Genomic DNA, 144,179 nt, shown 5'->3' with positions numbered 1-144,179 from the left:
TCGGGTTTGATCTTTGTGAGGTTCTTTTATAAATAAAGTTCATATTGCAATAAAGCACTGCAGCCTAAAGTGAAGTATTATTAACACTCAATAGCCAATGTTGTAATCAGCAGTGGCGTTTCTGCATTAAGGACCAGTGGGTCTCAGTCTCACCAGATGCTTGTGCTAAATTAGCAATAAGCACCCCTCAGGAATTTAACTTACTAGCTGAAATACCCGACGTTGCCCGGGAGGAAATTTTTTTTTTGTTTGTTTGTTTGAGAAAAATAGAATTAAAAAAAAAATGAAGACTTACTAATGTGCTTGTCTTGCAGTATTGTATGTATTTTGTCATCCAGCTGACGCTCAGAACGACCAACTTTATTTAGTTTCAAAAGCAACAGGGACAAAGAATGCTGGCAGTCACCTCCAGTTCGCCCTCTGGTGGTCGTTCCGAGTGTCAACAGCATGATAACATGCATACAAGTGGGTTAGGGTTGATTGTACCCAACAGTACTTTTAGTTGACCAATGAGGGACATGTGTACCAAATTTCATGAAAATCTTGCTCCAGTCATTCGGAAGTGATGTTGGAACACACACACACTGACTTTTATATACAGTGGTGTGAAAAACTATTTGCCCCCTTCCTGATTTCTTATTCTTTTGCATGTTTGTCACACAAAATGTTTCTGATCATCAAACACATTTAACCATTAGTCAAATATAACACAAGTAAACACAAAATGCAGTTTTTAAATGATGGTTTTTATTATTTAGGGAGAAAAAAAAATCCAAACCTACATGGCCCTGCGTGAAAAAGTAATTGCCCCCTTGTTCAAAAATCACCTAACTGTGGTGTATCACACCTGAGTTCAATTTCCGTAGCCACCCCCAGGCCTGATTACTGCCACACCTGTTTCAATCAAGAAATCACTTCAATAGGAGCTGCCTGACACAGAGAAGTAAACCAAAAGCACCTCAAAAGCTAGACATCATGCCAAGATCCAAAGAAATTCAGGAACAAATGAGAACAGAAGTAATTGAGATCTATCAGTCTGGTAAAGGTTATAAAGCCATTTCTAAAGCTTTGGGACTCCAGCGAACCACAGTGAGAGCCATTATCCACAAATGGCAAAAACATGGAACAGTGGTGAACCTTCCCAGGAGTGACCGCCAACCAAAATTACCCCAAAGCGCAGAGACGACTCATCCGAGAGGTCACAAAAGACCCCAGGACAACGTCTAAAGAACTGCAGGCCTCACTTGCCTCAATTAAGGTCAGTGTTCACGACTCCACCATAAGAAAGAGACTGGGCAAAAACGGCCTGCATGGCAGATTTCCAAGACGCAAACCACTGTTAAGCAAAAAGAACATCAGGGCTCGTCTCAATTTTGCTAAGAAACATCTCAATGATTGCCAAGACTTTTGGGAAAATACCTTGTGGACTGATGAGACAAAAGTTGAACTTTTGGAAGGCAAATGTCCCGTTACATCTGGCGTAAAAGGAACACAGCATTTCAGAAAAAGAACATCATACCAACAGTAAAATATGGTGGTGGTAGTGTGATGGTCTGGGGTTGTTTTGCTGCTTCAGGACCTGGAAGGCTTGCTGTGATAGATGGAACCATGAATTCTACTGTCTACCAAAAAATCCTGAAGGAGAATGTCCGGCCATCTGTTCGTCAACTCACACTGAAGCGATCTTGGGTGCTGCAACAGGACAATGACCCAAAACACACCAGCAAATCCACCGCTGAATGGCTGAAGAAAAACAAAATGAAGACTTTGGAGTGGCCTAGTCAAAGTCCTGACCTGAATCCAATTGAGATGCTATGGCATGACCTTAAAAAGGCGGTTCATGCTAGAAAACCCTCAAATAAAGCTGAATTACAACAATTCTGCAAAGATGAGTGGGCCAAAATTCTTCCAGAGTGCTGTAAAAGACTCATTGCAAGTTATCACAAACGCTTGATTGCAGTTATTGCTGCTAAAGGTGGCCCAACCAGTTATTAGGTTTAGGGGGCAATTACTTTTTCACACAGGGCCATGTAGGTTTGGATTTTTTTTTCTCCCTAAATAATAAAAACCATCATTTAAAAACTGCATTTTGTGTTTACTTGTGTTATATTTGACTAATGGTTAAATGTGTTTGATGATCAGAAACATTTTGTGTGACAAACATGCAAAAGAATAAGAAATCAGGAAGGGGGCAAATAGTTTTTCACACCACTGTATATGATATTCTAATATTTATGTGAAACCTCCGCCTTGTCCTCTTTAACTATTTTTTACAATTCCGTCATATGCTCAATGTAATTACTTACCTGGAAGAATACGTTTTTATGGTGTGTGCAGTGGTCCTCTTGCCAGGTGCTGCAAGTCTGTGCTCCTTCACCTCCACGAGAAGGATGCCAGTAGGATGATGCTCAGATTGAAATCTGCTGCAAAAAGAACAAATATCTACGTGTAGAAAATCTTTTTCAATGGTTTGCCAGCCTCCCACTCTACTGGTCAGCAACAGATGCCGGTGTTCAAGCCATGCAGGGTGTGTTCTGCTTGTCCTTTTTTTAATTTTTAACATCAAAGCCATTCATTTCTAAACACATAAAAATAAAAACTGCCGTCTTTCTTAGCACAGCTTAGGTCAGATCCTTGGTCTTCATCCTTCTGCTGGTAATGTTATACTTGTCACTCTAATCCGTCCGTCGTGAGGCACAGCAATCACCAGGCAGTGAGCAGCCCATCACAGTGCGTGCACACACAGGCTAATTTAGGATTAATGAACACTTTTGATTATTATTTTACAAATCAGTTCCTTTATTGTGCCCGATTGCAGCTTAGCAGATTGTTTTTCCATTTCTCACACTTTCTGTGGGGCGGTGGGGAGTCAAAGTCTGTTACAGCAGAAGTGGACGCAAGGCCAGAATCAACTGTGGATGAGGCACCAGTTCAATTTAGGACACAACCTTTCACAACTTGAGTAGCCAGTCAACTTTACATGCATGTTATTTAATTAAATACCAAAAGTACTTTGGTAAAACATGGAGAAATGGCACAAACGCCACACAGTCAGGCACCGCTTGGAATTTGAACCGTCTCCCGTAGGTGCAGCACTGACCAAGCTGATCCACTTCAAATACACTTGTACAAATGTAATCAGAATGCAAGTTTAATATGGCACTGTGCTCTGTGCAAATATTTTACATCGACTTTTCTTTCTACACGTACAGCTAACACAAAGCCATATTCAGCACACAGGGGTTCACCATATAAGAACTGCTAGACAAGCTTTTTAAGACAAGACAAGTTAAGGACAACTGCGAAATGGGCAACGTGCACTATTTGTGTGTGTCACACTCGGCATGAAACTGTATCCTCTCTTTGCCTTGTTTGGAATTGTATTATTCACCTAAGCAGGGGCCTGCAAATGGAGAAAGAGTATAAAGCCTTGGAACATTGCCTGGCGCACCTTTGAAACCGACGGACGGATGGAAGAGAACGTCACCTGATCCTGAAAATCCTCCCAACGCAGTGACGAAAATGACAAGACTCTATACATCAGGCTCCCATTACCCGAAGGTCTTGTCATGGCTTCCTCACCTGTTATGCTGCATAAACCATCATTAAAGAAAGCCAAGTTTTTTCTCCTATGTGATTTCTTACCGCCGTATCACTGAGGGAGGGGTATCCATCGCCTTTTTATATCATATCTATATAGATTCGGGTTATGTAACATGCCACAATTACAAAAGAACTCACTCCAACAAGGGAGCTAGCACCCCCTGCAGGATACAACAAATATAAGCAAGCAGTCATTATTTATTGTTCCTCATCAATTTCTACTGGCTCCAATGTAGTCTCCAGAGTTCTATTGAAGGCTGCACATGTAATATTAATTGACATATTGGCACAAGACATTGTGGACTTGCTTGAAAAACTATCAATAACCAACTTATTTTATAATAAGTAGAATTGTTCAGCGTACATAAATATGCTGTGGTCATTTTCAAAGCCACCAAGACCTGGGGGACGATCCACAAAGCAAACACGCCTTGCTTAATTTGATAAGCTGAGCTGACTACAGACATGTTGAGATTCGCCCATTAGGTGTACACGATACTGATGCCAAAACAATTAAGGCTGCAAAAAGTGTACAAAATAATGGTCATAAAATTAAAACATTCGACTGCTTAAAAAACAAAAAAGCAAGAAAAGAAAGCCAGTTCTAAAAATTCTGTTCAATTCAAGTCTAGCAGACAACAAAACAGGACTACTTTAAATACACACATAGATGTAATCATTTAAATGTCACAAATTCTTTTATTTTCATTACGTATCACCACACATTTTTTTTTTTTTAAAACAAACCTGTAGCCTCAATATCTGGGGGAACATGTTTGGGACTCGGCAAGTGCTGCTCACATAACCGGTTGTACTGTGAGACTCTGCTCTGAGGTAGTAAAACACAGCGACATTCTGAATGAAATATTCAGTCACACTTCAGCAACACAACATGGAACAGTTTGCTTACTAAAACATGCGCATCTCCTTCCATATTCTTTATCATACATTCAGTTCACGTGACAGTTATGATACGTACTGTAACGGCCTTCACATCTGAAATAAAAGAATTCTGCATTGAAAAAATAATCAATTCTAAACCTCAATTATATACCATTTCAAATATTTCCAACAGATTAAGAAGTTATATTCCCCCAATTTTGACCAACCTGTTCATATACGTCAGTATGTGACTTCAATATCTAAATACATTTACAGATGTTTGCTTATATGATACTATATACGATTTAGTTCAAATTCTACTTTATATTATTTTGTAAAAAAAAAAAAAAAAAGTTCAAAAAATAGAAGAGTACAGATATAAAACATATACGTATTCATTTTAAGTTTATTTAAGACAACATGGCAAATAATTAAAATGACATTTGGGGGGAAAAAATTGCTTAGGCAAATCTTCAGACAGCAGGTTTAGAGTGGCGCATGACAGCGTGACACTTGTGGTGTATTGGAGCCTGAGGGTGTGACGCGGGGCTACTTTCCCATTTGGGTATTTCAGATTTAAAATACTAAACAGAAGTTGTACCTTAGTTAAACTGCTGAACTAAGTGCTTTCAAGCAGAATGGTAGAGTAAAAAGTAAAAAATGAACACAAGGAAACGTATTAAAATACTTCATTTAAGTTTGTCTTGCACCACTTGACCCCTTTGTATTTACTGTAAGATAAACCCTCTCCCCACAGGGGGGCAAAGCCTCAGCCAGCAGCATTGCATTCCTGGATGAGGTGCCAGTCCACGCGGGGCACTCACTTATTCACCCCCTGGGTCAATTTAGAACAGTTAGTCAAGTTGACGCGCAGGTCTTTGTATCCATTAACTGCTTTACAACCCAAACTTGTGTGTGTGTCAGGCATCATAATGTTTATCTAGCAGGCCAACAACATTTGGAAAAGGGTAACACATGTGAATCTTTCATATAAAGGCTCAGATATGCCCATATTTTTATGATCAAAGAACAACTTAAATAAATCAAGGGAAATCATTTTATATATTATATAACCGCTACTAGTACTTGTCAATTCAGATGGAGAGGGGGTCTGAAGTTCAAAAGGCTACTTTGGTCATGTAACTGGTTGCAAATCCTACTTCATGTTACACTCAGATTAACTTGACACATGCATTTCCTGGTCATTAGAGATGAATAAAATATATTAGTAATGTAATCCGCATACGCAAATCAGAAAAACAGGAATGCATCTTACTAAATGACAAACTGACCTAATGTCGAATCAGGCCAAACAAATAGGCTCACCAGTGTCCACCCTGAGCTAGTTAGTAGTCTTAATTAAAACGCAAAGGCAGTTACTTTCAAGTCTAACATATGAACACTCAAATAGCAACGTGTGGGTACCAGCTTTAGATCAGTGGGCCACAGTTCCTTCATCAGGTCGTGTTAGGTGAAATAATTTGAGCCCTTCTCATAATTTAATGCAGAAGACAAAACGGACACGTGTGAAAAGAGGTCAAGGCGAGTTGACAAAGACTTGAGGAGTGGAATTTATATTTAGCCAAATCCCAAAGGATGCACCACATTTACATCAATATTTGTTTTCACACTTGGCTTTTTTTTGGCCTTTAAAGAATATTTACTAGAGAAATTTGCTTCAAGTTTGTGTTTTGGTCTAAAGAAACAAAATTATTTACAATAAACAGAAACAAGTAGCTTTTAACATAGAAGCTAAATTTTCTACAATGCTTTTATACCTCAAGCTTCCTTTCATTTTCTCTAAATAATTCCGTATGTTAAAGTGCAATTAAAATGGTCATATAGTTTTAAATGTTTGGTAGTTTAAATAATTTGAAATAACATAAGCATGGCAAAAAAAAAAAATAAAACAGACAGACAAAGAGGCCGAGTTGAAAGGCAAATTTTAAGACGGGTACAATTTAAGGCTTTCCAGAGCACACCCAGCACCATATTGTGCTACACCCCTAAGCATTCAAGGGCTGCATCTTCTGTTTTAAATAAGCAGCCAATGTCTACACTTCCTGGAACTAAAGTGTGAACACAACAGTCTTTGGTTTATTTTAAGGAAAGTCAAGATTGATTAAATGCTGCCAAAACAGCCCAGATCATTTCTGTACCCACATTCTTGTTGCCCTCTTCATCAGGATTGCTATCCAACAGTTCCCGCGAGCGGGTTACTGCTACTTCATATTTGTCATCAGCAAGATTTGAAAAGATGTTTTCCAGCACATCAGAAGCATTAGCCAAGACAATAAGAGCCAGCAAACGTCTGTCCATGCGATGAGGGTCATTCACCCAGCGCTCCAGCAGGCTGTCTTGTAACCTTTTCACAAGACGTTGCTTTTCGGTTGTATTGGTGACTGGGTGAGTAGTCATGTCAAACAGAAGGAAGTTCTGCTTCTCTGTGGTCAGAATGCCTTTCTCCACTAAATTCTTTGCTAGCCTTTCTCGAACATTACGCAACTGATAATGTAACTTCAGAGGGTTCCACGTTTCACCTGTAGAGAGAATGGGGGGAAACAAACTTTAAATCATTGGTTTTTAACAAGATTTTCACAAATAAATTCATATTCTGGATTGTAAAATTTACTTTTATCACTGCATACTTTTCACAGTGAATGTTTTCAGAGTCTGTTATGGGTTCTGTTCGCAGAGAAAATTCAGTTTGGCATGCCCTAAAATTAAACAAGTAATCAAATGTTCAACAGTAAACAAATACCAAAAAAAATAATAAAATAAAATTGTCCCTACTCCCATAACACCAAAACAACTGAGCAGCAGTAGTCCACATTTCAGCTGAACTGGTGGAGCCACCATTAATCCAGGATGCAGATAACACAAGACTGCAAAAGTTACAAATAAACAGTACCAGCATTATCCAAGGAGCCAATAGCTGAAAGCCAGTAACTTGCTAGTAGGGATGCTCCGATTGGGTGGCCGCTTATGTAAATTGGCCGATTTTTACTAAAAAACACTTTATCTATGATCGATAAATTGGCTAATTATACATTTTTTTTTGCAGCAAACTTGCTGCATTGGAGACTTTCTCCCAAACTAGATGCAAGGGATGCTCCGGTATCCGAGAAGTCTGACAAACGGCAAGAAAAACTACTTTTGTCGTTTAAATTAAAATAGACACCGTTTCAGTTTGGACAGCAAGATTGTTTTAAGTGCAGCAAGCTTACATTTTTAACTAGAAAAAGATAAAGAAGGATAATAAATAATAATAAAATTTGCAAAAACCTCAAGTAAACGTTTTTCACGTTGTCATTATGGGGTGTTGTGTGTAGAATTCTGAGGAAAAAAAATGAATTTAATCCATTTCTTAATATGGCTGTAACACAACAAAATGTGGAAAAAGTGATGTGCTGTGAATACTTTTTGGATGCACTGTACATATTTTTGTACATATTTTATTAGTTAAAGAATGAATGTTAAGGAAATTTTATTTATTTTAGTATTGTTACAGTCACTGAACAATAAGCCTACTAAAATTCATTTTGTAAATAAAAAATAAACAGTTAATACCTATGGTCTATAGTATAATTATAAAAATACAAAAGGCAACACTTTAAGAACATAAGGCTTCTATGTATGTGAATACACAGGAGCTTAGTATAAAACATTTTTAAAAGGATTAAGAAATACAGTGTAGTAAATTAAATATTAGAGAAGTAGCAGAAACCTGCCCCATCATGCAGTGTTGTGTCTGTTGTTGGTATGGGCTTTAAATACTCTGAACCCTAAAAAAGGTGAGCAGTTGTAATTCATCCAAAACCTAATCAGCTCTTAAGATTAACAATTGCAAGCTGTCTACAAAATTTCATAAGAGTCAGTCAATTTAACCTAAATTTAATGTCCACAAAATATTTTACAGTAGACACAAGTCTTTCCAAATTATTAAAAACATGTTCTCAGGGTTTCAAAACTTAGTTTTTTTAATGAAAACAATTATGATTGATATTATAGAGAAATTACAAAGCTCATCTGGAAAAAATCAATTTTTACTTACATATTAAGACACATATTTCAGGGAAATTTAAATTATTGCGTAACTGTGTAAGCAACTTAGGCTAATGATTACCAAGAATGAAACGTTCAAAACTACAGGCACATTGCATGTCTTTTCCAGTGATTTTCATTCACAGACTTCATTTACGTAATCTTAGCAAAGTGGAGGCAGTCACAGGGCATTCATGTGGCACGACATATCTAGCGACTCGGTTCAGTTAGGTGTGATTTTGTCTCAATTCATTGGGGTGGGCTTATGTGTGTGTAGGACAATACATATAATGCAGCTATAAGGAATAAGCAATGTGGACGTTTTTTGAACTCACAAACTGAACACAGGCACATCTGTCTGATGTCTTCAGCCTTGGATACTGAAACAATGTCTAAAAACAGCAGCAAAGATTGTAGCTGAATTGATTGTATCTGTAAAGCATTTGTGCATCACCAGCTCTGTCAGACAGCACATTACTGGCTTTGACAAACGGGTGAGCTTATTATGCTTTGGAAAAGTGAAATGGTGCTGCAAAGTTATCATGCTGTTATCTAATATCCTGCAATAGATCGTTGTGTAATCTGACATCCTCGGGCAATGAGATCAGCATTAACAGTTATCAAGTTTGACATCCTCCCCATCTAGAAGTCGTGTAATGTGCCACCGGTTTAATAGTTAAGCCTGCAGATGTCTATTAAAATAAATCTTATTAATAAGATTAATTTTAGTTGGAATGAAATAATATTTCACCTGGGTATATTTTATTTTGGCAAATTAAACCTATGACATGATGCCAGCTGCTAGAATTCTGAACATACCGGGCAAGTCCTATCATTAAGAATCCACTGGCTTTCTTTCTGCTTGTTTGTTAACAGTATTGAAAGATTTGGCTGAGTGGTCCTTAATGCACAAGAGGAGAACCAATAATAAAAAGTCTTCCTCTTTAGCTCTAGCTAATTGTTACATCAAATAGAGATCATCTTCTTGAATGGTGGTGATGATATTTGGTGCTAAGAGACACTGAAGCATTTTGAAAGAGACTTCTACTTGAGTTTGAATTAAGACAGCTAATAATGACTGCACTATATGGCCTATCAGACAGATAATGTAAAGCTAACAGACATGTTTATTTTTCTGAATTTCGGTTTGTAAAATTTTGAAACCATGCTTACATCCATCTTTTTACACTGAAATGGCAAAAATCTTGTATCTAAAAACATGACCCGTGAAAATGAATGATGCATCCATTACTTTTGTAGTTCCTATTTAATGGCCGAGTATGGACTTTTTGGTCCATCATCTTACCTGTGAGAAACTCAATCCAACTTTGCACATTCTCAGGAGGATTGGTAGCTTTGATGTGCTTGAGAGCTTCATCCAGAAGAACATCTCCTGTTGGGGCATCTGACTTTAATAAAACCTGAAGAAATAAAGAATTAAGAGAGTATTAAAAAAAAAAAAAAAGAGCAATCTTTTTGTCAAGCTAAGCTGAAAAGCAAATCTCACACATGAACAACTGACTATTTCTTTCAGTCAGCAGAGCCCATCTTCAGAGTTAGAATTGGTGAGGATTCAAATTCGCCCCTATGGAAGTAAAGGTGTGGGTATGTCCATGATTGGATGCCACAAGGACTAATATCCTGCTCGGGAATGTCTTTGCATAAAAAAATTGTGCTGCTGGGATACGTTTCAGCCCTCACAACCCTAAACTGGACTAACCAGTTTGAGAATGTTAAAGCACTGTGTAAATACTCTATTAAACCTATACAGCAAGTGGATGGGAATGTCAACACGTAGAAAATCTTCTACATGCAAAAAAAAAATAAATAAATAAATATAAATAATCACACAGCCCTGTTCTCCTTTTTGTGCAAACTTACAGATATGCAAGTATGTCCTCAATTCAAAAAAAAAAAAATACACAGTAGTAGCAAAATAGGATACAGGTCATCAAGACTAATTGTTACATTGGTTGCAAGGTTTCAACAAGAAACCTTAGAGAAAGTGGAGAAACACAAATAGATGTGTATGTGTAGGTGTATAATGGACCAACTCCAACAAATCAAAGGGATACGAGGACAATGTTCTTGCAACTGGTAAAAGAAACAAAAAGAAAAACTTTTTTTTTCTAAAAGGAATAGAAGATTATGGGAGAAGACTGAATGCTTTTGAAACCTGCAAGTTCATAAATATTTTAGTTCAGTGTGATAAAGGGTATTTCTGATTCAATGGGAGAAAGAATACATTTGGATAATACATAAAGACTGGATAAAATATTTAATAGTTTTCTAGGAGTTCCCTCAGTGCAACAGAAAAATCTGGAAGGTTCTCTTAGGCAACAGCTTTTTGTAAAATAAAGGATTTTCTAAAACTTGTTAAAAGAGCCTAGGTTTTAGGAGTTGTACAGTATAATAGAAAATTTCAGCAAATTATATTATGAAAATTTATTTTAAAAAAACAACAGAAATTCAATAATTTTAAAACAAAAACTTTCCAAGTTTCAAGAAAGTGGCAGAAAAGCTGGAAAGTTCCATTATACAAGAAGAGCTTCTCAAAGAACCATCTTTACCCGGAAAGTATCATTTTTGCACTCCTGCTTTCTAGTAACTTCTAAATAGTCTGTAAAAATTATTATAGATTGACCAGGACAGAATTTGGACCAGGGTATGTTTGTGGTAAAGAAAATTGAATATACGTAAATGTAAAAGTATCATACAGTTGTGGCCAAACTTATTAGGCCCCCTTATGAAATTAGGCAACACTCCAGATTCCAATATGAAAATGACCATTAACAACAAATGTTTGTTTTTTTAAAGCGTAACTGTGTCCAAAATAACAAGGTCCACTAATTGTAGTTTGGATATTTTATTGACACACTGAGTGGAAACAAGAAAGGGCAAAAATGAGACATCCAAAATTATTAGCCCCATGCCCATTAATAGTCAATACTGTACCCTTTTTGAGCCACAACTGACAACAATCTATTAGAGTAGGTCTTTACTAGATTAGCACAGGTCTCCTGAGGGATTTTGGTCCATTCCTCCATTGCAAATTGTTCTAGCTGGTCCAAATTGCATGGTTTCCGAGCATGGACATTCACTTTGAGCATTCGCCACAGATTCTCAATGGGATTGAGAATTGGGCTCTGTGCGGGCCACTCCAAGATCTTGGTTTTGGTATCCTTGAAAAACTGTTGAACTAATTTTGATATATGCTTTGGGTCATTGTCTTGTTGGAAGACCCAGCAACGACCTAAGCCTAGACTACAAGCAGATTTCTGCATATTCTCCCTCAGAATGTCAACATAATTTTCTTTTTTCATGATGCCATGCACCCGAACAACGCTGCCTGTGCATGAGGCTGCAAAACAGCCCCACAGCATGATGCTCCCACTACCATGTTTAACTGTGGCAACTGTGCTCCTAGGGTTGAAGACCTGTCCCTTTCTTCGCCAAACATAAGCAACATCCATGTGCCCAAACAGTTCCAGTTTAGTCTCATCAGACCAAAGCACAGACTTCCAAAAATCATCTTTACATTTCAAATGTTCACGGGCAAACCTCAGTCGGGCTGTGATGTGCCACTCGTTGAGTAAAGGGGTTCTTCTGGGACGATGGCCGTGAAGCCCACCACGGTGAAGAGCCCTCACAACTGTGTTCCTTGAAACATCAACTCCAGAAGAGGCCAGGTCAGCAACAATCATCTTGGCAGAAGTCCGGGGTTTCTTGCTGACATCTCTGACAATTTTTCTCTCCAGAGTTCTTGAAATTTTGCGCTTACGGCCACAGCCAGGTTTGTTTCTAACAGAATTTGTCTCCTTGTACTTGGCAATGATGCAACGTACAGCCGTTCTAGACACTGTGAATCGCTTGGAAATGGCAGTGTAGCCTTGCCCCTTATCATGAGCCTCTACTATCTTCTTTCTGAGCTCCAGACTGATTTCCTTTGTCTTTGGCATGGTCAGTAACAGTAGTCCCTCTCATGTGTTCATGAGCCCTGTTCCTTGGGAGTCTTTTTATGCTGACTGAGTGTTGTTAGGAAGCCAATTGATTGCACAGGTGTTGGTTTCAAAGCTGATTGGTTAATTAGTGTAGGTGTGCTTTGAAAGCAAACATTAACATGGGGCTAATATTTTTGACCACCCCATTTTTTACTATATTTGATATAAAGCAAGACTAAAAATATATTTTATATTACAAAATGTATCAAAAGCTAGTAAATAGCACTGGTGGATGTTTGATTATATCAAGTTTCATCAATGTTGCAAACTTTGGGAAGAAGTTTAGGAAAATGTTTCATGATTCCAGGGGGACTAATAATTTTGGCCTCAACTGTATATAGGAAATAAAATGGGAAATTTAAACACACAGAGGGTCTGAAACTTGTAGGTATTACTTATGAGAAGGGCCTAGGAGTCATAATGGACTCATCACTGTGGACATTTAGATGGGTACAGAAGCCATTAAGGTGCCAAACATGTACGGTTAGTTAGCACAATGTGTCCAATACAAGTGAAGGGAGGTTATGCTTAAGCTTTATAATGGACCCCTCACTGAAGTACTTTGTCATTTTTACAACTTCAAGAACAAATCTGCACAGAGTAGCAAATAAAAAGCTAGAGAAAGTCCTGAAAAACTTAATCTGACTCCAGCCCTTAAAACTATGAACTATAAAGAGAGATTGAAGGAGTTGAACCTTTTAGTTTAAACAGATATGTTTTAAAGTGAGTTCAACAAAAACATGGAAACCTTGTAGGGTAAACATTTGAAAGTTTTTCTTCACAAAGAGCTATAGATGAATGGACCCAAAATTTTTGATATAAGCTTTCTCCTAATATACATTATTTAGTCATCATCCCAATATCTTTGATTCAGTCTGTTTTTGAAATTGTTTATGCAGGGCCATCTCAAGGGATGGGCAGGATCCAGGGTGATGGGGTTGTTGCAGCTGGGAGTAGCGATGAGGTGATGAAATGGCTACCTATAGCCGATGTCATATTACAATACTTCTAGGGTACGTTAAATCTGCAGACTGCGGTCACTGATCTCTTTCACTGGATCATGTCAATTTACATGCCTGAAAACCACAGGCCATGTCAAATTTCGTGACTGCGTACCCATTTTTCAGCACAGTCATGCTGGCTCCTTTTTCTAATGGTCAATAGCATGCTGCCTGATGGAGCTGGTGCTGTACGAAAGGTCAACAGTTACAGTATGTTCAGCCACAAACTCATTTCTTTTTTCTTTAAATCCATTTTGTCACGGTATTGTAAAATGAAAGACTTCACAAAAAGAAGAGAAGCACACCTATCTGATGGCTATCAACACCTGTGCACCTTATTCCTTGTCACTGCTTTATTTGAATTATACTTCTGGATGAGCATTCATTGGTTATCAGCTCTCATGCACACAACTAAAGGTTTGACTTTTGTCGGAGTGAGTCACAGACTAGTTGGACTGAGTCATTGGGGAGGACACCAAGGCAACTGGAAATTACAGGAGTGTGCTGCCAATTTCCTCAGAAATCCAAAAATTATGTAAATACAGGTGACAACTGAAAATCGCGAACTGGCTTGCAGTTTCTGGTAATTCAACAGTACATTACACTAACATATTCGTCATAAAGACTGCCAACCACTTCCTTTTCTAGTTTTTACAACAAACTCTTTTAAAAGAACTTCATGTGACACATTTGCAGACTCCCTCTTCTATTTCTTTTCTCCCAACTGCTGTAGTAATCTGTCTGTATCTTTGCTTACGTTTGCCCCTTTCCCACCAGCTTTAAAGACCCCTAGCCCTAAGCAAGATTAGTTATGCTGTATTCCACAGTAACTTTAAGCGTATAAATGTTGACACAATATAATCAGTAAGGGGTGAACATGCTTCCAGTTTTGATTAATGCAGGTCTCCTCCCACTAGTTTTAGATGTCACGGTAATTAAAATTAAGAGTTGTGTGTGTTGCTTTATTAAAAACTTTTAAATATGGAGGGGTTTACATATTTTTACAAGTGTGTGTGAAGAGAGAGTGTACATTGTTATTTTGGGGGATGGTGGGGGTTTTGACCAGCTCAGCCACCCCCTTTAATCCCCATATTCAGACTGCCCTACATGTTATCATTTATGATCACTGAACATACAGAAGTTTTCAATCTAGAAAACATGACAGGGACTTCAGACAATGCACAGGCGAGGTCCAGTGGAAAAACAGTTACAGTAATTTGTTTCCCATGAGAAATCACTAGAGCACAAGTGTCTGAAAAAGTATGTAAACAGTTTTTTTTTCCTCCCATTTATACCGCAACTTTTTAGACATGAAGGTAGCTCCCAGTCCTTAAAACAATAATGGCTCAACAGATAAAGTAAAAACTACGAACAGCTCACTTGTGATATTAAGATACCTATTTGCATTATAGTTTTGAACATGTGTTTTACAATAATATACATGGGAACAAGATGTGCAAGTACCGTGTGTATATAATTTGTAATGCAGCAAAATCTCAAAACTTTTCAACAACCTGAATGCTTTAGCAAGACTAAATAAATTTTTCTACAAAAAAAAAAAAAAAAAAAAAGTTTGAAATACATAATAAAAATATTGTCCAGGATGGAAATTTTGAAAAGCTACATTTAAAACTCCTTCCATTTGTTGCATCCCAATTTTGATCTTACAGAACAGGATTTTCATTTTAGTTCTGACTACCAAGTCCAATATAGTCACTTAAGTTCTGGCAACACTGCCAGAAAGCACCTGGGTCTACAGTAAGATTGTCTGCTAAAGCAAGGCGAAGGAATGTTTCTTCTATGAAGTACAAAGACTTTGTATCTCATAATGTACAAGAGATATTTCCTGCAAAAAAATAAAACGAAAATTATAAAATGAAAATGCAATCTCTTTTTCGCAATTTCATTTTCAAAGTCGGAGCGTAAGAATGCTGCAAAAATTTAAAACAAAAAGACATAATCCCATTTGCAATTTCACTTTCAGCCTGAACAGCAATGTAGCTGCAAAAATGAAAAGTAAAATGATTTTCCACTTATTTTCATTTTCAAGTTTGCAACATGCAGATAGTGCAAGATCAATGGATGGGGCTTTGTACCTCAATTTCCCACAGTCCTTTGTGTTTCGCAGCTGTAGATCCAATTCAATCGATACGACTATTTCTCATTTCGATTGTGTTCAATTCATGTGAATTAGATTTTTTCACCCCCATACTACAAGAACTCTGCACAGTTGCACAGGCCTTATCAAATAGTGCAGCAAAAGGCAAGCAGTCCTTTTAAACAGACAGCGAGGCCACCCAAAGAACCATGTTATGAGCAGGAAATCCAGCCATTGTGACTCTATAATACTACAAAAATACAAAGTGTCCTATTTCCACTTCAGTGTAAATAAATGTAAGTGGTAGTAAAGGCTAATTTCAGTCCTGTTAAATTTTGTAATTAAATAGCACACTAATTACTTTAGAACTACAATTATATGAGGTCTTTGGATTTTGTGAGACGGTGTTGCTGTGATGATGAAAATCACTTGAATTTAAACTCAGTCGAAGTGAGAAGTATTTTATCAATCAAAGTGGCTGCACAACTACAAAGGACAAAGAATTGAGTTAAATTGAGTTGCAAAGCCCTGTCCATTGGCCCACGTGCCATCTGCATGTTGAGAACTTGAAAATAAAGATGCAAAGTGAAAATGCATTTTACTTTTTTTTTTAAGCTTCATTGCTGTTCAGGCTGAAAATGAAATGGCAAATGTGGTTATTTCATTTTATTTAAAATTTTTGCAGCATTCTAGCATGAAGACTTTGAAAATGAAATCACAAATGGGCTTATTTCATTTTAACTTTAATTTGTGCAGTGTTCTTGCGTGCAGACTTTTAAAATGAAATTACAAAAGAGAGATTGCATTTTCATTTCATAACTTTCATTTTCATTTTCTTTTTTGCAGAAAATACCTCCCATAATAGTGCTCTTAATAAGCTTATTCTGGATTGGTACAAAGAATCTAAAATTGGAGATTCTGACCTGTACATTCTCACCTATTTTTTTCGAAGTGCCCATATCAAATTTATGAAGTTTTCCTCATAAGCATCCTCAATAGGATAACTTGCTTAAATACAACCCACATTTCATAAATTAAACTTTGAAACTGACAAGAGATACCAAGCAATGTGGAAAATGATCTCTAATAAACTCAAAGCAAAGTTTTATTTTATAAATACATTCAAAAGTGAGGTAGAAAAGAAACCTACATACATAAATTTATTTGACTTGAGTTAATCACTTCTGGCAGCACTGAGAATTGGCATTTGCTCACCTTGCGATCCAACATTTTTTTCTTTCTTAACGTGGCTGCCTCAAGGTGGATCCTTCCCCTGAAGGCGAGCTCAATAAGAATACAGCCTCGGAGCCCTGACGAGATGCAGTCGTTCCAGAAAGAAGTGTATCCCTGAAAGCACCAAGAGAAATGAGCAATAAAAAAACACCCACACATCTGGTATAAAATACAATTGAAGGTTGTTCTTGCTCTCCCATAGTTCAAAACATAATAAAAGCAAGAAACAAAAAGTAAATGAGAACAGTATAATGTTAAAAGATATTTCACAATAGGCAGGAGGACACAAGCTGCACAGTTTCAGGTCACTGGTAAGATAGTTTACATTTTTAGTCAAGAAACATTAAAATGCATACTGAATAATCTGGACTACCACTCTAATTTTAATACTAAACACAATTAGAAAGAAATTAAGCAGGATCTGCCAATTACTGTATCACTTTACTGTCTTTGTTCTGTGAACTAATCTTCCCTACAGATACTGTAAACACACAGCACTGCAAAATGAAGAATTGAAAATTAAGCAGAGCTGACATGCAACACAAATTAAATTATGGCAAAAGTCAAGAAACCTTCACAATTACAAAGTGTCTACAGTCCCTATAAACTATGCACAAATTCTGCTATAAAACTAGGTTTAAATTAGAATACTGTATGCTGCTTTATGCAAGTGGAGACCGTCAGAATTACAGACATGTGACTTGGCCCCAGGCTCACATTTGGGCTTATAATATTACAAATATCAGCATAGAAAGAGCTTTTTGTTGCAGTGATATAAATGGAATTAATTTACTTTCTCAACAGAGAATAAGGATGCTTCTTGAAATCAACCAATAGGTCAAGCCATTGCTTTCTATTTTACTAACAAAAAATTAGACCAGTTTTAACTGGCAAACACACTCCAAAACAATTGAAATTTTAAATGTTTGTTTATAATAACTTATTAAATAACATCATTCTATGCAAAAAATTCCTGGTAGTGTTAACAGTAACAGAATACTTTACTTGCTTTAAAGTATGAGGGGCCAGGCCTAAGCATTAAATGCACAAATTCAAAACCAGTTCTTGTTAGCATGAGACAGAAGTGTATGTTGGGCCTCCGGTAAAACATTACAGAAGTATGATACTGGGTACGGTTTAAGCCTATTTTAGTGGATATGTCAAATTCTGTTTTAAGTTGCAATGTTATTAGGACCAAGAATTACTTCATAATAACCATATCAAAAATACATTTAGTAGGCATATAAAATGTTAAATATTGAAAATGTACTTTTTGGAAGACAAAAAGGAAAAAACACATGCCTTATAAAACAAGGAGATATTCTAAGTTAGTCTTCTGTAAAGAATTTATGTGCATGTGCTTCTGCAGACACGTGTTAGAGCAATACTAGCAGTACACAAGCAGCGTGTTCACTGACAGCTGTGCCTCTATGCCTGTGCTCACCTCTGCCCTGGCGGAGTTAGTGGGTAACTATGCATTCATATAAAATAATTTAACCCCTGCATCATTTTAACTTCGACATGTTTCCTGTAGTTTCCAATGGATAACTAGCATTACCAACAGACACAATCGATTCCAGAACTATTCACCACAAGGCAGGGTGCAGACCTAGACAAAAGGCCAGTCCAAAGCAGGGTGCACTGGCTCACATTCTTTTACACTCTCTCATGTTGATTCAATTCAGAGGCACCAATTAGTCCTTTTTTTTCTAGGGGGAGTTAATGGTCAAAATCTCTTCCATTTAACATAAACAATGGCAGAATCGTGACTGAAGAACGTTTGTTTTATTCTTCTATGTTCAAATTTTAAAACATAAACATCAGTTTTCCCACTGATGAAAAATAGTAAAGATAAGAGCTCTAAACAGTCAAAAGAAATAAAAGGCCAGATGTACAGTATGTAATGTAACTGCAATGTCATTAAATTCATTTTTCCTGACTAACAAAATGAACCATAAGCTTAAATGCTGTATGTCTGTGTGTTTAATTTCAGGAACTTAACTCACATACATCAGACATGAAAAAAACCTCTTAAAAGAATGTGACAATAAAAACCTAGATCAAATAACAGTCATTTTATAACACTACAACTAAGTGGCCTTGTTTAGTCTATATTACAATATACTGATATCTGTCGAAGTATATGAGTGAACTTTACATATTTAAAAAAAAAACCACACACACACACAGGTTACCTGAAAAGGTTAGCATACTGGCAATAAGAAAGGTACCAGCATTACCTCAGTAATTATAAAAGAATTCCTCCACTGCAACATTACCACTTTGTGATGTAGTGCTTTTCACTGATAACTTCTACAGAAACAGAATACACACCATCCCAAAAGGAAGTAGATTACTCCGTCGGTGTGTCATTTTCAGTTCTGTGAAATGAGCTTATTAACTTGCCTCTAAATCTTTGGGATGTGTGAGGAAACCAACAACACATGAACCTCACACAGACAATGCTTGGGCCAGAATTCAAACCCGAGTCTCCAAAGCTGTGAGACACACTAGGGCTTAACCACTATGCCTCTCTATTACTAAGGTAATATTTATATCCATTCTAATGAGTGGATTTAGTACTTTGCAGCAATCAAATGTCTTAAATCTTGAGGGGAAATAATATCTTTATCAAAACAAAAAGTTTGAAATTTAACACATTTTAAAAAATATTTTTCCAAATACTCATCTTAAAGGTGGGAGCTTGTTAAAAATGTACCTGGGTAATGTGAAGGGATAATTTGCATTATAAATGACAACTATGTTGTTTGTTGATATTTTAAAGGCTCCTGGTTATTTAAGTGTTTTGCTGTTTTCATGTAGTAAACTCTGTGGGGGGCTGGCGCCCTGCCCAGGGTTTGTTTCCCTGTGTTGCACCCTGTGTTGACTGGGATTGGCTCCAGAAGGCCCCCTAGACCCTGTAGTTAGGATATATTGGATTGGATAATAGATGGATGGATGGATGTAGTAAACTGCGGTTTTTGCTGACATTATGTAAAAACCAAGATCTAGGGTAAGCTAGCTTTTACAGGTATTACTGGAACCTTCTGCCACACCATTCACAACTTTGTGCATCATGACAGCACAAAATTCTGTTCTATTTCACAATTAGCAAGTGCATAATATATCAACAAAAGGTTGCCTTCACATCTGTTCTTGTATATGATCTGTTAGCTAATATATTGAACCATAAACCAAAAGTCTTCTACTTCAAACGATGCCTCCAACCCATTATTTTAGCCAGATTAAGTGGTTTAACATGTCAGTAGTCTACTATAACAATTTTAAAAATAACACTGGGCAAGTAAACAATACAACAAAACTGTAAGTCAAAGTATGGGCAACACTGGTGAAAGGTCATGCAAATAAAAAGTTAAAACAACTTTAGCAGGGTGCAAGCTTAAAACAAGACACATTTCTGCACAGTGGGAATCCTTTCTGGATTCCTAGAGTTGCATCACAAAATGTAAACATTATAAACTATAAAAAAAATAGAATGTGTAGATAAGCCAGAAAAAAAAAAAAAAGAGGATACAGATAAACCAGTAACATTCTGTAACAAATGAAGAGACAGAACTGTCAGATATGATATATTAAACTAAAAGGAACAATATAATGGTTGGACTCTATCTCTTTAAAAATTAATACCTCTTTGTCTTTAAGTCCCAAAAGTAGTACTTCTTCCATAAGTGTGAGACGAAGGTCCTTGGAATCTTCTTTATCCTCTTCAACCTGACCGTCAAGATTCCCAGATTGTTCTTGATTTTCCTTCTCTGTACGTCTGTCATTTCCGCCCACTGCCTCACTTCGCCTGTTTCGGTAGGTCAAAGTGGTCATGCTGCTTCACAGACCCCACTAACCTTTATCAAATGAAAATACCACAAAAAGTGAACCTCTGGTGTAAAATTCAAAACATACAGTAAATTGAACACAAGGGATGCAACAAGGAATACCATATATTTACATATGCCCTTCCATTGCCTATGCCATTCTAAACACCGAGCAATAGATAAAACACAGATTATAAACAAAACTAAAATACAAAAATTAAAATCAGACAAAGCAATTTAATGGTAAGACGGACAAAGGGGACAGTCAAGTGGATGGAGGAAAGAGGATCTAAGGGTGCGGGAGGGAATGGCAACATGGACGATGTCAGACAGATATGGAGGGGCAAGGTTGTGGATACCCTTAAATGTTAGTAGGAGAATTTTGAATTGAATGTGTAAACCGAAGCTGCTGCAAAACAGGAGTGATATGGTGAATAGAGGGGGTTCTAGTAATGATGTGGGCAGCTGAATTCTGGACCAGTTGAGTTGAAGCTTATAAAGAGATTTGCGAGAAAGACCAAAGAGAAGGGAATTACATTAATCCAGACGAGAAGTGTCCAGGCTATGAGCAAAGAAAGCAGTGGTGTGGGGAGTGAGGGAGGGGCAAACACGATTAATGTTATGCAAGTGGAAATATGCACACCGGGAGATGTTACTGATGTGGGGCTGAAAGGATAAAGTGCTGTCAAGGATGACACTCAGACTCTTAACCTGTGGGGAAGGGAAGACAGAGCAATTATCAATAACAAATGAAAAATGATCAGTTTTGGATAATGTTGATTTTGTACCAATATGGATAACCTCAGTTTTGTCACTATTTAATTTCAGAAAAATTGAACAAAACCAGGATTTGATTTCTGCTATGCAATCAATATATCAATCAATAATAACCTAGATGTGGCACGAGAATCCAAAAGCTGATTTTTTGAGGCAGTACATACCTAGTTTTCGCACATGTCTTTCAGATAATGAGCTCAAATTTTGTTGCTAAAAAATGTTTTAATTTGACACCGGTTCAGTAGATTGTTGCTAATAAAGGGTGTTTTCTCACAAGTAGCTCACATTTACTTCACAATGACAGATGTGATTTCACCTAATAGTCACTCAACATATTCTAGACAAAACATGTTTTTAGATGCCTAATTTCTTTTAATCACTTTTTCCTTTTGTGTTTATTTTGAATGTCAGTTTAGTACAGTATGTCTTTTGATATAAGTGACTCTTCACACCAGAGGTGCCAGACTTTTGTACCTGTTGTACATTAGAACTTTTAAGCAGCAGTTCCAACAAACAGATGGCAGCCAGAGGCTTTCCTTATAGACAGCAATGGAAAAATCACTACTTTATGTCCAGCTTTCCTTTTAGTTATTTCAATGCCTTAAAAATGGGGCATAACCACATTTCTAACTGCAAGGCTTTTTTCTTTTTTTTTTTAACATTTGCAGTTCTAATTTTGCCTGTCTAAGACAACACACAATTTCATGTTATTCTAAGTTACTATGTGATACGGATGTCACCTACAATATGCATCCTTATTAGAGGTTCTAACTAAGTGTGCCTGTCCCTGTGACAGGGACAAAGAGAAAAGCCAAGAGGAAGTGGCAAGAAACAATACCTCCAGTCTGACAGAGGACAGTATTTGGTTCCAGGTTGATAGAAATATATTTTAGATATAGCCCATCACCTATTCACAAACACGGCTGTCCTTACACATGTGGTCAATTGCACCAATTAGTTTAGGACATATATCTTTGCCAACCCTTCACTTTTGTGTGCTGTATACAATAAATCAGTAGTACTGTAGTTTAGAAAAGTAATCTCATACCAGATAGTGTGGACAGATGGACTGTTGATTCTTAGCCATGAAGATCAATCTATCAAATAGTGTTTTTTATACTGTATCTATCCACCAAGATTACTTTTACTGACCTTTATTTTAGCAAGACTTTTTAAACAAGTAATTTTCAATCCGAGATGCTGTACATGACTAAGTGATTATTTTAAGATTAAAATCATTGTAAACACTGAGTAAAAAATTATTATAATTTCCTACCTTACATACAGCTACTCTATTTGCTTTTTCGGTAGGCTTTACTTAATGGTGCTTTCCTGAATTTCCAGTTTGATTGTACCTGTCTGGTAGCTAGCAAGTTGTAAAAAGGCAAAATAAAGAACATTGCACATATATTACACATTGATAATGTGTAATGTGACAATATCTGTAAATATTATTTTTTGTCAAATTCCCATGTTCTACCTAAAATGACTCCAAACAATAATACGAAGTTGTTTTTTTTTTTTTCAGTATCTTACTTGCTGATATCAGAACCTAATACAATTGGCAAAAAAGAATGAGAAAGCATCAAATTATTTTAATCTTCTCAGTGTAATACTTGTACACCATTTTAAAAAAAAGAGACGAAACTGACGCTTGTTTTTAGATAAAACAGAAAAGGGTTCACGTGTCTATTTTAACAGGATAGAAACCAGGCTCTCTATGGAAAATGTTTCAGTTTCAGTGCTAAAGGCAGTATCTAATAACAAGACATATACATGGAATAGTACTATTCCATTTCAGAATATACATTTACATTATAATAGAAGAATGCATGCCTGCCTTGTCATTTTAGAAAGTTTCTGATCAAAATTTTAAATCCACACCAAGGAAACTTGTATGCCGTGCCTGTGTATTCTTATCATCTCTTTTTTCTAGTTTGAACCCTAACAATACAAAACTATTGTTGTCAGTCTGGTAAAACTAACTTGCCCCAGTTTTGATGCAAGTATGAAGGTGTGCTTTAGGTGTGTTGAGCTGTAATTTAACAAGGTTTTTCAGAAAACCATACTGGAATGCATTATTGTGCTTGGAGTGTGCTGCAGGGCAAAGCACTGTCATATAATTAAAAAAAATCTTTATCTTGTGAAACTTCAGTATAGTAGGGTTGTCAGACTTTGACAGACATGACATTTGTTGAGTAAATAAATAGGTTAATTATATTTGGCTACCTGTACTTATTTAGTCAGCCATTGTTCTCTTACAGTGTATTCACATGCTTCACACTGGGAAATGGACTTCTGTCCAAGTGGTACACAGGTAACTTGGTCACTCTATTTCACAAAGTCTGTGCCATTAGTCTGGGAGATGCAATGCCCATTTAGCAAGATTAAGGTTTTATTTTCCAAGGAAAAAAAGATTGAATATTCATTACTGCTTTTGGTGCAAATCAAGCAGCCAAACACCACCAACACAACATTTCTCATAGGACACCAACGTACAATGCTCCCAAACATAGCAAATTATGAAGATATGATCTTACAAATGTTAACTTCAAAAATTATTGGCACATTTCTGGGGCCTCATGTATAACGCCGTGCGTAGAACTCGCACTATAACATGGCGTAAGCACAAAAGCCGAAATGTGCTTACGCACAGAAAAATCCAGATGCAGGAATCTGTGCGCATCTAACTTCCACGCTCTTCCGCTACATAAATCCCGATCAGCGTGAAAACTAACGCTCGTGCACGCGCATTTTGTAACACCCCAAATCCTCCCAGAATTACGCCTATTTGAATATGCAAATCAATATAAATCGCCCTTAAGCGCAGCCTTCTGTGAAAAGACAATGGGAAAAGCACGGGGGGAAACATAAGAATTTCAGCGAATACCAAGTGGAGGCAAAGGAAAAACATACTATTTGTTCAAATAAACCGTGGTATAATCAACAAAATGAAGTTGATCGAGTGACATAGCGTGTTGGAGAAACTTGAAAGCTCACATTCACAAAATCGCACAGTGCCGGAAATAAAAAAGAAGTCACGTATCAAAGTCGCTGTGAAAAGAAGAGTTGTAAGCCCACTGTCTGAGTGTCATATGAAAGCTTATTAGGGTACAGAGAAAAAAGGCACACAGTGAGGAAAAAGCACGAAATGTCAACTTTAATCTCGAATTTTCCACTTTAATCACGTAGTTTATTTTGTCATTTAGTAGAACATTATAAACTTCATCTTAAAATCGTTTAATTAACCAGTTTCTCAAAATTACATCGTAATTAAAGTAGCACGTTAAATGCTTTGTTTTGTATTTGATCTTATACTGTATGTGATCTATGTGTGTGAATCACTACTTGCTTCTTAAACTGGCTCTCTTCCTCCAACTGGACACAGAATCCATTACATTTGTGATATTACAGCTCTCTGAATAACTAAAATACTGAGATGTATATGTGATGTCATTTTCATGATGATAGGAGTTAAAGCACATTATTAAACATGTGTTTCATGAGCCTCGTGCTCATGACAAGCATTTATCTTTTGTCGAAATTTGTCGCTGCATTTTTAGTTGTGTTGTTATTTTCTCTTTCTGTTTTATATTCAATAAATATTGGCGTGGCCGCCCCAAGAGTCCTTGCTTTTCTTTCCCCAAGTAACCGATCGCCATACAATCAGCTCTGTAATAGACATTAAGCCATCTGTAAGCTTAGCCGATTCTTCAAAAGCATTGAAATATCTTCGTAGTACATGTTTAATTATTCTATCCTTCACGACACTCCCAGTGAAGAATATAGATTTATTAAATGAAGTTAAAGTTTTATGTGTATAATTTAACAAACATATTTTGCTGCATTTCACCTTAAAAATGATATCGTCATCATATGTAAATACGCTTTATAAAGTGGCAGGTTGTGAGATATTATAACTGTAGTGCAAGTTTACAGTGGGGTGATTGTACTTATAAGTACAGACAGTTCTACAAGGAGCAATTGATTGAGTGCATTTAAAGTTCTTGGGATTAAACTGTTTCTGAACCGCGAGGTCCGTACAGGAAAGGCTTTAAAACGTTTTGCAGTGGCTGAGACAGCGTGTCCTTAAAGCTGTATAGCGATAATTCTCTTCCGATCAGCTGCTGCTGTGATTCACACTCAGATACAGTGATATAAATACTCCGAATCGTGCAGTGAGAGTAATATGGAAAAAGATGATCCGCTGTGGCAACTCCTAACGGGAGGAGCTGAAAGAAGAAGAAGAAGAAGAAGAAGTGAGAGTTACAACGCTAAAGCAGTTATGGTATTTGGAATACTATGGCTATTCCCTGGACCATTATATTGTTACGAGTTAATTACAATCAGATGCATTACACTAATAAACAATATGCGGTTAGTTTTGGTGTATTTATAAAGCCGCGTCATGAAAATAATGAGTAATCACACAGGAACAGTAGCACTGCGTTGACGCTGGGTGCCGCCAGTTTGCAAAACCGAGCGGAGAACTTGCGTACGACAAGGCATGAGGTACGGTGGAAAAGTGCGTGGCTTTACGCCAAGTGTAGGTTTTATACATTGCGATTTGAACGTGGAAAAGTTCTTACGCAACATTTCTGTGCGTACGCACCGTTTATACATGAGGCCCCTGGTCATGCCATAGTTCAATTAACATCTTTGTACTCCAGTAGTTATCTAAATGAATATGAATACAAAAGGATTAAAAACTCTAAATGGGTATAAAATGGGTATAATTTGACAATTTAAGTTCCTTGTTACTATTACTGAACAAACATTCAGCTTAATAAAGTACATGTTCTATTTCATAGGTACATTAATTCTCTAGCAGCGTTTTTCAAATGTACCATGTTCCTCTAACTTAAACACAAATGATCATCTTCATTGCTTATCCAACTGAAGGAGTTACAGGTAATCCAGGCACCCAACACACATGGGGTTAACAGTCCATGAAATTGCTTTTCATACCTTTGCTGTATTGCTTTGTCCATATAAAATCTAAATATTTTGTTTAATGTTCTGCCATTACACTCCCAATAAAAAGAATGACAAATCACATTAAACATATTGATATATAGTTTTCGTAATAGTTTAAGCAGAATAAAATATGGCAATACCTGTGCTTGCTTAAGTGATCAAATACAATTACGAAACCTTATGCAACATTATATGTTAAATATAACTTGCATCTGCCATCTGTTTTTTACACTATCATCTTTGATTGATGGCAGTAAACCAAGACCTCTTTAAGATCCCGTATCTACCCAGCTGCTGTTTCTTATAATGCATCACAAACATTTTTAGTAATAAAATACATTGCATCAATATATGGTGTATCACAACCATTACGATAACTTTTACAATCCTATGCCAAATGGCACATAACAAAGACATATACGGCATGATGTTCTGCAAAAATTAAAGCAGAGATCTAGGTTTATTACTTAGATGGGTAGCACATTCAGTACAGTAAAAAAAAAAAAAAAAAAAATGTACTGCTGGTTTCACTATTTGAAAGAAAAAAAAAAAACTACAGTAAACAAACAGATCCCTCTGTTTGTCAGTATGCTCTCCATCTAATTTTGCAGATCTGATGCATGAATCTACTGCAGTGTTACATGACCTCCATGTATTTTATTAGATTGCACTGCATTGCATTTCCAACACTCCTAAATGATGAGAAACTGTACTTTTGATTCATAACAAAATACTGTATTTACATTTCACCGAAGCAGACAAGTTTATATTCGGCCCAGAAATGTTTGTGACCTAGAATACTCTCATCTGAGCTGATTCGTGCCTTGAGTTTGATATTGCTGGAATAAGCTTCTCCACTTTATATCCCTAAATTGAAATAAGTGTGATATGGGGGAAAAAAAGGAAAGGATGGATTTACAGTGTCTTTAAAAGTAGTTTCCCCTTCCGGATTTCATCTAATTATTGGTTGTGTGTAAAGCTTTCAAGCAATCAAAAGTGTTTTCATCACTTTTCCTTCTTGCACAAAATTTTCTCAGCCCATTTCTCAATAAAAAAAAAAATTGTTTCAATAGGAATAATAAAATCAGCCTTGAAGGCCTCTTATTACAATACAATACAGTTTATTTTTGTATAGCCCAAAAATCACATAGGAAGTGCCGCAATGGGCTTTAAAATGCCCTGCCTCTTGACAGCCCCCCAGCCTTGACTCTCTAATAAGACAAGGAAAAACTCCCCCAAACAAAAAAACACCTTGTAGGGAAAAATGGAAAAAACCTTGGGAAAGGCAGTTCAAAGAGAGACCCCTTTCCAGGTAGGTTGGGCATGCAGTGGGTGTCAAAAGAAGGGGGTCAATACAATACAATACAATACACAGAACAGAACAAATCCTCAATACAGCATAAAAATAAAAATTTTAGAAGTACAGAGCAAAATTTAACAGTAGATGATATCACATAATAAGATTTGGATATTTTGAGAGTCCTGGAGACCTCATCCATCAAGCTGCCACCCCCATTTGGCCATTCCATGGCTAAAACAGTGCTGGGCCAGCCAATCCGATGAAAGGACCCCTCTTTCCCATGTAGATGTTATTAGTAGAAGTTCACTTCATTAGCAATGCCAATAGAAACTTTTCCACCAAAAACAGAAATAGGTAATATACAGTAATATCTGGAAAAGAACTGCAAGTACCAGATGGTGATCTGAAAAAAGCCCACAATACTTCATAGCAGCACCTGATACAATGCTGACTGGATACATTCAACATTTTCATTTCCAATTTGAATATTCACGCTAGATAAGACATTTGAATATTTTTAAAAATCTGATGCAGATATGACAGTCCTACATGCCTGCAACAAACTCTTAATACAAATTGCCATGCAAAAGCAATAAAACCAGTAATATGCAAAACAAGAATTATCAGAAAAATTAACAGTAATGATTAAAGTTAAAAACCTGTGTAAACTGTCAACAAGGGCATATTGTTTAATGTCTTAATGACTTTCCAGGACTAACATCATCGACTGATTTAAACCCTTTGACAGCTCCGGAACCATAAGTAATTTAGAACGTATTGCTATTTGCTTGGTACGTCGAAATCTATCTTTGGGCAGTTCGGTTTTGGCATCCGTCCTTCTGACATGTATTGGCAAACTGAGTAATGATGGCTGGGTATTAACAACGGTCATTGTTTAAATTTTAGCCGATCTCTGATCTAAAATGATCACGCCAACATAATTATTACTCCGACTCTGATTAGAGTTGTAAAATATGGTTCGTTTTAAAAATCTGTTTGCCAGAAAAAAATCAAATGAGGTGCGCCAAAGTGCTGAGTTCATGACTCACAGCCCCATTTAAACAGGAAGCTCTTCATTACATCAGCCGAAAAGGTCTATTTTAAGCACAAATCAATGCCATGATAGCAAAATCATTTCAAGGACTTAAAAAAACAATTCTTTGCAGAGAAAGTATGGATTTCACAAACGTAGAATTTGTAGCTCGATTTGATCGGGCTCCCAGTCGCTAGTAATTAAAATAAAGACATGATAATACAGACATGAGAAGTTTCCATAGCATTTGTAGCATTTCAAAATTACTCCAAGGCTCTATGTATTTAGTATTTTTGGGTCCATGTACAGTATAGGGTTGCTAATTTGAAATATTTCTTAAGAGAAAACACAATCAACTCAAATGACAACAACACATTAAATCAATTTATTAGTGTCATATTGTTCTTATACCTAGTTATAACAAACTGCTCCCAAATCTGGAAATAGTCCATCATGGGAAACAAAATGGGAGGATACTGAATTACAGTCACATACCACTAAGTATTCCAAATAAAGCACTCTTTGAAAATGGAACTTCAAATTTTATTTTCGTACTGTTTCCTGCTTCAAACTCACAGATGCTGCTATATACTGTAAATTCTTTTCTCATTTACTATTCTCACCATAATCTTTGCCAAGGCTGCTGCACTACTAAACAGCAGAAAAAGAGGACAATGAAAATGTAGAAACGTAAGGCATTTTATTGCACAACAGGTAGTTCAGGAGATCATTTTCAGCTGGGTGTGGGGGGGACAAAAGGCGAAATTTGCCAATAAATGTTCCTTTCTTCCTTTCATAAATCTCCATTTTAAATTATCTCTTTCTCTTTATCATGTAACTAGCAAAATACCTGCGCTTCGCAGTGGCGAAGTACTGCCTTAAAATTTTTATTAAGAAGAAAATTAAACTTTTTTAAACTGAGGGAAAATATACCAATAATTATTTGTTAAGGATCTCTTTGTATACCACATTGTCAGTTCAGCCCTCCGGTTGTAATATGACCAAGCTGTGCGCTGAGCTTACTCTTGAGCATGCAACGTACAGTTGGCCATGTGAAAAGTAATCTTGTCTGAAATCTCACAGGTTGGATTGCTGCTGTCATAATCGGTTTGAGTTTCATGGTTTGTTTCAATTACGACAGTATTTGCAGGAATTGTGTTGAAATGACATTCGGCATCTGTCAAGCGTTATAAGCATACAACTGGTTTCATCGATAACTTCACATCCAGCTTTTGAGAGTTTAAACATTCATAAACATCAAAGTGTCCACTACTGAAATCGTCACCTGTGAACCTAAGATGTTTAAGAGGCATTGGTGGTTGTCCAAAGGTGTAAAATATTTGGCCATTTCGGTACACTTGAAAGCGACAACCGAACAATTCAGTGGCAGCCATCAACTCACATGCAGATCCATAGGTGAAGGGCTTAAGCATTTCACTCTTCTAGTGTTCCAGTGTAGTATAATTATCTCCTGTATCGTCATCAGTCCACACCTTGAACCTGTCCCAGTCATTCAATACATAAGACACAATGTTCCTCCGGATATCAAGAGTGAGCCTGATATGGCCGTGCAATATGTAACAAAGAGAATGGAAAAAGTAGGTGCCATCTCCGGGCATGGAAACCACTCGGTAAGTGACAGTTCTTTGATCGATGGTGATCACCTCGATAGACATGTTAATGGGGGTACGGTTGGAATGATAAAGTAAATGGGTACCTGAACAATGTAAAGTAAGTCTAAAATACCTACACAATAACTATAATCGTAATAAATGAAAAATAAAACAGTGGAGAAGCCGTGGATTAAATATAAAGGCTGTAGTTATCAGCAGGGAGACGTGAATCCCGTGGCGAAGCAAGGAAGGGAATGTAGAAACCAGAGCAATGGACAGCCTTATATATGCAGGCAGACAACAACGTGGGAGGCATTGGGATGGGGGACCCAATGCCGCCTCACACGGTGACCGAGCTGCAGGCTATGGACGTATATATGTACTTAAGTAGGATTCAGTTAGCGTTGGGAACCCGCAAACTAAATTTCTAGAAGATGGGGCCATAAATAAGAAAGTTCAACATGGCGGATGTTGTCGACCGTTATGTGTGGAATTTCGAAATGAAACCTGCTTAACTTTTGTAAGTAAGCGGTAAGGAATGAGCCTGCCAAATATCATTCTTCTACCTACATACGAAGTTGGAGAATTAGTGATGAGTGAGTGAGTGAGTCAGTGAGGGCTTTGCCTTTTATTAGTATAGATTCATGAGGAGTACAGGTCTCTGCAGAGCACAGCTGGAAGCTCCCCACTACACAAGGTCTGTGTATAGCTTTACGCTAAAACAGAGCTTCAAGAAAGACAGCTACAGCCACAAGGCCGGGGGTGGAGGGGGGTTATTTGGTTGGGAATCTCACTCAACGCTTAAACTTGGCAATTCTTATGACTCCCCCAGTTTATAACATGAACTAAGTCTGAAAACACTGAAAGTTCAGCCATCCAACCACTCTTTAATTTAGAAAGAAAAGGAGCAAGCAGGCAGAGTTTTGTGTGTTTGATGTTGCATACTCTAGTTCTCACTGCAGGCTGAAATGTAAAACCAGACACTGAAACTGCATTACGATGAGACAAGAAGAAAAAGCCAGCAACTGTCACTGGTGAAATGACAAACATTGATCCTACTCCGATTAATTTATTTTGGTTTAAATATAAACAAACATGCCCTATAATGGACTGCCACCCTATCCAGGGATTCGTCCTGCCTTGCGATCTATGCTAGCTGGAACAGACTCCAGCCAACCCCCATAATGCCCCCATTACCCTGGTCTGGATTAGGTTAAACAGTTATACACAAAACAAACACTGACAGTAAACTGTGTCCACAATTCAGCTTCAGTTCATGCATAGCACCTTCAAGACAACTATTATGCTCTTCAAAATAGATTTGACTTTAGAAATATTATAGAATAGATATGCTGAAAAACATGACCTTTAGAGTGTACCCATGCATTTTAGTTTAGCTTATTCAAGTCACTGCTAGGTTGAAGGCTAGTCAAAGTGGAAGACAGATGCAGGGGTCATGGCTATCACTTAACTTTTGCTTCCAGTCTCTAAAAAGCCATGTCACATTACACCACTTTCCAAGGATTTTTAATCATAGATTTTATTTACATGATCTTAGTGAGTCGGGGAAGTCAGAAAAAACTTCAATGACACTCAGTAGTGTAATCTGACCTACCAAATCCAATTAGACTATGACCCGCTCCAAGTTTGATTCTCTCTTCAGTCCTTGAGTCGCATGAGATTAACAAACCAATGAATACCCACCTGGATGCAAAATGCATATAAAGCAGCAATGAAGAATAAGGACTGCAGGTGTTTTGGACTTCACAAACACAAAAGATGCTCACCTTTTGGATGTCTTGTGTTTTACATACCACAAAAGAATGAAAAGAAAAAAAAAAAAAACCAAATGATACAATTAAAAAAAAAAAAAAATAAATAAAAAAAAAGGAAGGAAGGAAGGAAAGAGACTGCAATTGAACTTCCTGTGCCTGCTGATCCATTGCATGAGCACCAGTAAGTTTTTAGCTGTGAGAAATTGGGGCAAGGCTGCATGTCTTTGAAAGTGCGAAACTGTGCTGGAAAGTTGTTGTGCAGTCTCATAATTTGACATACCAAGCAATCTCTAGTCACATAAAATTACTTTGCCTGGCAGCTAATCAGCAACTGTAGGTCATTAAGCCGGACATCCCATAAACTACAAGTCGAGTAATGTGAAATCGGCTTAAGTAAAGTGAACATGTGAAGAGCAAAGTACACTAAAAAGGCAACAAATTTATAGACACAAAAAGTGTTTAACTGATTTAAATATAGTGGACATCATTGCTTTGCACTCATTAACTTTGCCTGCAGTTTTTACAGAGAGAACTATGCAATAAAAGTTATGAAAAATATAATGCTAAAGAAAATAATTAACCTGTCAATTCATTTTCTGAACCCATTTTCTCCACTGCAGACACAGCCAAACTGTACGATTAGGTAATTATTTTAGTAAGAAAAAAATGTTAATTTGATACATCATCAATGACCAGGGGAGAGTGAATGTGTGTGACTTATGAAGAACTAGCACTCTGATTTTGGGTCTCCGCGAATCTAAATTCAGTTAAGAAACTTTGAGAAAGTAGTAATGTATTATATGCACTTGATATGAACACCAGACCCTCTCTTTTATTTACTAAAGTAATTAAAATAGTGCTGTGGATGCACGGTTTAAAATGGAAATTACGTGTATACAATTCAAACTGGTCATCTTAATTACACTGTATATGGGAAACTCTATTAAAATGTCACATGACTCTAACATGTATTTTAATTTTTAGCTAGAACTCGAACTGCATACACTCAGTATTAAGTAGCAAAACCAGTCCTGAACACCTTAAATTCCTTTGGACTGTAAAGGTACTAACAGCTCTGTGTCACTGTGTTAGATACTGCGTTATAATGTTTTCAGAAAATTTTGAACATTGTTTAAAATGGCATTGATTTAAAATAGAACTTGCTGGGGACAGACCAGATATTCAAAGGGCAACAGCTACTGCAAACATACATGTATTATCCTACTAATCTCATTCACCAGTAAAAACATGAAGGAAACTGGAGTCCACATCAGCCAAATCAGACTCAAGACAGAAACCGATCGCGGATAAAGCACTCAGTCAAAAAGTACTGTTTTAAATTTAGTAATGAAAATAACTATATGCATCTCAACACTAGAATGAAACCTAAGTGAAAACAGGGAAAATATGCAAAATCAATATATAAAGATAGAAACTGAATTAATGTTTGAGTGTTTTATGGCAGCAACACTGTACCACCATGGCACTTCAGGAAACCGTGAAATTGCCACAATCATAATTAATTTCATGCAAGAACATAATAAAACACTTCAAATAAAGTGAACAATGAACAGTGGAATTAGGAAACATTTAAAAATAAAGGCAGCGTCCTTGATGTTGTACTACTGTAAATTGCAATTCACCTGAATAGAAGCATAGTGTAAACCCGCATAAATCTCAATATAATAGGGTTATGGCTTTCCCCTCAAACAATTCACAGTAATTTTGACAAGCAAAGCTATCACTAATCTATATATGAAACTCTCATTATTTTCTGCCTTGGAATAGGAGGCTAATACAAACTTGTGCAAGTAAAGGAATTACAGAAGAGACTTGGCAAAGGTGCTGGATTAATTAAGAATATGGTCACTAATAATAAAAGCTTTTAAATAAATACAGTCAACCTAACATTTGGGATTTTAAGTGTAACATCAACTATACACTGTAAATACAATTACTAAATGTATTCAAAAACACTGGGGAGATAAACAATACAGAAATGGCAGCAATAGCTAAACACCAATGCATTAGCACAATATAACAAGGTTGGACTACTGATTTCTGGTTTGGAAATAAATAATTTTGAATTCAGCCAAAACAGGGGCATATTATTGAGTCTAAACTAAATGAACTTATAAAAAACCCAAACCGCCTCATTTTCCTACAGAAGGAGAGGGACTCTGATTTGCATTTTCAAATGTGAAGTAATAAAAATGAATCACAAAAACGAAAAGTAATGGATATAAGAATGCAGTTCTCTTTATACTTAATCATTAAAGATGTATTAAAAAAATGCACATTTTTTACAAAGTCATAAAAAGTCACTAGAGTACTCATACTAATCAATCTTTTCATAACTTACGAATATCCTGTATGTTTGTTGTTGGTTTTTTTTTAATACTCGTAATAATGTTAATTCCTTTTACAGCCATCACTTTATCACTTTATTTTCCAATCAAAAGAGTACAAAGTATGTAACATGCTATAGTTTATTTTAGACATAATTAATAACCTCTGTCCTCTCAGATTTGCTATTGTCCAACTCAAATGACGGTCAGAGGAAAATTAATGTGTACATTATAAATATGAGGTGTCACAGTTCTGCTGCCTCGCACAATCAACATCCTGGGTTCTAATCACAACCCCACCAGCCATCTATGTAAACTCTGCCCAATTTCCTGGTGTCTGTGTGAAGTTTTCTTCAGACACTCTGGTTTTCCTCAAACATCTCTGAATACCATCTTGTTAACTTAATTGTGGACTGCTTGAACCCAGGCAAATGTAAGTATGCATGCTAGTAGGTCTTGCAATGAGTTGGCAGGGTTTGTTCCTGGAGTGCCACAATAGGGGCTGACCCACTTCAGTGACCCAGAGTTGGGTTAAGTTTACATGGAATTCTAAATCTAAACTGACCCTATGCGAGTCTGGCATGGAATGGACTGTCACCCCATTTGGGGCCATTTCCTGCCTTGCACCCAGGATAAACTATTGCCGACTGTGACCCTGAACTGAACTAAATGGGTTTGAGAAAATTATATTAGAATGGTGGATTTTTCCAGACATGATCCTAGGGAGCCATCTTTGGCAACACTTTTTCATTCAAACCAATTCTATGTTTTAATTAGGCATCTAGAGTTCATTATGTATCATATTATTTACTAATTTTCATTTGTACTGTGTCAGCCTACTAAAAGCCAACAGAATGTTCCACTTTTAAAAGAAGTTTACAAAGTATTATGAACTTATTAGCTTACCCTGACTAAATGTGACTATCAAATACACAATCAAACAGGATTTACGTGCTTTACTTACTGGGATCTTTTTTCTTCAATTTTTATATTACCACTTGTACTCTTATTAATCTCAGCACTCCTTACTTACTTTTAGCCACTGCTTTTTAAACAACACAATGATATTGAGATGTGTGGTCTATTTAGAGTGCCTTGTTATTTACAAAGCAGGGTGTTCTATCTTAAATATCACCACACTGCTATCCTTAAGAGAACGTTTTTAGACGAGAAAAAAATACTGAAATCATGTAGGGATTAAAAGATTAATACAAACTTCCACTTTTCAAAAAAAAAAAAAAAAATTAAAGGTGAATCCCACGGATTTCCTTATGATTTCATAAGAACAGTAAACGTCTGCTATTTAAACAAGGAAGCAGGAAACGGACTAAAAACATATGTGGGTTTTGGTGGGGCTAAAAGAGCAGATTTCAATTTCAGACAAAGCATTTAGACATAACATAATCGCCAAAATGGTAACCACTTTATACACATGATGAAAGAGTGGCAAGAATCTCAATATTGTTTTCAAGTATCACCTTTACTGGGCCCCCCTTCAAGGAGCAATTAAACAAAAGGTGGACTCTAAAACCATTCACATAAATATGAAAACGCAAAGTCAACAGAAGGATGGTTTCTTGACACTGTTGCAGCTCTCCTTTCCAAAATGAGAAAGGAAAGCGTGGGAGGGGGTGTCAGTTCCCGGACTGGACATTCCAGTTACTCCACTCCCCCTTTTCCACAGCGCATACCCTCAAACCGGTACAACCGCTTCTCGTTTAAACAAATTTACACAAAGAGTCTTGGATGCTCTGCAGGTGACCAAGAGAATGTCGTACTGCTTGCTTGTGTGGATTAGTAGACTTCGACAAAACGTTCAAATGCACAGGCACTTTAACTTTTGGAATAGTAACACAAAATTCCCAACAGCAGATATGTGGCGCAGTCTAAAGATGAGGCAAAAACGTCTAAACTTGGTTCAAATATGGTAATGCGAATTTCCCCTTGGGATTAATAAAGTGTCTATCTAATTTATGCAACACACGGCCGACGACAACGTAACATAAATCCAGAAAAATTTTAGAGAACGTCCAATCTCTTCGAAATGTATTGTACGGACTTCATCATATCATAGAATGTAAACAGGTGGCGATTCAGGGCGCCAGCGAGCAAAATCAAGGTACACTTAAGCAGAGATGTCCGACCTGTTGCGAGAAGTTCTCGTCTTTGCAACATGTGGCGTCCTCCGGCTTTTTGAAACATGTCATGCAGTTATTATATAAAGCACATTTCTTCACAAAGCACAAACAATAAAAACAACACACACGTTACTTTGTACTTACCCGCTATTCCCTGATCTGTATGTGGTTTTTTTTTGTTCGTTCTTTTAAGCTTGCTCAAATATCAACATTTAAATTAAGAAGTAAAGTAAAAAACTGACACATACACGGCAATTTTACCTATACTTACTTCCTGGAGTTTTAAAGTAAACAGAAAAAAAATCTTCCTGTAAAATGCTCCGCCTAACATGATGCTCAAGGAGTAGCCAATCAGAAAGAGAACCTAAACGTAATCCTCCAATTATTACAAAGTACACGCCCATCCGTAGATCCGGGAGGTGAAAAAAAGAACAGGCGTATTTGATTTGGGCGGGGCCATCTGCTAGAGTAGCGTTTGGTGAAGTTAATAAAGTAGACATTTTATAAGAACAACTTGAAGGTTAAATATACTATGTTGGTTTGGCCAGAGGATATGCATTTGTAATCAAACAGATCTCTGAGAAGTGAAATGAATGCAGTTTTGACCTTTTTTTATTTAATCTACTTATATAATGTCAAAATTTCAGGATATTTCCGTACAGGAGAAATTCGTGTTACGTGTTTCACGATTACGGTGTCACACATTTTTCAGTTGTTTGCATGGCGCCAACAACAGCAGATAAACTTGGATATTTTAGCAAATCTAGAGGCTTCCATCCTGGACACCTTTAACGCTGAATCTAACAATCTCAGTCCTTATACTATCAAGACGACGTGGTTGCATTTTTTAACTAAGGATATACTGTTGAGCGATGACAATGAGATAAATAATATCTGCCTCGGGAGAAATCATGATAATTTTGTTTCTCAAGTCCAGAGCCACTGTTCTTAAGATCACCACGACCGCTGCTATTAGGCGTGACTTCAGGAGTCTCGCGTGGATACATGACACGTTGATTATGCAATACGAATAGCGTGAGATTTTTTATTCTTCCAGGAACGTTTTTCATATCATATGCCGTTGTACAAAACGGGTCAAAAATCGGCACGTACTGTATCCAGGACTACAGTTCCAGTAAAAAAATGTTAAACGCAGTTAATCGAGCGATTACATTTTTCATCGAAATTAGCTGTGTATTACCTGAATTTGTACGTATTTGCTTCAGCCATATTAATACTTTTTATAAAGCAGAAATAATTAGGTGATTACTTTCTGATACTTAAGTTTTAATAAACAATTGTCTATGCATATTAAATTATTCCAGCTAATTCATTTAACAGCTTTTTGTTACGGGTTTCTGTCAGGTACAGCAACCCCTAGGTCAGGGGTGGCGAACTCCAGGCCTCGAGTACCGCAGTGGCTGCAGGTTTTCATTCTTACCATCTTTTTAATTAGTTATCCCTAGGCTGCCCGGACTCTGAAATCAGTACTGCACCCCTCAACCAACCCCTCCACCCCAAAAACCCAGCCCTCAGATCTGCCCGAGTAGCGAATATATTTGCGCTACAATTTTTTCACTGTTTTTTATGATCAGTTTTACTGTTTTATATTATGTTATGTATTACTATATATTTCAAATTCTTACTTTTTATTCACGTACATATTGTTTATTTTTAATTATTTATATTGTATTTTATAGCTCTTTACCTGTCTTGTACTTGCCCTGTGTTCATGTTTACTTTGTACTACATTCCTGGAAAACGTTATTCCGTGTCACCGTATGCTGCAATGCTGTGTATTGGTGGTATGACACTAAAACCACATGACTTAATTGGACTTGAGTAGAAGCAATTGAATAAAAAATGCAGCTCGAATCAATTAACAGCTCAGTTTTTTTTTCAGAGCCACATCACAATGCACATTAATCTGGCACATCGATTGGTTCTATCAATAATTCTATCCTTAAAATGATATGAAGATAAAAAATAAGACATAATTGCTTTATTAAAACCACTGGTTGAGTATACTGGTCGTTCAAGGGATGCACTTTTTATTAACAACATACTCAGATACATAAAACTATGTAGGAATATTTCGGACATAAATAAACAGATAAATAAATGTGCAAATAAATAAAGGTACCGTGATATGTGAGCATAAATAAATAAATGCGTCTGGAAATCTAAGCATTAATAAATAAATGTGTCCAGAAATGTGAGCATAAAAAATGAATGCGTCACACAATGATTTTTGTTGCTTATTTATTGATTTCATTTTGTTCGTAATATTTCTCCAAACACATCCGTGAAATACAACTTAAAACTGTCACTTTCACCCGTCAGAGTTGAGAGGGTGTGCTTTTAGCACATACGGTGTTTTGATTGGTGAGTCCTCTTCCGTTGATTGCTCATGTCTAATTCAATATGTCTTTGCGGGACATAGAGGTTAAACAGGTAAATAATTAATTAGAAAAATGCTTACTAGTGCTGATTAAATGGATTCTGCCAAAGTTTCTGCGCCTTCCAGGATGAATCTTGAAGACTTATCAGAAGAAATGACAATATTTCTGGCCATTTTCGGCAATTTTTGAAAATATCGAAGAACTAGTGAAATGGACGAGGCTATACGCCAGTTCAGGAAACGAAGCTACCTGCGCTGGACATCCACCCTTTTGACATTGTAGCTGAATCAACAGACCACTTTATGTATGCGGTTTACAACAGATTGCAGATCTATATGGTGTATCAGAGAAGACGCTCACAAGGAGAATGAGCCAGGGTGAAATACTGAGCTGCTCCGGCTGTATCAGTTTAGACACTTTTACATGGAAAACCGATCTACAAAAGACGATTCACCAATCAAAATAACTGAACAGATTACAATATGCAAGCTTTCGAGGCAGCTTAAATTTCATAACATTAATTTTTGCTCAAATTTTATAGAACTTTTGTTTTCGAAATATTCCTCACTTGAAAACGTTACGTTTAAATTAACTATAAAGTAAATATGTTATATACTTAATTATTATAAAATGTAATACATTACAAATAATGTGTTACTTCTGGGTTACTTTTTCTTATAGTAGAGATAAGAAACCCATACCAGTAATCAAAATAAATGTATTTCCTTTAATAAAGAGAAAGAAGAATATTGCCACATTGATTATTACTCCATTCAAGATCTAAACAATAATATAAAGCAGGATTCAATGCTATTCATTTGATAGCTTTTGGTACTCTTTGTTTTAAACGTTTGTTATTTTTTAGGATGTCTGTTCTGGCATTAGGTACAATAGAACATAAACTCCAATAAAGCTTATTTCATATTTAAATATAGCAGTCAATTACTCCCCAATTAGGAAAATCTATTTAGTCCTTCATGTGCTGTGAAGTAAATAACATCCATCCCCTTTTTCCATCCTCAGCGCAAGTATTTGAAGATTCAAGTACTGAATACTAGCTGCTGCCAACAACAACACTTATTTATATTGCACATTTTCATGCAAGATTAGACAATAATATTAAAGAAAAATTAACAATAAAACAAGAGAAGGTCAGATGACCGGGAAGTTGAAAAAAAAAAAACTACTCCAGTTAGGTGAGAAAAAAAAAAAAGAAACTGGAGGGGTTTCAAGACAATGGGCATTCTACCTAAAATAAGTGTTCCTAAATCAATCCTCTTTGTTTTCATGCCTCACATAATGGGATTCTGATGATGTTGGTCTTGTGTACAGATGAGACATCCACCTTCATTCCATCATCTCAGGGGGCTGCATGGCACCTTGATCAGGTGCTGGTGGTGCAGATCACCACCACAGTAGAACCAGAAAAGGCAGCAGAGAATAGTGGGGATTATTAAAGATTTCGGATCCCACAGCATATTAGGAATACAGCTGAAATGTACTGTAGATACAAAAAAGTAATATTAAAATAATGGGGTTTTAAAAGTTTTTTTAAAGGCTCCACAATATTAGCCTGGGGAATTTCCATCGATAAAGTATTCCAGATTTTAGGTGCATGACAGCAAAAGGCCATCTCACCAATTCTTCTGGCTCTTGGAATTATAAGGAGACAACCCTTAGAAGATCTAAGGATATGAAGACAGGGATTCCAAAATAGGTGACGGAACAAGATCATTTAAGGCTTTATACACCATTAGTACTTTTTTAAGGTCAATTCTGAACAACACAGGTAACCAATGTAATGATGCTAAAACTGGAGAGATGTGCTCAAATTTTATTTTTCTAGTTAAGATTCTGGGTGCTGCATTCTGCAGTAACTGCAACCGATTGATGTCTTTCTTATGTAGTCCTGTAGGAGTGTATTACAGTAATCTAGTCGACTAAAAACAAAAGCGTGAACTAATTTTTTAGGGTATTGGAATGTGTGGTGTTGAGGTGTCACCTGATGCATGGCTGCACTTGAGTCCTAATTTGGGATTCTAAGGTGGTTAGTCAGGTGGTGGGTGCAGCAAGGCACTGTATCAGTGCATCCTTCACCTCGCAAAGTTAGAAGCAGTCTAACTTTTGCTATATTCCTTGAATGAAAAAAATGGATTCCTCATAATCTGGTTAATACATGATTTAAAGTTTAGGTCAGAATTGATGGTTACCCCTAAATTCTTTACCTCCGACCTTGATTTTTAAGCCTAAGTGATCACGTGTATTTTCAATGCCTTCACTATATCCAAGTTTGCCAATCACTAAGATTTCTGCTTCCTCCTTATTTAGTTTAAGAAAGTTTCTACTCATCCAATCAGAAATACTACCAAGAAACTGGATCAGACAGAAAGAGTATCAGGGTCACCAGGCGCTATTGATAAGTAAAGCTGTGTGCCAACTGCATAGCTGTAGTACCTCATCTTGTGTTTTGAGATAATCTGACCTAATGGAAGCCTGTAGATTGGAAAGAGCAGTGGACCCAGAATAGATCCTTTGGGCAGTGTTTCCCAACCTGTCTGGGGGGCTCACTGTGGCTGCAGGTTTTTGTTCCAACCAGATTCCTAATCAGTGACAAAACCTGATAGCACTGATCTGTTTTAATTAGCTGGACACCTGATAGCACTGATCTCATTTCATTAGCTGGTATTATTCTTTTATTCTACATTCATAAAAACACAGCAGCATGAGTTTTACATTTATAAGGCATTTAGAAATATTTCTGCTTTTGCTATAGATTTAAATGCTTAACTGTCTTTTGTTGATTTCATTATATCTTGCCCTTTCCCTGTGCAGTTTTTCCCCTTCATTATATCTTATTAATGACAATTAAAAATGAGCAGAACAGACAGGCTGGCAAACAACACTGAATAATCAAAGGCTGCAACTACTTTAGCATCAGATCAGACCAACTAATTAGTAAATAATGGATTAACTAAACAATTAGAACTCCTAGAAAAGTAGAATGTAAATATTGTTAAAAAGAAAAAAATATTATCTCATATCTTTCCCACAGAAATAAATTAGAAACCAAGAAAGTAGCAGAGATAAAAAGCGAAATTACTAGAATAGATGAAGAACATGCCAGACTACCAAGCGAGGCTCTACATAGGAAAAGGCAGGCTCTGCATTCAGAACTAAACCTCTTGACAACTAAAGAAACTGAACAACTAATTTATAAATCCAGACATTATTACTATGAACATGGAGAGAAAGCTAATAAACTTTTAGCTCAGCAAATTCACAAGCAAGAAGTGCGCAACGCAATCTCAGTAATCACCAACACAAACGGAGATAAAATCATCGACCACAAAAATATAATGCACACTTTTAGAGACTACTATAAATCCCTATATACTACTGAGTTTAAAGAAGACAATACACAATCTAATGCATTTCTGGATACATTACAGATACCACAAATATACACTTTTAGTGTGGAGGAACTCGATAAACCTCTGGCGTTATCAGAATTACTAGATGCTATAAAGTCACTTCTAGGCGGGAAAGCAGCAGGCCCTGATGGCTACCCTGCAGAATTTTATAAGAAATTCTCTGCTCAGCTAGCTGTCCTCCTGTTAGCAACATTTATAGAAGCCAGAGACAACCAAACTCTTCCTCAAACTTTTCGCCAAGAACTAATCCCGTTTTTCCAAAACAAAATACGACTTATTACAATGTGCATCATACAGACCAATTTCACTTCTGAATAATGACGTTAAAATACTCTCTAAAATCATAGTGTGGTGGATTGCCGGCATGTTACTCCGGCCCTCACCCCCAGGCCGCCAGGAGGAGCCCTCCCGACAGCATGATCATGCCCCGAGTTCCAGCAGGGCATCATGGACTTTGTAGTGTTTTTACACAGCCCTGCTGGATACCTTGGGGGCCACCAGGCGTCGCTGTAGGGGGGCTCATAGGCTCGCATGTGCCCTATAACCCGGGAGTACGTCATAGTCATGTGACGGGAAGAAACAACGTGCTCCCGGGGTGAAGAAAAGGACTGTTTGCCCTGACCCGGAAGGAGTAAGGAATTGTGGACTGATTGGACAGGAACACCTCCGGGTCAAGGTGTATAAAAGGATTGTGGGAAGGCCCAGACAGTGAGCTGAGCTGGTAGGTAGGAGGGCGAAGTGTCTGGGCGAGGAGGAGAGAAAATTGTAGTATTGTTGTTTGTGGTTTATGAGTAGCGTAGAGTGCTTGGTGCACATTGTGATTATAATAAAGAATAGTTTATTATACTCTCACCTGGTGTTCAGAGTGGTACCTGAGGGTGTTGGAGGTGGACCACGCCTCTATCTGCTACAATAGCTAGAAGGATGGAGAAAGTGCTCTTCTCGGTAATATCACAAGATCAAACTGGATTTATCAGGGGCCGACACTTACTGTAGCTTCAAATCTTCGACGTCTGTTTAATGTAATATTCTCACCAACTAAATCAAACACCCCAGAAATATTATTATCATTGGATGCAGAAAAACCATTTGACATGATTGAATGGAAATACCTTTTTACTACATTGGAGAAATTTGGGTTTGGCCTGAACATTTGTGCATGGATCAAATTACTGTATACCAATCCAGAAGCTTCAGTTTGTATCAACAACTTTTGTTCAGACTACTTTAAAGTAGAGCGTGGTACTAGACAAGCATGCCCCTTGTCACCGATACTGTTTGCAATCGCCATTGAACCACTGGCGGTTCACTGTCGAAATATTGATCAGATAAAGGGGATTATCAGAGAAGGACTGGAACAGAACATTTCACTATATGAAGATGATATGGTACTGTATATATCAGACCCACAAAATTCTGTGCCTGCAGTCTTAAAAGCACTCACAGAATTTCAAAAGATCTCTGGTCTCAGAATTAATTTGAATAATCGTGTACTCTTTCCAGTGAATTCTCAAGCATATAATATTAGATTAGACACCCTACCTTTTATCATTGCAGAACAGTTTAAATACCTAGGGGTAAACATCACAAGTAAACATAAAGCTCTTTATCAACAAAATTTCGCCGTCTGCATGGAAAAAATTAAGCAAGACTTGCATAGATGGTCAACCCTTCATCTCATTCTAGCTGGAAGAATTAACAGTGTTAAGATGAATATTCTTCCTAAGCTTTTTTATTTCAAAACATTCCAATATACATCAATAAATAATTTTTTAAGCAATTAGATTCAACAATAACCTCATTTATTTGGAACTCAAAACATCCACACATCCAAGGAGCGACCCCACAAAGACAAAAGACAAAAGGCAAAAGGCGGCATGGCTCTACCTAACTTCCAGTTTTATTACTGGGCAGCAAATATACAAGCGATAAAAACCTGGACACAAATAGATGAACATACACAGGATTGGTCTGCAATAGAAGTAAAATCCTGCAGTACCTCTTTATATTCCCTGCTCTGTGCCCTAATAAACGCAAGTTATCGGCAATATACTAATAACCCAATTGTGCTTCACTCACTTAGAATATGTAACCAATGTAAAAAGCATTTTAAGACTGAGAAACTTTTATCTGTGGCACCTCTGCAAGAGAACCACCTCTTTCGACCCTCGCAAACATATGCAGTTTTTAATATTTGGAAAAAATTTGGTATTAACTTGCTTAGAGATCTTTATACAGACAATGTCTTTGCATCCTAAGAACATTTACATTCCAAATTTAACATTCCAGCTACACATTTCTTTCACTATCTTCAAATTAGGAACTTTGTTAAACAGAACCTTCCCGATTTTCCTCATCTTGCACCCTCATCCATGCTGGAAAAAATATTGCTCAATCTCAGACTCAGACGCCATCTCTGCGATATATAAAATAATTTTACAGTCCCTCTCTTTCAAAGATCCAAGAGGACACTGGGAAAAAGAAGTGGAAAGTAGCAATGCAAAGAATTCACTCAAGCTCCATATGCACAAAGCATACAATTATACAACTCAAAATTATATATCAAGCACATCTGTCTCGTCTAAAACTCTCCAAAATGTTTCCATGGCATGATCCAACCTGCAAAAGCTGCAATCAAGTCCCAGCCTCATTGGGTCACATGTTCTGGACCTGCACCAAATTAACATTTTTCTGGACCAAAATTTTTAATTACCTTTCAGACAGCCTTGCTCTCACAATCCCTCCTAACCCATTAACATCTGTGTTTGGGGTTCTTCCAGATGGGTTTAAAGTGGAGAAAGACAAACAAATTGTGATTGCATTCACTACACTTGGGAAAACCGATGTGTTATACTATTTGAAATTGGAAAAAATCAAATAATCAGTTAGAGAATGAGTACTGACTTCTTTCAAAACATGGCAGGATCTAATCAGTAATATTTTAAAATAAGCTCTTAAAGCACAGAGGAAGCAAATATTTCTGTAATACTTTGTCTTCTGCATTCATCTCTATTGGCTTATCAAACTTATTAATTTAGGTATGTTTACAAGCCTTACATTTTACGCCTTTTGCCTTGCTCTCTCTCTCAGGGGTGGGGGTTGACTTGATCTTAACTCAATTTTACTTTTTGTAAAAACTGATTGATTTGTATGGAATGATTGCAATAAAATTAATAAAACTTCAAAAACAAAACAAAAAAACATTATTCCCACATAACTACTTGATACATTTATATATATATATATATATATATATATATATATATATATATATATATATATATATATATATATATATATATATATATATATATATATATTATTAAAAGAAATCCTGGAATGCAAAAGCAAGGCTACGATATGTGATCTTCTCTCGGAAGACATTTAAAAGACCCGCGAGACAAAAGACACTTACCACGGAGCGTCTCACGGGGACCATAAACACGAGGCTTGGTGCCGACAGATTGTCCCAGGGCCATCTCGCGGGGATGTGGAACATGAGATTCTTGTAAGACATGCCCTACTTACAACAGATATCATACAAGAGCACATGCATCAAAAACAGTCAGTCGTGTAAAAGCACATAGTGCACACACATCCTGTGCTCTCAACACATATAAAGCGTATAAGGATTATACGGAGAACAGACACCCAAAGGCTTTGGAGAGAAAAAAGGCAGATAGATTATGAAATCAGTAAAATTTTAAAGTATTGTAGCGTCCCAGCTAGGTTGAGGCCTTTTTGGTTTTAAGTGACTGTTCGGTCTGATTGAGGGAGGGCGGAGTACAGCACGGAAGACTGATAGCGGGGTATTGATTGATTCAGACGCAGGGGATGAGGGCTTGGAGAGGGTGCTAGAAAGTTGTGTTTGGGGTTATGAAGTCAGCGATTGTTCAAGTAAAACTTTTGTGACACTTTATCATGTCAGTCGCTACAGTATCAAAAAAAAAAAGATAGAAAAGATTACGCAAAACAAAAGGTGATTAACCTTCAGAACCAGGTATAATTGAAAAAAGAACAGGACAAATTGAGGTCAGAAATAAAAGGCAAAGAGTAGTGTCTTTTCACATTCACATCATTCTTATGCACAAAACGTGGATTTACACAATAATAGACCATATACGCTATGAGAACCTGTGGTCCCGCAACAGTTAAAGCAATGACAAGTTGAATTTCAAAGAATACGCAATTCGGTCAGGTGTATATGGATGATCATGAAGAAGCAATGCAAATTTTAACAGGCAAAAAAAAAAGGCAATGTATATATTCCGTGAATAACATTACACACCAAAGGAGATCATGATATGCCATTCGTATTAAAATGTTTACAGTTTACTGTGACAATAGCTATTGCTATGAAAATCAATAAACCACAGGGACAAACATTAGAAAAAGTCGGATTATTTATTAGAGAAACAAACAATATTCACTCACGGGCAGTTAACGTTGCATTGTCACAATGTGTCTCCAAAAAATATTGTTTTTAATGAAGCTTTAAAGTAAAAGTGCAAATAATGAAATTGAAACAATTCCAAAGAAAAAAATAATTAAAATTGTATATCCGATTAACCAAACACGAGCAAAGCTCCCCAGTATATAAACATGAACAAAGCCCCTAATATATATATATATATATATATATATATATATATATATATATATATATATATATATATATATATATATACATACACACACATATATCTATACTAATAAAAGGCAAAGCCCTCACTGACTGACTCACTCACTGACTCATCACTAATTCTCCAACTTCCCGTGTAGGTAGAAGGCTGAAATTTGGTACTTATTTCGGTGGTATGATGCCACTGTCGGCCGGCATATTGAACTTTTCAACGATCTTTGTTACTTATGGACCCATCTTCAAGAAATTTGGTACGCAGGTTCCCAACGCTAACTGAATCCTACTTACGTACATATATACATCCATAGCCTGCAGCTCGGTCACCGTGCGAGGTAGCGTTGGGTCCCCCATCCCATGTTGTTGGCTGCCTGCCTATATATAAGGCCATCCGTCGCTCCAGTCTCTACATTCCCTTCCTTGCTTCGCCACGGGATTCACGTCTCCCTGCTGATAACTACAGCCTTCTTATTTAATCCATGGCTTCTACCACTGTTTTATTGTTTGTTTACTATGATTATAGTTATTGTGTAGGCATTTTAGACTTACTTTACATTGTTCAGGTACCCATTTCCTTTATCATTCCAACAGTACCACCATTAACATGTCTATCGAGGTGATCACCATCAATCAAAGAACTGTAACTTACCAAGTGGTTTCCATGCCTGGAGATGGCATCTGCCTTTTCCATTCTCTTTGTTAAATATTGCAGGCTCACTCTTGATATCCGGAGGAACATTGTGTCTTATGTATTGAATGACTGGGACAGGTTCAAGGTGTGGACTGATGACAGTACAGGAGATAATTATACTACATAGGAGCACTATAAGAGTGAAATGCTTAAGCTCTTCACCTATGCATCTGCATGTGAGTTGATGGCTGCCGCTTAATTGTTCGGTTGTCGCTTTCAAGTGTACCGAAATGGCCAAATATTTTACACCTTTGGACAACCGCCAATGCCTCTTAAACATCTTAGATTCACAGGTGACGATTTCAGTAGTGGAGACATTGATGTTTATGAATGTTTAAACTCTCAAAAGCTGGATGTGAAGTTATCGATGAAACCAGTTGTATGCTTACAACGCTGAATGTCACTTCAATACAAATCCTGCAAATACTGTCGTAATTGAAACAAACCATGAAACTCAAACCGATTATGACAGCAGCAATCCAACCTGTGAGATTTCAGACAAGATTACTTTTCACATGGCCAACTGTACGTTGCATGCTCAAGAGTATGCTCAGCGCACATCTTGGTCATATTACAACCAGAGGGCCGAACTAACAATGTGGCATATATACAAAGAGATCCTTAACAAATAATTATTGGTATATTTTCCCTCAGTGTAAAAAGGTTTAATTTTCTTAATAAAAATTTTAAGGCAGTGCTTCACTGCTGCGAAGCGTGGGGATTTTGCTAGTATATATATATATATATATATATATATATATATATATATATATATATATATATATATATATATATACATACACATATATATATATACATATACACATATATACACATATACATATATATATACACATATACACATATATATATATATACTAGCAGAATACCAGCCGCGAGCGGAGAAGTAGTGTGTTAAAGAAGTTATGAAAAAGAAAAGGAAAAATTTTAAAAATAACGTAACTTGATTGTTAATGTAATTGTTTTGTCATTGATATGAGTGTTGTTGTCATATCTATCTATATATACTGTATATCTCTCTCTCTATATATATATGTATATATATATATATATATCTATATAGCAAAATACCCGCGCTTCGCAGCGGAGAAGTAGTGTGTTAAAGAAGGAAAGAGAAAGAAAAGGAAACATTTTGAAAATAACGTAACATGATTGTCAATGTAATTGTTTTGTGTATTTGGTGGCAGCGTCACAAAGTTATTTTCGTCTAGCTGCATCAGAAAATGTACCACGACGTCTGACATGCCTCCTTTTACTGTTTTATCACAGCTTGGATTGTTGCTGTCATATATATATATATATATATATATATATATATATATATATATATATATATATATATATATATATATATACACACACACACATACACATACATACACACATACATACATACACACATATATATATACACACACATACATACATACACACACACAAATTATATATATGTGTGTATATATATATATATATATATATATATATATATATAATCTAGATAGGTGTGTGTGTGTGTATATATATATAAATACACATACATACATATATATACACATATATATACTTGTGTGTATGTTTGTATGTGTCTATATGTGTGTGTATAGCTTTGGTCACTGATTGCAAGGGAAAAATAATAAAATGTAGTCTATAAATTATTAAACAGTAAAACATTAACGTTTTAAGAAGTACAGGTACATTGAGCACTACTGGAGTGGTTGCGGGTAAACTACATTTTAAAGACTGTGTAACACAACAGGTAAGTAACTAACAGCAGCTAAAATGTATATGGATCATCTCTCGGTAGTAGATCCCTTTTGAAAGGCGCTACACGACGGCTGTGGTATAGAAATTACATTTTCTATGTGAACTTTCAAATTTGTGCCTCTGGTAATGTGCCTTACCGGCAATTAAAGAAAATTATTTTTGTGTCCTTTGCAATGTTAAGAGAGAAAGGCTTTGGTTTGGGATAAAAGGAAAAAAGGTGTAAAGAAAGGAAAGTTGCCTTTCCTTTTATATAGTATAGAGAGATGTGTTCGCTGACGATATGAGCATCTTCTGGGGACAGTCGCGGTGTGTCTTGTGTAGACTGGTGAGACGTCCCCGCCATTAATCGGCTGTGATGGCACTGTCAGTCTTCCACTCCTGTGCGTATCTTCATAATCCGAGCTGAGGACCTCATAATCGTATACGTGCAAAAGAAAGTGTGAATCGCCTTAATATTATTTTGCCGTGGTGTAGAAAAGGGGTCCCGTGTTTGCACTTGTCTGGGCTATAGCGCAGGGGAGGAAGAAAAATTAAAAGTGCTCACTTTGACTTAAGGCAGAAGCGCAGTCAGCGTCTCAAAGGCCGGCACAGCTATGCACGAGCGCTGGCTGCTCGACTTTGCTGGGCAGGAGACCCCTTTGTACACACGTTCATGATATCAAAAGTCTCAGCGTTCTTTGGAGGTAATTCATATATTATATATATAGCAAAATACCCGCGCCTCGCAGCGGAGAAGTAGTGTGTTAAAGAAGTAATGAAAAAGAAAAGGAAACCTTTTAATAATAACGTAACATGATTGACATTGTCATGAGTGTTGCTGTCATATAAATGCCTGCCTAAATAAGTCACCCTCGCTTTGCTCTTACTTTTTTACCGTTCATTTAATCATGGCTAGTGGCGGAAAACTTATAAAATGGAAGGAGGATGGCTTTACCAAAACAAATATTGATGGCGAATCGATTATTCATAAAGCTTGAATTGGTGATCTGTTTTTCTGTGTTAACCTCATATTTTTCATACTTCTTCTCAAACTAAGGTGGTGCGAGGGTAAAATGAATCGGGATACGGTGATCAATGTAATCGGTGTACCAGGAAATCATGCATTGACAAAAGCTCCCCTTTGCTTGTAATGCAAAGTGTGATTAAATGCATTATTTTTTAACGCGTTAAGGAGCACATGCATCGAAGCTTCTCAGCTGTGCTTGTGCTAAGAACGAAATGAGATGAATGGGAGGGTGATGATGACGTGACTCCCCCGCCCGCCTTAACTGTCATTCCCCCACAAACACAGTCTCTCGGAATTTGCATAAGCACACCCCTTCACCTACAATTTTAACTTAGTTACAAAGTGATCAAAACTCTCGTTTATATCCTGCGTCCTCTCATTAAACTTGTATCCCGCATTCCCGTGGGCATGTGAAACGCCAGCGGTAGCCTGTCTATGAACTTAATTTAAAGTTTAGGTTTGCACCTTGCTTTCTTTCCGAGGTAGCAGGACTCATGAATATGGTAGTATATGTCACTCGCTCGCTTCTTATTGTTTTTCGCTGCCTTCTCAATTATATAATGCAAGTTTTCTTAAGCGCTTTTTGGAGGTCTTCCTGATTTTCTACGCACTGCGTTGACAGTCAGTTCACGTGATTACGTGGGAGGCGTGATGATGTCACACGAAACTCCGCCCCCCACGTCTTTCCAGCTAAACTCTATTACAGTTAATGGAGAAAAATACCTTCCAGTTATGACCATTAGGCGTAGAATTTCGAAATGAAACCTGCCCAACTTTTGTAAGTAAGCTGTATATATATGCAATGAAATAGCTGTGTGTGTATATATGTAGATATATATATGTATGTATATATGTGTGTGTTTATATTTATGTGTATATGTATAGATATGTATATATATATATTTACACACACACACACATAAACATATATATATACATATCTATACATATACACATAAATATAAACACACACATATATACATACATATATATATATCTACATATATACACACAAATACATATATATATATACATACACACACACATATATAAACATATATATACATATACATACATATCTACATATATACACACACAGCTATTTCGTATCAGTGCAATACGCTGCTTGTTAAAACGGATAACTCCCGCTCTTACGTGCAAGTCTGCGTGGATATTATGAACTATCGTATTTGTTTAAGTTCTATTTAAATTTTAAATAGAAGGAATTTTTATTTAGTCGACAGAAATATCTTTGGTAGGAATGGTAAAAACAGACAGGAATATTATTCATGAATAAATCAACTCAAACCTTAAACAACTTATAATATTTTGCTCTCCATAAAAATATATCCTGTCTAAATTATACAAGTTAGAAATAAAGTAAACGTTAAAAGAACAAACATTCAAATTTCTTTACTCTTATGTAATTTTATATAAAAATAAACTTAGATTTTAAATATCCCAAAAGATTTTGCTCTCCATAAAAATATATCCTGTCAAAATTATACAAATTCAAATATGAACATGCTGCATAACAAAACCTAGAAATATAAATAAAATGTGTTCATTTCAGCAATAACAAATCAAATCATTCAGTTGTCTTTGCTCATATGTCATTTTAGAGCTGGACGCCTGGCATCTTTTTTTGGCAACAAGTTCGTTTATGTTTGGTGTGAGGTTCTCTGTTTTGGAGATTCTCAGGATGGATTGCAGGTGCTCATCAGTGAGGCGACTCCTGTGTGCTGTTTTGTTAGTCTTTATCACTGAGAAGAGCTTCTCACACAGATATGTGGTACCAAACATGCACAAGGTTCGAGCCGCATGTAGACGGACTTTTTTTGTTCTTCAAAGTCACCAAAGCGCCGTGCAAACTCAGTGCGCTCAGTTTATCAGCAAAGTGCGATTTGGGAACACCGTAGTGACGACTTGGTTTAACATTACTTGGCAACAGGGAAAGTGGGGCAAATTGCACTGGTGCATTTGTGTCTCCCATAAAAGCAGCTTCACTTGAAATCACTTTATGATTGTGCACGGGTAAAAACGTCCGCTGAAGTGTCAGATTCTTATTTAATTCTTCTGCTTTCTGTATCTTCTGCATTGCATTCAGGTTACCCTGATGTTTTGTCTCATAGTGCCGCCTTAGATTAAATTCTGTAATTACAGCCACATTAGCTCCACAAATGAGACACACGAGTTCAGTAAACATATACTCAGCCTCCCATCGGTTTTTAAAGGCTCTATTTTCAGAATCAACTTTTCTCTTCAGCATCGTGTGAGCTAGCTTCGCAATAACTTGCAGCATCATAAGCTACACTTGATTAACGCGGTAAGTGTTCGGCAAGGCAGCTGAAGCGCTGCATTATGGGATCTGTAGTTTATTGTGTTACCAGCGCTTCATATACCCGCGCCATTAATAACAATAATACAGTATATAAAATGATCTCGCGGGCGGATATAATTACACACGGGCGGATGTGGCCCCATGCCCTTGAGTTTGACACATATGGACTAAATAGAACTTGAAAAGATATATTTTTCAAATGTGATCGCGCAATTCAGATAGAGTTGACGCAAGACTACAGCCTGCATGCCTCAATAAGTCATCCTCCCCTCGCTCTTACTTTTTTACCATTCATCTAATGAATACACTGAGTATGGCTTTACCAAAACAATCATTGATGGCGAATAAAGTATCCATTATTCGAGTATGTAGATCGGGATATATATATATATACAAATATATACCCGCGTATCGCAGCGGAGAAGTAGTGTGTTAAAAAAGCTAGAAAAGAAAAGGGAACATTTTAAAAATAACGTAACATGACTGTCAATATACAGTATTTGTTTTGTGAGTGTTACTGAGTGTTGCTGTCATCAAGGATTTGATTATCATTATTTCTTTCAATCAGGTTCGTATTTGTAGGATGTGTTGTGTTCAAGTTACATTCCGTGTTTGTCAATCGTTGTAAAGATGACAGGTTTCATTCATCGATTTGTTTCTTACTGCATCAATAAACAGCTCGTCTTCTTCTTTATCTGAGACCTGACACACTGCATGCACGGGTTTTTTACACTGTCTTCCTTTAGCGGGACATTGACTTTTTCCAAAGTGTGCTTTGTTTCCGCAGTAGTTGGATTTATGAATATGCTTGTATGTATCAGACGCTTCATATTTTTTGCTGCCTTTTCAATTGTGTAATTCGGTTTTTGTTCAGTGCTCTTTGGAACTGTTGCTTTTTATCTGTTCACTGCGTCAGTTCATGTGAGCCACTCGGTGTACATGCATCGAAGGTTCCCAGCTGTGCTGGTGCCATCTCGTGCTATGTCCATGGCTGTATTTAATGTTACCTTAGTCCTGGCACTTAAAACTTTCTCTCGCAGTTTCGCTGAGTTTGTGTCAAACACCACCCTGACCATCTCATCTTCCTCTCCATAAGCACAGTCCTTCACCCGTGAATATTTACCCGTGGCAGTTTGCTATTGGATTGCCGCTGACGGACGGCCTTATATGGGCAGGCACTAAATTACAAATGCCAGCGGCAGCCTGTCTATGAACTTAATTTAAAGTGTAGGTTTACATTGTGCTTTGTTTCCGAAGTAGCAGAACTCATGAATATGGTTGTATATGTCACTCGCTCGCTTCTTATTGTTTCGCTGCCTTCTCAATTATATAATGCATGTTTTCTTCAGCGCTTTTTTGAGGTCTTCCTGGTTTTCTATGTACTGCGTGATTACGTGGGAGGCGTGATGATGTCACACGAAACCGCCCCCACGGCGTTGAAGCTCATCTCCATTACAGTAAATGGAGAAAAACTGCTTCCAGTTATGACCATTAAGCGTAGAATTTCGATATAAAACCTGCCCAACTTTTGTAAGGAAGCTGTAAAGAATGAACCTGCCAAATTTCAGCCTTCCACCCACACGGGAAGTTTGAGAATTAGTGATGAGTCAGTGAGTGAGTGAGTGAGTGAGTGAGTGAGTGAGTGAGGGCTTTGCCTTTTATTAGTATATATATATATATATATATATATATATATATATATATATATATACACACACATATACATGCCCTCCTACCACCCAGCTCAGCTCAATGCTCTGGTGTTTTGTAGTCCTTTTTATAGTCCTTGACCCGGAAGTGTTTAACCATCTCTGTCCATGTGACCTGGAACACTTCCGGGTCAGATAAAAAATCCTTCTTTTCTTCACCCACGAAGCGCATCGTTCCCTTTGTCCATGTGACTCTGATGTACTTCCTGGGCGTAAGGCAAATAACCATTGTTCCTCCCTGCAGCGTCTCCTAGTGGCTCCCATGGCATCCAGCAGGGCTGTGTATAAAAACTGCAATGTCCATGACGCCCTGCTGGTCTCCAGGGAACCTCCATACTGCAGGGAGGGCTCCACCTGGCGGCTTGGGGGTATTGGCCGGGATAAACGGCCGGCCATACACCACAGTATTCTCCTCCCAGCGACGAATTATAATTCGGAGTGGTCTGCCCCGAGAGTGAAGTCTTTCTCCAAGAGGACGTTCCGGTCGAGCCTTGACTGATCCGTATATCTTGTTCCTTGAAGAATCTAGGGGGAATATAAGTCCAACTCGACAGCTTGTCCCCTTCTCTCCAAGGACAGTTTCGCCAAATGTGGCCCAACCTTCAGCACCCATAGCACTGCCTCCGTCTTCCTGTTATTCTCCCCCTGTAGGACTGAAAACAATTGGGAAACGTTAGTTTCGCCCCTTTTCTCGCTGGGAAAGAAACCCCCGCCACCTCTAATGGTTCACTCTCTCTTTTTTCTTTCTTGTCAGGAGACCCTTGTTTTATTTTCGGGATCTCCTGTTTGCTTTGGGGTTTTCCCACAGTCTGAGCCTCTTTATTTAATAAAAAGAGACCCTTTCCTGTCTGCACCCCTTTAGATTTATTAATAACACTGGTCAGGGTCTTTAGGACCGAATTGCTCCCAGAGACAGCACCATCCAGCTGCTCCGGCTCGATCAGCCCTTCCCCCGGCCACTCTGTACACGTTGGAGCCTCTCTTGTAAGGCACGCATCCACCTGGCACCCGCTATGAATTAAACGCGAGCCCTTGTCACTCTGTGTCCCTATTTCATTATATATGGTATGGGTTTGACTCACCTGTACCGCCACCTCATGTATTACGGGAGGCTCCCGTCCGAGTGTCTGTAAATACGTCATTACCTTTCGGATGGGTGTCTCCGCCGTTTCTCCCAGATCCTCGACGATCTTCTTGATGGTCGCCAGCATCTGGAAAATACCTCGCACGGGCTCGATTAATTCTTTGAGTTCCCGCACGTCAACAGATTTAATTAATTCGGCCAGAGGTATACTCACTTCCTCGTTCGTCATACCTACCGGCAGGGAGCCAATGCGCCCGTCCGCTGAAGGCACGTGCTCTGACGGGTCTCGCGAAGGCTTCTGGGAATTGGAGTTCTTTTGACTTGAGGACCGGGTTGCCTTCTTTGGCAGACTGCGGTCTGTTTTTATTAATTTTTTAACAGCCCGATCAGCCATTTCCCAGCCCTCGTTACCTTATTGCGGGGTGATCAGTGCTTCGCTCGCCTCCCCCTTCCCCTTCGGAATGTCCAAGTCCGTTTCTTCGGCTAAGAAGGCGTAAACAGTGGGACGCGGACCTCCTCCTTCCTAGAAAGCACCGGGGTTGATGCTGTGTCCCTCGCCGGCCGCCGACATGCGGAAGTCTTCTTCCATGCGCTCTGGCTCGAACAGGAGCATGCCATCGTCTTCGGAACAGTCTTCTTTTTCCCGCGGAGCCTCCAGGTGATCATCTCCACGGTACATGCACGGGACAAGTGAGTTATTTTAAATGGATTGTCAGTAATGTTCCCGGCGCATACCTTAGAGCGATCGTTGATTCCTGGATGCTTCTCCAGACTTGTAAGGCTGCTCCGTGACTCCTCCCGAGCGTCGGCCATTGCGAGCATGGCTCTTCCGCTGGCGATGCTGTTCTGCTTGCCCTTCTTCCTCTCCATTCCAGACTTGGTGAAGGAAGGTTCTGGCGTTGTTGCAACGTGTCCGAACAACATTTTCTCAGGGTTCTCTGTCCACAGAAATTTTTTAAACAGGTCCTCTGCCAAAAGGACGGCCAGAGAATTCTGACGACTACGCCTCTGTGACAGATAGGGGGCGCTATCGCTCCCTTGAACCCCTGTCCACGAATCCAGACACCAGGTAAAAGTCCAAATGATGACTTTATTAACTTGCCACAGTGCACAAAGCACCCTTTCCTCCACAATATTCATAAACAATCACAAATCAATAACAATAATACTCTCCACCACTCCCAGACGCGTTGCCCTCCTACCACCCAGCTTAGCTCAACGCTCTGGTGTTTTGTAGTCCTTTTTATAGTCCTTGACCCGAAAGTGTTTAACCATCTCTGTCCATGTGACCTGGAACACTTCCGGGTCAGATAAAAATCCTTCTTTTCTTCACCCAGGAAGCACATCGTTCCGTTTGTCCACGTGACTCTGACGTACTTCCTGGGTGTAAGGCAAATAACCATTGTTCCTCCCTGCAGCGTCTTCTAGTGGCCCCCATGGCATCCAGCAGGGCTTTGTATAAAAACTGCAATGTCCATGATGCCCTGCTGGTCTTCGGGGAACCTCCATACTGCAGGGAGGGATCCACTTGACGGCTTGGGGGTATTGGCTGGGATAAACGGCCGGCCGTACACCACAATATATATATAAAATATATATATATAAAACAGAAGCTGGTTGGAACAAAAACCTGCAGCCACAGTGCCCCCAGGACCGAGGCTGGGAAACACTAACTTTGGGTACACCATATAAAATATAATGGATCTCCAAAATACAATCACCACAACTAACAAAGAATTTTCTACCTGTAAAACAAGGCTGAAATCAATTTAAGATGCTGCCAGAGAGGCCCACCCACTGTCTAAGGTGATTCAGAAGAATATGCTGCACTCAAGACTAAGAGAACAAGAACAGATATCTTACCTCTGTCTGCATTAGCAAATAAATCATTTACTACTTCAAAAGACCAGCAGTTTCTGATTTGTCCTAAAACCTGACCGATTTAGCTTCTTAATGACCACATTTTCTAGAATTTTACTTAAGAAAGCCAGGTTAGTAATTGGTCTACATTGACAAGACAGAAGAGTCAAGATTATTTTTCTTGAGCAGGGGTTTAACAACTGCAATCTTTAGACAGTCAGGGAAGACCCCAGTATCTAATGATGACTTCACTATGTCAAGTACATTATCAGTTAGGACAGAGACTTCTTTCAAAAAGCATGTTGGTACCTGGACAAGGACACAATTGGAGGGTTTCAGTTGAGAAATTATTCTATGTAGTTCAGGTTGATCTATTCCAGTATGTTCTCTTTAAATCAGACAGTCTTTGGGTTTTCCAAGTTATAATAGTGCTGGAATGCCCACCAAATTACATTTTTAAACACATGTATAGCAAATAACAGTAATAAAACTAAACTGACAGTTTATTAATAGGGTTCTGTTGCTGGTTTGCATGCAACATACTTTCTGATTGGCTGTGTGATCGAGCTCGTAAAAGAGTGGCATACTTCATGCTTTCCAAATCATTTGCTTCTTGCCTTACACTCAGTGCTGCTGTGATGAAAAAACGCAATATGTCTGCAAAACAGCACAGAAGTAACACTTTTTTTTTCTTTACCAGAGGAATATATTTTTGTAGTATAGTTTTTTAAGTAATGCTGTTATTTTTCCTTCAATAAAACAAGTTGCATTAAGTTACTCAATACTGTAAAAATTAATTTGACTACATAATGCACGTAACTATAAACAAGTTACCCCCAACACTGTAAGGGAAAGTAGTGGCAAGAAATTCTAAATATTTTCTAGCTTAGGACTGGGTATTTACCCTCCTGTAGCTTCCACTACTGCAATGGGAACAAGTCAGCGTCAATTTGTTGCTCAAGTCTGTATTTCTCAACAACTGATGTCTTCGATGAGCAACAACATCAGTGGCTCATCTTCAGTCTAATGACATTTCGAGCTCAAGCTTTTGCATTTCATTTCAGGGTGTTTTTTCTGGTGTACATCAACCATTACCAAGAAACAACATAAGAAATGATTGAGCAAAGCTGACCCCAGTGACCCGCTCTTACTATTAACAGACTTAGATACATTTGGTGCTGCTTCATTGACAATGTGTGAAGTGTGGTCAAATTAACTGGATTAACACATTTAGGTGCTGCGTAAAAAATTTCATTGTAGAAAATTTTAACATGTTAATCTCAAGTGTTAATGGCGATTAATCAACAGCCATAAGTATATACATATATATATATATATATATATATATATATATATATATATATATATATACATATACAGTATATGTATATTGTGGACTATGGCCGGCCAATACCCCCAAGCCGCCAGGTGGAGTCCTCCCTGCAACATGGAGATGCCCCGGGTTCCAGCAGAGCATCATGGACCTTGGAGTTTCCCTTCACAGCCCTGCTGGATACCATAGGGACCGCCAGGGAACACTGCAGGGAGGAATAGAGACTTCTATTTGCCTTATAACCTGGAAGTACTTCCCAGTCGAGGGGACAAAAGCAACGTTGTACTCTTCCGGGTTGAAGAAAAGGAGTTTGCACCTGACCCGGAAGTGTTAACAGTCACATGGACTGAGGGACAGAAACACTTCCGGGTCGAGAAGTATAAAGGGACTATGGGTATCCCCAGCAGCCCAAGCCAGAGTTGGGAGGAAGTGCGACAGAACTGCTGGGAGGAGTGGAGGATTGATTGTTTATTGTATTGTAGTGTTTATTGGAGTAGTGTGGAATAGTGGTGCTTGTGCATAGTATTATAGTAAGTTAAAATATTGGATTATACCAGGTGTCTGATGTGTCATCAGAGGGTTCGAAAGGCGCCCATATAACGCCTTTATTACAATATACCTATATGTATATATATATATATATATTTTAAACATCCTTCCATCTTTCTAACCTGCTCATAAACACATGGACAGGGCACCAGCCCATTACAGGCTATAAACACACACAATCACTAGAGCCAAATCAGCAATAGCAGTTCACCTAACCTGCATGCCTTTGGACTGTGGAAGGAAAGCAGAGCACCTAGAGGAAACTCAGGTAGATACAGGGAGAACATGAAAATTCAATGAAGGGAGCACCGGAGTTGCAAAATTCTAGTCTGCCCACTGTGAGTCAGAACACTGCAACTGTAGCCTTTCACATATGTATGGCAATACTGCAATAACAGTATAGAATTGTAGCACTCTGTGGTGCTTACCAGCTCTGAAGCAATGGACGTTTGCTCATTTTATTGCTCTTTTAGGTAGCTAAAAAACTGTATAAGGGCTGCTCAGTTTTGCCATACCTGAATTGTGATTTTGTTACTGTGGCTGACTCATACTTATTATAGGTTTTCTTGTGGGTGCACTGAAGCTGCTCATTTGAATAATGGAAGTCCAGCACAGTGCTGACATCACCACCTGCTAATGCAAGAGCCAGTGCCATTAATAGCACCCCCATTTCGCCAAATCTCTCTCACTCTCTCCCCCTTCAAATGGACAGCTGTCCTAGTGATGATGTCTGAGACCTTGCAAAATGGTGGCAAGGTCCTCTGTTCTGCTGCAATTGTGCAGCTAGTGATAATGGTACAGCAACAGGGGTATGTAACTACTATGTTTATACTGTAGGTGCTATGGCAGGGGTATTGACACTACATTTCTGAGCAGTGTTCTCACCATTATACAAACCTCCTTGTGTCAAGCTGCAGAGGCTGTCTCAGTTCCTGAACTACAACCATTCTCTTTTGAATTGGTGCTCCTAAATATTGCCCTTCAGGGGCATTATGTCTAGCATGTACCTGCCTTTCAATATTGTCAGAGTTGTTCTTCTCACATACTGCATAGTTGGACTGTAAAATATACCAATTTATGAATATCATAATTAAAGCACTTTCAGCATCATGTATTCAATGTGTACACAACCTGAAAGTAAGTGAAAACTGAAAGAAAGAACATAACTTGCAATGACTTTACATATATTTATATGCAAACAAGCTATACATTGCATTTTTAGAAACCCCCCAAAAATTGCTGCTTCTGCCACTGGTGGTTGACTCCAGCTTCAGACTTCATTCAGACTGGAGAGTTTACCCTGAATTAGAATGACTGATGGGGCAATACAACTGGATATACACATCAATGGTATTTCAAAAAATCTCAACTTGTACATTTGTCTCGTCTAAAACTCTCGAAAATGTTTCCAGGGCATGATCCAACCTGCGAACGCTGCAATCAAGTCCCAGCCTCACTGGGTCACATGTTCTGGGCCTGCACCAAATTAACATCATTCTGGACCAAGATTTTTAATTACCTTTCAGACAGCCTTGGTCTCACAATCCCGGGCAGCTGTGTTTGCGGTTCTCCCAGATGGGTTTAAAGTGGAGAAAGACAAACAAATTGTGATTGCGTTCACTACACTTTTGGCACACAGACTTACCCTGATAAACTGGAAGAACCCAAACTCTCCTCTTTTAAGTCAGTGGGAAACCGATGTGTTATACTATTTGAAATTGGAAAAAATCAAATACACTACTCAGTTAGAGGATTTGTACAGAGTTTTTTCAAAATATGGCAGGATCTAATCAGTAATATTTTAAAATAAGCTCTTAAAGCACAGAGGAAGCAACTATTTCCATATTTCTTTGTCTTCTGCATTCATCTTTATTGACTTATCAAACTTATAATTTTAGGTATGTTTACAAGCCTAAAATTTTACGCCGTTTGCCTTGCTCTCTCTCTCAGGGGTGGGGGTCGATTTTTTCTTAACTCAATTGTACTTTTTGTAAAAATTGATTGATTTGTATGGAATGATTGCAAAAAAATTAATAAAAAAAAATATCAACTTGTACACTAACGCTAAGGGATGGTTTGTAGTATACATAGTCAGCTACTTAATAGTCTCACAATGCTATTATTCACATATGATTTCCTAGGACAAACCACTACACTAAGCTTCATCTTTAACTTTGTTTGGTGAAGGATAACATGTCATGCTTACCTGTCTCAATTACTGTAAGCAACTTGTCCTAACTCTTGTTTGGTGGAACCAAAAATGCCTTGAATAGCCCAAGCTTGCACACTTAGCTCACTTTGTGAAATATCCTGTAAGAGGTGCCTGAAACAATACTCATTTTAAACTGCATAACTGCAAGCTGAAACCTTACCTACTCTTGTAATGTTTGAATAGTTTTGTGCATCCTAGTACACACGTTTTGATTATGACTGGCAGAGAAAAAAAAGTGTTTCTTTCAGGGCAAAGCAAAAGGACTGTTGTTGGTATTAGCAAGAGTCAAATTACTTAAATATTTGACCATTCACTAAAATTGTAATGACAAGCCAAGTCAAAGTTGTAACAAAATGAAAGTCAGTTATTTGATTGCTTACTCAAGAGGTAGTCTTTCACTAGTTCTTTCCTTTAACTGCTGTCACAGATGACCAGGGGCCCTGTCTGGCTGGGATGCCAGCTGGATGGAAGGGCCAGAGAAGAGAGCGTGTTCAGGGCATTATCTCCCATGAAACGCTAGAGGGCAGCCCCCCTGGGTTTCTGGGGCACCACAGATTCCCACAGGGCATGCTGGGAGTTGGAATTCACTGCAGCCCTGTTGGGTTCCGTGGGTGCTGCCACAGGGAGTCGCAGGGGCTGCACAGCCCTATTATGTCGGGCATCTGCCATATCTGGGAGTACTTCCAGATCATGCTAATGGGCACCTGGAGTGCTCTCAGGTTCAGCATAAGTATCCGGCTGCCACTACTCTTGGACAGTCAGAGTTGGGAGGGAGAGAGATGAAGCTTCCCAGAGGAGGAGTGGAGGTAAACGAGAGACAGAGAAATGAAGAAGAAGACAAGGCAAAGAAAGTACTGTGTACTGTACTTATTGGTGCTGTACTTTGTACTGTGTTGCCATGGGGAGTGAAAGAAAAGTGCTTTCCCACTGAATTAAATGTGTGTTGTGCCTGTTTTCTGTCTGTGTCAGGTTTCAGCGCCTGGTGTGCCCCCTGCAGACCACACTGCTTAAACTTTGAGCACTGTTGACACTGCTAAGCTCTGAACTACAGACAAAGAAAATAATCAAGAAGTATGGTGGACAGTAGGATAAAGGGTCCTTGACAACTCCTCTTAATATAAAATTGTCAAAATGAGGGGGATAGGATGGCAAACTTTGTTGGGCTGAATAGTCTATTCTTGTCAAAAATATTTGCAATATTCTAAAGCATGCTATCTTTTACATTGCTGATGACTAATCACCTAATCATCAACTCAGTAACATGTATCATATTTCAAAATGGAAATGCCCATAGAGAAATAAACACAGAAAATGGAGTCATGATAATGTCACTGAAATAACAATAAAAGCATAAATAACTGAAAAAAAAATCTAAACAAAGGCAGATGCTAAAAAACTGACTAATAACACTTTCTTCACAGATCTGATAGGCAGATTCAAACAACTTGAAGTACAAAAGAGCCTTTGAACCATACCTGAAAGTAAATTTCTCTACAGTCAGCAGAAGCTACTATGTCCCATAAAATTAGGTGTGCACCTCTTTCACTGTGTAACTTCAGAGATTTCAGGGAAGCACACTTTCTGAAACTCCCCAAAACTGCATAGAACTAAGAAGCAAGGCAATTAAAGGCAGTTCAATCTAAACAGCTCTGATTGCCAAGGTTTTTATGTTCCTCTTACAGATTTTTGGAACTTTTAAGTTTGCAGCTCCACAAGCATTGCGACCCCTAAACCAGATAGTATTTTGGCTGTTAATTACATTAGAAATCCCCAAGTTCTGTTTGTTTCATGTCCTTGTAAACTGCTATTATGTCAGGGGATAGGTCTTTTGATTACTAAAGCATTTCTACAAATGGACTCTGTGATGTGGATAAAGATACGCTGTAGATTAACATTTTGAAGATCTTTTTATAACTGCTGACAAACAAATTCACTTCAGTCAGGGGCCTGGAATACATATTTTTGATAATGACACATCACAAGACCCTTTGATATTTACAGTATCCAAGAGCAGAATCATGATCAAACCAGATGGCAGAAACTGCTACTCCTTGTACTGTAACAAGCCCTTATAACAAAGTATACTTTGATTTAAGTTATTCACTGCTTTATTGTCTTTATGCAGTGAGCAATTCCTTTCTCCACAACACATAAACTGACCTATTTGAATCTAGTCACACATTCTTATATGGACACTATTATAGGCTTAAATGGGGTCATTATTGTATTGTGTACAGAGCCCAATTAAATTCATACTTGCATGATCTAATCACCACACAACATTATGTCATATTTAATTATAACTACTTTTCCACTAAACCTCTATCTTACTTACTTACTGAAAAAAATTAAAAGAAAATATCCCTTATTCTACACACATATATATATATATATATATATATATATATATATATATATATATATATATATATATATATATATATATATATATATATATATATATATATATATGTGCGTGTGATGATCAGGGGAAACAGGATGCACCTGAGCTCAATTTTGAGCTTCATGGCAAAGGCTGTGAATATTTATGTACATGTGCTTTCTCAATGTTTTTATTTTTAATAAATTTGCAAAAATCTCAAGTAAACTTTTTTCACATTGTCATTATGGGGTGTTGTGTGTAGAATTCTGAGGAGAAAATGAATTTAATCTATTTTGGAATAAGGCTGTAACATAACAAAATGTGGAAAAAGTGATGCGCTGTGAATACTTTCCAGATGCACTGTATATATATGTGTGTGTAGAATAAGGGATATTTTCTTTCAATTTTTTTCAGTAAGTAAGATAGAAGTTTAGTGGAAAAGTAGTTAAATATCACAACATCATGTTGTGTAATAATATGATTAGCAAAACACATTTCTCAGACATGAAGGGAAACCCATGTATTCTTGTATGAACTGTAAGAAAAAATTAAAATACAGATGACATATCAAATAAACTAGTACAAAGCCATGGTAGTCTGGCTAATGTAAACTGGTAATAAAGCTTGATTAACACTAAGCATCTCATGTGTAAACTGTGTGCATGCACAAAAATGTTGTGAACGCCCATTTTTACGCTCACTTTGAGATGTATAAAAACTAAAACTTGGTGTAAGGCCACACACATTTTCATGGCAGCCTTACACTATGTGTATGCATGTTTCTGCTCGGTTTTGCAAATGGGCAGCACCCAATGTCAAAGCAGCGCTACTGTTTCTGTGTTGTTTCCCTTTTTTTTTAGATTTGCATCTAAATGGTTGGTCTCGTCCGATGCGGGAGATGGACGTCTGAAGTGGAGCTCCGCTAGCAGTGGTGCTATTTTTCATATTATTTGCTTATTATTCTGAGATATCCTGTATTTATTCAACCCGAGAGGGACCGCTACAGTATATGTAAACACATATAAACATGGCCAACAAGAAGGAAAGAACGAAAGAATCGAAGACTAAAGCTACATCCAAGCTGCGATCAGCAAGCCCTAGCTCGAGATACGGCCTGTCAGAGACAGACCTGGATCAGATGGGCGAAAGTACAGACTCCTCGGGACCACGGTCCGCTACATCGTCACCGGCTGAGGGCGAAAAGGGGAGCGAAGGTGCGATCGTGAGTGCAGATGTGGATAGCTCGCCGATTGGAGAGGATTACCTGAAACTGGAAAAGGCCGGGAGGTCCGCGGCTTCAGTTACGCAATTACGCGGGACTGGAGCAGCGGGGACACCGGCTTCAGCAGAGTCTGCTGCTTCATCTACGGCACAAGAAGGCACATTTGAGCTATCTGAACTGAAAGTGTTGCTAGCTGAGCTCACGCAAGATATAAAGGAAAGCGAGAAGGCTAATGAGAAAGCAACGGCAAAGGCACTTGAGAGACTGAAACAGGAATTAAAACAGGAGATGAAACAGGCCAATGAATGTCTGCGACAGGAAATCCAACAGGCAAATGAAAGGCTGCGACAGGAATTCCAACAGGCAAATGAAAGGCTGCGTCAAGAGGTCAACTTGAACTTCGACAGGTGCTGGGTAAAATTGAAGAGCGCATTGAGAAAAACTCGGCTAAACTGAGCACGCTTGCTGATCGATTGGAGCATCTTAGTGAGACATTCACGAATCGGATCGAAATAGCCGAACATCTAGCTGCCAGTGCCGAGGAAAGAGCAGTAAATGTCAGTTCGGAATGTAAAAAACTCGGAGAAAAACTTGGAGACAGACTGGCTGCTTTAGAAGATGGGAATAGAAGGTATAATGTCAGAATTGAAGGCCTGCCGGAGAATCGAGAAAGTTTAAACCCGTGAAATTCGCAACTGAACTTTTTCTAAAATAATCGGGGCGACTTTAAAGCAGAATCTGAGATAGCAGCGGCTTACGCGTCGCGGATCAAACACCGTCAGACCCGACCAAGATCTTTTATAGTTCGTTTTGAACGATTATCATTTAAGTTAGAGGTGATGGAACTCCTCAGGAAAAAAGGAAGATATTATATATGAAGATTGCCACATTCGCGTCTTCCCTGACTTCTCTCCAGCAACAGCTATTAAGCAGCGCGCCTTCTATAATATTAAACAGCGGCTACGGCAAGCCAATGTCAAATCGGCCTCCTGTATCCGGCAAAACTGAAAGTGGAATGGCAGGGTCATTTCTATGTTTTCGCTAGCAAGGAGGAGGCAGAAAATGAGTTAAGAAAGCTGATCCCGGGACTATTCTGATACATAATTGTGAGTCATGGCGGTAAATGATAAAGCTAGGATTAATAATCTACTGTCTGATCTATTTGTTTTAAAATACGGGTTTTTATCAGCATATATTCTCATATTCTTATTATTATTATTATTATTATTATTACTTACTTATTACTTATTATTACTTAGTATTACTAGGGCTAAATGTTTATGTTTTATTGTGCTTAATTACGTTTTCCTCCTCTTTTTTCTTTTCTAATTATTTCATGTGTACCCTAAATGAGACTGTTCAATATCATACCCTTGGTTTGCTGTTATTGCTATTACTGCATTAAGACTTGTTATGCTTGTTTTGGACACATCTTTAACACCATCACCTGGGTTTATTATCTGGGGATATCATCTTAATGCACTAAAATTGATGAAGATTATATGTATGTGTATGTGTATGTATATATGTATATATATGTGTATATGTATATATATATATATATGTATATATTAAGTGCAAAATTCTTTTTTCTTTTTTTTTTCCTCTTTTAAAGACTATATTGGTAACAGATATCTCTATCTTTTAACCTTAAAGCGCCACTGCATGGGGGCTTGATGTGCTTTGGGCGTGCTCTGTCTCTGGGTATGTCAGAGGACTGGGACTGCATGAAGTGGGTTTTAGCCTCACCTGGGGAGGCAAAAAGGGAGGGTGGGGGTTAAGGGGAAGAGAAAGAGAGCAGGCTTGATCTATATCTAATCTATCATCTCAATCTTTATAATTATAACTATCAACGTAATAATAAGCTGCATGGCAACAACTCTTGGGGAATAGGAAATTAAGACCTAAACTATTTCACTTCCAGTTAAGACTATAATATGACACCAAAAACTCAGAATCAGTGTCTCCATGATGGGACAGTTAACCGTAAGCTGGAATGTTAAAGGCCTGAATCACGAATTAAAGAGAAAGAAAGTACTTTCTCACCTAACAGGTCTAAATGCTAAAATAGTATTTTTACAGGAAACCCACTTACTAAGTAAGGATCAGTTCCGGCTGCAAAAGACTGGACTGGCCAAATGTTCCATTCTAGTTTTACAAAGAAAACTAGAGGGGTGGGAATTCTCATACATAGAACAGTACCATTTGTAGCATCAGATGTAGTATTGGATCCTGAAGGGAGATATGTGATGGTCATGGGAGACTTATCTAACTGTAAAATGATTTTGATAAATGTTTATGCACCTAATGTTGATGATAAGGAATTTATACAAAATTTATTTGCATCCATTCCCAATCTGAACACTCATAAACTTATAATGGCTGGGGACTTTAATTGTGTTCTAAATCCACTTTTAGATAAGACTTCCTCCACAGGGGAACGCAACTAACACCGCAAAGATAATTACAAAGTTTATAACTGATCACAACTTATCAGATCCCTGGAGGTTTTAAACCCAAATTCAAGAACATATTCTTTCTACTCACCAGTACATCATTGCTACTCAAGGATTGATTACTTCTTTATAGATAATAACTTCTTGCCTAAGATTAAATCTTGTAAATACGATGCTATTGTTATTTCAGACCATGCTCCGATGATCTTGGAGCTGAAATTACTAAGCCCCATACACTCACCCGCAGATGGCACCTCAATCCGCTTCTATTAGCTGACGAGAATTGTACTGAATTTATATCCAAACAAATTGAATTCTTTCTAGAGACAAATACATCCCCTGAGATCTCTGCAGGAATACTCTGGGAAACTCTTAAGGCCTTCTTAAGAGGACAGATTATCTCATATCTTTCCCACAGAAATAAATCCGAAGCGAAGAAAGTAGCAGAGATAAAAAGCGAAATTACTAAAATAGATGAAGAACATGCCAGACTACCAAGCGAGACTCTACATAAGAGGAGGCAGGCTCTACATTCAGAATTAAACCTCTTGACAACTAAAGAAACCGAACAACTAATTTACAAATCCAGACATCATTATTATGAACATGGAGAGAAAGCTAATAAGCTTTTAGCGCAACAAATTCACAAGCAAGATATGCATAGCGCAATCTCGGTAATTACTAACACGAATGGAGATAAAATCATCGAACACAAAAATATAATGTACACTTTTAGAGACTACTATAAATCCCTATATACTACTGAGTTTAAAGAAGACAATATACAATCTAATGCATTTCTGGATAAATTACAGATACCACAAATTGACGCTTTTAGTGTGGAGGAACTCGATAAACCTCTGTCATTATCAGAATTACTGGATGCTATAAAGTCACTCCAAGGTGGAAAAGCAGCAGGCCCTGATGGCTACCCTGCAGAGTTTTACAAGAAATTCTCCGCTCAGCTAGCTCCCTCCTATTAGCAACATTTACAGAAGCCAGAGATAACCAATCTCTTCCACAAACCTTTCGCCAAGCACTAATCACTGTCTTTCCAAAACAAAATAAGGACTTATTACAATGTGCATCATACAGACCAATTTCACTTCTGAATAACGACGTTAAAATACTCTCTAAAATCATAGCTAGAAGGATGGAGAAAGTGCTCCCCTCAGTAATATCACAAGACCAAACTGGATTTATTAGGGGCCGACACTTATCTTCAAATCTTCGACGCCTGTTTAATGTAATATACTCACCAACTAAATCAAACACCCCAGAAATATTATTATCATTGGATGCAGAAAAAGCATTCGACATGATTGAATGGAAATACCTTTTACTATTTTGGAGAAGTTTGGGTTTGGCCCAACATTTGTGCATGGATTAAATTACTGTATACTAACCCAGAAGCTTCAGTTTGCATCAATAACATTTGCTCAGACTACTTTAAACTAGAGCGTGGCAAAAGACAAGGATGCCCTTTGTCACCACTGCTGTTTGCAATTGCCATTGAACCACTGGCAATACATTGTCGAAATACTGATCAGATAAAGGGGATTAGCAGAGAAGGACTGGAACAGAAAATCTCATTATATGCAGATGACATGGTACTGTATATATCGGACCCAGAAAATTCTGTGCCTGCAGTCTTAGCAGCACTCACAGAATTTCAAAAGCTCTCTGGTCTCAGAATTAATCTGAATAAAAGTGTACTCTTTCCGGTGAATTCGCAAGCATATAATATTAGATTAGACACCCTTCCTTTTATCATTGCAGAACAGTTTAAATACCTCGGGGTAAACATCACAAGTAAACATAAAGCTCTTTATCAACAAAATTTCGTCGTCTGCATGGAAAAAATTAAACAAGACTTGCATAGATGGTCAACCCTTCATCTCACACTAGCTGGAAGAATTAACACTGTTAAGATGAATATTCTTCCTAAGCTCCTTTTTATTTCAAAACATACCAATATACATTAATAAATCGTTCTTTAAGCAATTAGATTCAACAATAACCTCATTTATTTGGAATTCTAAACATCCACGCATCAAAAGAGCGACCCTACAAAGACAAAAGGCAGAAGGTGGCATGGCTCTACCTAACTTCCAGTTTTATTACTGGGGGCAAATATACAGTCGATAAGAACCTGGACACAAATAGAAGAACATACACAGGCATGGACCGCAATAGAAGTAAAATCCTGCAGTACTTCTTTGTATTCCTTGCTTTGTGCTCCAATAAACACACGTTATCGGCAATACACTAATAACCCAATTGTGCTCCACTCACTTAGAATCTGGAACCAATGTAGAAAGCATTTTAAGACGGAGAAGCTTCTTTCTGTGGCACCCTGCAAAAGAACCACCTCTTTCAACCCTCACAAACATATGCAGTTTTTAATATCTGGAAACAATTTGGAATTAACTTGCTTAGAGATCTTTATATAGACAACGTCTTTGCATCCTATGAACAATTACATTCCAAATTTAACATTCCAGCTACAAATTTCTTTCACTATCTTCAAATCAGGAACTTTGTTAAACAGAACCTTCCAGATTTTCCTCATCTTGCACCCTCATCCACGCTGGAAAAATTATTGCTCAATTTCAAGGAGTTAGACTCCATCTCTACAATATATAAAATCCTTTTACAATCCCTTCCTTTCAAAGATCCAAGAGGACACTGGGAAAATGACCTCTCAATTAATATATCAGAAAAGGAGTGGAAAGTAGCAATGCAGAGAATTCACTCAAGCTCCATATGCAAAGCATACAATTATACAACTCAAAATTATATATCGAGCACATCTGTCTCGACTAAAACTCTCAAAATGTTTCCAGGGCATGATCCAACCTGCGAACGTTGCAACCAAGCCCCAGCCTCACTAGGTCACATGTTCTGGGCCTGCACCAAATTAACATTATTCTGGACAAAAATTTTTAATTACCTCTCAGACAGTCTTGGACTCACAATCCCTCCTAACCCATTAACAGCTGTGTTTGGGGTTCTTCCAGAGGGTCTTAAAGTGGAGAAAGACAAACAAATTGTGATTGCATTCACTACACTGTTGGCACGCAGACTTATTCTGATAAACTGGAAGAACCCAAACTCTCCTCTTTTAAGTCAGTGGGAAACTGATGTGTTATATTATTTAAAATTGGAAAAAATCAAATACTCAGTTAGAGGATCTGTGCAGACTTTTTTCAAAACATGGCAGGATCTAATCAGTAATATTTTGAAATGAGTTTATAAAGCACAGAGAATTTGTTGATTTAGGTATTTTTAAAGCCTTAAATTTTACACCTTTGGCTTGCTCTCTCTCTCAAGGGTGGGGATCGATCTGTTCTTAGCATAATTCTTTTTTTTTGTAAAACTTGATTGCTATGTATTGATTGTAATAAAATTAATAAATAAAAAAAAAAAAAAAAAAAAAAGATTTGCATCAATCTTGTGGCTTTATCAAATACACTGAAATTAACTTCATATTGTTTACAAATGTATTCACTTGACTGCAATCATTCTGTATCAACTGTTGCTCCTCAAACCACGCAGACAAACGTCCAGGACACCAGGTAAAAAGTACCAGAAATAATTTTAACTTCTTCCTTTCGATATTGTGCCACAGTAGACACCACAATCACCACCATAAATCAATAAATCAATAACAATAATAATAACAATAAATCATCCTCTCCTCCCAGCAGCTCCGTCACACTACCTCCCAACTCTGGCTCAGCTTGCTGGGTTTCCCATAGTCCATGACCCGGAAGCACTCCTGTCCTTCTGTCCATTGGATTCACTAGCTCTTCCGGGTCAGTTGAAGATTTATATTTTTTCTTCAGCCGGGCTATAGGGAAAATAGAAATCCCTGTGTCTCCCTGCAGCGTCACCCAATGGCACCCACGGCACCCAGCAGGGCTGTTAAGTCGAACTCCATCTCCCACAATGCGCTGCAGGAATCCGGGGCACCTCCATGCTGCAGAGAGGACTCCATCTAGCGGCATGGATGTGTTGGCCGGGATAAGCTGCCGGCCATCTCTCACAATGTAGATTTCCAAGAGCTGTACTCTTGGAGCTGTGTGCTGTTAGAATACTAGGATGTATACTTAAAATCATTTTTATGACGAAATGCATTAAAGTATGTATATTGCATTTTACATTTTGTTAACTTAATTTAAATAATGTATATTGTTAATAATGAAACATATGGAGGCATGGTGGTGCACCGGTCGTGCCCGTCCCAACAAACGTTGTGTGCAAGGCAGGTACAATCCATGGATGGGGCACCAGCCCATCGCTATCGCTGCACCACTTTGCCCCCACATGTTCAATACATGCTTTAAATGCATTTCATCAGATGATATATATATGTATACATCTTAGTATTCTAAAATGTTCAGAGAGCTGTAATATCATGAATGTAATGTATTCTGTGTGGCTGTCACTGGCTGCACACGCCTGTCAGTGTAAGAGAAAGCTTGTTTAAGAAGCACAGAGCAATTAATGACTGGACTAGGGAACACTTAGAATACGAAACATCTAATGTGCTACTTTAGGGGTTTGAGAAACTCTAGAAAATTAAACATCAATTTTAAGATGGGGTTTATGATGTCTACTTTAACAAAAATACAAACTGTAGGCTTAAAGTGAAAATTTTTAGATTAAAGTTCACATTTTGACTTTAATCTTGACATAGACCTTTTTTTACCCAGACGATGGGTAGTGACTCACCTTTGCAGAGTGACTTTGAAATCTGAACAGTTCTTTTTATTTTGGGCACTGTGTAACTTTCTGAACTTGAACATTACAGCAATTTCCTCTTGTTGTTTACACCACTGCTTAAGCCACCAGATAGTACATTTTTCCTTGCCTACACTTCATTGAGCAGGACCTCCATTTCGCATTTGCTGAAATTCTTCTTTTTTACACTACTTTTGCCATTGTCTTTTAACAAAACACTGAACATAAGGGGTTATTTATATTGATTTGCATGTCCAAATAGGCGTAATTCTGGGAGGAGTTGGGGAGGGGCTGTAGGTGCGTGCATGTGCATTAAAATTCACATTGATTGAGATTTATAAAGTTGAAGTGTGTGGCACTTTGGTTACACATATTTTTAGGCATTTGAATTTTGTTGTGCGTAAGGATATTTCCAGTTTGTCCTTACTCCATGTTTTAGTGTGAATTCTACACACAGCGTTATATATGAGGCCTCAAATCTTTATAATATAGGAAATCATGCTATCTTTTAACAAATAATAAATGCATGCTAATAATATCTGATTCCTTATAATTTATTGTGTCGAGTGTGACAATGTATCGTTAAATGAAAGTCTGCCACAGATTTGTTAGAAGGTTTGATTATGTTTTTAATGAGTTTCCTGTGGAATTTCTTGTTTATTTTCCATCATTTATACAAACATTACATAGCAAGACACAGTTAAGAACACATATTTTAATCAATGTCATACTTTAAGAATAACAAAGCCCTCTTCATAACAAGTAATACTGTGTGACAGACTAATTATAAATCAGCAATATTGTTATATTACATTTTCTAACTCTGTTTAGTTCCAATGTTAAGTTAGGACCACTAAGCTTTTTGCTTTGTAGTGTGTGATGCATTCAGAGGATGTAACTGATTCACCAAATTCATTTTTGAAAGAAGTTAAGGCAACTTGCATTGAGCAATGTTTGTATATGACCATTAAATTTACAATGGTTAAAGGAAGGAAAGAAGGAAGGGAGGGAGGAAGGAAGGAAGGAAGGTAGGTTTGGAACATATTATTATTTGGAGTAGGCAAAGGTCTTGTCAGGTATAATCATTTTTGTAGCCATGGGACCAGTCAAGACCGTCCAAATATCATTAATATCAAATATGCAAAGAATTTACCATTTTATTAAAAATTTCAATCATTATAATATATATAAACAAATACTTATGAATATATTTTCTATTTTAGGGTATAACAAGTTAGTAATTAACCATTAAACTAAAATATGAATTACTAGAACCAAGGTAAGGTAATATAAAATAAAACTATACATAATAATGATACAACATATTTGAGAACTGAACTTGAGTTTCTTCTTCATATTAATATAAAGTGCACATATGCATTTTTATCTAGATGTACATAGACTTTTCAAAAGTAGGAACACATTACATCTCTTCAGAAGCGCTCCTTGGGTTCACTGATCTTCTGTCTCTTTGGTATTAAGCCCTCTTCTTGACTATACAATTCTTCATACAGGCTAATCTGTTATTAACCAATATATTATATATAATAGTTAAATGGTTAGTATATAATATGAAAGAAATGAAGCACGGTTTAATGCCATCACAGGAAGAAACATAACAAATGCTTTTTGTCTTTTCTCATTATCTGGCTAATTATGCAACATAGCCAAATTATGTAAAAAAGCCAATATTACTAATGATGGCTAGTCAGAATAAAAATAGTTACAATTCAGTTTTACATATTGTGATTTTTTGTAGAAAACTACCACAGGTAAATTAAAATTAAGATTAAAGACTTACAGACTTATTTTCTGTTGCTGGATGCTTGCATTTCATATTTGGGAATTTACTTGATCGTTCTTTTTGATCTAGATTCTATTGAGGATTTAAAAATACAAACTATTATATTTAAGTTGTATAATGAACAAGCTACACAAATAATATTAATTTTAAGTTAAAATATTTAAACACAGAAATACATACATACCTGTACATGCTATACATACATGAAAAACTCATCAGTAAAACATAATAATAATAATGGCCAGTCCGTTCAAAAAAATGTCATAAAGTTATTTTATTTTCAATTAAAGATATGAAGGCATTATACATTTATGCTATATGTGAAAAGTACACAACAATAGTAAAATTGTCATTTAGGGACATTCTGAGGACCCTGTGAAGGGATGAACTACTAGCATTATGTTGTTCTATATAAGAACATCATCAACATAGTACAGTGCAAGGGTAGCAAATATCCAAAGAAGAGATAGCCACACTGGCCTAAACAGGGCAGCTCAGCACACCACTCTGGGCAGATAGGGGCTGTTATGGAGACTTACTATATGTCCTTCTAGGCATAACGTTCCAGAAGGGAATGGGCAGAAACCACCAGTGTGATTGAGAAACAGAGACAACAACAACTAGGAAGGAGCCTGGATGTTGGCCTAATTCTCTCTAAAAATCTTTACTGACTGTGCAAGTCAAGGTAGTGTTTCTAGCATGGCCAGAACAGGCACCATATTTCAATAGACTGAATTTAAAGTTCAAAGGTTTCTTGCAGCTCTCGTTAATCCAACCAAAAAGGTCCTGAGCATGAAAAAAATCCTATTGCTGAAATAAACATATTCTATTATCTTGTTTAAGATACTTCAGGTTCAGTTATTCACCTTAGGAATTCGAAGTACTAGGCAATATAACTTGTGTGGTTTTAAATAAAATTACAAGAATACACCTGAGATTAATATATGCCATTTAGAAGTTCTTAATATTTAACCCCCAGCCTAACAACTGTGATTTGCTATTCACAGTAGAAATAAACTAAATGAAAATATACAGCAAAAGCACAAGTGTGCATCTTCTTTCTTCTATGCCAATATGTTTGTTCCATTTTGTTAATCACATTAGTTTATATAGTGTGCATTCTTATAGTTAAGTCCTATAAAGTGTCAATGTATAGTGACAAACTATGACACTTTTCATTATGTTACCACATATAGAAAGCATAATAAGTGTAACAGCTTCCATAAAATAATTGTACTGTCAGTTCTAGCGATTTAAGGATTTAAAGAAGGAGCGGGAGATAATATAAGAATATAAATCTTAAGATAAGCAAAAGTTGAAAACTGGGAATTAAATAACTTTGCAGTCAAACTCAAAATGCTATTTCAAAGTTGTACTCTTGATGTGAGTAGCTAATATTCATAACCAGATACACATCTAATTCAAACTTTTGTTTGTTTTATATTCACAATTACGAATTCTGAAAAAGCTGTGACATTGGCTATTAAAACATTGTGCCAGTAACTTTAAAAGGTATTTCCAGAAAAATATTTAGCACAAAATACATTTTAACATCTGAATTTGTAAAAATAATAATAAATGCTTTAGGCAGTGCAATTTAACTAAAGGACATCTTTCAGTACTTTGTGGGTTCTCATATAAAAATGAATCCTGTTTATCACTTATACCTACCTGACCCACTTTAACCCAGCTGTAATTACAACTTAACTCATACATGACAATGCTGTGAAGTGATATGTCACCATTTACAGAAAATTAATTTATGCAACATTTTATTGTAAAACATAAAATCAAAATTAAACTATATATATTATACAGTATATCTATATATACTGTGGTGGTCGGCTGGGGGCTGTGTCCAGTTGCGACACCTGGACGGACCACGAGAGGGACTGTGCCTCCCCAGGACCACGAGCACCTGGAGTACGTCCAGGTAGATATAAAAGGGACCGCCTCCCTCCAGTCAGGAGGAAGAGGATAGAGCTCGGTGGAGAGGAGTGGAGTCGGTGAAGGACCTTTGGAGGGACCTGAAACAGAGTGACTAGTGCAGGGGCACTGTGTGGTGTGAACTTTAATATGAATAAATGTGTGCTTTTTGTAGATGTCCCAACATCTGTCTGTCTGTGTCCGGGGCTGGCTTCCGCAATACATATATACATACATATTCACACACATATATATATATATATATATACTGTATATATATGTATGTGTGTGTGTGTGTGCGTGACAAATGCTATACTACAACTATTTTTGTAGTAATGCCCAATAAAATGCATTCACACATCATTTACAGTGATATTTTTCAGCTTTTAAGAAAGCAAGGAACAAAGTAGTAGAAGGACCAAAATGTAGAAGTCAACATTGCTTTCACACAGCAACCGTGGGAGGGTTTGATAACCAGTCCATCCACTGTGTTATGTTACAACTAAGCACTGGTTTTTGCCCTGGCTGGAGTTTATTTTTCAGTCATTTTATCTTTTTTTATTACCTCAGCGGACCCCCATGACCCTGTAGTTAGGATATAGCGGGTTGGATAATGGATGGATGGATGTTTTTTCTCTTCACATTTACAGTATTTAACATCATGTTTTTTATTGATATGGTGTTGTTTATGACTTTTGCTGTTATGTTTTATATTTAGTATATCATATTTAGTGCTTTATGTTATCTGTCCTGCCTCTTGTATATGGAACAACCTAATTAGGCAGCTAGAGTACTGGCTCCAGCAGTACTTAAGCCAAAGCTAAAGAAGGATAAATTGCTTTGGTATTGTGCTCTTGTCATTTATTCCTATGCTTTTGTGATTTGTGCTTCTGATTTTTGGAGGCTTGTGCCCCTTTTTGATAGTTTTGTGTGGAAGACTCATAACACACTGTATGTGTGGTGCTTGTTTTTCTTATAGCATTTTAGTTTTCCTACCACATTTCGAGATATGCACATATCAAGTTAAATGGTGACTCTAAATTGATCTGCTATGATTGACTGCTATCTCTTGTGAAGTGTTCCAGCTTCCAACACCTGAATAATGTTATAAAAAAAAATTCTAGAAAATAAATTGTTTATTGAAAAAACATTAACAATCTATAATTTTTAAGTGAAACACAAATGAGTAATAAAAAAAGAGAGTAAGTAAAGTTGCTTTCTGGTTGCCAACCCTGTGCCTTTCTCCTTTCCCAAACGATGGTCAGGTTGCTGCAGTCAGGTTTTGTTTTTTTTTTTAAACTACAATAGGTACAATAATAATTTCTGAAATCAATGAATGTATGTTGCTAGATATTTACTTTGAACCATTTATCTTTAAATATTTCTATCTATTTGGAATGTGCTACAAGGGTAGCATGGGGACCATAAACTCAATTTCAGGGCCATTTCACCAGAATTGCAATACCATAAAAAATGTGAGCATGCAAATCTTGAAGATTTAATTTATAATTGAAAATGCTAAAAAATCATGAAAATATCTATATAATGAACATTCTAAATAAGTCATCTATAAAGTCACTTTGCAAAATGAAGCTGAAAATCATTATGTAAAGAACACTTATTACAGAGAGTGGTAGAATTCTGGCTTAAACTATTTAGGCGTGGTCTTGTAGATGATATAAATAAATATATGAATGAAATACTTTGATATTAGCCAACTGAATTCAAAGGGCTAAATTATCTTCTCTTAATTTCAAAATGTACTTATAAATAAAGTCTCCCATTAATCTACACAGTATATTTAAATGCTGTTTCAGTGCTGTGCCTTCTGGGTCTCTGCTGACCTGTCTCTGACACACCCTCTAAGGTGCCCTGGGCAAACTTTTCAAACCCAAGCCTGTATGATAATGACTGACCATCTTAGCCAGTAGTGCTGATGATCCTCACTTTTAGAAGAGATTACATTTAGGATGCATTTACGCACCTTAAATTCAGCAGAAAATCCATTAAAGTTAATGATGAGTCAAAATTGACCCAAAGCACATGGCAGTGTTTAAAATATATAGCAGTTGTACAAAAATGTGATATTTGAAAACTTATTTCCTCTTTGTAAAGTTAGGTCACTTTACTAAAACTCCTCACATTTCTAAACTGAGAAGATCATATTTAGGATGTTTTTACAGGTTGTGAACAAATATACTACACTTATGGGAGGTATTTTCTGCAAAAACGAAAATGCAAAGTGGAAAATTAAAATTCAATGAGCAGCAGGTAGCTCCAGTGCTTATTTGCATTTTACTTTTCATTTTTATAGCCTAATTGCCATTCAGGCTGAAAATGAAACTGCAAATGGTGTTATTTCATTTTATTTTTTAATTTTTGCACCATTCTTGAGCATAGATTTTGAAAATAAATGGTAAAAGAGAGATTGCATTTACATTTTATAATTTTACTTTTCATTCACTTTGTTGCAGAAATACCTCCCATACTACCCTAAATGCAAAGGAAAATCCATTACAGACAATAGTGGGTTAAAACTGACTTGAAAGACATGATGATTTTTAAAGGATGTACAAATTATGGGATGTTTACATTTTCTTTACTGTTCATTAATTGGGGCCCTTTTACTGATTTCAAACATAAAATCAGGTGAATTTTAATGCAAACATATTATAAGAGTTAAGCTCACTCATAACTTCATCCATCCATCCAGTTTCCAGCCCGCTGAATCCGAATACAGGGTCACGGGGGTCTGCTGGAGCCAATCCCAGCCAACACAGGGCACAAGGCAGGAACCAATCCTGGGCAGGGTGCCAACCCACCGCAGGATACACACAAACACACCCACACACCAAGCACACACTAGGGCCAATTTAGAATCGCCAATCCACCTAACCAGCATGTCTTTGGATTGTGGGAGGAAACCGGAGCACCCGGAGGAAACCCACGCAGACACGGGGAGAACATGCAAACTCCACGCAGGGAGGACCCGGGAAGCGAACCCTGGTCTCCTAACTGCGAGGCAGCAGCGCTACCACTGCGCCACCGTGTCGCCCACTCATAACTTTGCTAAATAATATACTTTTAAAAGAGCAAAAGTATTTAGTTTAAAAAATCCTTTAAAAAATACAATTCCCTAAACAATTTTCTTGAGTGAAGACAGTAAATGTATTTACTTTTCACCACTGTTTGTTAATATATAAGTGTATTTATAGTCTTTCAGAGTTCTTCTGGGAAAATACATGCATTAGCTTATGAATTTTAACTACCTGATACTCATTACAGAGGTAAGTAATGCTGTTATGGCACTTGAAGGTACTAATCTGTTTTCAATTATTAATCTTCTTGGGTTCACACATCCAATTCATGACACATCTGAGGTCAATTTGGCCTATATAAACAGGCAGGTATCCTTTTTCGTGATAAAATATTCCGTGTTCGTCCAAAAACACAAATATGTAGAGAAATACACTGTATTAACAAGACAGAAACAATTGATGAAAGAAAGGGTGCTTTATTGCTTTATGCCCTCCCCCACCATAAATTATCATCTATGGGGGAGGAACAAAAGCTTTAGATTTGTCAAAAATTTCAACCAGCAGTTTTCATTGGATCGCAATGTCATAGGGTCCCCTGATACCAAAAGATGATATGTCGATGATGAGTGTGTGTCTGTCCATGTGTGTGTGTATGACAGTGTGTCACAGCTTCTTGAGGATGGTCTAGAGCTAAAACTGGTGGAAGGAAAAATACCAAACTTGAAACATAAGCCTGCTATGAGATGATGATGTGCTGATTAGTTTTGAGGGAAATTGTGCACGAGAAAGAGGCACTCTAGTGGAAACCTCAAATACCATAATTCTGCAATTAATTATGAATTCTTCTTGTCAATTGCTATAGTAATGACCAATTTTATGATTAGAAAGATCAGTATCAGAGCGGTAAATAATTACTGAAATGTTATAGAATAGTTTGGGTAACTTAGTTCCTAGGGCGCAAAGCCTACTGACGCTTACATCCCAATTTTTGGTTGTATAGCAACGGTTCAGAATTTAATAAATCAGACCACAAGCAGCAAACAGTTATCTGCAAACTATTTCAGCCACAGGCAGGAATACAAGTAACCTCTTTCATCAACTACAGATTAAACATGACATGAACCAAGGTATTGAGAGAAGAAAACAAGTATGTATTATCACAGAAAATAGTACAAATATGTTAAAGCACTGCCATTTAACAAGTGGAAAAGCCTTTAGAGTTTTTGGCTATGGGCTTCAATTTCCCTTATCATTGGTAAGTTCCAATTATGATGAATTATTAAATAAGCTGCTATCTGAATACCTGAAATCATTAACTTACTTTTGTAATTATATTTTGTTTTAAGAAGTATAACGTACATTTACAAAAGTTTAAAATGTTACACAATTACTTTACTTGAAAGGTTTATTGTACTGCTTTCATACTGTCAAATAAAAATGTTTTTGAAATGTTCAACTTCTAATTCGGTTCAGTGTTGAATTTCAAAAATTCTAAAGCAGCAACACAGTAGCTAACCAAGTTAATAATAACCAAATAGTTAACTACAAGCAATAAAAACTTACTATCCAAGTTTTGTACACCTTTTAAAACATCTTCTACTGAAATTAAAAAAATACAGTATTATGATATACTTCTTTACTGCCCAAGACTGAAATTATAACATAATATAAATTTTAGGCTATACTGCCCAGCCCTAGTACCAGCAGTAGTAGAACCTAAGAATGTGAATAAAGAAGTTTAATTGTTTAGCAATTTTTAAGTTAAAAAAATGGTTAACCCCAACAACCTGACCCTCTCCCCATTCACAATACACTTAACAGAGAAAACAAGGTTACAAGATATCTTCATCATCAAACTGTATATTGATTCTACAGATTTAATTTGCACAACTTAATGAAATAATTTATTATAACAAAGTGATCCCTAACAGACCTGAAAGTGAAAGGGAAATCCAAGATAAAAAGTCGAATACAAAAAATCCAAACAACTGTCAAAATACAGAGCAAAGAGGTCAAAAATCCAATACATCACAAAAGCACAAAACTATAAAGAAATGCTTGCCAACTCCAAAGAATATTCAAATGAGCTGCAAGGGACTGTGGCTTGCCCCACTTTTCTATGACTGAGGGCAGTCCTTTTGAGGTGATGGGCAGGTGGCCCTGCTTCTTGGGAAACAACCCACAAATCACAAAGAACATTAACACAAACGAAGGGAATAAAACAAATAATAAACAAAAGTACTGTATCATTAACATCAAAACAAATCGATCATGTACCAAAAAGACAAAGCCAGAATTAGAATCCAAGCAAGAAGAGTCCTAGCTGAAACATAATAGCAACAGGGCTGTTTTTTCTGCTTGCAGGTGTGTTGTTTACACTTTTACTTTTTTATAATGAAAATCCCGAGTTTTAAAAATGTGCATCTAAAACTGAAACAGTTGTGCTCTTGAAGTTTCCTCTCTCTTTGTTTCTACTGGAGCAGCAACAGGGTTGTTAATGTCTGACTATAAGCATTCAGGATCTCTGTTTTTTGTGTTGTTTTAATACTTTGATTTTTCTTTAATAGAGAAGTTTGAATCTATACCTTTGTATTCTAGTGATTCAATGTGAATTCAGACAAAACTTGTATATTATTTTCCAGTTTCTAGATGTAACTACTATTTTAAATGCATTACGGCAGAGTGCATGAAATTCCCTTGTGGAAGAATAATTTTAGGGTAACAGCATTCATCTTGAAGAAATAGCATAGTTAATAAATGTGGGAAACCAAAAAAAGGTCAAGTGAACAACAAAATGTACACTAAAATATAAGATTTGGTTTTGTTTCTGAAGAATGCTCCCTCCAAGGCATTTTGCTGAGGTGTAATTAAAAGATACAATGAACAGCTTCTCTTCTGCCTGATTACTGAATTGTCCTATAACAGGATGTTTCTTTCTTTAATAAAATGTTAAATTTCGACCACACCCTCCACTTCAAAATATGTAGAATCTTTCTGCAGGGTAGAATGTCAAGAGCTTTGGCCAAAAGAGTTATTTCTGTCATTTCCCAAATTACACGGGTGATTGAAATAGGAGTTTGTGTTAGTGTTCTCTTTAAATAGCCCTTTATGACACAATCAATGAGAAAGAAAAAAAAGTTGCTGCTGGATGGATAAGTTGGGGATGGATGGACTGCACTACAGAAAATCAAATTAAGCAAGCTATTTTCTTTCCATGAGTTTAATTGATGTCTTATAGTTTGGCAAATGGTTCTGATGAGATTGTGTGTGTTCATTTCCATATTAAATGAGGAAATCTTGCATTGGTGCATTGTGTATTCTGTCTCCCTGTGGAATAGCATTGGAATGATAAAAACTTGCAAATGTAACCTTCCCTTACATAAGTACCTTACTTATTTTTGTTTGCTGTAAGCTAATGAGTGTTAACTAAGAACTGGCCGACTCTGTGTTGCATAAACATGTCTCAACTAGTTTAATAAAGTACACTCTAAACCACTGTTCAAATTTATTTTTACTTTAGTTCCTTTTTCACAAGTTTAAATGAGCTGAAAGGGCTAAAAAACAAATGGATAACAAGCAAAATCACCACTATGTCATGGACTGGTTCATAGCACCCTTCTTCTCTGCAGTACTGGTGCATAGTGAGGACAAGAATGGGAAAAAGAGAAATACATTTTAGTAACAAACAGGAGAACACATCCTGCAGAAATGAAATCCCAGCTCCCAAGGTTTAAGCATCAACAAGCTATTTAGGCAAAAATATGGAATAAGTAGCAGAGCTTTACTGTCAAGACAGCAAATATTCCCAGAATAACAAGGTGTTCCACATAACTTTGCAGCGCTCAGCAGAACAAACAAAAATACATCTGTCAATTTTGAGATGCTGCAACTGACAGCAGTAGAAGCACAATGTGGCATTGTTTGCATGTTTTGGTAATATGGCAAGTGCACTTTAAAGCTATGTCCCGTTACATGACTTTTCAGTCATAGCCTTCATTTATATAATCTTAAACTGTGAGCAGTTGTTGCATTACTCCCATGATGCTGGACATGTAATATGACATGTCCTGTAACTCACTCACTTACTCACTCACTCACTCACTCACTCAGCTCATCTGTTGGTTGTCTCATGTTTTAGATACCAAAACAGACTGGAAAAAAGAAAAAAAAGGTCAGAGATTAACTGTACTCCCCTTAGCTGTTAACCTTTTGTACAGTGCCAGCTTCTTCAAGGAAATATGCTACTGGCTGTAACAAAAAGTGGTGAGCAAGAGTGTGTTGGAGTATCATTACTTTTTTTGGTAAAACAGACATGCCCAGGATTTTACACCTGCTAAGCTGTGGTTAAAATGTGGGCAGCAAATTAATGAAGTAAGGTACATTAGGGATCCGTTACGGTGAAAGTTTTTAAAAACAGTGAGGCAGTACAGCCCCTGCGAGTGTTGGTGTGTAACAGAAAAGCCGTGTGGCCACTGGTATCTTGAAGGAATTTGCTGATTGTGTTTAATGTGCACACAGGCAGTTAATGCAGCTTTATCGAGGCTCTGAGGGTCATTTAGTGCATCTGCACTCATTGGGGATAAAACTGGTCTGTAAGCCAGATTGAGAGAAGAAAAAAGACAAAAGAAAGATGGGGGTAAAATCAGTAGCAAGACAATGAGAGAAAGAGAAAAAAAGGGAATACTGGTATTGAGGCATTGACAGTGCACAGAAAAGGAGGCAAGGTGGTTTGGGTAAGCCAATTCAGTGACCCTTTTAAACACTTCAAATACAGTACATAAAATAACAAATTTAATATGCTTTTTGATTCTGGTGATAGATTTTGGAAGGACAAAGAGATGCACTTGAGCTGAGCAAGTTTAAAGACTCTGCTGTAAACTGGGGTCCAATGTCTATATTCTTCAGAAAAATTCTGAATTTCAGAATACTTCTATTTGATTTACTAATTTTGTAATTCTAATCTGTGTTATATGCAAACTTTGTACCCAACATTGCTAAGGCAGACTCTGCTGCTGATATTCCTGAACAGGATAACTGACTACTGAAAATTAACAGGTGAATTTTGTTAAGAGGTTTTACCTTTCTTTTCACATGCTGTCTTGTTGGTTGTGTTGTTGTTTAGCTTATCCATCACTGGAAACTGTTCCTAATAAAGAATATTATCAAAGATGAACAGTTGTTAGTGACATGTATTTGCAGTAAAACACATCAAGAATAAACTTCTGGTGTTCTACTTTATTAGAATTTAAAGCACAAGTGTAAAACATAAAAGCAAAGTAGAACTCTTGAAAAACTGGACATTAAATTATATAAATTCATGTGAATGATTAATATATTGATTCATTTTACCCCCTAAATTAAAGAAAGATGCCTGTTTCAAAAAATGACATCAGTATGAAAGCATTATACTCATTACATATCCAGTGTTTCAGCATTGGGGCAAGTTTCTCTGACAATATCAGACATAGCGCCCAACTGTTAAAGGTTACAGCTGAAAGAGTTATTCTATCTTACAATTATCAGTTCGTACAGACTTTTAAATTGTAAATCCAATCATGATTTTGCAGCTTAACTTAAGAATGGGACCATTCAGCTAGGTTTATGAGGCCTAAACAGCCCAGGCACATAGGAAGGGGCAGTAGAAAAAGTTGCATGTCTCTCTGTTTCTTCCACAGTTCTGATGCCACACTCAAAGGAAGATCAATGAGTTCAATAAGATATCACCCACTTCTTCACTTGAGGCCTACAACCATCTGTCCATCTCTTTAAAGTATATTTCACCTGATACTTCAGGCATCTAGCAGCCAGGTGGAAGCATTGGCCTTTGCAGGGTGAAGTACAACAGTGACAGCCTGCAGCATGCATGCGCATCTTACAACTCTGGCCAACCTCACCAATAAAGGCAATTTTTCATGCTGTAACCTCAAATCTCTGCAAGTTTCTTTATGTATACTATCACAGAATCATATTCAGCAGGTTTTCAACATGTCCATTCCAGCAGACCAGCCAAACACAGTACACATTCAGAAAAATAAAGCTGGTGGGTCATTAGACAACCAAGGCAGAGTTGGCTATATGAAGTGCAGTTTATGACCCCAGATTCATGCTTACAATGACAACCAGGAAGCTAGCAACTAGAGACAACATGGAAGTGTTTCATTTGATATTTGAGAGAATGGTTAGCCTGTTTTGCTGGCGAAAAATACACTAGGCTCATATACTATCTCAGTTCTTATCTGGTGAGGCCCCTCAAGGTTAGAAGCCTTATACAAAATCCTTCCGACCCGATTATAAGGTACTGAAAAAATATTCTAGCCATTTATGAAGTTATATCAGCTTTAGTAAACTAAATATTTCAGATGAGAACCTATGATTTAGAGGAGTAAGAGACCAAATGTGGTAAATCTTGCTTTTTTCTTTTCTTTATAATAATTCTTGACCATTTTTTGTACTTTAATAGTTTGCTCTTGACAATTCAATTTTTTATCGCTATGACAGTGACATTATCTTGCCTTCAGTTTCTATGAATTATATCCCACATTTTGAATATTAAAAAAAAAACATTTACCTTGTGTGCTCCTCAGAAGTTGTTTTGGTTAAAGAATTCATTATTTGTAGGTCTGGCTTTTTGTAACCATTATCAGTTTTGACCAAATACCTTTGCCTTACATTTTTGGCTTTGATACTGTCTAGATATTATTTTAGAAAACAACCTTTGCCTGTTATTTGACACTGATTCCCTTTCCTCACTTAGTTTTAGTTCATTTCCCAGTTCTCCTCTCAATTTATTTCAAAGTGCATAAAATATTCACCTCAAATGTGCATAAAAACAAATCTTTGATAAGCAGGGTCAATTTATATTATAAGGTCTTACAACAGAACAATTAATTCAACTAGTAATAGCAACTCATGCTAGGTCAGTGCAGTGGCACTTCTGGGGTACATTGGAAGAGCTTTCAGCAGTAGTCAATGGATATTGCTATATGGTTGCAAGACATGAACGTTATCCAGTGACTGGAGACAAAAATTGGACTCCTTCGATACTATGTCTCTTCAGAGAATCCTTGGATACCACTGGTTTAACTTTGTGTCGAATGAGCACTTGCTTACAGAGTCCCAGGTGAGGCACATTACCTGCATTGTAAGGGAGTGTCAGTTATGGCACTACAGCAATGTGGCGTGATTCCTGTGGGTGATCTGGCTCACAGGATCATCATTGTTGAGGACCCAAGCAGATGGAACGGGCCAAAGGGACGCCCACATAGCATCTGGCTGTGGCAGATAGATGGTTATTTCCTCTGGGACTGGACCGTATGTCTGCCTGGGAGATTGCCAACCTAGATCGCGAGCCATTTTGTCATGTGGTGTGTGCGGCAACGTGCTGTACCATTGCATGCTCCCCAACTTGACCTGATGCGATGTACAATGATACAGAAACTTGCCTCAGTAAGAACAAAGGAGAAGGAAAAATCAATGGCTAGAAATTCACTCCAGCTGCCAGATTGGCTGCGACAGGCTGAAGGGCAGACACCTCCACATCACATCGACCTGTGAAGTGAAAAATGCAGTCATCATCTGCACATTTTTCTACTCTAATTATCTAATGTGTTTTTCTCTCCGGAAACCCTCTGCACCTGTCTTTGGGCTTTCTTTAAAATTTGTTGCTTTACAAGTCAACAATACTGTGTCATACCAGTGTGCTTAGAAGACCCTAGAGAGGTAAGCAATTCCAGAGAGGTGAGAGTGCTCTGAAGTGCAGGCCAAAGACAACCTCTGACCACACTTCGGCTCCCAAAAGAAAACTTGTCCCTTCTGGGACATTCCCTAAATATTCAGCCCAGAGTCCAAAGATGGATGCTTATTTAGGGATCCAACTCCACAAAGAGACAAAGCTCTGTGAGTCTGTATAAAAGAAGACTGAAGACAGATAAGACAAACTGTGTCTTAATCTCAGTTATGTTTTCATTGTTTTATTAAAAAAGGTGACAATAGGTTTGTCAACCTGAGCTAATTGCTCAGCTGTTTCTCCAATCCTTGAACCCATTTTCGACCAGTTGACAACTGTCAAACAGCAAAGTAACAAGCACTATTATTTCACTTAATGATTCATTAAGAATTTTAAGAGTTTTAAAGGTTTAACAATTTTATTTACATAACAATGTGTGCTAGCAGGACTAAAGAGAAGACATTAATTTTTGATGCCACAGCTGACTCTACCCTTTCTAATATTATTAATAATCTAACTTTGACACCTATCCCAATAACCATAACCCTAGCAATTCCAAAAGTGAATACCATAAGGCTAAGCATAAACTGAAAAAAAAAACTAAATTAACAATTTACTATGACATACTGAAGGCTTATCTTACCAAATACAATAGTATTAGCAAAACACTTCTCCAAAATTATAAACTATAGTTCAGGAAATCTGAGGATATTATTTTCAACTTCTGACTGTCTCCTGAACTAAGCTCAGTCAATGACATGGATGCTAATGCCCACACTTATTAAATGTGAGGCTTTTACAGCATTTTTTGTATAAATTAAACAATAATGTTGCAGTGCTACATTAAAGGACTTCAATTACCAGAGCTGCTGGGAGGAGGAAGATGGGGCATCGGATTTGAAAAGGAGGCAACAAGACACAAAGGAAAATAATGATCATCTTTTGTTACTATATCTCTTTCTCAGGGGCAGCAAACTCTGATTACAATTAGGCCAACCCCACCCCCTTAATGATTACAGTATTTTCTAGATTACTGTTCTGTTCCCTGCACGTGGCTTGTTAAAGTTGCTTTGTCTGGTTTGGGAGTCTTTATCCACAGATTGCACTCCATTCATTGCAAATCAACATTGGACATTCAGTACCACAGTAGGATAAACTTTACATTTCTTTCAGGAGGCTCTTCACTGGGGTCAAATTATTCTAATCATCCATTACATTTGTGAAACTGGACTGTGTTATGGACTTTGTGTTTAATTATTTTTTCTGTAAATAGTTATACATAAATTTGTACAATATACACTGCAACATTATAAGGCATAGTATAACACATACCTCAAGAACAAACCTAACTCTGTAAACACCGTGAATTAAACATTGTTACTAAAATTAGCCTAACTAATCTTTGTATATCTTTGATCTTGTATTTCACTAAGTGAAACGTGGCTTAGCTCGATGGTGCAGCTGTTTTAATCGAATCTGCGCTTCCGAATTACAGCTTTGTTCATGTGGATCACCAAGGTAAGAAAGGCAGCGGTTTAGCAAACATTTACTCGAGCTGGTTAAAGTGTAAAGATGTCGGCTTTGGCAAATTCAATTCCTTCGAGTATCATGCCATTGTTATTCATGGAGTTTCTCAGTGTCTAGTATTGTCTGTGTATAGATCTTCTAAATACATTGCGTCTTTCTTTGAGGAATTCTCAGGCTTGGTGTCAGTTGTAATTACGAACTATGATACGTTCCTAATAGTCGGTGACTTTCATATCGATAATCAATGTGACCCAAAAATAAAATAATTCATGAATCTCCTGGACTCTTTTGAAATGAGCCAGCATATTAGTCAGCCTACGCACAAAGCAGGTCATACGTTAGACTTAGTAATTACTAAAGGACTAAAAGTTGAAGCACAGATCATTGATATTGGTTTATCAGACCATTTTCTCTTACTATTTAATATAGAAATAATGAGAGAAAATATTCATGAGAAGCATATTGTTAAAAAACACTTCTTTGATTCATCAGCAGCTTCAAAATTTACAAACATTCTAAGCAACCAGTCAGAATAATGTAAATAGTAAGGTGGAAAATTTTAATACTAAGGTAAGAGCTGATGCGGACATAGTCGCACCTAAAAAGACAATTATAAAATCTTCTAGCATTGTTATACCATGGAAGACCCAAAGAGTGTCTGATCTAGAGAACATGCCGGAGAGCTGAGGGCAAATGGAGAAAAACTAAACTGATTATCCACTATGAGATACTGAAGGTTAAAATAACAGAATACAACAAACTAGTCCATCTTGAGAGGCGATGTTATTTCTATAGAATTTTAAATAACAATGCTAGTAATCCCAGACTCTTATTCTCTAAAATTGATCGTCTACTCAACCCAGGTCTCTCAATGTAATGCCTCCAAAATACTTACAGTGAAACTTGTGAGGCTTTTGCTGTATTTTTTAATAAAAAAATTAATGATATTAGAAATATTATAGTACATCTCCCCAATACTGATCCTCCTAAACCCCTCATTAGATATGGGGGTCTTCCCAGACTGTCTTAATACTGCTGCAGTTAAACCCATGCTCAAGAAAAATAATCTTGACTCCTCTGTTTTTGAAAATTTTAGACCTATTTCAAACCTGCCTTTCTTAAGTAAAATTCTACAGAAGGCAGTCATTATGCAGTTTAATGATCACCTCAATGATAAGTTTCAGTCCGGTTTCAGAACAAATCACAGTACAGAAACTGTACTCATTAAAGTAGTAAATGACTTGCGGGTAAATGCAGACAGAGGCCGTTTATCTGTTCTCATCCTCTTAGATCTGAGTGCCGCATTTGATACCATTGATCACAGTATTCTTAGAAATCGCCTTAGTCAATGGGTGGGCCTCTCTAGCAGTATCTTAAATTGGTTTGAATCCTACCTGGCAGGTAGAAAATTTTTTAAGACACATGATATTCTATATGGTGTTCCACAAGGCTCTATCCTGGGACTGCTGCTCTTTTCGATCTACAAGCTTCCATTAGGTCAGATTATTTCGGGGCATAACATGAACTACCACAGCTATGCTGATGACACACAACTGTATTTATCAATAGCACCTGACGACCCTAACTCTCTTGATTCACTGATACAATGTATTACTTGTGTTTTTGAATGGATGAGTAGTAATTTTCTCAAACTAAATAAGGAGAAAACAGAAATCTTAGTGATTGGCAAAAATGGATATAATGAGTTTATTAGAAATAAACTTGATCCATTAGGATTAAAAGTCAAGACGGAGGTAAAGAATTTAGGGGTGATTATTGACACTGACCTGAATTTTAAATCACATATTAATCAGATTACTAGGACAGCATTTTTTCACTTAAGAAATATAGCAAAAGTTAGACCTCTTATAACACCTCAAGATGCTGAGAAATTAGTTCATGCTTTTGTTTTCAGTCGACTAGATTACTGTCCTCTCAGGACTACCCAAAAAAGACATCAATCGATTGCAACTAGTGCATAATGCAGCTGCTAGAATCTTAACTAGGAAAAGAAAATCCGAATACATCTCTCCAGTTTTGATGTCACAACAATGGTTACCTGTGTTATTTAGAATTGACTTTAAAATACTGCTTATGGTTTTCAAAGCCTTAAATAACCTCACTCCATCTTATATTTCGGAATGTCTTACACCTTACACTCCAAATCGTAACCTTAGATCTTCAAATGAGTTTCTATTTAGAATTCCAAGAGCTAAATTTAAAAGAAGTGGTGAGGCGGCCTTCTTCTATTATGCACCTAAAATCTGGAATAGCTTGCCAACAGAAATTCGCTAGGCTAATACAGTGGAGCACTTTAAAACACTGCTGAAAACACATTACTTTAACATGGCTTTTGTCATAGCTTCATTTTAGTTTAATCCTGATGCTCTGTATATTCAATTAATTATCATTATTATTCATGGTGGCTGTAAAATCCATACTAACCCCTACTTTCTCTTCTGTTCTTTTTCCGGTTTTCTGTGGTGGTGATCTGGCACTGTGATGGCCCCACATTGATGGATTAAAGGCCAGAGGTCCCCATGACCATCATCATCAAACTCTTCCATGAGAACCCTGAATACAATGAGGACTGATTGAGGTCATTTATGTTAGGTAGAATGCCAAGAGGGGGCTGAGTGGTCTTGTGGCCTGGACCCCTGCAGATTTTATTTTTTTCTCCAGCCGTCTTGAGTTTTTTTTTTTTTCTTTCCTCCCTGGCTATTGGACCTTACTTGTATTCTATGCTAATTAGTGTTCCCTAATTTTAATTCTTATTTATTTTTTAGTTTTTCTCTTTCTTCATCATGTAAAACACTTTGAGCTACATTATTTGTATGAAAATGTGCTATATAAATAAATGTCGTTGATGTTGTTGTATAATAACAAGCCATAAAGAAAAGCTTCACTCACAAAATCATATTTTTTTATGTTATTTACTTTGTGTTGTTTGTAGTGATGTCTGAGAAAAAAATCTCAAAGTTTATGATACAACAGGCCTGAACAGGGGTCAAAGGGAGCCAAACACTGAACAACAGCAAACAATATTAAAATGTTAATGAAAAAACCTCAAGATACCCATGTTGTATAATCCAGATATAAATTTTATCAGTTATGTTTCAGCCAGAGTTTTAACTCTGACTAAAGTATCTTTTCTTTTACTTTGACATTTTTCTTGTTTTTGCATATTATGCTACTGGTGTTTTTACATTTTATATTTTGATTATTATCTTGTTCTAAAATAATTTAATAGTTTCTGTTTATATTATGTTTGTATTAGTTTATCTGAATACCTGCCCTGTGTTTTGTGGGTGGTACCACAGGAGGTAAGGCATCAGTTGAAACACCACTGTCTGCCTACATAAGCCTAGCAGGCATTGGAATGCTTTACTTTGGTATGATTATTTTAATGGTAAAGATATTGCATATTGAATTTTCTATGTTTTGATTACTACAGCTCTGTTAACCAATTATTTGGATTTTCGACTAGCATTGTTTATTTTGGGTTGCCTTTGGGTACACTCTTTCCTCCTTTTTTCTTTATGAAAATATTTACATTTAACTTTTTAAAGTTCTTTAAAAAACTGTTTGATTATTTTGAAGGTTCACCATTTAATTTCATCTCCTTTTTTAAAATCTTTTTGTGACACTATCAAAGGATTGTTTTTGATTAGTACATTTTTGCTTGAAGTAAAATCACTATTATATTGGGCCTTAGTTTTATCCAAGAGAACAGATTCAGGTAGCTGTACCTCATCTGGCTGTTATAGTTTCAGGGGCCTTTAGAAGGGGCCTGTCAAGAATTTACAAGAAAGCACATGTCTTTGTAGTCTGAGCAGCTAAGAAGTTGTACAACAGTTACACTCACAGGGGATTATTGGAAAACACTGAAACTAATTGATTAAACATGTGATTAATTACAATTAATTAAGGGACATGTTGCAATTAATTACACTCAAAAATGTAATCGTTTGACAGCCTTAAACAAGCCACCTCATAAATTGAGACCTTGGATTCACGAAGGCAGGACATCTCCAAGAAGACCATACTTATGTCATCATTGACATCATCATGAATTACTGTTTTTTTTTTTTTTTACCAAGCTTGATTTTCAAAAACCTAAACAATGATACGGAACACCCGTGGTGTTATATATATATATATATATACATACATAAACAGTACATATAAGGGCTGGGCAAGTTAACGTGTTATCATCACGTTAATTTATTAATTAATAAATACCAATAATTACTTTATCGCTCATAGTTTTTGTTATTATTATTATTTTGAAAGCCTCAGTCTCGCTAGTGATCGATTAGAGATCTTCTTGTTACAGCGCTTTTCGATACGCTTTTGCTAGGAGGAAAATTAGCTTTGTTGATTTGACCTCGATTCCCTCTGGGTGCATGAGTAGCAAAGAGCAAACAGCTTCTAAAATGGCACGTGAAGAGATACCAAAGTGAATGCTCAAAGCAAAATAATCCGTGGATGACTTTTTCGTATTATCGCTGAATCGGATTTTGATATGTCGTGAAGATCTGAAGATGCAGATCGAAAACAAAAGTGAGGTACTGGCATCAGCTGATCGTTGTGCTGAACGTGTTCGTGTAGCTGATGCACCTATGTCAACGTTCGACTGTGAGGACAGACACTTACAATGACAGGAGGTACAAACCATATTGCATCTCACTGCAACTGCCACCCTCATGCTCCTGTCTCACAAAGACAGCCGGCCCACCATGCATTCCTGCAGGCCGTCAAGCCACCCCCTCACACAGCCCGCTGCTACCGCAAACTGAAAATAGGTGCTGACAGCAGGCACAACAGGGAGCAACAGACGTTTTATGGTGATTTATGTGTGAAACCATTGCTTTGTGCTGTGCGCTTTTCAGAAAACTGAGTTTTTTGGAAAAAATATTAGCCCTCAAAGAGTTGCTACTGAAATAGCCTGTTTATGCTGCACCACAATAAAAGATGTTTTTGTTGGTATCTGTTCAGATAAAAAAGCAAACAGATTTAGAAATGTTAATTTGCTGTTGCTTGGAAGGTGCCTGCTGTAATGTTATGATCGTGGCTCTGGACTCTGAGGGTGACTTGTTTTTCTATAACAAACTAGATAAAACGTTAATGCCCTGGCAGTGGCAAATAGCTTTGGTTTTATATTTGATTTGATTACATTAATGTTTAAGTTGAGATTTACAAGAAATATTTTAACTGTTACTATGTAAAGGGAATACTGCTATTAAAAAGCACCTTATTTGTTTAAAGTGTTTGCAAACCAAATACACGCAATACACTACTTTTGAGTTCATTATTGAATTTGGCACATAACAACGTGATTGTTGTAACTGTCTGATGAGATTAATCTTGATTAAAAATGTAAATCATTGCCCAGCACTAATATATATACACACACAAACACCTTTGCACACTCAGAAATGATGTAATGTAATGTTCTGTATATATCAAATAGATTTGATACGTAAAAACATTCAGAAAAGATGAGGAGAGAAAAATGTCAGTGGCCTCCACCTGTTAAACCATTCCATTTTGGGGGTCCCTCTAGTGCACCTGTTGTTAATTTCATCAAGACCAAAGCAGCTGAAACTGATTAACAAACCCCTCTGCTACTTAACTGACCAGATCAATATCCCAGAAGTTTCATTGACTTCATGCTATACTCTTGATTAAAAATAAAATTAAATAAAAATAAAAATAATTAATAAATTTTTATGGTTATAAAAAAACCAAATGGTAGCTTTATGGATTTAAAATTGCAAGTATTGTTGTATATTTTTAGAATTGCAAAATATGTTGTACTCCCCTCGACAGGATTGACATTTAAAGTTATGAAAGTAGACAACATACTTTTATTTCAAGTAGACAGGAATAACTGAAAGACTGCTATGATGTTCATGTTCATTTTGACTGAGTTTTCATGTGCATAAATTTAGGTGAAAACTTCAAATTCAAAACTGCACCTTTTAAATGTGCTATTGAATGTTAAAAATGTACAGATTAAAGGCCAAAATGCCAAACATAAAACATACTTTATGGTAGGATTCAGTGCCATTTTTTTAAACCAAAGACTAAATAAACAGGACAGCAGTCCTTTTGGTTTCAAACTATAATTATTACTGTGTACTTCTAGCACATTGGGCCACTCAACACTGTTGGAATGAAATTTAAACTTATGAAAACAAGTCAACATATTTTATTACTATACATGCACTACAATAATTACAATTTGAAGCTAATAATAAGGCAGCTAGAAAGAAACTTTTTAATTTGTTTACTTCAAACATTAAAACATACGTTCATAACTTTAAATGTCATTCCAGTGTAGAGAAGTACAATGTGTTTTGCAAGTGCTTAGGGGCCGATTTTGCTAGAAGTCTACAATAATAATTACAATTTTGTAAATACTTTGGGCAACCACTAATCCCCAAACCCCAGATCCAATAATACCCAACAGTCACAAGTTCAAATAATGGATTTTTGAATCCACCAAGCACCAAATACCATAAAGTACAGCCAATAATCATGCATAACAAAAAATCTTTTCCTCTCCTTCTGCCTCTAGCCGAGTGTAGTCCGCTGCATGCCAAATGTGACTCCTTGAGGTATGGCAGCAGGTAATTTTTATGCTGGGCCTGGAACAGCTTCTGGTGACCCAGCATGACTTACGAAGAGTATTTCTAGGTTGTTTGGGAACCACAGTAGTCTTCTCCTGACAGAGTCCCCTTGTAGCACCCAGGGACCCCAATGGGGCTACACTGCTGACCTGCAGTTCCCACGAACCCCTGCAGGTATTTAAGCAGGGTTGCTTCCAGACCAGTGGAACACTATTGCCTAATGTATGGGGAATCAAACTGCTCCTGGCCTCCTGCGTCTGTTTGTCTATCCCCTGGCAACTTCCATCTTGTCCATCTGGGATGCTGTCTGTCCTGTGTAGCACTCACAATTTGCAATCAATAAGATTTCTGCTTGAAATTTAATTGCCACTACAATACACCATTTCTCTTTCTAAGTGTGAATTTGTATGTGTATTTTTATATAGTACAGTATATGTGTCATTAATAGGCCTCTTGATAAATTAAACCTATTTTGTTTCTATGCATATTCTGCTTATACTTTCCAATAAACAGCATGGATATTTGAAGATATTTGTTATCCTCATGTCTGAGCATCTTTGTTAACATAGGTAATATTTTTTCTAAAGTAGCAAAATTTTACTTTTACTTAAGTAATTTTTTCGAGACTACTGTTTTACCCGACTAGTTTCCATGTTAGAAATTTTTGTCAACATAATAATACTATACTTCTACTTTTGGTAATTTTCCATCTCTAGCCACAGATGTGCCTTCCTTAATATAAAATTTTGAAACTTCAGTAAAACTAAGAGCTATGAAGAAATATTGCTATTAGCTTTGGAGAAATATTACAATTACCATACAGCTAACAATATTTTCATCTTGTCAGCTTTATAGCTGAGAGAAACAGATGTTTCTCCAATTTGTTTTGATGAAACAAAACAGAGTAAAGCTGTTTTTGCCAATTCCAAACCAAAAGTATCTTATCTTACTTGTCGGATGCTTATGTTGCTGTCTTGTGTGCTGAATTCCTCTTCTTTGTCAAGCTCCATCATTTGCTTGGACTTATTTGTGTTAAGGTCACTGTGCATCACATTTTCTAGGCGATTGCTCTCTGTTGTTATCTTGAGCTTTAGAGTATGGAAGGGTGTGGAAACATCTCCTACCATCAGTTGCACTGGCATGCCTTCAAATACCATGTCATCATTTTCTCCTTCCTTAAATCCAGGAGGCTGATAGTCTTGTGGAGTCACTATTTTAAAAAAATCAAATATATAAATGGTAGTTTTGCCATGCATATTTACATTTTTGTAAGCAGCACTGCATTAAGTTATTTAACTGCCAATAATATAACAACAGATTATTTTAACGCATTCCAGTAAACACTCTGAAAAACAATTAAAATACTGATATGGAAACATCAAGGAAGAACTAAGAAACGGAGAATTCAATTTTAACACACTTATCCCATCTGTGAAACATGGCGGTGGTAGTATCATGGTTTAGGCATGTTTTGCTGCATCTGGGCCAGGACGGCTTGCCTTCATTGATGAAAAAATGAATTCTGAATTATATCAGAGAATTCTAAAGGAAAATGTCAGGACATCTGTCCATGAACGGAATCTCAAGAGATGGTGGGTCATGCAGCAAGACAACGACCCTAAGCACACAAGTTGTTCTACCAAAGAATGGTTAAAGAAGAATAAAGTTAATGTTTTGGAATGGCTAAGTCAAAGTCCTGACCTTAATCCAATCGAAATGTTGTGGAAGAACCTGAAGCAAGCAGTTAATGTGAGGAACCCCACCAACATCGTTTGAGTTGAAGCTGTTCTGTATGGAGGAATGAGCTAAAATTCCTCCAAGCCGGTGTGCAGAATGATCAAAAGTTACCAGAAACATTTAGTTGCAGTTATTGCTGCAAAGGGGGGTCACACCAGATACTGAAAGCAAAGGTTCACATACTTTTGCCACTCACAAATATGTAATATTTGGCTAGATGCAACTGGTCATTATGACTTACAAAATTCTATTTTAGACAAATTACTAATATTTTTACAGTATAAAGAGCTACATTTGCTATTTAATAAGAGTTAGCTATGTTTAAGCAAATTATCTTTGGCCTGGATTTAAATGGTGAAAGTTTTTCTTACAGTACACTTAGTTATCTCTGGATTTGTCAAAAGGTGCATATCATGTAATCAAACTGCATGCTGTGGAGTGTATGCATAAAGGTTCTGCTGGAGGCATCCTTATTTGGTTAAAGTATTTTAAACACAGACCATACACAAAACTAGAAAGTAATCCATAGATTTGAGAAAAGGAGGTAAATGTCTTTAGAACGGTGAAGTAATTGTAAGCTGGAAAAACTACACTACAAAAAAATATTTTGAAGTTTTACTTCCTGAAAATTTTTTTGGCAATTTTGATGGACACCTTCAAGTTGAACACAAATATAATTTCAGAATCACAAAGGAATTTAGAGAAATATGGAGTTTACTTTTACTATATTGAGTGTGTTTAATTTCTTAATGATCCTGGCACTTTGCTTTAGTTCAAATGAGCTAAAAATGTTTTGCAGCTGATTTTCATTTGTACTCAGCATCTGATGCTTCGTATTTCATTGTTCTAAAACACACAGCAAGCATTGATTTATTCCCCTTGTTTTGATGCCACTTTTCTATTTGTACAATGTGCCAGTGAATCCTTCCTCCATGTTCTTCAATGACTGTGCCAAGATTAGCAGGGAAGAAGTCAGAATGAAAAATGCAGAAAATTAATCTTTAACATGATGCACTTCATGGTGGTGTATGTTTGAAACATACTGTCAACCAGCTGGAGGTAGTTTGCTGCTCTATAGTTGACAAGAAAATTCTCAATAATGTCCTTGAATGCCTTCCATGCATTTTCCTCCAGACTCATTAGCAGATCTTTGAACCACTTGTCATTGGTGACTGTCTTATTTGTGAACCAACAAAAGTGCTATTTTTTTAGCCCATTCATAATTCACACCTAAATGATATTCTAACATTTAAGTGCTAGACCTGAATGTTCCTAAAGCTGCTTGTAAAGTTATTTGATTTTCAATCACAATATTCATACCTAAGCATTTTAATTATTAGGAAACATAATGTTAATTTTCACTCGTATGCAGATGACACCCAGTTATACCTTTCATTTAAATCAAATGAAGTTTCTCCGATGTTGTCTTTAATTAGTTGTGTTAGTGAATTAAAGGAATGGATGAATGAGAACTACTTGTCTTTAAATACAGATAAAACAGAGATGTTAATTGTTGGAGGGAATGACGCTGATCACAGCAATATTTTGTCGTCATTTAACTCAGTTGGAATCCCAATTAATTTTACTGAATCAGCCCGCAATCTAGGAGTTATCTTTGACTCTAGCATGTCATTTAAAGCGCATATTACAAAGTCGTCCAAAACATGTTTTTTCCATCTTAAAAATGTTAGGAAATTAAGGCGCTTTCTAAATAAACAGGATTGTGAGAAATTAATTCATGCATTTATCTCTAGTAGGATTGACTACTGCAATGCGGTGTTCACTGGCTGTTCAAACTGTTCTCTATACAGCCTCCAGTTAATCCAAAATGCTGCTGCAAGAATTATTACAAGAACAAGAAAATATGAACACATAACCCCAGTTCTTAAATCTTTACACTGGCTCCCAGTTAAGTTCAGGGCAGATTTCAAAATCCTCCTTTTAACATATAAAGCATTAAATGGCCAAGGTCCGGCTTACTTGTCTGAACTTATCATGACTTACAAACCTGAGCGCACATTAAGATCTCAAGATGCTGGTCCGCTTAGGATTCCAAGGATTAATAAAATAACTGTGGGAGGTCGAGCTTTTAGTTACAGGGCCCCTAAACTGTGGAATGGTCTTCCTGCTTCCATAAGAGATGCCCCTTCTGTCTCAGCCTTTAAATCCCGGCTGAAGACTCACTACTTCAGTTTAGCATATCCTGACTAGAGCTGCTGATTAACTGTACAGACTGCATCTCTGTTGTTAGTCATTAGCACTATAACATAAGTAACATGATAATTATATTTGAATACTAACCCTCACCTATTCTGTTTCTTTTCTCGGTACCCAAATGTGGCAATTGGTGCCACGGCCCACCTGCCAAGTTGTTTTGCCTGCCTATGGTAAAGTCATCCCTGATAGAGGATCACAGGAATCATGGGAAAGAGGGGTCCTTTCATCGGAGCAACGTTTCAGCCGTGGCATGGCCAAATGGGGAGGCAGCTAGATGGATGAGGTCTCCAGGACTCAAAAAATATCCAAACCTAAATATGTCATATCAGCTACTGTTAAACCGTACTTCTAAAATTTTTATTATTATGCTGTCTTAAGGAATTGTTCTGTTCTGTATATTGTATTGTATTGACCCCCTACTTTTGACACCCACTGCACGCCCAACCTACCTGGAAAGGGGTCTCTCTTTGAACTACCTTTCCCGAGGTTTCTTCCATTTTTCCCTACAAGGTTTTTATTGGGAGTTTTTCCTTGTCTTCTCAGAGAGTCAAGGCTGGGGGGCTGTCAAAAGGCAGGGCCTGTTACAGCCCATTGCGGCACTTCCTGTGTGATTTTGGGCTATACAAAAATAAAACTGTATTGTATTGTATTGTAATGGAGAGTGGTTTATAAAACTCCTGCATGCAACCAAGTGCTTGTTCCACTGAAATCAATTGTAACACTAGTAAAAAATGGTTAAAAAAACAAAAAACAAAGAGGCTTTCTGTTGCATCTTTAAAGGAAGCCAATGTCTTTTCCTGGATGAGACTAAATTGAAACATCTTGTTTAAACAACGAAAAAAAAATGGCGGTGTCATTTTTCATTTGCATGCTTTGGTTGTTTAGTAACAGTTACTGAAGGAGAGGTCAAGTACACAAGTAGCCTGCAATCAGATGACAAAAACTGAAAAGAAATTATACGTATACATTTATTTGTAATCAGGTTGAAGTTTAGCAAGTTTATCACATAAATTTTAACATATAGGAAGAGTGGTAGTGCATGTTTTGCCTGTGCATTGAGTCTACTGGAGGATTTTGGACTTTCAATGATGAGCTTGGGCAGCATCAAAAAAACTTCCACAATTATACATGAATGTCAACAAGCACGTACATACAGTGATATGTTGAGTGTCTTTAAAATATTTATGGAAACTTACTCACACCACTAAAAAATGATTGCGTTATTTCACAAAAAAAAAAAGTGTGTCACGTGTAATCAAGTGAAAAGATTTGAACAGTTTTATTCATATACATTTAATTCTGTATGTGCTAAGGGGTTAATTTAATCAACCCAGTTTAGATAATGCACTGGCAAACAATATAGTTTGCATGAAGAACCAATATAGTTCATATACAAAGCTGTGACAGGGTATATAAGAACAGATACAGTACACACATAAAACTAGCATGTTAGGCTCGCACAACCAGCATCATACACATATAAAATTGGTACAATTCCTGCATGTAATTGATCTAGTGCACACATAAAACCAAACCTATATATTATCCACATGAAACCAGTATAAGACATGTATGAAATCCATGGTTTCAAGTTTTTCTCTGCAGGTTGGAGGGACTATATGCATGGTTGGATGCAGATTAACGTTATACCCAGGATGAAGCAATTGCAGGTTAAGGGCCTTGCTCAAGGGCCCAACACAGTAGAGTCACTTTTGGTAAAGATATGCTTATATTCATACTTCTTTAATGTTAAAAACATAATTTTACAGAGCTGTATGGTCTGTGTTTTTGCAGTCTAAACTGCAGTGAAAATTGTCTTTCGAAACCAACAACTTCCTAGCAAGAACTAACCTGCAGGCAGATAAGTGGGCGTGCAGAGACAACTACGTGTTGCTATGCCTCAGAAATTTCTTTTATTTTGGATAACTACGTCAAATCTGCTAGATTAAAAAAGGTATATATTACTGAGTCAGGCTGATCATTTATTATATGTGATTTATAATTTAATGAATGTAGAAAATATCTAAATATAACTATAAATATAACTAAAGCTGCCCTATGTTCATATAGGACACTATTGCCGCACAATTTTGCCAGCAGTAGTTTTCTTTCGGATCCATGAGATAACAGTAAAAAAACTTTCAAGTTAAGGGCCCTGGCACAGATAAAGCAAACAGACCCTATTGTTTTTAGCTAGCATATATTATTTTACTTAAGCACACTAATGAGTTATAACAGCGGCAACTGACAAGTGCATTTAGCAGATCATGTATCTGTTCTGTCCGAAGAAAAAACGTGTCTCTAACTTTAGTCTAACGTTAATTACAAGAATGAATTTCTCAAGTTAATCAATTTCACAAAACTAAAAGAACTGCTGTTGAACAGCTAAATAAGAGTGAGTGGGTAACTTATAGTAATGATAGTGTATCCGTTACTTTACTTCAGTGTGTTTCCTCTTCAGGGGTTCATGAATTGAGCTAGTGCTGATGTGGAATGCAACAAGATGATCAAACAGTTGCTTTGTCAGATTTTTGTGTGAAATATCCCCACCCCGAGAACAATATTGCCTGATATTTGAGGAAACTTCTTCTGCTGAAAGTAGTGTAGCTTCTGCCGTGATAAGCCTGCTTAAAAACAGTCCAGAGAGTTACAACATACCTGGGTGCAGTGTGTGAGAAAGGCAGTGACAACTAGTCAATTAACAAAATACAATTTGTCTAAAATTGTTAGTCGATTACATTAATCGCAGCAGCTCTACTGTGATCATTATTCTACTATAAACATAATGAAGCATTTGCCGATTTAGAAAAATATAAAATTTTAAAAAAGGAAAAACATTTAGAATAGACTTAGATTTTATTTGTCATATATACACACACAGGGATATTGACTGATATGTAGCTCAGTGAGCTGCCTATTATGTGCAATAAAATTTAAATTAAGTAACTATATTTATATAAAACATATAGCCATTTAAAGTATATAACTGTTAAATAATTATTAAATAATAAAAATAATTAATGACACAGTAAAAAAATATGATGACCATTTGTTATTTTTAAAAGAAGTGAAGCTCTTTCTCAGTCTTTTTGTTCTTAATTTGAGGCGATGCAGGTGCCTGCCAGATCTTAACCATTTAAAATGGCTGTTGAAAGGGTAAGAAGAATAATGATCCTGGCTACTTTTGTAATGTAACGTTTTGTATATACTATACAGTAAGTCCTCTAGTGATAATAGTAATATTCCTATGATGCACACAACTCTCTGCAGCACTGTACGTGCCATTTGAGCCATCTCCATAGCAGCCAGTGATGCATCCTGCCAGACTGCTTTCAACAGCTACATGCAAGAAGGACTTCGGGACTCTTTTTGACACTCTATACTTCTTCAGTTGTTTCAGATAATAAAGGTGCTGCCTAGTCTTTCTCAACAGAATGCTTGTTTGTGTGGAACATGTTAAGTCATTCCTGATGTTAACTCCCTGATATTTAAAACATTCCAGCCTCTCCACTGCAGTACCATTATTGAACAGAGGTACAGTATGAACTCATTTCTGCATTTCTCAATCAGTGCTGAAATCCACTATGAGCTCTTTTGCTTTGCTGATATTGATGGACAGATTGTTTCCTGACAACACAGTGACAGGGCAGCCACTTCCTCTAGGTAGGGCTTCTCATTGTTGTTGCTAACGAGGTTTATAACAGCATTGTCATCAGCAAATTTTACAATGGTATTTGAACTGTATTTTAAGTATTTTGGTGTTGGGTACACTGTACAGTATTAATCCCCAGGGGGAAATTATTTTTTCACATGACCTTTGCTTGGCTACACAATTATGTGTATATAGTTAATACAGCAGGGGAATAAGAACATACCCTGAAGACTGCCGATCAAAGGGAGAAGCTAAGACTAAGATTCTGTAATTTTTGTTGCTACTCTGGTGGGAAGCTAATGTCGATCAACAATTGCCTCACATTGCTTTTTTTAACAGTGTCCAAGTAAAAAATACTGGAGTCTAATACAGTGGAACCTCGGTTTACGAGTAACTTCGTTTACGAGTGTTTTGCAAGACGAGCAAAATTTTTTAATACATTTTGACTTGATAAACGAGCGATGTCTTGCAATATGAGTAGTATGGATACACTTTGTCTGCTGAGTGTCATGTGATCACAAATGAGCTGATGGTTCTCTCGCGCGCCCCCCTCCCCTCCCCTCTCTCTCTCTCTCACCCAGTGCGTCTCTCTCTCTCCTTATCTCTCTTGCTCGCACGTCTCTCTCTCCTTATCTTGCTCGTTCGCCTCTCTCTCTGTCTCTCTCCTTATCTCTCACTTGCGCGCAGCGTACTACAGCATTGTGACTGTGCGTATGTGCATGCGCGTGCACGTGTGTGGTGTGAAGTGCAAGTCCCCATCTTGCACCCCAAAACACGAAGCTGAGTCTCAGTACTTTAACAACACCAGCTTTATTCAGCTTGAAACAGCAACAGCGCTGTTATTTATTGTAGCGGGATCTTTATAATGTTCCTTGTATTACCCATTGACAGCAGGCGCTTATAGCATGTCTGCGATCTTTTTGGATGCGCTTATACGGCGACCTGCTACAGCGCTGGGAGACTGCGATTGCTTTGGGACACTCTTCCGCCTGTCGTCCCGTTGGGTGGAATCCCACATGAGTTTAGAAACTCACTCACACCATCCATGATTCTTTTTAAAGGTAAAGTGCAGGTTAATTTGTTTTATGTATTTTTACTTTATATTTTGTATTAATCATTTTTATATGAATATTTTTGGGTTGTGGAATGAATCATCTGAGTTTCCATTATATCTTATGGGGAAATTCGCTTTGATATACAAGTGCTTTGGATTGCAAGCACGTTTCCGGAACGAATTATGCTCACAAACCGAGGTTCCACTATACTTGGGAAATGGCACAATCTGTAGATCTGTTTGCCCAGTATGCAAACTGAAATGGATCCCTGTCTTTGGGAAGGCAGTAGCAGGTATGGTCCTTAATCAAACATTTGAAGCATTTCCTAACTACCGAGGTAAGAATCATAGGCTAGTAGTCATTCAGACTGCATGTGGTGTTCTTTGGGACAAGAACAATCGTGTACCTTTTGAAGCAAGTAGGAGCTACAGGGATTTGTTGAATATAGTGGTAAACACAAAAGCTAGCTGGTTAGCACAGACGTTCAGCACACAAACTGTTATGCCATTAGGGCCTGTAGCTTTCCCAGTGTTCACACACATCAGGGCTCTCTTCACACTATGCTCAGACACAGAAAAGGATTGGCTACCTCTAGCCCTCGTACTAGCTCAATCAGCCGTGGCAATGTTATCTGGTAGGCAGTTGTTGCTACTACTTGCATCCAACCATTTACAGAATAAGTTCAGCTCCTCAGCCAGAGCAGCATCTGCATAAGCCAGTGTAGGAGGTTTGCTCCTGTAGTTCGTCCTTTGCCTGAGACTCTTTCACAAGCATCTGGAGTCATGCAGGTCCATCCACCCTATCTCTTTAACATTGTTTCCCCTTGATTCACCGTACTGTTAGTCTGTATGATGCCAGTTTGTATACTTTCATGTCACCCCTATGCACGATCAGAGTTGTACAAGGCAATGTCAGCATTCAAAAAGTCACAGATGAATTTATCAATTCTCGGTTTCTGATTAAGAAAGCTCCTAACAGTAACTAATTTGACAATATTTTCTACCAGCATTGCTATGAAACTCATTACCACTTCCATAAACTCACAGATGTAATTGGAGTTGGATTGGAACATGTTTGGAAGAAATAAGTGGATAGGACTGGCGAGCTTTGTTGGGCTGAATGGCCTGTTCTCGTCTAGAGTGTTCTAATGTTCTAATGTCTAGTATAAAATATAAAGACGAATCAAAATTTGTATGATGCAATTTAAGCATTACCTTCATCGTAGTAAAAAAGCTTCATAGTTAAAGAGATTTCACTAGGCAAGGGTCCTAAATTTTGCATTAACACATAAAGTTTGCGAATCAAGAGAATGCAGGCCTTTTTTGTATCAGCAGAGGTCACCCTGGCTTCTGTATTTTCAAAGCTTCTGTGAAAAATATAAAAATAAGCCAAATACAATATTACAAAAGTTTTATAAAAATCTAACCAAATCACCAGAATTAACTGAATATTTTCATATATACTATTTTCACTTGTGATATACTATGTGACAGAATTTTATTTGAAACTAGTTTCATATATTGATATATATATAAACTAAAATTACCTACCTTCCACAATTAACAACAGGTCCTTCTTCTGTGTATTTAAATCTAAACTGATAACACTCAGTGATGACCTGAAAACAAAAATACAATAATCCCTTTAAAAAACTAATTCTTAATTTGCTCACAATATTATGATCTACTCATGCTCACCAATGACATGCAGTAATTATGCTACAATCTAAAGGCAGCACAAAGAATACCACCTATAGTAACTTTCAAATGTTACTCATATTGAAAATTAAAAATGAAGCTTTTTCTTTACCTTTGAATTGTCAGTGTCATTGAAAATCTAAAATGAAAGAATTTGTTTAAGTATTTCTGTCTGCAAGATATTAAAAAAAAACACATAAACATATACATACCGTCAAGACTAAGGTGCGCAACTAAAATAAAAAAAAAAACTCAAGTCAGTGAAGATAATTAGATATAACAAAATGAAATTTAAACTGCCAGAACAGAGTCTGCAGTTAAGTTCAAAATAAATTACTCCTTACACCATACAACATGAACATTTTATCATCATCTGTTACTCTTAAAACACATGCCAGCTTTTGAAGAATAAAAATGTATTACACACTCATGGATTAAACAAATAATACAGATACTTTCCAGAACACTACTATAGAAGCTCGAATGCTATAGTATATCAAACCATGACAAATTATTCACAGAACTGAATAAAGAAAGACATGCATTTGAGTAAATAAAATCATAAAACAGTAATGTATTTAAATGGTGATTAAAAAATAAGCATGTGGCAATCAAATACAAAGAATACAATAAAAGCAGCAATGTAAATTATGAATGTACTATATACTACTATTTCACAATATTTAAAACATTTACAAAAATGAATTTGGAAACTTAAGAACACAGGTTTGACAGATAAGATGAAACCAGCCATTTGGTTATCCAGTAGCAAAACTGACACAAAAAAAGCAAGTCAAGGTTTTTGTTTCAACTATATGATAGCTGAAGACTTGATCACTGATTAGTAAATTGACTGATCACAAAAACCCCAAATATTTTCAACCCCTGCTGTTCTAATTTAGCTTTAGTGACGCTTTACATAAGGTATTATGGTAGCTGAGAGCACACAGATGTCTATTTTTTTAAAACATCAAAGCTCCTGCAGTATAAACAAAGAACAGCAAGTGGAGGCTTGTTTTAAGTTGATTGGAATATCGGCCTTTATGTTAACAAAAGAGAAGTAATAAACTGAAAATAAAAATCAGAAAAAACGTCACATGCAATTAGACAAATGGCAAGAAAAGCTACTTTAATGAACTCAGACCTTTTTATTTTGTCCTTTAAATTAAAATGGACACCATTTGAGTTTGGACAGTGTGCTCATTTTAAGTGTAGCTGTCTACATTTTTAAATGGAAAAAGAAAAGATAAAGGTGAATTTTAGATTGCTGCTTAGCAAACAATAGGCTTTTTAAAAGATTTGTACTGTGTTTATTATTGTTGCTGTGCGTCATACAGCGCAGGTTTTGTTAAGAAACAAGTACTACATAATTAAAATGGTAATCTATAGTTATAATTACACCTCAAGAATTACAAATGTCTAGCTGAGACACTGAAGAAAAAATACACCTGTATAAATGTAGTAAATGTATATTTAAACAGCAAACAACTGAAGTGTAATTAATGATTTAAAATGATTAACACCTTTAAGTGCATGTATATTTACATTTAAGCAGTGTTTTATATATATATATACTGTATACAGTAGAGCCTTGCTTATCCGACCTTTGCTTATTCAACTTTCTGTATTATCCGACGTCCCACCGCAAAAAAAAACAAAAAAAATGCACCAATCAGCAACAAGAACTGCAAGTTGCGAGCGTGAGTGTAGTCTATTTTTTGTTGCTAAGTTCATTTTTTCAGTTACATTTTTCTGCTGTTTTGTTGTAAAACATGATTACAGTGGATTATGTGGCCAGCCCTCTTGGGCGTATGTGTGTGTGCGCTTGTGTCTCTCTCTCTCTCCCACGTGCATGTGTCTGTCTGTGTCTCTCTCTCATGCTCTCTCTCTTGCTACACAGGGAATGCACAGGGAGAGACTGAACATGTGTGGAAATCATCAGCGTGCAGAAACCGAAAGGGAAACTGGCTTGTTCCTATACCAAGTGAGTGGTGGTGAACAGCGGCAAAAGTTTGGTGAACTTTTTGGTCATAACCCGATTTGTACATGTTCTGAGACGTACATGAACCGAGCCACTGTATTAGGTTCATAATGTGTAAAATTATGACATAGTTTGACATTTAATAGGCTTTTTCTTAACACCTCCCATTATCCGACATTTTCGCTATCCGACGTTCTGCCAGCCTGTTTATGTCGGATAAGCGAGACTCTACTTTGTATATATAATAATATTTTTTTTTTTCAGAGAAATGGTGAAAACTACTTTTTTAATTAAACTTTATTTCTGATAAGTAAATTACTGACAAATTTAAACAATATGACAGCCTGTTATTATGAGAAGCATTTTATTTTCTGTTATGCCATATGTATTATGGGTAAATATTTTTGTATATATGTTATTAGTTAAAGTATGTATTGTATGGAAAATGTATATATTTTAGTATTTTAATGGTCAATGAACAATAAGCCTACATAATTTAATTTTGTTAATAAGAAAACAAGTTAACTCATGTGGTCTATACTTTAGTTAAAAAGTTACCAAAGTTAACACCTTAATACTTCTATGCATCTGGTTATCCTGGAGCTTAGTGTAAAAAGTTTTTTAAAGGGACAAAGGAAAAAAAAAATTGAAATTGGACAATCAAGTAAAATTAAATTGGTGATGAGTATCAGCCTTAAAAAATGGGATTGGAGCATCACTACTACATGACTAAGAAGTCTGTTCAAGATTTCCACAGCTATTTCTCTAAAGAAATTCTTATGTTTTAGTCTTAAATACAAATCCCTTAATTTCTACTGATATCATCAACTACAAGTTTCATTATGTTGGACTTTATTAATGCCTATCATAATTCTGAACACCTGGATTAGTGCCTCACATAGTCCTTTCTACTCAAGACTAGAAGATTTACTTTAATCTCGACATTCACATAACTTTCTTCGTTATTCTTTGTTCTGTTCTCCACAGTTTTTTGTGCTGTTTTTTTTCATAGTGTGGTGACCAGAACGGGATATGCAATTCCTGATGTCTTCTCAATATCACATCAGAATGTCCGAGTATAACATCACTTGACTTAAGTTCGAAAGTTTTCACAATATTTCCTAACATTGTATTTGACTGTTTCATTGCTTTTACACATTGTCTAGAGCAGGCATGTGCAACCTTGACAGGACCATGGGCCGGATTAGAAAGTAGAAAGATTACGCGGGTCAGAGTACTTCAGGATATATATGTATTTCTGAAAATCGAAAATGCAAGAAGGCCAAAAAAAAAACAACAAATATTTATTAATATATTATTTAATAAAAACTCTTTATTAATGCAACGATTGAGATTGCATGGTGGATTCAAGCTTATCAATATTAGGAGATATTGTGGATGTGGAAACTCGCAACGTGTTTTCTAGGTGCTCATCAGTAATTCGCGTCCTGGTTTTGGATTTTACGAAGTTCATCCTTGAAAAAAGTTGCTCGCATTTATAGGTGCTGCCAAATAGAGTCATTCTTTTCTGAGCAAAAGCTGTCAGCTTTGGAAACTTGTCACGTGGGAAATAGTTTTTATAAAAGTAATATCATTGAATTTCGATTTCAGGACAAGGTTCTCTTGTAGTTTAATTAATTCCATTTGCAATGAAAGTGGAACTAGTTCAACATCAACATCAAATGGACAAGAGAAAATTTGCAAGTTTGCTTCTTGATTTTTAAAATCACGGAACATAGTGTTGAATTCTCCACTCAATGAATTTAATTCATTCGCAAACGATTCACAATCAAAATCTTTGTGGTTCGCAAGTGTGGGAAAATGATAAGTATTGCCTTCCTTTAATTGGCTTTCCCAGAGTCGAAGCTTATTTTGAAATGATTTTATGCGTCCATAAAGCTCATGAATCATTTGTCCCTGAGTTTGTAATTTAGCATTAAGTTCATTTAGATGTGTTGTTAGGTCGACAAGAAATGGAAGATCACACAGTCAGGGTTTGTTTTCTAGCTCAGGAATAGGTTTTCATTTCATGTCCATGAAAAGAGATACCTCATTTCTCAAATCATAAAAACGTTTCAACATTTTTCCCTTCCAAAGCCAACGCACTTCACAATAAAATGTAAGATCTTCATGGTCAGAAAGAATGTCAGCCAGAAATTCTTGAAATTGGCGGTGATTTAGCGCCCTGGATTTAATGAAGTTTATACATGCAGTTATTGTGCCCATCACATGTGCAAATGTAACTGATTTTGCACATACGTTTTGCTGGTGTATAATGCAATGCAATACCGACAAAACTTCGGTATTGATTTTGTTACTTGATAATTCGGTTTTTATTTGGGCAACAACTCCGATGTTTGGTCCAATCATAGATGGAGCTCCATCGGTGGATATTCCGCATAACTTTTCCCACTTTAAATCAAATACAGTAAAAACAGTTTTTACTTCCTGGAAAATGTCTTCACCCCTTGTTGTATTCTTCATTGGTTGGAGAGCAAGCAATTCTTCCGTACAATTGAAGCTAGCGTCAACTCCATGAATAAATATAGCCAATTGAGCGGTATTGTTGGAGTCTGTACTCTCATCAAGAGCAATGGAAAATACTTCAAATTTTGATGCAATATTTTTAATGCTTAATTTTATGTCACTGGCCATTTCGTCGATTCGTCGGATTATTGTCCAATGAGAAAGACTTATCTTTTCCATTTCATGGCTTTTCTCTGGACACAGAACTTTCGTAACTGCAGTAAGGCATTCTTCGACAAACTCGCCTTCAGAATATGGTTTTGAATGCTTCGCAATTTTTTCGCTAACTTAAACTTCCATGAACAATATTGTCAGCTACATCAGTATGTTTGCGGAATAACATCTGTTGTGCCAATACACATTTTTTCAAATTTTGTATCTTATCTGTTCTTAGTTAACCTTTGTATCTGTTGTAATTAGCGTGTTTTGTATTGTAGTGTCTTTTTAAATTGTATTCCTTTAAAACTGAAATAGTTTCCAAGCATATCAAACAAAGAGGTTTTTCTTTCTGCATTATAAAAAAATAATCGTCTGCCCATTTCTCTTGAAATATACGACTCTCAGCGTCCACTTTTCTCTTCTTTGTTGAAGCCATCCTAATTAGGGTTTGATCAAAAATTCACAAGTATGTAAAAGTATTGAAATGTAGGCCGATATAGCGTGAAACTTGAAACAACATGCAGACAGGTACAGCACTAGCAAAAACCATGAAAAGACTGCGCTATGCTACGCAAGACAGTAGAGCAGAGAGATGCAGCAGAGTCAACGACTACGTGACTACGAGCTCTTGCACACTTTAAACGTGCGACAGTTCTAGTGCCGTAAAAGTGGGGGAAGCACAATATCAAGTACTTCAGAAAGCACTGGCCGCATCATACTATCAAAAATAATCCAACAATACCACAAGAACAAACAGGCATCACCAAGACGGTTAACAGGCCAGATTCAATGATATTTGGAAAAGTCGTCGCGGGCCGTATAAAATCAGTACCGGGATGTAGGTTGCACATGCCTGATGTCTAGAGGATAAGAATGTTGCAATAAAATCCTAAATCCTCTTTAGAATTTGCTTCCACTAAGGAGATATCGCCAAACCTAGCTATTTTAACAAATCTAGTTGACATCAGTCCTTTTCCTCAAGCAACTGAACTGTCTTTTGCTACCCTTTTTTACTTGTATTACAACTCTTGATTGCGACCAATCTAAAAACTCTCATCATAATTTTTCTGGTCATTATATGATCCCATTATCAATGACAGGATTGATCTGAATTTACTTTTGCATTTGCTTTGAGTAGTGAAGATTCTCCCACAATAAGAATTAGAATGATACATGAATAATAAAGCTTTGTTGGCTTTGTTCAGCTTAACAGATTTCAAGTAGCAGCCTTTTGCACATGGTTGTAGGAAGCATGGGGAACGCTAACTTCACAATAACATCCATTTCTCCCACAGTAACAAAGACATACAGGCTAGTAATAAGATCTGATAATATAAACTGCTCAAAAAAATTAAAGGAACACTTTGAAAACACATCAGATCTCAATGGGAAAAAGAAATCCTCCTGGATATCTATACTGATATAGACTGGGTAATGTGTTAGGAACGAAAGGATGCCACATCGTTTGATGGAAATGAAAATGATCAACCTACAGAGCCCTGAATTCAAAGACGCCCCAAAAATCAGAGTGAAAAAATTATGTGGTAGGCTAGTCCATTTTGCTAAAATTTAATTGCAGCAACTCAAAATTGTACGCCGCACTTTGTATGGCCCCTGTGTTCTTGTATACATGCCTGACAACATCGGTGCATGCTTCTAATGAGATGACAGATGGTGTTGTGGGGGATCTCCTCCCAGATCTGGACCAGGGCATCACTGAGCTCCTGGACAGTCTGAGGTGCAACCTGGTGGCATTGGATGGACCAAAACATAATGTCCCAGAGGTGTTCTATTGGATTTAATTCAGGAAAGTGTGGTGGCCAGTCAATGGTATCAATTCCTTCATCCTCCAGGAACTGCCTGCATACTCTCACCACATGAGGCTAGGAATTGTAGTGCACCAGCAGCCACTGTACCAGGATAGGGTCTGACAATGGGTCCAAGGATTTCATCCTGATACCTAATGGCAGCCAAGGTGCCTTTGTCAAGCCTGTAGCGGTCTGTGTGACACTCCATGGATATGCCTCCCCAGACAATCATTAACCCACCACCAAACTGCCCATGCTGAATGATGTTACAGGCAGCATAATGTTCTCCATGGCTTCTCCAGACCCTTTCACTTCTGTCACGTGCTCAGGGTGAACCTGCTCTCATCTGTAAAAAGCACAGGGCACCAGTGGTGCATCTGCCAATTCTGGTATTCTATGGCGAATGCCAATCGAGCTGCATGCTGCTGGGCAGTGAGCTCAGGGCCCATTAGAGGACATGGGGCCCTTGGGTCACCCTCATGAAATCTTTCTGGTTGTTTGGTCAGAGACATTCACACCAGTGGCCTGCTGAAGGTCATTTTGTAGGGCTCTGGCAGTGCTCATCCTGTTCCTCCTTGCCCAAAGGAGCAGATACTGGTCCAGCTGATGGGTTATGGACCTTCTATGGCCTTCTCCAGCTCTCCTAGAGTAACTGTTTGTCTCCTAGAATCTCCTCCATGCCCTTGAGACTGTGCAGGGAGACACAGCAAACCTTCTGGCAATGACACGTATTGATGTGCCATCCTGGAGAAGTTGGACTACCTGTGCAACCTCTGTAGGGTCCAGGTATCGCCTCATGCTACCAGTAGTGACACTGACTGTAGCCAAATGCAAAACTAGTGAAGAAACAGTCAGAAAAGATGAGGAGGGAAAAATGTCAGTGGCCTCCACCTGTTAAACCATTCCTGTTTTGGGGGTCATCTCATTGTTGCCCCTCTAGTGCATCTGTTGTTAATTTCATTAACACCACAGCAGCTGAAACTGATTAACAACCCCCTCTGCTACTTAACTGACCAGATTAATATCCCATACGTTTCATTGACTTTATGCTATACTCTGATTAAAAAGTGTTCCTTTAATTCTTTTGAGCAGTATATATTAAAAAAGAAAAAAATACAAATGATGCATAAATGTTGCCATACAAAAACTTTTAATTTAACCTTAAAAAAGCAGAAATTTCAACAGTATAGTCAGAAAGTAAAATAAAGATTTTAAGTATATTTATGTGCAAACTGGTATTGTTGGCAGGTACAGTCTTACTGTGGCAATTAATAAATATAAGTTCTGGTTTCATTAACAATCAACATCCCATCTCTGTTGGTTGGTACAGCAGAGAAAGATTTTCTGGTATTATGAATTGAATGTTTATAGATGTAACTATCACCATTTATTAAAAACAAAACATTAATTTTACATTTCACATTCACATTTCAAACATTTCACAGGGAAAATGTACAAATAAAGAACCTGAAAAACATGGCACAAGATTTGATTCATATTCTTACATTTGCTTAAAATTAACATTCTTTACCTTGTGAGTCTTAAAGATAAAACTAGGCTACATTGAATTATAAAAATAACAGAATATATTTTATCAGAAATGTTATTTTCTGTGGTGCTTTATACAAAGAGTGTTTTGAGAAAAGCTACATTCAAGGGTTAGGCATTTAAAGAAAAAATATATGTTTGTCTAGTCTAGGATGTCAAAATTTTTATTTTTCCATATATCTGTAATATGATTTTTTAATTTTTACGTTTAATTTTCTTTTACATTTTAGAAATCACTTGTTTAATATTAATCCATGTTCCCCTGAATCATAGTTTACATATAAAATCTGGTATACAGTGAACCCTCGTTTATCGCGGTTAATCCGTTCCAGACTCTACCGTGATAAATGAATTTTCGCGAAGTAGGATTATTTATTTATAAATCTAATATTTTCGCAGTTAGAGCATAGAAAACCTGTTTACCTTCTAAATACATTTTTTAACATTATTAAAGCCCTCTAGACATGAAAGAACACCCTTTAGTCAAAAGTTTAACCTGTGCTCCATGACAAGACATAGATGACAGTTCTTTTTCACAATTAAAAGAATGCAAATATATCTTCCTCTTCAAAGGAGTGCGCGTCAGGAGCAGAGAATGTCAGAGAGAGACAGAGACAAAGAGAGAAAAGCAAACAATCAAAAATCAATATGAGCTGTTGGGCTTTTAAGTATGCAAAGCACCGTGATAAAGCGGCTGCAAGAAAAAGGGAGCAATGTGAAGGTAGTCTTTCAGCATTTTTGATAGGAGCGTCCGTATCCTCTAGGCAAACAGCCTCTGTGCAAACTGCCCCTCTGCCTACATCCCCTCTGTCAGGAGCAGAGAATGTCAGAGAGAGAGAGAGAGAGAGAAAAGCAAACAATCAAAAATCAATACGTGCTGCTAGGGCTTTTAAGTGTGCAAAGCACCGCACGGGAAGCATATCGTATATCATTGAGGAGTTTTATTTAATACGTAATACGTGGTCTGATTGGGTAGCTTCTCAGCCATCCGCAAATAGCGTCCTTTGTATGAAATCAACTGGGCAAACAAACTGAGGAAGCATGTACCATAAATTAAAAGACCCATTGTCCGCAGAAATCCACAACCAGCGAAAAATCCGTGATATATATTTAGATATGCTTACGTTTAAAATCCGCAATGGAGTGAAGCCGCGAAAGTCGAAGCGCGATATAGCGAGGGATCACTGTACTACAAATGTGCCTGAGTGATAGTAAATGTACTAGGCGTGTCTAAGACTGATATTATTGTGTAAGACTGTGATTATGAAGCACCATCCTCTAACATGATAAATTCCCTTGAGGTCTGTCTTTCTGAAGTCTCGCAATTCCAAGGAGAACTTGTCTCACAGCCAACTAGAGCAGACACCCTCACTTCTAAAAATAGGAAATCGTTATGATCAATGTTCCTTCTAAGGAGCACATGTGTGTCTATGCGTACAATTTTTAATGCTTTGCCGCACAATATTTTCAAGTAAAGCAATCCTTGCCTTGAAATCTGCACAACAGTATTCCCAGAAATCAACTGTTAAAACTTGTAATGTCTGGAAAACCCCTAGGTGAATCCTTTGAAAATGTCTTATCCCACCCTATAAAGATTGGCAGTTCTGCTTTGATATAGAGTTGCAAAGTTAGCCAAAAATAAGATTGTAATACTCATATTAAAGATTGGTATTGTAGAAGATAAAATCACTTCTATACTTATTATATGCTACATAAAAAGAGTTAACTTGAAGCTGTATTAATGCATTGTGTGACACTTTTGTTTATCTTGTATGAAAAAGATTAAACTTATTTTCTGTGCATTTAGAAAGTATCAGCAATGTATACTGACATTCTATATCTGTGATTCATCTTTATGAGTACATTAAACCTTAAATAGCAAGTTATGAAGATGGTTAGATAATTTCTGTCTTTTTCCTTAGTAAGGTAAGCTCTTTAATTTATGTAACCTTTCACTGATTGGTTAGTATATTCTTTTGGCCAGTAAGATTCCTGTATAGTCTACTGTATAAATATCAACTCCCTAATTTTCTTGAACACTTCAGTGTTGCAGTGTCCAATTCCAGTTTTTACAAAGTATATATCAGAATATATTTGAATACAGGTTAAATATTTATATATATATATATATATATATATATATATATATATATATATATATATATATGTATATATATATATATATATATATGTGTTTGTACCACCTGTGTTTTTTTTAAATTTCAGTTTTCCTGCAAAGACTGCTGCATGGGCGCACAAAACAAGCAAGTTAAAACTGCACAAATGTGTCAGTTGAAAGCACAGCAGAATCCTTTGTGCAGGAAAAAGTGACATGTTGAAAGAGAGAGGGTGTTGGTACATAGTCCAAAACTGCTTTTCTTCACAGGAAAAGCCTAGATAAAACTGCCTGTGATTGCTTAAACATTTTAACATAGTCATTATTTTATTTTTAAATGTAATCATGGATTGGATTGGATGTACATCAGCAGACATGATTATGGCAAACTTTGTTATGTGGGATGTTAGTTGAGTGCTGTATACGGGAGCCAGCATTCAATGAATAACACACAAGAATAAACTCAACTCAGTCTCCCTTTTGTTCTCCTCTATAGTTACAGCAAAAATGAAACACTGGTGACCTATATATTTATATTTTAGACATTGTGTGTCAATTTAACAGCCACCTAATGACACAGACCGAAACTGTGTGCAAAATGTGCATTAAATAACTAAAATGAAAACTGCTAACATTAAAAGCTATTACAATAAGCTAAGGATAATCAGAAATATGCCAGTTATGTTACATTGTTGTTAAAGACAAAGTAAAGCAGCTTTTGCTTGCTGTGAAGAATGCTTCAGACTTCTAACACAAAGCAGCGGTAGGTCAAAAATCTCAGGTTTAAGAAGAACCTAGTCCATTTGACTAATGATAAGTAAGTGTAACAAGAAGCTTAAGTATTTTTAAAGTGCCAAAATGCTTTAACTTGGTGGTTGAGCATTTTCATTTATTTTTTTTATCACATTCTTGTTTAATTTTTGTCTTTCTTGAGAACTAACATTTTAGTGTCTGGATTAAATTTATTTTTTAGCCTGATGCTGTCCAGGCAGGCTCTGAACACTGGGGTTAGGCTCTAGTGGATTAGGTGTAGGGATAGATGGATGAGTAAAAAACATTACATCTTAAAAAATGAAATATTTTTCTGTATAGTAATAATGTTTGCAAGTCCATAACTCTGCTTTTGGACTGTGGTGCCAATTCAATGTTACTGTTTTTAACAATTGCAACTGAACTTTAAATGAGATTTTTTTTAATAATCTAGTTACAATGCATGTTTTAAAATGGCACCATGCATTTTTGTTTTAACTTCAGGGAGGAGTGAATGACTTAAGTAAATGTATGTGCTTGAAATGTTTAAATAAAAATTACACTTAAATACAATAAACAATAAATACAGTACATTTTCAAGTGTGTTCAGCAATGCATAAAGATTACATATGAACAGATAATTATATTATATAATGTTAAGTAGTGCTCACAGGGCAATTTACCTGAAAAAATTTGCTCAAAATGAAAAGTTTTTGCTAAAACTAAGTTGGTCATGGTCTCTCTCTCCCCACAAAGAGTTGTGGCAGCCTTAATTCTATAAATGCAATCAAATTTGTTCAAAGCCCCTCACAATATGATGACAGCCATGTAAAAGTAAGGTAACATATTCCCTGCAAGTAAGCAGCATCATGGTTAAAACATCTCCTATTTTTAATAGTGATCCCGTTTATGCAGCATATATAAAAATACATGCAGAAATATATTTATAAACACTATGCAAGCGATATCAAAAATAAATAATTGTATTACTGTATAATAAAACTAACATGCTATCCTTGGTTTCAGTCAGGTTTTAGAGCAAATCATAGTACAGAAACTGTACTGTTTAAAACAGTAAATGACTTGCAGGTTAATGTGGACACAGGCCACATATCTGTTCTTATTCTCTTAGACCTGAGTGCAGCATTTGATACCATAGACCACAGTATTCTTATAAATCGCTTTATTCAATTGGTGAATCTCCCTGTGAGTTTCTTAAGCTGGTTTCTATCTTATTTAACAGGTAGAAATTTCTTTGTAACTTGTTAACTAATGTTGTCTTATTTTAATTTCTTTTTTGTCTTTTATTTTTCTTCATTATGTAAAGCACTTTGTGCTACTTTTTTGTATGAAAATGTGCTATATAAATAAATGTTGTTGTTGTTGTTGTGATTGTAGTTGGGAAGTCCATGATATTGCATACGGTGTACCACACCAATCTATACTGGGTCCACTGCATTTTTCAATATGCATCCTCCCATTATGCCAAATTATATCGAAACACAGGATGAACTACCTGATGACCCTGTTGCTCTGACCTCTCTGATTCAATGTCTTACTTGCATTTCTGAATGGATAAGTACCAACTTTCTCTAGCTGAATAAAGAAAAAATCAAAAATCTTACTGGTTGGCAAAAGATGAGGGGTGTTAGAAATAAACCTGATCTCTAACATTAAAAATCAAGGCAGAGGGAAATAATTTAGGTGCACTCATGGACTCTGACTTTAAATAATTTTGCTCCTACCTATATTTTAGAATGCCTGCCCCCCTGTGTTCCAATTCATAACCATAGATCTTCTAATAGTGGTAAAAACCCATTTTAATATGCATATTTCATAGCAGCATTTTAGTTTTAGTCCTAATAGAATATACATGCATAGAATTATCATATTCCTCGGGATTTTCAATCATTACTAATCTCCACTTTTTTCTGCTGTCTTTTCCAGTTTCTCTCTTGAGCCACCCCTACCACTACCATCTGTTTGAGGCTTTGTGTAGCCACCTGTAATGCTCAAGTAGGGTTCTCCAGCTTTCAACAAGACCTACTGTACCAAATCCTCTGGGACAAAGCCTGTAAAAAATGAGGAATGACTTAAAACATTTATATTATTGAGAATGCCCAGAAGACGCTGGATGGTCTTTTGCCCTTGGAACCCCTGCAGACTGTTTTATTCTCCAGCTTAACTAAAGTTTTTTTCTGTCCCCTTAGGGCATTTCACCATATCATCATACTCATCTTTAGAAACTTAGAATACAATATGATATATAAGTACTTCACCTTTCAATTATTTATATTAATGTTATATAAATTTGTATTATTCTTTTATTTTTCTTACCTAATTTAATTTGTTTTTCTTTACTTGACTCCCTGCACTTTGAACTACTTTCTGTGTATGAAAATGTGCTGCAGAAATACATGTTGTTGTTCATAAAATTATATCCTATCAATAAAAAAGTAGCCCCACATTGTCCTTAAACATTAAGATATTCACAGAGTTCAGTTTCTGCTTCTATCAATTTCTTATGTATTATGATATTAATTTATTTTATATTACTGTATTTTATTGTCTAGAAGCATAACATCTTTTGATTTACTTTGAATTTTCCACTACCATCTTGTATATTCTATAATTAAACTGATTGCATTAACAATGTTCCCTTAGAAATCTCCCATATCTATTTATACTGTACTGATCTTTATTAATTTACGTGTCTGACTTGCTCCTGCACAATTATTTAGATGGAAGTTTAAATGATCAATCCAGTTCATAAGTAAGTCATTAGTAGTCTATAAATTTCTCAGTTCCTACATGTATTATTATACACAATGTTATTTATTCCATTAAAAACTAAATGGTATTAGTCATTATTTGGTGCAATAATATTTTAAGATCATTTATAAATTTCATCGCATTTCTGTACACTTTTTAGCAAGGGGTGAATTTTTTTTTTAATTTTCTGTATCATTACTGTTATTATTTTTACAAGTACTGCACTGGGATCTCTAGAATACCAAGCAATAAGTAAGTAAAAGAAATCTCAACAGACCATGAGTTTTAATAAATATGAGCATGCAAGAAATGGTGTTTTTGTGTTTTTATCACAACAACTGGAAATAATTCTTCATTCAGTTTTAATGGTGTATAATAACTTAACTTTAAACGTGGTTACTTTCAAAATTTTTGCTGATCATTCCCCATTTCTTCTTAAGTGTTATTATAACATTGCAATGGAAATAGATACAACAAATATATAATTACAAATAAGTTATGGAGTATAATTACAGTATGCTATATATTTAAATAACTTGCATATTTCTTTTACAGTATATATTTAAATAACTTACATATTTCTTTTGCAGAGCATCATAACAACCCAACATCCTATAACAAAGAAGATATTCAGATAGTTAAAAAGAACACTTTCAGCAAACAAACCTGATTAATAAAGTGCACTTGTTCAGCATAGTATCAGTTCACTTATTGGTTTATTAAAGCCCCAATGATAATTTAATCCCCAGGAAATAATCTCATAATGCCACATTACCACATATTATTTTTTATGATTTTCTGTAAAGGAGGGGCACCATGACGCCTTTTGAGTGGCTCAGCCGTGCGCCTCCGGAGGTTGGCGAGTGAAACAAGCAGGAGAGCCCCCTAGTATTTATTATTTTCCAGTCTTTCAGGAATCTCCCCAGTGTTCATAGACTTTTGAGTGAAGAGTTTATATATGCACATAATCACCTCCTTAGGCACTCAAGGATACATGTTATTTGGTCCTAGTGATTTGTTAGATTTCTGCATATTTAATCCAAGGATTCCAAAATTTATTGAAAATATATACTTTTCTAGCTCTTTAAAAATGTAAACTGAGATAAAATATTCAGGTGTACCCAAGGGCCAGAGAAAGGTAACAATTATCAATATCCAGTGGCTTTTTGCACCCTTTGCTAAAATAAAAATAAAAAAAAAATGAAAGAAAGAAATGACAACTTCGCATAGGTGAAAGCAGGCCAATTGCCCCACTTATACTCAGGGTACTTGTTATCCATTCTATACTATGCTATAATAAATGTAACTTAACATACAGGTTGGTCTGATATCAAAAGTTATCCTACCGTTTCTGTGACTTAATGTGCAATATCATAATTAAACTTTAATAAAAACAACATTCTTCAAGATAAATAGCTTACCATTTTACTATTTGTGAAGATCCTGGACATGATTTATCTTGCTTAAGAATTTTTACACACAGATCTGTAAAGGAAAAAGAATAGTACAAACAAAATAGGTCACCTAAATTTGCATTCAGACTCTAATTATGAAATAAATAATAATAATACATTTTATTTATATAGCACCTTTTCCATGCTCAAAGCACTTCGCCGAAATTCAGACAGAACAACAGGGCATATATAAAATTGGATACAAAAACACTCTAAAAATATACTAAATATAGATAAATACAGAATATACAAAGCATTGAAATAGAATAAAAGATAATGCACCAGAATAAAATAAAAAAATGCAAATACTACAAACCCTGAACACACAGGGAGAAAGTGATGGCAGAGGAGGATGGGTGTTATGTGCTCACTGTTGTGGGTCTTTGTAAGGACTTTTGCAGTAGAGTTTTGAATCAACTGGAGCTGTTATAACAGACTAGAAGGGACACCTACCAGTAAGGAGTTACCATAGTTGATGTGGGAAGTAATAAAGGAAAGAACACGTTTCTCAGCATTAGAAAAGGGGAGGAATTACCAAACACAGGATATGTTGCAGAGGCAGAAGTTTCTTATTGTGTTTTTTTGTGTGTAGAATAAGAAAGAGGAATCAAAAATGACACCATGTTTCCTAGCAAAACAAGACAGTCTGATGACATCATCTCCAAGAGTGATTGTAAAGGAACTAATTTTCTTAAGATGAGCTTTAGTTCAACATAGCATGACTTTATTTTTCTGCAGTTTAATTGTAAGAAGAATTATATTCCATCCAGGCTTTAATATTACTGTGGTAAGCTGTGAGTTGAGCAAACTCTGCTGAACTTTCACGTTTAACACTGAAATAGATCCAAGTATCATCTGCATAAAATGATAAAATAAAAGTGTCTGAAAGACCACGAGGAAAAATTTATTTTATCATTTAGATTACTATATTTTGAAATTCTTCGAAAACACTTTGTGGCGTGTTTTTTACACTTAGAACTTACAAAACAATATAATGTTTATATGTAATAATTAGAAAGACTCCAAGCTTGATGTAATACACTACTTTCAAATGTCTCAATCTAAGCACCACCGTATCTGGGAACTGAATTGCAAAATGTGCCACATCTGTTCCACAGATTTGAGTAAGAAAATTAAAGCAAACAGTTCCTCTCAGCGTTCAGAAACAGAAAGGTATTAAAATGCTAAATTGCTGTAATATTCAGTGTGGTGTGAATGAATATTATATATGTGTGAAAAAATATCAAGACATTTAAAATTTACTGATGCATTCAGGACTCCGTCAACAACCGCTAATTCTAAACAAAGTCAAACCAATGGTACCCAAGGATTTTCCGGAGAGACACAGTACCAATGGAGTCCAGTCTTCGTCTCAGGTCACTGGATAGCGTCCATGTCTTGCAACCATATAGCAAGACAGGAAGCACCAGGACTCTAAAGACTTGAACCTTCATCCTTTTGCATAGATATCGGGAGTGCCACATACCTCTTTCCAGTGACCTCATGACCCCCCCATGCTCTACCAATCCGTCTACTGACTTAATAGGAAGAGTCACCAGAGACATGACTGTCACTGCTGAGGTAAATAAACTTCTCCACAAGGTCGCAGACACACTGCTGATGGCTGTGCCCAAGAGGTCATTAAAGGCCTGGATCTTGGATTTTACTCAGGACACTCAGACTCCTCGCTCAGTCTCTCGAGCACCCCAATCACAGCATCCATTGACTCGGCGAAGATCTTAGTATCGTCAGCCAAGTCAAAATCCATGAATCTTTCTTCACCAACAGATGCCCCACAGCCCCTAAACTCCACGACCTTGCCCTACACCCAGTCCATACAAGCATTGAACAGAGTAGGAGCAAGAACACATCCCTGATGAACCCCAGAATCAACTGGGAAAAACACACAGGTATTGCGTCCACTCTGCACAGCACTCACAGTACCAGTGTACAGGCCGGCCATGATATTCAGCAACCTCGAAGAGATCCCGCGAACTTAGAATATTTTTTTCTTTATTGCAGTATAAACATTTAGGAACAATAGCTGGCAATACAATAATAGGCACCCCGCAAGAAGTACGTCAGTTTACAGTGCACATACACTCACTTGTCACAGGCTACTTCAGTGTTACCAATCATCCTTAATGTGTACATCTTACAGATGTGGGAAGAAACCCATGTAAACATGTGTAAACCGATGAGAACACATTTTGTTAACTCTATAGAGTCTGTCACTGGACTGGGATCTGAACACTTAAATCTAAAGTTAAAAAGATAAAATATATTTGGGCACAGCTATCTGCAGCTAACTGAGGACTATAATTTTGTTTCTTATTTGGTAAAAATAAACAGTCATAGTCTATTTTACAAATTTAAGGTGAATTAACATATGTCAACAAATTTCAGTGAGGTCGAGTACAAACTGCAGCAGGTACGGGTGTGTTTGTATTGAAATACAGTAAGTACATGTGAATCTGTGTTTCATTTTAAGGACATGTGCAAAACTCCAATTGCAAGACTATTGCAACTAGACAAACATTCAAAAATAATTAAAATCAAAGAAGTAATTGCTCCTTTTCACTTGTTTTGGATGTTTTTCTGTAACATTTTTCAGCATGGGGTGTTGCACCCTCCACATTAAGAGTAAAGGTATGCCATGTATGTCGATCTCAGTTTTGGAGGAGGGCAATTGTAGGACAGTAGCTGGGAGCACTCAACAGGCAGGTGTTAAAGTTGTACAAGTATAAGTAAAATCTATAGCTTGGATTTTTCATTTTTTGTTGGCAACAGCACAGTTACAAAGCTTGACTTTCAGCAAGGGATTGTGGGAATAGTTAATTTACTTGAAATATTGCCCATTTAAATTTAATAACACATGAAAATCCTACTTGCCCCTTCAAGAAAAAAAATTCTTTCATTATTGCCACCTTCATCCAATTATGTGGATCCAGTAATAAAAAAAATTACTGGCTCCTGCATTGAGAGCATAATGTTGCTGACCACTCAGCAGTGTCTTGCATCAATTTTAAGTTGCAGTGTCTCACAGCTGAATGAGGGAATTATATATAATAATGGCACGAATAACTGGCTAAAATAAGCACCATATACATTCATGATAAAGAAAAATAGACTTTGCATTCATCCTCTGGCTGTAATGGATATAGATATGTGGTCTTGCTTATCCAGTTCAGTGATTCATGGAATCACTGCCTATCCCTGCAGCACCAGGCGACATTGAAAACATTCATTTATATGGGAACAGATCAATGTAAAACATACAGCTTTAGGATGTGAGGAAAAAAAAAAACTAAGTACCACACAAAAATGAAGAAAACTCACAGATAACTGAAGCCACAGGTATAGTAAGTAAACAGTGGGACAAGTTTCAAGCTAAGAGTCACTCTATTTACCACTGTTATTTGGTATAAAGCCTACCCTAAAATCCACATCCTCACCAACCCCAAAACATTCAAATTATTTTTAATTAAACATGGCAGTGTAAACTTCCAGTCCTCATCATGAACAAAATTAAGGTACCAATATCACAACCTAGAAGCAATCACATTACATGCACAAGAAACTGGTTACTAAGGATGTTGCCCATCTTCCCAAGGCATCTTAATTATGCAAAAGGCTACAAATTAACCCTCCTTCACTTCAATTTTCATATAAAACAGGCACTCCACCCTAATCTCTCCAGCAAGTTCAAAAGAAATCATTATTCAGCTCCACTAATGACACATTATATAAAGGACTGTGTAATTTTAATTGAATTGAAGTATAAAAGGATTGTTTTTTTAGGCTGCTTAAAAAGGAAAGAACCACTGTTGATGTATTTGCTTTTATTTATTTATTTTTTTGCTGAATAAATACCTTAGAATATGTTTAGAAGAAGAGGTCAGGAATTATCCTAAATGGTCTAATCTTTACTATGGTGCAACTTGGCGCTTTTGCTACCAGTTGCTGTACCTTAAAGATGAAAGAATAACTACCTACCCTGCCAATATCTTATAGAAATTAAGTACTTGCCACTTATTATGCTAGTCTGATAAATTAAAGAGAGAATTTAGTGTTGCATCTTGATAGATTAAACACATGCTTTAGGTAGTACCCATAGGATTAATAGAATATTGTACTTCTCAAATAGAAAGCATCCCTCATTCTCAAGTTTAAAGGCTTTACCTTTACAAGACTTTATTTTACAGGTCACTAATTATCTTAATTAGGGACACCTATTGTAATTGCACACAGAAGAGCAGCTATTCGTAGTAAATTCTAAATGCTTGTTTTTTGTTTTTAAATTTTGATCATCCTTTTAACCTTTTGTTGCCCAGTTCTAGTTCAAACAAACTTCATAGCAAGTACAGTGTACAGTATGTTCAAAACAAACAAATGCTATTTACACTTATCTGTCAATAAACATATGCAAAGTACAAAGTTATAAATAATACAGAAAGAATTTCTAGAAATGAAAAATCAAACATAAACCATGTTATGAGAGCATAATACTAATAGTATTACCTTCCACATATTTAGTCCCATAGGCTCGTTCTGGAAACAGTCCTCTTAGGTATGTGATAGATGAAATGGCTACTGCCAGAAGTCTTTTCACAAGCATTAGAGACTGCTGCTGCGTTTCAACCACTGGTGGAAAAACCACTGTATTCTAAAGAAAAAATTTAACTTAAAACATAAAACCAATAAAGTATTTTATGTAAATATTCTTCATTATCTGCACTTTAAAGTTTTGATAAAACCAACTTTAAAAATGATAGGAAGGTAAAATTAGACTCAAGATTGTGTATATTCAAACGCATATAAACAAAATAAACTGAGCAAAACTCAATACTAATACAACATAAACTTATTATTACTCGTTATTGTTATTATTTTTATTACCTAGACAAGCTAAATGTATCCATCCATGTGATGTTAGATTTTCAGATTCTTATTCCGTTTTTAAATTATAAACTAAAAAATATCAAGAAATCACTTCCCACGAGATGAAACTTTGTGCCAAAAGATTTAACCACAAAGAGTAGATGACAAAGACAGCTGCTGTATAGGCTTTTAAATGTTTGAAGCGCCGTGCGAGATGCAGATCATGTGGCACGGCAGCAGCAGCAGCAGCAAGCCAGCAGCTGATCGAGCAAAAAGGAGGTAAAAAAAAACTGTATTTGCTTCCCATTGTATTACCGTTTAAGAGGGGGTTTCAGAGGAGTGACCGCGTCTCCTTGGGGTCCGTTCAGACACCCTCTTCAGAATGTGAGCAGCAGAGATGTGAAGGGGTTGGTGTGTAGCGCAGGCCGGGGGGGTTGGCGAGTGAAGCGAGCAGGGTGGAACCTCTTTGTTCCACTTTAAAAGTGCAAGATGCATGAGGCTAGAAAGGAACCAAGGAGCCAGTCCATCATAGGAGACAATTGCACTCACATATTCACTCACTAACTGTTGATCAATTTAGAGTCACAAATTAATTGAGATGTATTAGCTAACGATAACAGTGATGTGAGGAATCGGTACAGACATGTGGGTGAAGTAAAAATCTCCACATGGATTAAAAAAGTACCACTCCACTTCACCCTAAAACAGAATAAACAGTGCCTAAAGAAAAGCTTTATCAGAAGTGGTGATTTGATTAGCAAAGGGGAGGGACGATAATGATAAAAACACACAAGACAGTAGGGATGTCGTAACAGCAATACTTAAATATGCTCTGTATATATGTTGCATGCTAAGTACATTTGTGTGTGTGTCTTTATCTTTTTTGGCACTGTATTATTGTCACTGTTCTGAAGGGACATGCAAGTAATAATTTCATTGTACTATGTAAACTTAAACTTACTCTCTGAATGTTCTGGGACTTCTCATCAGAACTTTGAGCCATACGTCAACCAGTGTACTTAATTCCCTAAACCCCAAAGTACAAGTAAAGAGCCATTAACCCTTGGTACCTTTGACACAACCTGTTCTTCAATAAATGTGTCTGAGTGGGCTTCAAACTTGGGTCACAGACAGGTGCATATACTTGACTTTATGCATCATCACCACCACTAGATATTATTCCTTGCTCCTCTGTGGAAAGCCACAGAGCTTGTCACTTTTAATTGTTAGTGTTTCCCATTTATTAATTTAATTTTTGACCTGATCTTCTGCCAGATAATCTCTACTTCAATTAATATATTGAGAACTAGTCTGCCTTGGTTCAGTCGGTTAGAACCTAGTTGTCTAGACCCCATTGAAATTGTTCTTTTTATTCTTCTAGCCTGCTCGGGCAGTATGGTCAATTTTCAATTAGTTACCTACTTTTTTTTGGTTTGTTTTGATTTTGTCCCTAAGCTCATATATTTTGGGGGGAGGGGCGTTATTGAGTTACACCATTCACTTCTTAATGGGCTTGCCTTTAGGTTTCTTGAGCACACATTTTGTTTCAAAAAAATTGATCAAAAAAAAAAAAAAAGAAAACATGTCTTGAGTCTTAACCTATACCATATGAGAGCTCTGTACTTAAACTGAAGAAACTGAAGAATTCTCCCAATTACCTGCTCATGTCCCTTTCTATCTCTCTCTCTCTTACATAAGTGGCATTTTCTAAATCTGTAGGGCAAAACAACCCCTGATTAACACTTTTCCACAAGTACTTATAGGAGCTCTCCAGTTACCAAGAAGAGTTTTTCTTTTGCAACAAAAAAATTCACTGGGCCTGTCTCCTGGTGTGATTATTCCTTGCATCTTTTTGGCACGTTAGGAATCTGATAAAATTGACATTCACAGGTCCAAAATTTAAACCCAGTCACTGGTAGCTATGAAGCAGCAGTGCTATACAACTATGTCTCTAAACTGCCTACCTAATGAAACAAGGTAATATTATAAACATGGACATGTATCCAAAAATGTAATACATCACAGTATATAGATAGATAGAAAATTTGACTATCATGTAGCAATAAGAGGATCACATTGTAACAGTGCCTGGTATTGGGGGGTTGTATAAAGACTTACCACTGAATTTCTTTGCAGCTGCACTGTTGCCATTTTTATGATGTCACTTCTTCACAAAATCTGTAAAATTTAACAGTTTAATTTTCATTGTCACATTGTTGTGGTAAAATAGGAAATAAAAGTTATTCAACAATAAACAACTTTAGTAATATTTTAGTATTGGCTAACTTAACTTTAATATACAGTATTTAATATGCTGGTATTAGCTCAAAGAAAACAAAAATATTTTTCATGTCATTCTACCCTTTCATTTATATGCCATTTGGAACAGATCTGCATAACTTTCTTTGCTTAATTTCTTACATTGGCAGCTTACAGCATAATTGCTGAAAACATATTCTGCATTCAAATTTTGGGAATTTAACAATGTCATTGTGCATTATACAGTGTAACACAAGACCAGTTAACTTATGACTCTGGACTAAAAACCACGCTTCTTTGCCAGACATGCTGCAAAAACTTATAGATTCACAATTGCATTACCTGTTTTACATAATGAATGATTTTTAATGATTAATACAACCCTTAAGGATGGCACTGTGCTACAGTGGGCAAAGCTCCAGAAATCAACATTTAAATCCTAGCCTGCATAAAATGCACGAAAATATAGGAAAATAAGTTTGACAAATAACAACAGAACTTTTAGTCCACCAGGCCTGTGTTGTTATCTAAGTTGTCTAAATATCTAAGACTGATTCTTTTTAAAATCTGTCAAAGTTTCCACATCAACTACACGACTCCATTGTTTGTTCTAAACTCCAATGACTATTTTTAAAGAAGTGCTTTCTGAGTTCCGGATCACATTCTTTGATATTGCTTCTATGCTCAAGAAAAAGAGATTTTATTGGTTTAGCCTTTCACAGCTAGTCAAGCTCTTTAGTCTAGTCTTTTACATTTTTACTTAGTTGCCCTCCTTTGCACATCTTTAAAAGCTGAACTGTTTCCTTTGCCATGTGGTGACTAGAACTGTATACAATTATTCCAGATTTAGCCAAAAAATACCATTATAGAATGACAGCAAAATGTCTACAAAACCATATTCAACATTTTTTTACAAAATAAAATATAATTTTACTACTATATTGACATTCCACGTCCCAAGAGCCAGCTTCTGTAGCCTTCAGCCACCACCCAACTCACACTGCACCCGACCTCCTTGGCCCCTCCCACAGGTGGTGAGCCCATGGAAAGGGGGCCCCACATTGCCTCTTTGGGCTGTGCCAGCTGAGACCCATGGATGCAGGCCCTGCCACCAGGCGCTCAACATCGAGCCGCACCTCCAGGCCTGGCTCCAGAGGGGGGCTCCGGTGACCCACGTCCGGGCGAGGGAAAACGCCGTCCAAAGTTTTCATTCATCACAGAAGGTTTGGTGAACCGCTCTTTGTCTCATCCCTCACCTAGGACCAGTTTGCCTTGGGTGGCCCTACCAGGGGCATAAAGCCCTGGACAACAGAGCTCCTAGGATCATTGGGACACGCAAACCCCTCCACCACGATAAGGTGGGTGTCTGGGCTTTCCCTTAAAAATAGCTCAGTCATCCGGGAGGGGCTCAGAGTAGAGCCGCTGCTCCGCCACATTGAGAGGAGTCAGATAAGGTGGCTCGGGCATCTGATCAGGATGCCTCCTGGACGCCTCCCTGGTGAGGTGTTCCGGGCACGTCCAACCGGGAGGAGGCCCCTGGGAAGACCCAGGACAAGCTGGACGGACTATGTCACTCGGCTGTCCTGGGAACGCCTCGGGATTCCCCCGGAAGAGCTAGAAGAAGTGGCCGGGGAGAGAGAAGTCTGGGTATCTCTGCTCAAGCTGCTGCCCCCACGACCCGATCTCGGATAAGCAGAAGAGGATGGATGGATGGATGGATGGATACTATATTGAGTTACTTGTTGAGTCAACATAAACCCTGTTATTTTTGATAGTTGCTTCCTACAGGCGAGAGTCACCCATCTTGTGTTTGTAATTTATTTTTCTTTTGCCTGTACATAACACTTTATACTTTTCTACATTAAACTGCTTTTTCTATCTATTGCCTCACTTTTAGGGACAGTCCAAATGTTTTAGATTTTTTTAGGCATCTCTTAACTATTTACAATCCTTTCTATTTTGCTGTCTGCTGCACTTTTTTACATTTTGCTTTCTATATTAGAACCACAGTCATTAAAACAAATTATAAAGAGTAATCTTCAAATGAAAATCTTTTGAGGATCTGCATTGTTGATCTCATCCAATTTTGAGCATTCTCCTCTTATCTGCATTCTGCCACCTGCCATAACCAACTTGTCAAGGTTGTGCAGTTTGCACATTTTGGCACTCTGGTTTTTCCTTCCACTTCCCAAAAAAAAAAAAAAAAGTATTTTAGGTTAATTGGCAATTCTAAATCGGCACTGTACTAGTGACTGTGAGAATGATGAGTGTGCCCTGCAATTCCACAGGCGTTTCCTGCTTTCAACTTGGCTTCCTGACCCTGAGTTAGATAAAATGTTATGACATTGGATTGTGCACTACTAAAAATACTAACATAGAAAATGGTTGAACAGATTAGACCAGGAAAATTACCTGCTGTGAAAAAATACCAAATTCCCAGCCTTGCCTAATGGCACTTTGAAAAGAGATCTAGCCCTCATTAAAAACTAGTAAATGACCTTCAATGGAAGGTCTAGAACAATTTCTCTTTCTGGTTCATTTTGCCCCTATTGTCCACAATATCCAGAACAGCAAAAGTGCAGTTATATTTTTATCTTCAAAGATATTCCACTTATGTTTCTGATAGTGACTGACTTCAGACAGTAACTTTATATTCTTATAATATTCTTTCACGTCAGTAATGCACTATAGGTACAAAAAGGAATTCACAGACAGAAAGCTGATTTTAAGGAGTGAATGAACTCATCCATGTTCTTTGTATTCAATGCCAAGCGTTTCCATAACTGAATTTTAAAAAATAATGTAGTAGTGATTAATGAATATTTTGGAATATATACTGTATATGTGTGTGTGCATAGATTTTAAAATATGAAGATAATGTAACACAAAAACCATGCCTGACAAAAAAAAATCTGACTTCATATATGGACGTAGCATTATAAAGTATGCTTAAAATACCCATTACAATTCTTGTGACAGAACTGATATTAACCAGTGTTAAAGACTGTAGTGACAAAACAGGCACATATTTGACAAGTTTTAACGTAAGCCCCATTTGAAAGATGTTTATACTTAGAATTAAACCAGTCTTAGCACTAATTCAAAACCTGGAATTATACCGTTATTTTGTCGTGTTGATCATTTAGATTTATTTTGAAACGTGTTTAGACCACTACAATTTAATTATTAGTAGTAGTACAAGTAGTCCTACTATTACTGTGGTCATTTTATCAAAATGAAAACCTGTAAATACGAGTGTTATGAATGTACATCGATCTTGTCGTTATTCCAAAAAGCACGAATGTCACGTACAATGTATGTCGAGAAGAAAAAATCGAAAAGAACAAAGTGCGTTAGTTACAATGCAATTCAACAAGTATTCAAAACCTTCGCTGTGTCCAGTATCAAATACCATGCTATTCAAACAAGTTAGTTTAAATAAAAACATCGAGCACTGTGATGCTGAATCCTTCGATAGCTGTGTATATTAAACATGCGTAAAACAAGCGTCCAAAAATACATGTTTCATTTGCAAAAATAAATTCTAAACGTAATTTAGACCACTACTTCCCTTACTCGGTGGCGTCTCTCTTCCCAGCGCCAATTCGTCGCCTACTCTTTGGTGCATTCCCCACTATTCCCGCCATGATATCTAACCAATAGGACTCCGGGAAAAGCGCGCTCGTGACCTTACGTCGTTATGTCAATTAGCAAGCATGCGCTTGCGTATTTGCGTCTGTACATCTACCGTGTAGTGCAGTACTGTAGTGTACTTCCATTTTGTGATTTCTTCCGAGGCTCTCGAAGCTTCGTATTCAAGGAGTTCCGTCCACACTGATATATCTACATTGTGTACCCCAAATTATTATTGTATTGACACGTCTTAAATTGTGAGCGACAGAGAATTACCGTGGTGGCTGTGCACCACGATGTAGTAGGTGGTTTCTTTCTTTACGCTTGATTCACCTGAATTATATTTTGGCTCCACTTCCACTACAGGTTAAATGTTTTGCTGTTATTAGGCATAAATTCAAATGGTAAAAGTAAATGGCAAGCTGAAAACGCCATAATGTACCATTGTAACGTCCATGGTCCAGACCTGAGAGGATCAAAGTTTCTAGTTGCCAGAGCACTCTCCGAAATGAGCGGGGCTATCCGGACAAACGGGGCGCACAGTAAAACAGCTCACGAGTGCGTGGAGCACGCCTGTTGAAAACTTTTCATCTGCTGCTAAAGACTATCGGCATGTTAGTCAGGAGCTGCGGCGAGCATCGGCTGGGATCTTGGCTCAGCTCGTTGTACAAGGTTAAAGTGTGGCAAATGGTGCTGCCACTGACCACAGGTGAGCGGTATGTGGCGGAGCCGGGCAAAGTTCAGAGTTCTAATTCATTCCTCCGTCTCTCACAACCCCGAGTCGTTACAATATTAAGATGTTCAAGTCACATTGCATTATTTTTATTATAAATATGTGACAATGCATATTACTACTTTAAAGTTAATGTGGAAATGTACGCGGCTCCGAATGTTCATCCACCTCAGTAAAAGACGAAATGTCTTGTGTGTGGCTGTGCATCTGTGTCCGTCCGGTTTTAATATCTCTCATATGTTCAACTCGGTATGGGATTCGTAAAAGCAGCGCGAAATAGAACTTTGTGCCCAGGGGCAAAATTGACTTTACAGAAGCTCTTTAAATACATAAATAGGTAGATACAGTAAATAACTAAATATAGTTGGTCTGAACACACACTAGAATTACTATAACGTAATAAAATTAAAAAGAAAGTAAAGTTCAAGCTTGGCTGGCATAGTCACAGTGAGGCATTATGGAGACATTTTGCTTTTAGTATAAAGGTGCCCCAGTGCTAATATACTAATGTTTGTGTTCCACCATCTGTTCAAATGGAAAATGCAATATATTTTATTATTACATGGATTACAAAATACAATAGATGGTTCAGTGCAAACATTTACAAAAGAGTACATCAAGATATATGTTGATTACTTGGATTCCAACCCTTGTTAGACAGGAAGCTCAGCTAGTTGGCAAATATAGCATACAACCTAGGGCCACAAATAGTTAAGTTAAAAAAAATCTAAACAAAATTGTTCTTTTTTTACTGGTGAAATCACACTGGTTACATTGGCCTTTATGTAACTTTAAAGTGTAACTCACTTAAGTTGATGTTAGTACAAAAAAATAAATTACATTTAGAAAATTTGGGGACATGGTTAAAGATAGTGCCTTACAGTTTTAGAAACCTTGATTTTGTGGAATTTACATGTCCTTGCCTTAGTTTTCCTGCAGCATCCCACCTATGTAGAAGTAATATTGAAAGATGGGTTAAGGTAAGGGACCAAGAATTAAGTTCACGTCCCTATTTGACATAATTTGTCTTCTAGACATTTTTTATATGGCTATTTGGAATTTTAGAGATCATGCCAGTAGTTTCAAGTACCTTTGCACAAGATTCTCCCATTTGCTGTGTAACAACACAATAAGTTAGTACAACAAGAAATATGTTTTCACTTAGAGGATGTTTTCAGAGTGGCTAGGCAGCTTCATGTATTCATTACCTTTGGATAAAGAAAAATTAAATTAAGCATTTATATTCTTTGTTAATCATCTCATGTCTTTTCATGGTCATATATATTCTTAATTAATGGTCCTTTCATATAGCTATTACCTACACCTATTTTGGCTATTTTATGGACACAGTGGATATTGTCTGTAGATAATATTTGGGTTTCTAAATGAAGTTTATTGTGTGACAACCTTTAATCCCAACAGCTGTATATAATTTCAAAAGAAAACTAAAATAGAATCTAAAAATGTAATTTATAGCACAATAATAAAAATAAACACAATTATCTGTAGCCAAAAAGTAAATTTCACTGAATAAAAGGAATATATGTTGTTTTGATTTATCTGATTATAATATCAATTATCGGCAACCTAAGGCTTACACAATAAACCATTAAGGAAATTTTCTCACAAATTATACATTTCCCTTTATAGTATACTAAATAGTCATTGCTAGCAAGAGATTACTGAGATTATTAAAAACATTTTTCTATACAAGGAAAACTATACCACCTCCTAGATATTCCAGATATTCCTCTGAGCATGTGAGTACAGTATATACTGTATAATACTGATCTTGAAACATCTATGAGTGGAAATAATAGTTAATGGTAACAAAAATTATATGTAGTTGATTTTCTGTGCAGAATTCCAACATGTTTTGAAATACCAATACTACAGAGGTTAAGTATTTAGTGTTTACTGTACATCACACCACTGAGATCTAATTAGAAATCTCATGCTCTTGTATATAAGAGCATGAGATTTCTAATTAGATCTCAGTGGTGTGATGTACAGTAAACACTAAATACTTAACCTCTGTAGTATTGGTATTTCAAAACATGTTGGAATTCTGCACAGAAAATCAACTACATATAATTTTTGTTACCATTAACTATTATTTCCACTCATAGATGTTTCAAGATCAGTATTATACAGTATATATTTTTATTTATGATTTTTATATACTCAAATGGTAAAATATACACAGTACCAGCACTTGCACAGCACATCATCTGGTGTTAATTAAAGCATGTCAGTCATATCTTAAGTTTTGGGTAGGAGGTTCTTTGGAGATTTGATGATAAAAGAGATGTATCTTTGTGAAAATTATTACTGAACAGAATACACATTCTTTCCATTGATTCCCCTCCCTCTTAAGGATTTTGTCTATTAAAAAGGTACATGGATTTATGGGAGTTTAGCAGTACCTGAACTAAAAAGAAAAGTAAAAACCATAAGAAATTAATTTACAGTGTAGGAAAGAGTGTGATTTATCATGCCCATCTAGAGGGACACTAATAAATGTTGGAAAGATTAATTTTAACTTGGTTAATTTTCAGTGTTGCCTTTGGTAATACCGGTAATTAATCAAATAATTTGGCAAGGCTCCTATTTTATTTACCTTTCTCTGGCCTTTCAGACTTATATCAAGTTAACTGAAGCACACACATTTTAAGAAACAGAATAATACAATTTCAGTAGCTGCATATACTGTCTATGTTGACATTTAAGACAGGACACAGACAGACTAGACAGACAAACATATAACATAGAGAAGCTTGCTGTTTACTAGTTATTTTAGTCTCTAATTTATCTTGGCACAAATAATCAGTTTTAGGATATGAAGAAGATGATGTCCAATGATGATGTCTGATGTTGGATGTGGAGTTGTTGCTGCTACAGATTCAAGTGGAGAATTCTTCCTGCATTGGAGTGCACTCTTTCTCTTTACTGTGTGATCCTGTGATATGCAGTGCTTTCTTCATTTAGGCCCTTTGCTGTATCATCTGTAACTTCATAGAGAAAAGTGTTACTCTTTGCTGAAGTTTTCTTCTTAAAGTGATGGCTGCTTCTCAGTCTTTAGACTGGCTCACTTTTTAGTTTGGCAAACTGGATCTTGGTTCTCAGGTTAACAAAAAAAGTTTGTTGGCTTTGGTATTCTAAGGAAGAGCAACTCATGGCTTTTTAGTTTCAGAGAGCAGGTTTTAGAGATTATCACTCATTTTCGAGAGTAAGAGCAGAGCTCCCGTATAAGCAAACAGGCGAGAAGGTTTTAGAAATGAGAGATTATGTTTCACAAATATTTTAGAATAATTTGAAGAGGCAAAAGAAAGATCTGATCATAGTTACTCAAACTATATGTTTATCTTAATTGTTAAAAAGATTTTGATGAGTTATCATACGAGACGTTGGTGATTAAACTGCAAGAAGTAGGAATTTAAGTGTCTTAAAAGGTGCAAAGATGGATTAAATCAGAAAGAAAAGGGTTATGGTAGAGGAACATTTTTCAAATTAGGTGATGTTAAAACTGATCAATGCTACAACAACAACATGTATTTATATAGCACATTTTCATACAAAAAGTAGCTCAAAGTGTTCTACATAATGAAGAAAGGAAAAATAAAAGACAGAATAAGAAATTAAAATAAGACATTAGTTAACATAGAAAAGAAGTAAGGTCCGATGGCCAGGGTGGACAGAAAAACCAAAAAAACAACTCCAGACGACTGGAGAAAAAATAAAATCTGCTGAGGCTACTGTTCTCATAAATTTATATACATGATCTAATTAAGAATGAAATTATTACATTAGTCAAGTTTACAGGTAATACTAAATTAACAGGAATTGGAGAATAAGCTGCAGCTGACACAATTATTACACTTAGTTGAAACTTAGCTTGTGAATTTCTAGAAGCCATATTTTTGTCCACAACCAAATTTTGCAGAAACATTTAAGGAAACTAATAGGACGTTCAGTTACATAGCACACTGTGCTGAGGAGAGGTCAAAGGAGGTTATTATTGAACTATACAATGCACTTGTAAAGCCTTGTCTGGGTATCATGTGCAATTTTATTCTCCATATTACAATAAAATATAATCTGTTACCCTAAATCGTATGAAGTGAGATTGATGGACCTGAATCTATTTGTTTTAAAGAAATTAACATTTGATTACATATTTTGAAATGGAAGAAGGGAAGATTTGTGTAGTACCCACTATAGAAATTCCCTTACATGCACCATACCCATTCTTTTTGAATCACGGAGTATCTGCCAGGGTCTGGGAGGTTTTAGTGCCACTGAGACTCCTCCTGTGTCTCCTTAAGAAATTTTTGTTCCCATTTCTTAGTTGAGTCTCTTTTTATTTGCCAACCTGAGCAATACCATAATTCTGTTAATAGTCAAGTGTAAGAATATAATAAGTTTTACAAATGAGTGAAGACAATTCAATCTGTCAGACTTGTATAGTTGGCTAACAGCCAAGTTGTCCCAATATGTTATACAGATATTTTTTAAAAGTTATCAAGGCCTCTACTTCAACTACATGAGATATCTTTTTTTGTAACAAACCAGTCAGAGCTGCACACAGTTCTCCATGTGCGATGTCACTAAGATATTATACATCTGAGCATAATGTCCGTTAATTTTTATTCAAATATTTTTACAATGTAACCTAACTCTTTTTTGTCTTTTTAAATGCTTCTGCACATTAACTAGACAATGAGAATGTCATGGTATCATATAACTTTTACATTTTTGGGATTTTACATCCATCTTGTGTTAATGTTTCTTCTGACTGTATGTCACACCTTTCAGTTTTCTCCATAAACATGCATTTTCCATTTGTTTGCCTAGTTTCTTTCTTTTTCGTTTTTACACACATAAATATATAAACTGCAATTGATTTTATATTTTTATTGAGTTGCATTCAATGTATGCTATCATTTTAGAATATAACATGTTTACTCAATATACTGAAATCAATGTAATTAATGCATAATATAAAAAGTGACTGTCCAAGCACAGAACCCTGAGGGACTATACTGATGACCTCACCCTATGCAAAGCTTCTGCTTATCTGTACTTTTTGTCTCTAGCCATTTACCCAACTTGAAATCCAGTTTTACAAGTATGCTCTGATGCTAGTGGCTTCTGGTTTCAAAATGTTCAATGCAGAACTGTATCATAGGAATCTGAATTCAGTGAAGTACCTTCCTACTTCCCAAACAAATTCAAGGAACAACCAGGATCTGAGGGAGGTTAATTCTATTTTTACCATCAATAAAACTGTTTTTGCTTGCTTATCTCTGGATGATTCTACACTTCTTCTTAACTGCTTTTGCTTTTCAGCTGGCATTACTAAAACTCACAAATTCTATGAAAAAGGTTATAGTCTGGCTATGTTTGTACCCCTTATAATGTTACTAGCAAAATACCCGCGCTTCGCAGCGGAGAAGTAGTGTGTTAAAGAAGTAATGAAAAAGAAAAGGAAACATTTTGAAAATAACGTAACATGATTGTCAATGTAATTGTTTTGTCACTGTTGTGAGTGATGAGTGTTGCTGTCATATATATATATATATATATATATATATATACACACACATATATATATATACATATATATATACATATATACACATACATCCACATATATACATATATATATATACATATCTACATATACACACATATATACACACAAATACATATATATATATACATACACACACACATATATAAACATATATATACATACATATACACACACACACACACACACATATATATATATATATATAGTCACGCATGCGCGAGTAGGAGGCCGCGGACGGATCTTAAACCGCTTCGAAAGACGTTCGCCGGCAGGAAGTGGCGGGTACTAACCTTTCTCCTTTGTCTTCCAGAAAAAGAGACGCTCCGCCATCATAGCCTGCCCGCAGTACGTCCACTTCCGCTCTTCCTCCACCATCTTTCCTGACGTCAGCAGTCCCATCCTCCCTCACGGTTCCTTCCCAGCATTCCTCCACTTCCGGCTCCTCCTCTATAAAATTGCCGCCAACGCCTCTGAAGGGCGTTGCGCATATGAACTGTTTTGTTTATATTTTGACCGGTTTTCTTTTTGAAATATTGTGGATTGTCTGCAATATATGGGGCCGGAAAACCCCAAACCTTTATGTTGTCTATTTCTTCATCTTTTACAGTGGCGTAGTCGGCAGGATAAGAGCCCGAGAGAGATGACTGAAGGGCAAGACCTAAACACAGTGCTGCAGGGGATGAATACCCAGATCCTGGCCCTGCAGCAGATGCAAGCCGCAACCACACGCGAGTTGGAGGAAACGAAGGCCAGGTTGGCAGAAGCCCGAAGGGTAAGACCCGATCCGACTCGTCCAACGCCTCCGCCTCTGGTGCCCATGACAGAGGCGGATGACATTGAGTCCTACCTGGGCATCTTTGAACGGACGGCCACCCGGAACGAGTGGCAGCGGTCCGAGTGGGCGTCCATTCTGGCGCCCTACCTGAAGGGACCCGCGCAGCGGACTTATTACGACCTCCCCGAGGAGGAGGCCGTGAGTTATGACCTCCTAAAGCAGGAGATCCTGGCACGCTACGGCATCACGCTGTGCCAGCAGGCGACCGAATGGCAGAGCTGGCAGTTTGACCCGGAGAAGCCGGCGCATGCACAGGCCTTCGACTTCTGGGGCAAAATGGGACGCTGGTTACGGCCCGAAGGTCCCCAAGCCTGGAAGGTCGTAGAGCAGGTGGCCTGTGAGGGCCTGGTAAATGCCTTGCCAAGCTCCTTCGCTCAGCAGGTCTGGCGCCATCCTTATAAGGACATGCCAGGCCTCCTGGAAGCCCTGGAGCGTCAGCTTGCGGTCTACCAAGCCGGGGGGTCGGAAAGGCACGCTCGTGGGAACCGACAGGGACGGGCGGCCACCCCTGAGCCCTCTCGACGCGCTGCGGAAGCACCACAGAGGCCTAAGGAAAAGCTGGCCTCCCCGCGCTGTTACAAGTGCGGCGAGACCGGCCATCTACTGCCGACCTGTCCCCTCAACACCCCAACGGAGCCAATGGACTGCACCTGGGCCACCGCCGAAAGGTACTGTACTCCGTCGCACCCGCTGGCAAGTCCAAACACGGGAGCGGTGTTATTAAACGGGCACTCGGTGGTGGCTCTATTTGACTCCGGCAGCAACATTACAATTGTCGCTCGCCGTTACGTATTACCGCGACAGTGGCTTACGCAGCACTTGCAAGTCACTTGTGTGCATGGGGAGACCAAGTCTTACCGTTCCGCCCGCTGTTACATCACATGGAAGGGGCAAGTTTCCAACTTGACGGTCGCGGTGTTGCCCGATCCCCCCTATCCAGTAATTTTGGGACAAGACTGGTCGCACAGGAAAAGCGGTAAGACGAACACTGCTCCCGGGGCCTCACTAGGTCTGGTTATGAGGGGGCGAGGCACCCTTCCCGCGGTCTCCACGCCATGCTCTGAGGCAAGCCATAATGGCGCAGGCACTTCAGGGGAAGTTTCTCAGGCGACGGACTCTGACCTGGAAGTATCCACCGGGGAAGGGACGAGCCAGGGAACACTTCCGCCAACCCACTCCCAAGACCCCCTGAGTAATTTGGACCACCAATTTCGGTCCACGCCTGCCTCGTTTAAAAGGGAGCAGTGGAATGACGATTCCCTGCGGTTTGCCCGGAATGCGATTGTTCTTCCAGGCAGCTCACAAGCTGACGGTTCCATGCCACGCGAGCCCTTCTTTGTGCTGGAGAATAATCTGTTGTATTGGGTGGCAACCCACGAGGGTGAGGTGCGGAAATTGTTGCTAGTGCCGCATACCTTCCGGCGGGAGGTATGTGAACTAGCTCACGCTCACCTCCTAGGCGCCCACCTCGGGGCCAGGAAGACATTGGAGAGAATCAAGCTCCACTTTTACTGGCCCGGGATCAACGAGGAGGTCTGGCGCTTCTGTCAATCCTGTCCGGAATGTCAGATTCGCCAGATTCCTAGGAGCGACCGCGCTCCTCTCGTCCCAATACCCCTGATAGACATCCCGTTTGACCGAATAGGGGTGGACTTAGTAGGATCCCTGGAACCCACAAACCGTGGCCACAAGTACATATTGGTCATGGTAGATTATGCAACCCGATACCCAGAGGCGGTTCCCCTGCGCTCCGCTAACACCAAGAATATTGCACGGGAATTAGTCAACCTATTTTCAAGAGTGGGTATCCCCAAAGAAGTCCTCACGGACCAGGGTACTCCTTTCACCTCAGATTCGTTCAGTGAGGTTGCCAAATTACTGAGAATAAAGCACCTGAAGACGTCTGTCTACCACCCCCATACAGACGGGCTGATAGAACGTTTTAACCAGACGCTTAAACAGATGCTCCGCAAGGTAGTCAGCGCCGATGGCAGGAATTGGGACCAGCTCCTACCGCTCATGCTTTTTGCCTACCGGGAGCTGCCCCAGGCCTCTACAGACTTCTCCCCTTTTGAATTATTGTATGGCCAACAACCCCGGGGACTTTTAGACATACTAAAAGAGGGCTGGGAGGCTGAGGCCCTTCCCTCCTCCAATATATTGGAGTATGTGGCGCAACTGCGCGACAGGCTCGCTAAAATCAGGCCACTCCTAAAGGGCCAAGTGACTTGTGCACAGGCAGCGCAGGCCCGGTGTTACAACCGCAACTCCGTCCTCCGGGAGTTCCACCCGGGGGATCGAGTGATGGTGCTCGTTCCTACCTCCCACTCCAAGTTGCTAGCTCACTGGCAGGGGCCACACAAGGTTAAGGAAAGAAATGGGCTCGTCGACTATTTAGTTAAGCAATCTAATCGTCGACCGAGCGAGCGGATCTACCATGTCAATTTGTTAAAACCCTGGATGGACAGGGACGAGCCTCCTGACACTCATAGATCCCTCTCCCTTTTCGCTAGCACGTCTGCCCTTAACCTCAGTGACGAGCTGACAGGCTATCCCACGCCATCCCCGAAGTAGTGAGCGAGTCACCAGGCCGGACCTCGCTGATTGTACACGATATAGTCACGGACCCCGGAGTGATCGTCTGGGAGAGGCCCTATAGACTCCCGGAGGCAAAACGCGCCGAAGTGGAACTGGAGGTGCAACAAATGTTGGATATGGACATTATCGAGGAAAGCCATAGCCCTTGGTCCAGCCCAATCGTCCTCATTTCCAAGCCGGACGGCTCCTGGAGGTTCTGCAATGACTTTAGACGTCTAAACCAGGCCTCCAAGTTCGCCGCCTACCCGATGCCCCGCATTGACGACCTGCTCGAGCGGCTGGGTGCAGCTCGGTACTTGACTACTCTTGATATGACGAAAGGGTATTGGCAAATTCCCTTAACGGCATCTGCAAAAGAAAAGACGGCCTTTAGCACCCCTAGTGGACATTGGCAATACAAGGTCCTCCCATTTGGGCTGCACGGGGCCCCAGCGACCTTTCAGCGTCTGGTGGATAGAGTGCTGAAGCCCCACCAGTCCTATAGTGCTGCCTACCTGGATGACGTCGTCATCTATTCCGGCACCTGGGAGGAGCATCTATTGCAGGTCTCTGCTGTCCTTGCGACACTGGCTAAAGCTGGCCTCCGCATTAACCCCCGTAAGTGTTTTTTTGACTTAAAGGAGGCCAAGTATTTAGGCTACCTTGTGGGACGAGGACAGGTGAGACCCCAATGTTCCAAAGTCAAAGACATCCTGGAATGGCCCCGTCCGAATACCAAGAGACAGGTGCAGGCTTTCTTGGGACTGGCGGGGTATGAACCGAAAGGGCAGCACCCTTGACTAATCTGACAAAGAAGGGTGCTCCCCTGCATGTGGTATGAAAAGACAAGGCGGAACACGCATTCAATGACCTGAAAAAGGTCCTAACGTCGGCACCTGTATTAAGGACCCCTGATTTTGGGCGGCCTTTTATCCCCCAGACCGACGCTTCAGACACAGGCCTGGGCGCCGTGTTGAGCCAAAACGTTGATGGTGTCGAACACCCCGTGATGTACCTAAGCCGGAAACTGCTGGACCGAGAGGCCAGGTACGCAGCAGTGGAGAGGGAAGCCTTGGCCATTAAGTGGGCCGTGAATTATCTCCGCTACTACCTGTTGGGTCGCGAATTCACTCTGTTGACTGATCACGCTGCGCTTCAGTGGATGTCCCTACACAAAGAGTCGAATCCGCGGGTCACCAGGTGGTTTCTGGACTTACAGCCCTATAAGTTCGCGGTCACTTATCACCGCCGCGGCCTTCACGCCAATGCCGATGCCCTCTCGCATCCACGACCTCTCGGTTAGGTCCGCCCGACCTGATGGTCTTGGGCTAAGGGGGGGGTCGTGTCATGCATGCGCGAGTAGGAGGCCGCGGACAGATCTTAAACCACTTCGAAAGACGTTTGCCGGTAGGGAGTGGCGGGGTACTAACCTTTCTCCTTTGTCTTCCAGGAAAAGACGCTCCGCCATCATAGCCTGCCCGCAGTACGTCCACTTCCGCCCTTCCTCCGCCATCTTTCCTGACATCAGCAGTCCCATCCTCCCTCACGGTTCCTTCCCAGCATTCCTCCACTTCCGGCTCCTCCTCTATAAAATGGCCGCCGACGCCTCTGAAGGGCGTTGCGCATATGAACTGTTTTGTTTATATTTTGACCGGTTTTCTTTTTGAAATATTGTGGATTGTCTGCAATATACGGGGCCGGAAAACCCCAAACCTTTATGTTGTGTATTGCTTCATCTTTTACAATATATATATATATATATATATATATATATATACACTCTTTGGGGTGCGAGCAACTGTTGCTGGGGGTGCCAGAATCCATCAAGGAAGAAAAATGAAAAATATTATTTGTACAAAATCTTAATTTATTAATCCATTCCTAAATAATTAAATGGGCAGGCTATTTCGTATCAGTGCAATACGCTGTTTGTTAAAACGGATGACTCCCGCTCTTACGTGCAAGTCTGCGTGGATATTATGAACTATCGTATCTGTTCACGTTCTATTTAAATTTTAAATAGAAGGAATTTTTATTTAGTCGACAGAAATATCTTTGGTAGGAATGTAAGTTAAATGTAGGCATCATTGCATAAATTTTTCTTCACCATACAAATGTAAAGAGTAAATTCGCCTTACATTCCAACCAAAGATATTTGTGTCGACTAAATAGAACTTGAAAAGATATATTTTTTCGAATGTGATCGTGCAATTCAGATCGAGTTGACACGCACTACATCGACCCCGCATGCTATTGTGGTTTCGCTTGCGTGCCTCAATAAGTCACCCTCCCCTCGCTGTTACTTTTTTACCGTTCATCTAATGAATACACTGAGTATGATAACCACCTGTTCATGGATATTCATATCCTTTGCGATTTATAAATGCTGTCTCTTTGTACTAGGAAAGGAAAAGCCTCAGTGCAAAACTCTAAGATGTAGGCTAGACACTTACAGTATATTCCTGCTCTGCTTCTGCATCCTGATTCTTCTAAGTTCACAGGGCTGCTGGGTTACCACATGGAGATCCTTAATTAGATATTTTAGTAACTCCTCCATCCCCTTGTTGTACACTTTTGATTCTTCAGGCAGGTTTTCCATTACACATATTAGGAACAGTATTATGGTTAACCAATTCCACAGCAGCTCTGTTTTGTCCTGAGTTGTCTTCAAAGACTTTTAACTTTCCATGTAAAAAAGACAACATAAAAATATCAGAGAAAAATAATTAATTTTCTCTCTACAAAACTAGACAATAAAACTTCTGCCAAAAATGCTACTTGTCAAAAAGGACCACTGCCTTGACATGGCTCCTGGCCAGAAGAAAGTGTGTAAGAGCCAATAAACTTTATTTAAAAAGTGCTTTTCTAAAATCAAAATAAACAAGGACTGGAGAAACACACAAATAACACAAAAGTGTACACTGAATTGAAAGAGGAGTAAAACCCTGATGTCCTACTAGGTAAATCTAAATACAAGATTGGGTTTCTGATTACTAGCAGAGGTGGCTCATCCACTTGCCTTTCACAATACACTA

The 144,179-nt window shown here is 37.3% G+C and overlaps 2 protein-coding genes across 2 annotated transcripts; both read right to left on the bottom strand.

Annotated features, from left to right (window-relative positions):
• Positions 1–4,274: 4,274 nt before the first annotated feature.
• On the bottom strand, positions 4,275–36,971 carry LOC120527398 (Golgi phosphoprotein 3-like). The gene is made up of 5 exons (XM_039750774.1): positions 36,798–36,971; positions 20,511–20,722; positions 16,845–16,976; positions 9,836–9,950; positions 4,275–7,025 (listed from the first exon to the last, which is right to left on the bottom strand). Exons 2-5 carry the CDS (start codon positions 20,697–20,699, stop codon positions 6,598–6,600), a joined length of 864 nt encoding a protein of 287 aa, XP_039606708.1. The 5' UTR covers positions 20,700–20,722; positions 36,798–36,971; the 3' UTR covers positions 4,275–6,597.
• Positions 36,972–56,264: 19,293 nt separating this feature from the next.
• On the bottom strand, positions 56,265–127,662 carry hormad1 (HORMA domain containing 1). Its single transcript, XM_039746101.1, has 13 exons — positions 127,630–127,662; positions 125,152–125,296; positions 120,598–120,661; positions 119,752–119,788; positions 118,457–118,476; positions 105,972–106,002; positions 105,729–105,749; positions 105,370–105,437; positions 105,034–105,182; positions 96,109–96,368; positions 84,350–84,416; positions 56,477–56,679; positions 56,265–56,393 (listed from the first exon to the last, which is right to left on the bottom strand). Exons 1-13 carry the CDS (start codon positions 127,660–127,662, stop codon positions 56,265–56,267), a joined length of 1,227 nt encoding a protein of 408 aa, XP_039602035.1.
• Between the last annotated feature and the right edge of the window lie 16,517 nt (positions 127,663–144,179).

This window comes from Polypterus senegalus, chromosome 1 (genome assembly GCF_016835505.1).
Source record: "Polypterus senegalus isolate Bchr_013 chromosome 1, ASM1683550v1, whole genome shotgun sequence".
Classification (NCBI taxonomy): Eukaryota; Metazoa; Chordata; class Cladistia; order Polypteriformes; family Polypteridae; genus Polypterus; species Polypterus senegalus.
Note: the sequence above shows the minus strand (reverse complement) of the source record. Positions and strands in the feature narration are given on the sequence as shown.

Coding starts and splice junctions, on each gene's coding strand:
- LOC120527398 (XM_039750774.1), bottom strand. CDS start 20,699: ATGACCACTTTGACCTACCGAAACAGGCGAAGTGAGGCAGTGGGCGGA. Junction 16,977..20,510: donor TGGGACTTAAAGACAAAGAG/GTATTAATTTTT, acceptor TGGTGCTTTCAG/GGATACACTTCTTTCTGGAA. Junction 9,951..16,844: donor AAAAAATGTTGGATCGCAAG/GTGAGCAAATGC, acceptor TTATTTCTTCAG/GTTTTATTAAAGTCAGATGC.
- hormad1 (XM_039746101.1), bottom strand. CDS start 127,662: ATGGCAACAGTGCAGCTGCAAAGAAATTCAGTG. Junction 106,003..118,456: donor GCTTTGTCCCAGAGGATTTG/GTACAGTAGGTC, acceptor GATATACTATAG/CATTCGAGCTTCTATAGTAG. Junction 96,369..105,033: donor GCTTTTTTACTACGATGAAG/GTAATGCTTAAA, acceptor TTTTTAAAATAG/TGACTCCACAAGACTATCAG.